The sequence below is a fragment of the Pinus tabuliformis genome, chromosome 6 (genome assembly GCF_031772625.1).
Source record: "Pinus tabuliformis cultivar Carrire ecotype Pingquan chromosome 6, CPIR1, whole genome shotgun sequence".
Taxonomy (NCBI): Eukaryota; Viridiplantae; Streptophyta; class Pinopsida; order Pinales; family Pinaceae; genus Pinus; species Pinus tabuliformis.
Genome location: NC_142292.1, coordinates 1597031126 through 1597175304, shown reverse-complemented (window position 1 = coordinate 1597175304; position 144179 = coordinate 1597031126). Strand labels below are relative to the sequence as shown.

Here is a 144179-nt window from a genome sequence, read left to right as displayed (position 1 = left end):
GATTGACAAACTACAAATAGGGGTACAAACAAGTCTCAGTTGTTGAGTTGTGTTACCTTCTTTCCACGACTAGCCCACGTAGTTAACCGGGGGTTAGAAGGGGGGCGAAGCCCCCCCTTCGTTGCATTGATTGCATAGCGGGCGGGTGAGGGGGGTGTTCATATGGGTTTTGAGGGGTGCAGGTAACCCCACTCTATGGGGTCCGGGGTAGCACCCTGGAAAATTTTGTTTTTGGACCCTATATTAGGTTGGGCAGACCTACCTATGGTTTTGTGGATGATTTTTCACACATAGTTTTAGACGCGATGGTTTTCGGTCCATGGTTTTGGACGCAATGGTTTTTCGTCCATGGTATTGGATGCTTCGACATGTATAAATATGTATTGTAACATTGAAAGGAACATAATGAAAAATCAAGCTGGTAGTCTCGGTTTTGGGATCCAGGGGAAAATCTCTGTGTATATGTGTTTTAAGTGTTATGCTCTCGCATTGTTTATTTTTTGTGTTTTAGAATTCATATGCAGGTAATTTCTGTACAGTTTTAAAAACTACATTTGGCATCAGAGCTATTTTGGCTTCAAGGGGATGCCTTTGTTGCTGAGGGGTTTCACTCGGGCCAGTGGTAGACCATGTTCAATGGGAGATCTATGGGATCGATTTTGGTGGTGAAAGAGGATGGTGAGCAGTGGAAAGATAGAGATCAAGAAATTTAATGGTAAGAGTTTTGAGTTATGGAAACTCAAGATGGAGGATCTGTTGGTGGATAAAGATCAGTGGGTCGTGGTAGATCCAAGTACTAAACCAATAGGAGTGTCCAATGAAGAATGGAAGAATTTGGATCGGAATGATAAGAGCACAATACGATTGTGTGTCTCAGATTTAGTATTGTTGAATGTATCAGGGGAAGCTATGGTGAAGGCTTTGTGGGACAAGTTAGGGAGTTTGTACCAATCTAAGTCTTTGGAGAATAAACTATTCCTACGGAAAAAGCTATATAACCTGAGGATTCAAGATGGAGACTCAGTGACAGAACATCTAAACACATTTAATACTGCGGCAAGTTAGTTATTATCTATTGATATTAAAATTTTAGATGAAGATAAGTGCATCAGTTTATTGTGTTCTCTACTAGATTTGTGGGATAGTCTGGTTATTGCAATAGATAGCAATGCAACTACCTTGCAGTTTGATGAAATAATCTCATCCTTGCTGATGGAGGAGATGAGATGGAAAAATATGGAGAGCCAGAATGGTGATGCCTTGTTTGTACGAGGACGGTCCCAGAACAGAAACAAAAATAATTCAAGAGTGGGAGATATAAATCTAAATGGAGATTTAAATCTTCAGGAAAACCTGTAAAGGTGGTGTTCTGGAAATGGGGAAAGGAAGGGCACTATAAAAGGGATTGTAAATCTAAAGCTCCTTACAAAGGAAAGGGATCTGATGAGGCTCCTTTTGCAGAGGTGAAAACCACCTCAGATGAAGGTGGGGATGTGTACTTGGCTTCTTTAAGTACAAATGTAGATCATGAGGCGTGGTTGATTGAATTAGGTGCATCCTTTCACTTCACTCCCCATAGAGAGTGGTTCTCTGAGTATGAGAAATATGATGTTGGTGAAGTCTTCTTGGGGGATGACAGGAAGGCTAGAATCGTTGGTCGTGGAAAGGTAAAGTTGAAGTTGCAAGGTGGAAGGGTTAGAACACTTCCAGGTGTTCTGCGTATTCCTGCATTGACCAGAAATCTAATTTCCGTAAGAAAGTTGGATGATGTAGGTTTAAATACAGTGTTTGAGAAGGATACCTACAAAATGGTTCGGGGAGCACTGGTATTGATGTAGGGAGTTCAGATTGGAACTCTGTACAAGCTGAAAGGTAGCACTGTTATTGATGGGTGCAACAGTTTTGTGGTTCCTGAAAGTGGAGCAGAAAATCTAGTGGTCTCTGGAGAGAAGACCATGTTGTCGCATCAAAGGCTTTGACATATTGGAGAGAAGGTCCTTCGAATACTTAATGGTAAAGGTATGGTATAACGTATGAGTAATAGCTCTCTAGAGTTTGATTTCTATGAAAATTATGTTTATGGGAAGCAGAATCGGGTGAGTTTCCCCTCTGGTGGTAAGAGGGTGAAACATATATTAGAGCTTGTGCACAGTGATGTGTTTGGACTTGTGAAGGTTCCATCATTGGGTAAGTCTGTGTACTATGTACCATTTATAGATGACTTCTCAAGGAATACATGGATATATTTCCTTAAGAAGAAATTCGAAGTCTTTGACAAGTTTAAATAATTTAAGGCTCTGTTGGAAAACGAGACAGAGAAGAAGATAAAGGTGTTGATGACAAATAATGGTGGAGAGTTTTGCAGTAAGTAATTTGAAGAATTTTGTAAGAAGTGTGGTATAGCATGGCAGAAGACTACTCCATATACACCTCAACAAAATGGAGTTATAAAAAGAATGAATAAGACGTTGATGGAAAGGGCAAGAAGCATGCTCAGTGGTGCCGAGTTAGGATAGGAATTCTGGGTAGAGGTGATGGAGACAGCATGTTACCTAGTCAATAGATCACCTTCATCAGTGTTGGAGGATAAGACTCCACAAGAGGTTTGGACTGGTAAGAAACCCTCTCTTTCACATCTGAGGGTATTTGGATGTGATGCATATGTACATGTTCCAAAGGAGAAACGAACCAAGTTGGATAGTAAATCTAAAAAGTGCATCTTTATTGGGTATAAGGATGGTGTTACACTAAAAAATGTCACCTTGACTACTTACAGTTAGTATGGCTCAAATCAACAAGTCATGCTACCCTCTTAGGCAAGTCTCATGCCTCTGTTATCCATCTCAAACTCAAAGAAGAGAGAAAGTCTTGTAAAAATCATGTTTATCTCTGGGGTCGCAGGTTCTCTCTAGCCTTACCTGCGGGGACGCTGACCATGTTCACAAAATCTGCGTCCATGGACGCTCTGTATGTTAAGGGACAGGTGCGTCCCTCTGTAAAAGGCAAAATGCGCGAGTTTTATCTTGAAAAAGTTACTTGTGGTTACTTCTAGAACATTCTAGAGGTCGGTTTGATGAAATGGATGCGCCTCCAGTTGGTTCATGTATCTCTATTAAGGGGGAACTTATCCCATCAATAAGGGAGCTATCCCACCCAAAGAGGGGGATGATCCCATTGATAGTGGACCTGAATAACCTCTTTACAGCACTATAAATAAAGGCATTGAGCCAGAAGGAGGGGAGGTTGGAGCTATACATTTTCTTTGGGTAAATGCTGCAGGATTTAGGTCTTCCATTAGAGCCTTTGTGAGGAGAGATTGTCTTCACTTGATTCTACTTGGGAGAGGGTGAGCTTTGTCAAAGTAGAGGAAAACCCTTGATGGACCCTGGGAGGAACTTGCACAACACCAAGGCCAGGTTGTAAGAGTTTCTTTGTTTCGTTATTAATACAAACTGGTTTATTTTTCTCAATAGCTTGTGTTAATGAGTTATTTCATGTGTTCCTTGGTCTGCATGTTGAATATATGTTTTATTATATGAAATGCAAGTGCTTGGTAATTGTTTGATTGTTTGTGGTTGCAGGAATTGACTTGAAGGAGGAGCTCATCCGGATCGTCAAGAACGGACTTCAACAACAGCGTTTTGGAATAAGGTAAGCCTAAACACTTGTAGTTTTCATGTTGTAAAAGGTGTATTTAGAGAAAGATCACTCCATTTTGTCTTGTTTGTCATTAGAATGTCTTAGACTTCTAGGAAGGTCAGTCGTGTCCGCACCCTTGACAGATTCCGTGTGACAAATTGGCGACTCCGCTGGGGAATCCATTAATGAGAGAGTCTTTTCCTTTATATGAACTTTGCTTTGAGAAAATCATTTTTATTTTCTGGTTTTTGACTGTGAGAATTAGTATTTGGGTGGCTTAGCTGTAGATTTAGTTGGCTTTAGTTTTTCTTCCTTTTTCCAGAAAGACGCAGTCTCTGTGTGCTGCACAGTGCGTCCTTGGACGCGCTGTTGTCGACTGCACAGTGCGGGGCCGCACCTGTGACAACGGGTGGCCTGCGTCTTCCTGTAAAAGTTAAGAAAATTCCATTTTTGCCTTAAATTACTTTTAGATTTTGTTTTTTCTTAGTGTTTTCTGCCCAGATCCTTTAGTACCCTGTCAAGAATTCTCACCTGAACTCGTTTTGTGAGCTTTGAGTGTTTTAGTGGTTTTCAACGAAGTTTAGACCTAGGGTTTGATTTTTGGAAAGGCTTTGTAGTGACTTTGAGCTTAGAAAGTTGTCCAGCCTTAGATATCTCTGGTTAGTCAACCTTCTTAGAAGTTGAGCCTGTCGTAAAGTCTCCTTGTTTGAGCAACTTGTCATTTGAGTTGTTTTGGGTCAAATTTCGAATTGCTTGTTTTTAAAGTATTGATTTCCATTTTCAAAAAGGACAAAAAGATTAGAATTTTGTTTTGACTAGTTTTTGGTTCTGCAATAAGCTAGTCCTTGATTTGATTGTGATCAAGTAAAACACCTTAGAAATAATCATTGTTAGTTTTGGCCTCGTTAAGATTGCTTAGAGTAAATTTGCCTTTAGTTTGCTTATGAGTGCATTTTCATAGATTTTAAGAGTTGTTAAGATTGATTTTTGGTTATATTAGATTTATTTGCTTTATTAAAAGAAAAATACAAAAACATCTTCTTAAAAAGTCTTGTTTCAAGTAGCTTTTTGTTTTCAAAAGAAGAAAAGAGTTTTTTTCGTGCATGTAAAGAGAAGTTATGTTTTTATGCTTGGAAAAGAAAAACGAATTGTTTCTTTGATTGTCTTCAATTAAGAAGTTGCTTTTATAAAGATTGCATTCTCTCAACTTTTTAGTTAAGCAATTCATCGAAAAAGTAAAGTAGTGGATAAATCATTTTAGGTGCATTTTGTAGTGGTTTCGAGTCGAGTCAACACACCACTAGTTTCACTTCCATCACCTTTTGACTTAAGAAACAACCTTAAAAGTAACGCTTAAATTAAAATCAATCTAGTAATCTTTATTTTTCTAGGGCTCTGAAGCACCAACATAGCTTAGGCTAGGGTCTTGGAGTAGGTGAGTACTTAACTCTCCAAGACTACAAAACCAAACAGATAGTCTATCTTGAGTAGAACAAATCCAATTGTTTCAGTTACATTCTGGGAAAGCTCCTCTTAAAGGAGAAACACGAGCTCGTGTCCGAACCAGTGAGGGGATCATTCCTCCCTCGTTGGGAACGACGCCAGGCAGTACGTATTACAAACGGTAAACCTCGGATTAACCATTGTCGAGGAGCCAGGGGTCACTTATCGGTAAACCTTGGATTGTTGTCAAGGAGCCGGTAAGGGGATTGGAGCTTGCTACTCTGCCCTTGCGTGCTGTCGGAGTTTAGACTGTTCCCCCAGGTGTAATTGTTGTGATTGGTAACCTTAGTGGCCATAATATCTAGGATTCTACCCAAGGTGACGGTGGAGGGAAGGTCCCACTGTACCTGGAGCAGACGTCGGTTATACTCACTTGGATTTTCTGGGGGGTTCGCTTCACTTCGAGACGGTTAAAGTGGAGGAACTTGGTCCAGTCTATTCATTAAGCAGGTTGCCGGGGTAACTGTTCCACCCACTATTTCTGTACTGAATCCTGCGAGGTTGGGCCTAATCACCAACTAGCGCTTTTGGTCCGGAAGACTACTGTTTGTGTGTGGTTTGACGCTCTAGATTATTTAGGCGTGTGCTTCAAATTTGATTGGTTCTTTAGAAGACTTTAGGTGGTTTGATTTGAAATTTTTTACTTTGATTTCGTGTGTTGTAGTTAAAATCTTTAATTGTGGCGGAATTACCGAGAAGGTCCCGTCGCATTGCGGGCCAGTCTCCTGAAGTTGTTTCTGTGGCCGAATTGTTGAGAAGATCCCGTGAACTTAGGGGTTCACCTCCTCGAGACGACCCCAGTTATTTAGAGGGTTTAAAGGTCCTTGTAACTCCTCCTAGTGGCAGTAGAGTAGGTTCACCTGAAGAAGGAGAATCTTCCTTGGTAGTCCATCCAGATTACCAAAGATTAGAAACAGGTTACAATCCCGAAGCTGTTACAGTTTCCGAGCTTGCTGGTAGTTTTTCATCTGCCAGTGAAACAGGCGAAGAACCTGAAATTTCAGAACCTGTTACTCCAACTCCTAGTGTTCCTGATTCACCAAGAATAGAAAGAATTATCACCGAAAATCTTCCTGTTGGATTAATTGCTATAGAAGAACTTGTTCCAGAGGAAGAAATAGGCGTTTCTGATTCTGAAGATCTAATTACCCTTGATCTAAGGGAGCGTGAATCCATCTTTTACAGTCCTCCTAGAAGTGAATCTTGGTACCTTGCATTAACCAATTTTTTAGACAACTCAGTAGGTTTTTCTACACCTCGTACTCCGGTTCCACCTAGAGGAATTCATTCTCCTGTAAATATGTCTGGTCAGTCATCTGTGTTTTCACAAAGTCCTGAATCATTTTTACATGGCGGTCCTTCTGTTCCTACTGGGTATCAATCACTTTCTGGTACCTTTGCGGGAGCATCTCCTCAACCTGTTGATCATGGGTTATTAGTTGGAAACAGTGGTAATGTACCATTGAGTATAGGTGAAGTTTATATGATGTCAGGTTCAACTCCCATTAACCAACCTCAAGGTGGCCAATTACCGCCTGGGGGGCAACCTTCGTTAATGCCTGGGGGGCAACCTCAAGGTACTTCATTTGTGACTGGGGGGCAACCTCAAGGGTATCAACCCCAAGGGTATCAACCCCAGCCTCAATATGTACCCCAAAGTCAACCTCAGTATCAGTATCAACCTCAAGGATGGCAACCTCAAGGATGGCAACCCCAAGGGTATCAACCCCAAGGGTATCAACCTCAAGGATACCAACCTCAAGGTCAAGGTCAACCCCAGTATTCGTATTTACCTCAAGGTTATCAACCTACGGGTCAATACCCTGGTCAAGGTTATCAACCACCTCAAGGGCAATCATATGGGACTACACCTTACAGTTATCAACCCTATCCTCAATACGGCTATGGATCTCAGTATCCTCAACCTGTTACGAGTCAATACCCTGGAATGTTAACATGGGATCCGTCACAGGGTCAACAGATGTCGCAACCAAGTATACAGTCGGTACCTCAAGCAGGACAACCTGCAGTTCCTGGTCCACCCCAGCAACCGCAACCTGTCCAGTCAAGTGTTCAGACCCCTGTAACTTCTGTAGTTACTCAGCCGCCAATTGCACCGAGTACTCCACCTCACACGGCTGCAGCAACTACCGCTTCATCTACCATGCTTACTTCTGGAGTATCGGCAGCTCCGGTTTCTACTGTCCCTGTAACCGCTCCTCAGACATCTGTACCGTTGTCTGGACCCACGGTTCAAACCACAGTCCAGATGCCTGCAGGTCAACCTGGTACAAGTACGGTTGTTACTACTCAACCTCAATTTGTTCAACCTCCGTACCAGGGACAGTATCAACCTGGGCAAGCTGCCCAACAACCGGTTTACCAGTATCAACCGTATCCTGGGTACACTTATCAACCACCTCAACAACCCCAGTACGGTCCGGTTAATCCTGGTTTTCCAGGAGGATATAATATCCCCAATGCGAATCCTGTTCCTAGTTATCCTGGATATCCTCCTCCTGGGGCTGGTATTGTGACTCAGAGTTTCAGAGATCCTAACCGGCAGTTACCATTTATTGCGACTTTAGATTTACCCGACTTGACGCGCCTAACGAACGATCCAATTCAATATCTTCCGTTCTGGCCGCCAATGCCAAATAAGTTGCCCAGCGATATACCCAAGTTCGAAGGTAAGTCTGGAGAGGATCCGTCTAATCACGTGATGACTTACCACCTCTGGTGTGCATCAAATTCCATCTCAGATGATTCTATCCGCTTACGTCTTTTCCAGCGTACACTCATTGGTCTCGCAGCCAAGTGGTACATTGAGTTGCCACGGGCTTCTTTTTACAACTTTAGCCAGTTAGCTACTTCATTCTTAACTCATTTTCAGTTACCAGTCAGATACGATAATGGTACGGAATTATTAACTTCGCTAAAACAATCGACATCCACGTACATTTCTGATCACATCCATGAGTGGAGACGTCGAAGAAGATTAGTGAAAGTTTTTATCCCGGACCAAATTTTAGCTGAATGGTTTGTAAAATCATTATTACCAAGAATTACTGAAGATGTAGCTAAGGCCGGCGTAGTTACTGAGGAGCAAGTCATTGCTCAGGCACAATACCTTGACTTAGTTTACACTCAGTCGGGTACGTTACACGAGAAAATTCCGGATCTTCCAAAGTCAAACCAAATCGCTGCTGCTCCTTCGGGATCTCATGCCGCTGATGGTATGATCGGTATCGTGACTACGAAGAGTAAGAAGAAGTCTTCCAAGACCTCCAATACTCCAATTATCACTTTGCCTGATTCTCCGACAGGAGAGTCTTCTCCTCCTGAACTTACCGCCGACATTCACGCTGTAGAGTCATCTACGGCCAAATCCAAAAACGGTGGAAAGAAGAAAGGAAAGAAGAAGGCTAAAGCAGACAAGGCTCCAAAGGAGAAAACGGAAAAGTCGGAAACCAATGACGAAAAGCGCAAACCTCGTTATCCTTGTCTCATTTGTGAAGAAGATCATTTTACGAGAGACTGCCCTCATCGGGCCGAGGTAGTGAAAATAGTTAAAGGTTCTCCGACTCCTGCTGTGTTAAAGAATCCATTCCCCGAGCAGGAAAATAAGATGATAGGTTCTTCTTCGAATGCCAGTGAAGAACCCATTTTGATGATGTCTCATGTCAGGATTGCGACTCGATCGCAAGATTATGGTAGTAAGGCTCCTGTTGATGGTAAAGAAGCAGAATCTTCTCACTCTAACCCATCAACCTCAGCTCCTGGTTCCGATCCACTACAGATCGAAAAACCTAACCCAGACTTAGTGATTAAGCCGCCCGCCAAGGGTGTACTTCGAAGGTCTGCTTTCAATCCACATGCGAGAGCAGCCCAGAATTACAACATTGTTGAAGACTTAGCTGTTTCACCTTCAGCAATGTCGGCACTCGAAGTGCTGCAATCATGTCCAGCGCAACGAAAATTGCTTTTGTCGGCTATTGGAGCTGTCGATGTTCAGGACCCGAACCTAATGATCTTTGATCTAGAAAGTAGTACACCGCGTCTCCCCCATCAAATGGCTTTCCAAATTCCAGTGATAGTCAAAAACAGGCCTATTCATCGGACTGTGATTGATGAGGGAGCTTCTACGTGTATTATGTCGATTCAATGTTGGAGATCGCTTGGTTCTCCTTCGTTGAACCAATCCCCCACCATCCTTAAGGCCTTTGATGGCCGTGGGTTCCGTCCGTTTGGTATTCTACAAGAATTGCCTATAGGGGTCGAAGGTAAAACCGTTAGTCTGGATGTGGAAGTGGTTGATGCCCCTCTAGACTACAACCTTCTTTTGGGTCGAAGTTGGTCATATGCTATGACAGCGGTCGTTTCATCGGTCTTCAGAGTCATTAAGTTTCCACATAACGGTAAGATCGTGACTATTGATCAGCTGACATACTTTTCATCCGACCCAACCTCTTTAGAAACTATCCAGCATGTTGGTAAAACGACAATCCCTTATAGGGACATTGGTGTAGGTTTAGTTAAGGATTCCGGTTTACTGGGAACTTTTCCTCTCCCTCCACTCAATGCAGACCCTTCGTTCGCAACAATTCATATGATCACGTCAGAAAACATTATTTATGATGATCCTTGGTATGTTCCCTCTGACTCTGAGCTAGACTCACTCGGTGATGTTATGCCGTTGAGTCCGTATGAGATTGCTTATGAAGCTCTTATGTCTTTTACCGACTTTCATTCAACCGACCAAATGAATGTGGTCAGTGAAGAGTCACTTTTCACCTCACCCTTAGAACGGATAACGTTTCCCGAAGAAGTGTCATCTGACGAACAACTTCGCGAAATCCTAAGTGTAGATGATCTACCATGGGAAGATCTCCATCACAGATCTTCGTTTTTACCTAAGGATGATGCATTTGAAAATGATTTTTCATCTATCTTTACCGCTGAATATGTCAAAGACGCTCAGGATCCAACGAAACATTCTGATTCAGAGCTGAATTTAGGGAATATTTCTCGTACTATTCCCATTGATATTTCAGTGAAGCCCGGAATCGAGGAGAACATTCATATAGGTGCCGCATGTACTGAAGAAGAAATCCAAACTTACAAGGCCCTATTCCAAGAATTCCGCGACGTGTTTGCCTGGTCTTACGAAGAAATGCCGGGAATTGATCCTGCCATTGTTGTTCATGAAATCAAAACCTACCCGGATGCTAAACCCATTCGGCAACGGTTGCGTCAGATTCACCCTCGAAAAGCAGCTGCAATCAAAGCCGAAGTCGAAAAGCTGTTGAAAGCAGGTTTCATTTATCCGATCCCGTTAACGGATTGGGTATCGAATATTGTTCCCGTCAATAAAAAACAAGGAACAATAAGAATCTGTATCGATTATAGGGATATCAATCGAGCTTGTCCAAAAGACAACTATCCTACGCCTTATATCGATCAAATTATTGATGATTGTGCCGGAAGTGAGATGTTTTCCTTCATGGATGGTTTCTCAGGTATAATCAAATCAATATTCTACCTGCCGATCAACCAAAAACGGCATTCATTTGTCCATGGGGGACATTTGCTTATTGCAAATTACCTTTTGGCCTTAAGAATGCCGGTGCTACTTTTCAACGGGCCATGTCTTATGCATTTCATGACATCAAGCACATTGTGCAACCCTATCTCGATGATTTGCCTGCTCATTCTTTACACCGAGCTGATCACCTTGTCCATTTACGAGCAATCTTTATGAGGTGTAGGCATTATCGAATTCGGTTGAATCCCCACAAGTGTGTTTTCTGTATAGAAACAGGTCGATTGCTGGGATTTGTTGTTTCCAAAACCGGCATTCGCGTCGATCCCTCGAAAGTCGAGGCTATCATCCAATTGCCTCCTCCTTCGAGTTTGCGCCAACTCCAAAGTTTGCAAGGGAAAGCGAACTTTTTACGCCGATTCATCCCTAACTACGCCGAGGTCACTAAAGGTTTTACACGGTTGTTGAAACAGAACGTACAATTCTTTTGGGACGAGATTGCTCAACAATCTTTTGATGCACTGAAACACGCGTTGACCCATGCACCGTTATTGCATCCTCCCAACTACAACCAGGACTACTTCTTATACCTCGCAGCTTCGCATTCCACCATTGGAATGGTGTTAGTTCAAGAAGATGAATTCAAGGCAGAGCATGTGATATATTACCTTAGCAGAACCTTAAATCCAACTGAGTTAAAATATTCGCATGTGGAGAAATTGGCCCTGGCAGCCGTTCAAGCTGTCCAGCGTTTTCGTCACTACATTCTTCTCCGCAAAACTACTGTTATTTCGGATTGCAACCCTATGATTTATATCTTGACAAAACAACTGCTAGGGGGCAAGTACTCTAAATGGATCGTCATCCTGCAAGAGTTCGACTTGGAGTTTGAGAAGTCCAAGTCTAAGAAATCTTTAGTCTTCGCGGAATTGATGTGTGATTTCCCGAGTGCTGACACAGAGACTGTGGCAGAGGAGTCCATTGCGGACGAATCTTTGTTTCTTATTAGCACTGTAGATCCGTGGTATGGGGATATAATCATCTATCTCCAAACCCAAACCTTTCGGCCTGAAGCTTCCAAGGAAAACCGTCGAAAAATTCGGTTTCAATCCCAGCAATACAGAATTATTGGAGATACACTTTATCGCCTGGGGGCAGACTTAGTTTTTCGACGTTGTTTAACTCACGATGAGGCTGAGAGAGTTTTGAATGATTGTCACTCTGGAGCATGTGGCGGTCATATGTCTGGGTATGCCACAGCTCAGAAGGTGTTGCGCGCTGGCTATTTCTGGCCGTCTATGTTTAAAGATTGTATCCTTGCCGTCAGAAAATGCCACAACTGTCAAGTGTTTGATCGCAAGATGCGCGCTCCACCTGCTCCTCTCCACCCTATAATTGCCGCTGGTCCATTCGCCAAATGGGGCATTGACTTTATTACTTGTAACCCTCACTCGGCCGGGGGGCATGCGTATATCATCCTTGCGGTTGATTATTTTACTAAGTGGGCCGAGGCGATGCCTACATTCGACGCAAGCGGCAAGACAGCTGCACTTTTCGTATTCAATCATATCATAACTAGGTTTGGTGTCCCACAAGCAATCATTACGGACCATGGAAGCCATTTTCGAAATGTCATGATGACTGAACTTACAAGCCAGCTTGGTTTGCGCCACGATAGCTCTACACCTTATTATCCGCAAGCCAACGGTTTGGTTGAGTCAATCAACAAAGTTCTAGTCGTCATGATTCGACGGATCATTGGTATCCATCGAACGAATTGGCATAACATGTTATTTTCGGCGCTATGGGCATATCGAACTTCAGTGAAAAATTCAACAGGTTTCACCCCTTTTCAGCTAGTTTATGGCTTAGAAGCTGTGTTACCTATTGAGTGCGAAATCCCATCACTTCAAATGGCTGTCGAATTACTTCCAGCTACTTCCGAAGAGGAGAAACGGTTGTTATACTTAGCTAAATTAGATGAGACTCGACGTGACGCTACTTTAGCTATCGAGACTCACGCGAAACGAATGAAAGCTCAGTACGATAAAAATGTAACCCCTCGAAGTTTTTCGGAAGGAGACCTAGTACTATTATATGATCAAGCTAACGATAAGCTAGGTGCTGGAAAATTCGTTCCCATGTGGCATGGGCCCTACATTGTAAAGCGAAAGCTAGCAAAAGGGGCTTATGAGTTAGTTGATTTTGATGGGGACTCTTTGGGCAAACCCAGAAATGGACTTTACCTAAAGAGGTATTATGCTTAAAATGATGGATGGAGAAATTTTTAGATAGGTTAGATTTCCTTTCTAGCTAGCAAGTGTGTTAGTTTAGTCAGTGTGCTTAGCTTAGCAAGTGTGGTTTTTCGTCATTATTTTGGCTCATCTTGGTTTTACTCTTGATATTGTAGATGTCGACGCCTCTCCAAACATACATTGGATTTGCTGATGGTGCTTGTCGTAGTACACGGAATATCTCTTCCGCAGCTTGGGTTATCTATTCGCCCTCTGACGAGTTAGTTTCTATGCATGGGGTAAGCCTCGGTCAAACAACGAATAACATTGCAGAATACAGTGCAGTGGTTGAATTATTATCCGAATCTATTTCATTTGGAATTCGACGTTTGATAGTGAGGTTAGATTCTGAACTTGTTGTATTACAGCTTAATAGAGTTTATGCCATTAGAAATCCTGTGTTATTAAGGTTGTTTTTGAGAGTGCGTCTCTTGGAACGTGAATTTGATTACATTGAATATCAACATATTCCAAGGTCTTTGAATACATTAGCAGATGCAATTGCTTCTCGAGTGTTGGACAGACATTTATAATAATCATGCAAGTAAATTTAAAGACATTTCATCATACATGTTAAACAAGATAAGCCGGTAATAGTGATATATAGATATAGATAGAAGTGTGTCCAAAAATATATACATCGTCTTCGATCATAGGTTTAACACACCTTATGATCGGCAAAATGATAGTACAAAAAGTCAAAAATGTCACATGTGACTACAAAAGTGACTAGTCAATCACTGGTGGTGCTCTCTGTACGACACCACTGCGCGGGCTATCTTGCGCAGAAATCTCCTAAACGGTCCAGGGACCGCGACCACGAAGCGCTGAAGCCTCATTGGAATATCATCCATAGTAGTCTCAGGTATATCTGCCGTGAGACGCTCTAGATCATGCTCCAAATCGGCTAGTACTTCTGCTGTCGCATCCTGTAAGGCCGGTGCCGGTGCAGCTGGATGTCGTCTGTCGTAAGGCCGGAGATTGGCTGGACGCTGTGGTCCAACATCTGCATTTTTAAAATTTTACTGTTACTTTGAGACGATATATATGAAAAATAAAAAATACATAATTAGAAAACTTGTGAAAATGAAAGTACCTCTGTCATCCCATTGTTCTCCCTGTGGAAGAACCATGTCCGGATCACCTCTGAAATCCATTCCGGCATATGGAAAGTCTTGTATCACAAAAAGCTGGCCCTCTAGCCAGTCGAAGTAACTGTCTGAGAATCGAACCACTGCAGCACCCTCGTCAGGATGCCGGGCCATCACCGCAACCCATCGAACAAGCTTTGGCTCCCGAGGACCCAAGTCATCAACAGTGAGTTGCTGAGGGATCAGCATAGGAACTCTCTCCAAGGCAAAGCTCACGACTAGAGGCCCATATCCAAAAGTCTTTAGTCGTCCGTTCTTTGCCTTGGTTAGTTGGCTCTTCATATGAGCCGACACAGCTTCGCACCAGTTGAAGATGGTGCCTTGGTAACAGTCAACTGCCATCCGCATTTGGGATCCGGAAGCAATGTGCAAGGCGGCCGCGCCACAAATCCTAGTGACCGTAAATGCAATAACTCTAAGTTCCGCCAGAGCGATGTGCTTTATCTCCACGCCTTTTTTATGGCGAGTCCCTGGTCTGCACCACTCCTCGCGGAGATCATCAAGGGATTGGCCACCCGGCCTGGTCCCCGCAAGGTTGAGTTGCTCACCTCTGTTTGGCAAGCCAGTGAGAAAGTATACATCCGAGGGCTCTATCTCGAGCTGGTGCCCTCCAATGTAAAAACATTGATCTTGAACGTTCCATCGCTCAACCAGCCATTCCAAAAATCTTACCTGGCCCCTCATGCCCGGTATGGTCCAATATTTGTACAATCCACATGTTCTTAAGGCATCCAGAGAGGGTTGGTGGTTAATCGCAGCTTCATCGTCCTCTACGTGCTCTCTCTCTCTCCAGTCTAACATGTTTAAGGCCCTGCACATCAAAAGAGTCAATTAGAAATTAATTTGAGAAAATTTGGTGGTTTTTTGAGAGAGTTAGGGTTTTGAAATGCGCCCTTTGCGGAAGACGCACCCCGGCTTTGTAGCACAGGGCGTCCGGACGCAGCTCGCCTGAAGGCGGACTGCGTCCCCGACCTTTTTCCCGTGTGAGAAAAAGTCGGGGGACGCGGGTCACCCGAAGGGCACCTGCGTCCGCCGAGGGGCGCATTTTGAACCCAAAACCCCCCCAAAAATGAAACAGAGACCGAAAACAAAAAACTAAACGGATAAAAATGAAGAGTGGGATGTGTAAAATACCTCGGTGAAGCGGCGTTCGATTCCGACGGTCAGATTTTCCGCAGCAACCACGGGAAGTTTCTTGTCAAAAGCTCCTTTTTCAACCTCAACAGTGAAACGGTAAAAATGACATGGTAAAAGGTCTTTTTATAGGTTTTTTGGATGAATTAGTTCATTTTTTACCATGAAAAGATGTTTTCAAATGTATTTTTGCCTATTTTAAACAGGTATGAGTAATGTGTCGCTTTTGTGCAGGACGAAGGGATTTCGAGGGAAATTGTAATTTTTCACAAACAAAATTTCAGAGTCATCTTTTAAGCCCTTTTCTGACTCCTAAAACATGAAAAGATCGCCGAGTGTTTCTTTTTCACTCGTTAAAACGGAATTAAAAGACGGTCCCCTTTTAGCTCTTTTCTGACCGCAAAATCAGGAAAAGATTGCCGGGTTTTTGTCGTTTCAAACTCGATAAGGAAATAAAACGACGTGTCTTTGATCGCTTTTTACTTTTCAGGTCAACGACACTATTATGAAAGTACTCCTTGGTCGCAAGATCAAGCGGTTCCCCCAGGTATTATTTTATACTTTTTCGGGCTTGAGGGACACAAATATACGAAAAAGTTCAACGTGGAGTTTCCTTAAGTTTTTCAGACTCTCTAAAAATGAAAAACGCCGAGTTTCTCCTATACTGGGCTCGTTAAACTTTTACAGTAAAGGACCTGTTCAATTACAAACAGGAACGAACCACTCCTTCCTAGGGTTCGAATTTAAACTAGGTTGGACTCGTCCGAAGGATGAGCTTATAATCAAGCATATGTTATCCTCCTCAAGCTTGTTAAAAATAAAGAGGTACTTGCCAGAAATGGTGGGGGAAAAAAGAGAAGAATGAACCTATTTGTCACCTTTTGCCTCAGAAGAAACTTTATTACCGCTCTTGAACACGACACTTTTCATTCACCTGGGTTGGGAAATCTTTTACCTCACAGTTGACTAAATCACTTTGAAAATCTTTAACCGGGTTCAGGGATCAACTTTGAGTTATTCGTCACCAAACCATCTGTTGTGTCGTTATGTGTTCAAGAGGTCTGCAAGCAAAACTTTCATCTGCAAAATACTTGTCATCCATTTGACCATCCCTGAGTCAGTCCTTACAGCAACATTTCTTCAACTTGAACAATGATTTCGTGTTGCGGGCTTGCCTGCAACGGGTCGCTTTCTATCGACATCGACACATTATCTAGAAAGATGACTTAGGAATCGACAGTACCTTGAAGTCTGCATGCATCAATGGCAGGTTTCTCGCCTTTGACGTCAGTTTACATCATTGACTTTCGATCAGAGGATTCCGTGAAGTGTTCGACATCAAAACATCTATTCACATTTCACGGGTTGTGCTTGGTACTTTGAGAACCATTGACATTACTGGTGGTTTCTCTCACGCTTGTTAACAGTTTACATCATTGACTGGTAATCAAGTGGTTTCTACCATGTTCGACATCGAATCATTTAATCACATGGCTAGAATCGTACCAATTCGGGAAGTAGAAGTGAAGACCCTGGATCTAGTTTCTACCATCCAGGCTGCGAGGAGTTTTGTATTCATTATCTATGTAGACTAATCATAAACAGATGGCTGCGTCCATACTGTGTCTACAAAAGTCTATAAAAATGATGTACTGCAAGATCATTCCTGTATCAGAATAGTTAGTCCATTAGTTAAAGTTTTGAATCTGAGTATGGGAATGCCTACCTCAGTGATGATATAATCTTATCCATGTATTTTGTGTTGAAAATTGCAGGTTCCAACCAGGCCATCCACAAGGCAATCCTTGAAATGATAAAGCGCTTCACCCTTCCTAGAATTACAAAACCCTATTCTATTCCAGGCTTCGCACTTTAGGGGGCAATCTGTTACACTAAAAAATGTCACCTTGACTACTTACAGTTAGTATGGCTCAAATCAACAGTCATGCTACCCTCTTAGGCAAGTCTCATGCCTCTGTTATCCATCTCAAACTCAAAGAAGAGAGAAAGTCTTGTAAAAATCATGTTTATCTCTGGGGTCGCAGGTTCTCTCTAGCCTTACCTGCGGGGACGCTGACCATGTTCACAAAATCTGCGTCCATGGACGCTCTGTATGTTAAGGGACAGGTGCGTCCCTCTGTAAAAGGCAAAATGCGCGAGTTTTATCTTGAAAAAGTTACTTGTGGTTACTTCTAGAACATTCTAGAGGTCGGTTTGATGAAATGGATGCGCCTCCAGTTGGTTCATGTATCTCTATTAAGGGGGAACTTATCCCATCAATAAGGGAGCTATCCCACCCAAAGAGGGGGATGATCCCATTGATAGTGGACCTGAATAACCTCTTTACAGCACTATAAATAAAGGCATTGAGCCAGAAGGAGGGGAGGTTGGAGCTATACATTTTCTTTGGGTAAATGCTGCAGGATTTAGGTCTTCCATTAGAGCCTTTGTGAGGAGAGATTGTCTTCACTTGATTCTACTTGGGAGAGGGTGAGCTTTGTCAAAGTAGAGGAAAACCCTTGATGGACCCTGGGAGGAACTTGCACAACACCAAGGCCAGGTTGTAAGAGTTTCTTTGTTTCGTTATTAATACAAACTGGTTTATTTTTCTCAATAGCTTGTGTTAATGAGTTATTTCATGTGTTCCTTGGTCTGCATGTTGAATATATGTTTTATTATATGAAATGCAAGTGCTTGGTAATTGTTTGATTGTTTGTGGTTACAGGAATTGACTTGAAGGAGGAGCTCATCCGGATCGTCAAGAACGGACTTCAACAACAGCGTTTTGGAATAAGGTAAGCCTAAACACTTGTAGTTTTCATGTTGTAAAAGGTGTATTTAGAGAAAGATCACTCCATTTTGTCTTGTTTGTCATTAGAATGTCTTAGACTTCTAGGAAGGTCAGTCGTGTCCGCACCCTTGACAGATTCCGTGTGACAGATGGTTTAAAGGGTTATAAGCTTTGGAACCTAGTAACAAGGAAGGTTGTATACAACTGAGATGTGGTGTTCAGAGAGGTGAAATATGTTATTAAACATGAATTCCAACCAAAGGAACCTAAGAAGATAGAGTTTGAGCTAAAGGAGGAAGAATCAGACTCTACAGCAGAGGAGGAATCAGAAGATGAAGAGCCACAAACTCCGGGTGTGAGAAGATCAGTTCATGAAAGAAGGCAACCATAAAGGTATAGTCCATCTGCAATCTGTTCAAATTTTGCTTTATCTATTACTGATGATGATCCCAGAACTATGGAGGAAGCAATAGATTCAGAGGATGGAAAACTCTGGAAAGAGGCCATGGTTGATGAAATGGCATCTTTGCGCAAAAATGAGGCTTGGGATATGGTGGAGTTGCCAGCTGGAAGGAAAACCATTGGCAACAAATGGGTGTTCAAGAAGAAGACAAATTCAAAAGGAAAGGTGGAGAAATACAAAGCTTGGTTGGTACCAAAAGGTTATTCGCAGGTGCCGGGAATTGATTTTGGTGATATTTTTTCTCATGTTGCCAAGGTAACTTCTATTAGATTACTTTTATCTATTGTTGCTGCTTCTGATTTTGAGGTAGAATAGATGGATGTGAAGACAACATTTCTTCACGGGGATATGGAAGAGGAGATCTACATGAAGCAACCTAAAGGTTTTGTGGTGAAGGGTAAGAAAGAACTCGTATGCAAGTTAAAGAAGTCTCTGTATGGGTTAAAACAATCACCAAGGATGTGGTATCAAAAATTTGATACATTTATACCGGGACTTGGCTTCACTAGAAGTAAAGAAGATCACTGTGTGTATTTTAAATTAATTGGTGATCGTGCTATTTATTTGGTCCTGTATGTGGATGATATGTTGCTGGTTGGAAATGACAAAGAAATTATCTAGGATTTGAAGACCCATTTGTCCTCCAAATTTGACATGAAAGATCTTGGTGCTGCAAACTATATTTTAGGCATGGAAATTAAAAGAGATCAGACAAAGAGGAAGCTCTGGTTAAACCAGAAGAAGTATGTCGAGACAATACTGCAGAGGTTTAATATGCGAGATAGTAAACCGGTGAAGGTTCCTATTCCTGTAGGTGTAAAGTTATTTGCTGAACAGTGTCCCAAGACACGAGAAGAGGAAGAGGACATGTCCCATGTTCCATATTCAAGTGCAGTCAGTAGCCTGATGTATGCGATGGTTTGTACTAGACCAGAAATTGCACATGCAGTGGGACTATTGAGCAGGTTTATATCAAAACCAGGAAAGGAGCACTAGACAACAATGAAGTGGGTTTTCAGGTACTTGTGTGGCACTAGTGATTATGGTTTGTGCTACCAAGGAAGACCAGGATTGGATAGAGTGTTGGATATTCATGGCTTTGTTGATGTAGACGGGGCTGGAGATCTGGATCAGAGAATATCTACAAGTGGGTATGTGTTTAACCTATTTGGAGGTGAAATTAGTTGGATGAGTAAGAAACAATATGTAGTCGTACTATCAACTACAGAGGCAGAATACATGGCAGCCAGTCATGCAAGGAAGGAAGCATTTTGGTTGCAGAGATTGTGTTCAGGTATGGGGTTAGTATAGGGAGCTATAAGGATAGACTCTGACAGCAAAAGTGCAATTTTCTTGGCAAAGAACCCTGCATATCATTCAAAGACAAAGCACATTGATGTTCAGTATCACTTTTTGAGGGATATGATAGAAGACAAAAATGTGTTGCTGGTAAAGGTGGACACTTTGAAGAATATTGCAGATGCATTGACAAAATCTATGAGCTCTAAAAAGTTCTCTTGGTGTAGAGAAACAATGGGCGTTGCAGGGCTGGATAAATGAGTAAGCTTTCTTTTGGTCCCCTGTGGAAAGAAAACAACAAATGGGAGAATGTTGGTTTTCGGTCCATGGTATTGGATGCTTCATCATGTATAAATATGTATTGTAACATTGAAAGGAACATAATGAAAAATCAAGCTGGTAGTCTCAATTTTTGGATCTAGGGGAAAATCTCTATGTATATGTGTTTTATGTGTCATTTTCTCGCATTGTTTATTTTTTGTGTTTTAGAATTCTTATGCAGGTAATTTCTATATGGGGTTAAAACCTACATTAGTAGGAATAAAAAGGGGTAGACCATGAGAGGGATTGGTGATCCAAAACGCAATCAGATATATATGAATAAGAACATTCCAAAAGTTAATTGCAAACTAGTTCACAATAGGTCATCAACATAGCAAGCAACAAGTAAACATAGATTCGAAAGAAAAACACACATGCAACCACTATGAATCAGTTGATAACATATTGAATATATGACAACACACATACAAATATAGTGAAGTATCAAAAAATCAATACAACCACCATAGAGAAAGCATCTTATTGATGTTTCTGCAACTGCAAGTGCATAACTAGCACTTGGTCAAAACCAAAAATGGAACATGGGCTGCTCATATCATTACCCAATGCAAAACCCTAGCCTAACTATGGATCCATCTACTAGCTACCAAGGGTTGAGTGCCTTTAGCTCTCAAGCATAAATCAACTGTCTAATCCTAGCTTCAACTCAAGTGCTAAAGTCCCCCCAAGTTAATGACACAAGAGGGCACATTTATAGGGGTGGGGTGAATGTTTACCTACTATGACCCTTGACCTCCCCACATGACTCTAGAACTTTCTCACTGCTCTCTCATGCCTATTTCTTAGTGTATCCTGAATTGATATCAATAATAATTGATATTATGATGAGAACATTTGTACATTGATAGAAGAGAGAATGTGAGGAGAAGAGAGAAGGTTCAAGAAACCCTGGGGTTGGTTCATTGTTGCCGACATTGTTGTGATAACATGAAGATATACATGAATGGTTTAAATTCTTTCTATTGTTCCTTTCTTGCATCCAATCACCTCCCGCCGTTGTGCTCTTGACATTGCCATAATATTTTAGGAGGTTGTGTGGACCTAGTCTCGATCTTGTTGAAAGCCTAGTCATGTAGCTACTATGGAAAAGACCATACGTATGTTGGGATTCTCGTCCTTCTTCACCCTGCAAGTAAATTAAGAAAGTTATACTTAATTGTAATAAAATAACCATACTATAAATGTAAAAATACTCATGAAGAACAAAAATCAACTTTGGACCCTTGAATAGTCCTTTCTTGTGCCATGGAATTTTCAGAGTAAGTGGCCTTGCAGGGTCTTCCAAGGCTTCCTCAAACATGTTTTCATCTATGGATTTCTATTCTACATGGGGTGAGTGTTAAGTGTAGTTTCATTGTCCTAGCTTGTGTAGGCATATTCGATTCAAGGGGATATGTCAATATGGTTTTTCCTTGGGAAATCCATAGATGAATAACCCACTCCTCTGGACTGAAATTCCTTCCTCTACATCATTCCTGTATGAGTTTGATGATGTCCTTGTTACATTCTTGGATTTCCTTCTTCAACACTTTGATCAAGCATCCACATGCATAATTGTCACCTTCTTCCATATTTCAATCCCTTAACATGCCCTTTATCACACACATCCTCCCTTATAGTATATCATTTTTTATTGTTGATTCCTAAGCTTGTTGTCTCCTTTGAGTACATCGCCACGAGACATTACCCATAATTTGGATCTTGACAAATCATTTTATGAAAATTGTTTCTGAAAATTGTGGCATGTGTTGGAGCATTGTATGGTCCTACAATCAGATATGTCTAATTCTTTCTTCCAGCGTCATCCATTGTGGCACCTGTTGCATGGTCTTGCATGTCAAATTTTATGTGAGCATACCTTTTGTCGTATCGTGAGTCATTCCAAGTTTTTCTTAGAGTTTATATCATTTGCTCAATCATCCAAAATTCTAATCGATATGGAAATGTAGTGCAATTACGCAGAAGAAGGAACTTTCAAAGAAAGAATTTCACTGACATAGTGACCCATGAAGTAGTTCATGACTTATGAAAGGTCACATAATCGTACTCTAGCAAATTTTCATCACTTGGCTGCTCTTATGAGGGATAAAAATTCGATCTTGGGACCTAGGTGAGAGCGCAACTCACTGAAGGTCACATAGTTGTAGGGCAGGGTTGGTTGCATTCCCTAAAATCTTGCCTTAGGCATTGAAATGAAAATGAGTGACTTGGGTAGAAGTGCGACCTCTTGGAGGCTGCTCAGTCATAGTAAATTTGGTCACACTTCTAGCTAAGACTCTTGATGTGACTTGACGACTTCCAAGCTCTCCATAAGAATGCATTCGATTTGAAACTTTGGTGTTGTATTGATTGGTGCCTTTGCACTTAGTGGGATACTTTCAGAGAGCTCATCGGATTCAACATAACATTTTCCTAGGAAATAATGTTGGTGTGCAATTTAAATCCCTCCATCGTATCCCTGGAGTGTGTGTTAGTCTCTTAATTATGTACAGGGGTGGATGTTGTTTCTTAACTCATGCCAATATGTGTCCTGGCTAGTGTGTGATGCATGCAGCTTGTGCACCCTTCATACACTGTATTGAAAACCACTTTTAGGGCCATTGACCCATCATCGCTATCCTTCGAATGTTATTTAAATTTAGATCTGGCGTGATTCAACATGCTGCACACATACATATTTTCTCAGCGTATTTGACCCTGTGTTCCACATCACTTTTAAGGAGTCTTCAACATTACTTTGCAATGGTATGGTGAATGAATATTCACCCTTTTGATCTTACAATAGGTTGCAGTCCATTCAACATGTGATTTTGTGACTTTAGGAGATCGTAGATCCCACGTTTTCTCCTTAACGATGCTGGCATTACTTTCTTCTAGTGTATGTTTTTTGCATAAGACCAACATTTTCCTTGACAACCATTGTCTTTGGTGTTCCACTTTTCACCTTCGTTGACTCTCGGTTATATTGTGCCCATTCCAATATTGTATACAATGGTACACCCATGCCAGGAGTCTCAATCTCCCTTTGGGACTTGGCAATTTTGAAGAGTCAAATTTGGTGGTCAAATAAAATACCTTCAATGTAATGCTTGAAACAACCTTTAAAGGTATGGTTTGAGATCACTTTCTAGTGCATAATTTGAGAAACCCAATGTTGATTCCACCATAACCCTTCTTGCCATTCGTGAGTGTGATGTGTATCCTTCTATTGTTTAAACGAGAGGCATTTTAATGCTTACTCCACAATGAGAGCTTTCCTTATTCCTTGTAATAGTGCTTAGGTTGAGGTAAAGACTATGGTGGAGTTGTTTCTCTCTCTCTCTCTCTCTATATCTATATATCTCTCTCTCTCTCTCTCTCTCTCTCTATATATATATATAGATAGATATATATATATATATATATATATATATATATATATATATATATATATATATATATATATATATATATATATATATATATATATATATATATATATATATATATATATATATATATATATATATATATATATATATATAGACAAAACAACCTTCCATCGTTAAGTATTTTCATTGTTAAACCCATCAAATTCACAATTCAACATTAGTTTGTCATAACGTTGCCCAGTTTGATATGTATCCAAGCCACATTCCCTTGTTCTCCTAAATAAAAGATGAAACAAAACCTATTATTTTATGAAAATGATATACACATGCATATATTTTGTATGTGAAAGCATGGAACTCAAACAAATAATGGAAATAATTCACTAAAGGAACATGAATCACAAGTATTTCAAATTACGGTGTTATACATCGTATGGTTGGGAAAAGTATGCTTCAATTTGGAGATCAATCTAAAACATGGATGATTTAATGGAATCAGTAATTGTAAGTGACTTTTCTATTATGTGTTTCCCATGGTGATGATGCAGTTATAGTGCAAATTCTTAGAAGCATTTGTGAGTATGCATTCTATAGGGTGAGGGTTAATCCAAGGTGAGGTTAGGTCCTTGATCATGATAACATAGGGTCCTAAATATGCATGAGAGGGGTGGTAGCTTCATAAACCCTAGCGTGATTGGGAGATGCTTTGGAGGCAATGCAAGATGCCTTTATTCCATCATGATGCACATGGTCGAGAAATAAAGCAGGAGGTCGTCTGAGACTTCGAATGCATCACTAAAATAGTGAGTCCCTTCCAATCATGGTGCAGTCATAGAAATATGGCCCAACAATACCAAGATGATGTTATGATGCGCGGTTAGTGCCATAACATGTTTGTGACAATGCACCTAGAGGATACGATAATTAAACAAAGTTGTGGATTTATTCAACCATCCAGGGTTTTAGGCACATATGATGTGGATAACAATACATAAAACCTAATGAATTTGGAAAGGGTGAGGATGATGGTGAGGCGAAGTCATTGAAAAGAGGTATCCTCATAAACCCTAATGCTATTGATGTGATCATGTTTTGAGATAAGATGAGTAGGGTGAAGATGATAAACACCTTAGAGAGTGGAGATTAATTCAAGGCAAGGTTTGACCTTCAATCACATACACCTAGGGTTACAATGATGCAAGGGGAATATATAATTCTTGCAAACCCTAATGCACATGCTGAGGTGTAGTAATAGTCAAGAACCTAGGGGAATATGTTCTACAATGACTCTCACCATGATGTCATGTGATTCCGATGATAATGCACCCATAGAGGCATCTAAATTAGGTTCAAACGGGAAGGGAATCATTCTTTTGCCAATTTAGGGGTTCTACCCAAACCCTAGTATCGTCAACATAATGAAATCCAGATTTGAGTCTTGTCTACCCACACACGATGCCACCACTGATTGAAAGGCATATTACATAGGGATAATCTCTGAAGTCATGGGAAAGACATCACACCTCAAAAACCCTAATGTAATGGTAGGGTCCATGCGTAAGATGAGACATGACAAAAGAATGTAATATATATCGCATGATTGCATAGGTGAGTGCATCAACAAGGTATGATAAGAACAAGCCATGGGTGGATTAGCCAATAAAAAATTGGAGCATCCCTCAATGGCGTGAGGCGAGTGGAGGGGGACCCAAAATTTTAGATATGACCAAAACTTTTGGGTGGTGTTGTAGCGGCTACAACAGGTGGAAAATATTATCAGTAAGTGTCGTTACTAATATTCTCTAAGCTTATGGAAGGACCATATATGATCAGTTTGAGATTTTTACCCTCACCTTACAATCTTTCCTTACTGATGTACAACCAAACTTGATCTCTCACTTGGAAATCATGATCAACCAGATGCTTATCATGTCTTGCATTGTACTTGGCTTGGATTTTGTGCAGCTATTCTTGCACGCTTTGATGCACTAACATGATTTGTTCAATTAAATGATTGGCTTTTTCTACAACACTATGTCCATCTACTACAATATCATTACAAAATATGAAATCCAAAGGAAACTTTGGAAAATAACCCAAACAAGATGCAAATGAAGATACTTGTGTAGATGAATGGTTAGCATGATTGTAGGCATGCTGGATATAACACAAATGCTCATCCCAAAGCTTAGGATGCTTACCACAATATCCTCGAAGGAGTTGCACTACTGTTTTGTTAACTACTTCTGTATGGCCATTAGTTTTTTGATGAAATGTTGTGCTCTTATTCAACTTTGTGTCCACGAGTTTCCATAAAATTGACCAAAACTTCTCAATAAATCAAGAATTTCGAACAGAAACGATAGTTGGTAACCCAAAGTGAACCCATACATTTTGGAAGAACATCTATACATTTTGTTCAACTGTGACCTATTTCTTACAAGGTATCAACACACACATTTTTTCTGAAATGATCCACTACAAAATATAAATAATCATGACATTTTCAAGACATAGATAGTCCCCCTACAAAATCCATAGAAACACTTTCCCAATGACAAGAAGGGATAGGAAGTGGAGTGTACAAATGTAATCTCCTATTACATGGCTTACTAGTAGCACACTTGGAACATACTTTTACATATCTTGATACAATTTCATTCATACGAGGCCAATAACAATATATTTGTAGCTGAGCAACTGTTTTTCCTACACCAAAGTGACCAACAATAAGATAAGTACGGACTTCCTTTATGACATTAAATATTTGAGCTTGTGGAATACACAACGTGCCAAGGTGATACAATTTGTTATGAACATGATAATCCAAATCTTCAATATGATTTCCTTGAATCAAAGTTTCATAAACATCTTTAAAATATTCATCTTGAGCATGCTATTCAATGTAACTTTCATGCATGATTGAGTTATGCTTAAGAATAACATATGAATTAAAAATAAGCCTTGGCAACATATCTACAACTTTGTTGTAATTACCTTTCCTATACCAGATGACCAAATGAAAATGCTACAGAAATCCCATCCATCTAAAATGTCTAGATTGTTTTAGCTTTGTTTGCGATTGAAGATATTGTAGAGGTTGATGGTCAGTATGAATAATTATTTCTTTACCCATCAAATAATGCTTCCATTTCTTCATGATTTGTACCAAATCACTAAAATCTTTATCATAAGTTGGATAGTTAATTATTTCATCAGGAAAGGACTTAGAATGATAAAATATTGGCTTACCATGTTGCATAAATACTTCTCCCATAGCATATTCACTTGCATCGGTCTGAATTTCAAATGGCTGCTTGAGATCTGGAAATGATAGAACTGGTGCTATACATTGATTTTCTCTTTCAAAGTGTCAAAAAAATTCTACTGCTTGCCTCCCCACTAAAATACCTTCTCCACACTTGTCAAAGTATGTAATGGTGCTGCAATAGATGAGAAGTTAGTGATAATTTTTCTCCAATATTGGGTTACTCTCAAAAAAATCCTAACTTCTGTTGCATTATTGGGCTTAGGTGAATTCATAATAACATCAAGTTTGTAGGGATCAATCTTCAATAAACCACCTCCTACAATATCTCCTAAGTAAACCAAAGAGGTTTTCCTTCACCTTTAGAGATCTTCAAATACAACTTTTCCTTTTTCAAGACATCTAAAACCTACTTTACATGTTTGACATGCTCTTCACGAGTCTTACTAAAAATCAGAATATCATCTAAGTAGACTATGAAAAACCATCAAGGAATAGTCGCAATACATCATTCATAACTCTTATGAATGTAGCAGGTGCATTACAAAGCCAAAATGACATAAGTAACCATTCAAACATACCTTGTTTTTTCCTAAAAGAAATTTTCCAAATATCATCTTCAAAAATCCTTATCTAATTATAACTACATCTCAAGTCTAACTTATTAAAATAAACAACATCCTTTAACTGATCTAGAAAATCATCAATGCGAGGAAGAGGATAATGATTCTTTACCGTGATCTTGTTCAAAGCTCGAAAATCCACACACATGCGCCATGTACCATCTTTCTTTGGAACTAAAACAATAGGAGACCCACAAGGAGATGTACTAGGTATAATGACCCCTTTGTCAAGCAACTCTTGGATTTTCTTCTTGATCTCTACATTCTCCAAAACTAACATTCTATACATGCCAATATTCAGAAGTGGTGCATCCTGCTGCAATTGTATCTCATGTTGGATTCCTCTTTTTGGAGGTAACCCTTCAGGTTCTTGAAACATCTTGTCATAAGTATTAAAAAATTCAACCAATTCATGCTTGAGTTTAGAATCACATCTTGAGAAAGCTTCAAATTCAACAATATATTTAGCTTTTATCATCAACAACACAAAATTCTTACTAGCATTCACAAGCCTTTTCATTTGTCCTGCACTAACAAGAGATAAGTTCATCTTCTTGCAATGTTCTCTAACAATATACTCAACTCCATCTTTGAAAAGATGATACTTGTTCTCATGATGATAGAATATGGATTTCCAGTCATATAAATATGAACTCCCTAAGACAATCCCACAAATGTTAAGTGGTACAACATCAAGCTCAACCTCATCTATAAAATTAGCAATGATGGCAAATTTGATTTTACATTTTCTTGTTACTTTTAATTTCACATCATCACATACCCAACCCAAAAGATAAGGTTTTTCATGAGGTGTGGTCTCTAGATTAAGTTTCTTGACAATTTATTCAAAAATGAGATTGACTTGATATCCACTATCAAATTATGTATCAACCTTTGTATGTTTTTTAATGACCTTGATATGAAAAAGCTCACTTCTTTCTTTACCAATTTGATATTCAAAAATATTGTTATAATAACTAATACTTGTGTTAGAAGCTATACCTTTCATTCTCATTGTTGTGGTTCTAGTTTCATCAGTTGAATCTGATCCCAAATCTTGTTGAGTTGTAGCAATAGTCTTTTGCTTCCCCTTGTTATTAAACTTCTTTGGTCTAAATTTTGGATGTAATTTCCAACAATGATATTCATCATGGCCATCTTTTGAACAATGTTTTCAATTAAGTTTCTCTCCCTCTTTATTGACTGTAGAAATTTTCTTTCCTTTTCCTTTAGCTTTCCCTTTTCCTTTGTCTCCAAATTTAAAGGGTTTCTTGCTGAACTCTTGAGGAACATTCTTGCCTCTTGATTCTAAATGAGTAGCCTGAAAACATACTTCATCTAGATTGGTGGGATTAAACATAAGTATAGTATGTCTCAAATAACTATGCAATCCACCTATATATTTAAGGAGAGTATCTTGTGAGGTCAAATCAACACCCAAGATTAATGCTCTTTTTCTAAATTATTGAGTGTAACTTTGAGCACTCTGGCCTTTAGCTTGTCTAAAATTTTGCCAATCCATTTTTTTGTTTTGCATCTAAGATAATGGATAAAATTTCCTTCTTAATGTAGCTATAAAATCATTCCAAGAAGAGATAAATTTACCACTTTTCTTCAAATATTCTTGAGTTCTAGCCTCCCACCAGATAAGAGTTGTGCCTTCCAAACAAAGAGAAGCAAGATGGATATTTGTGACATCATCATCAATATTTTTAATCCTGTAATAAACTTCAATTTGATGTACCCAATTATCCCAACTTTTCAAGATTTACTTCTCCATTATACATTGGCAATTAAAATTTGACATCAAGCTTAAGCAAATGAGACTTAGCATGTCCTCTTGGAGATGTAGGAGGAGTAGGTCTATGTGAAGAAGGAGGTGAGGATGTGTTGGGTTGTGTTATATTATTTCCATGACTAGCCTACGTAGTTTACGGGGGGGCAGAGCCCCTGCTTCATTGTGTCGATTGTGCAGCGGGAGGGTCACAAGGGGTTTGAGGGGGGCAAGTAGTCCCCCTCTACGGGGTCTAGGGAAGCACCCCGAGGAATTTTTTTTTGGGCCCTATATTAGGTTGGGCGGACCTACCTATGGTTTTGTGCATGGTTTTCGCACATGGTTTTGGACACGATGTTTTTCGGTCCATGGTATTGGATGCTTTGGCATGTATAAATATGTATTGTAACATGGAAAGGAACATAATGAAAAATCAAGCTGGTAGTCCCAGTTTTGGGATCCAGGGGAGAATCTTTGTGTATATGTGTTTTATGTGTTATGATCTCGCATTGTTTATTTTCTGTGTTTTAGAATCCGTATGCAGGTAATTTCTGTATGGGGTTAAAAGCTACAAGATGGATGGGAATAAGGAGGTGGAGGAGGAGGAGGCGGTGGAAGATTTTTCCCATTACTAACATCACCTTTTGGTTGATTATAACTGTCTCCTTGCAACCATGCTATTCTTTCATTATAAAACACTTTCACCATCTCAGTCATATCGAAGAAATATTTTTTGAAAGCTCTCTTATCCTCATACATCAATTCTTGTCCTTGTCCTTCTTCATGTGCCATGACTTGTGGAGTATGTGGTCTTCTTGAGCCAATTTGAGGGTTAGGTTCTTCAAGTGCTCCTTCTCCTCTTCTCAATCTAGACCTTGTAAACATTCAAAAACCTTGAAAATTCTATCAAACCTTCACAAAAACCATGCTTTGATACCAAACTTATCCAAAAATGAAAGTGAAGGTTTCAATAAACAATTTTGAAGCTAGTTTATGTCTTTTAGGAAATGGATCATGGTTGAAAAAGTACACAAACTTAAGTTAATTTGCAGAAATTTAACAGTTAAAAGAGGACAAAAATGAAACATAAAACACAAGAAAATTGATAACATATTTCACCCATCTTGGGCTACATCTCTGCACCTAGATTCTAGTGGTGATCGCTTGATTATATGCTCAAATTCTCAATATATCAACAAAAAAGCTTCAATATACAAAATAACACTGTCATTGTGTCGAGAATGCTCAAAAACCCCCATTTAGGCTCTCCTTGAGCTCAAAAAGGCTAAAAATGAGCAAGTTATGCCTCTTTTCCCAAGGTTGTGTGTAAACCTTGCAACAAAAACACAATTCATTCTTCCCCTTTGCAATTAAATGGCCTTTGGCCTGTTGGTGGCACATTGAAATCGGAACTTGAAGGTACTGGGTTCAATCCGGCGGTGTAGGCATAACACTCGACATTATTTTTTAATATATAACACATTTTTTTCTAAACAGACCATAGCCCCGGTCCATCTCCTCCGTTCCCACTTCCATGTTGTCACATGGCCACGAGCGATGTGCCATGTGCCCCAATTGCATGCGTTCTACGATTTGTCTTGTCTCTACATTAAATCATGGGACGAGTCAGTCAGGCGAGCCTGCCAGTCCGCCCACTACCCCCAACTCTTCGACCAATAGTTAATAAATATAAACCACATACATTCATTTAACAAGAGAAATATATGACATAATTGTTGGGTGTTGGTATGTTGGTTGAAACGTTATGTGTATGATTCCTATGGAGGCTCAACTGGTTGGTTTTACAAATTTTTTGACTCAAACTGTAGGGCCACTTGGAAGCTTCTCATAGGGCCACATGGCACCCTATGATTGGACCATGTGGTGGTCTATGATTGTTCAACAAATTGAACCGTACGCCTAGTCAATAGACGATGTCAGCACCACTTTCCCCCATGTGATTGGTCCACGTGCCCACTTCTGGTTGGATCTTCTGTAACGAATCCCATATTTCCATGTATCATGTTTGTACACTACCACGTGGTAGTCCATACACCTACAAGTCAAACTACAAATTTGAATTTTTACCTGTTTTCCTAAAACTTGAGAATATGATAACTTTCTCATACAATATCGGATTGAGGCGATCAAGTATCGTTGGAATCAAAAAGACGAGCTCTATAATTTGGTACTGGTTTTAGGAGAATTTGAGCACTTTTATTTTTGAGCATTTTCTGGATCCCTTAGATCAAGAGACCTTGTTGATGCTCTTGTTTGGTTTTCTTTAGAAATATGATTTTTCTACAAATTAGGGTTTAAATTTTACATGCTTTCATTTCAGCATTATGTTTTCCTTTCTTTTCAAGATAGCATAAGGGTGTGAAAGTATGCTTTCATTTCATCATAGATAGAGTAGAGGTGTGTCTTCCTTTATTTCATGTAACCTAGGTTTGTGTGTTATCTCCCTTTCAACAAGTTATTTCTTGAAATTACAAATTTCTTGCAGCATAACTTGGTCTTTGTACATCTATCTTTCATTTCAGTATTTTGATCTACTTAAATCAACAAGAGAAAGAGATAGTGTGTACTGCACATATAGTTCCATCCCCTCTTAAGTTTGTACAAACCTTTGGTTGACAATTAAAGCTGAGACACTTGGTAGTTACAACATCGTTGTTGCTAGATAGAGGGCCACCAATACCCATAGGGTTCTATAATTTTGAGTCCATATAGTTTTCATATGTTGAAGGGACAAAATAAGTTAGCTAATACCCAAACAAAGTTAAGGCCTCGACTATTGAAGAAACTTATGTAATCAACAATAGGATCTCCTTATTGTCACCTACTAATGAATAGTGAATTTATGGAGTGTGTCCCACCAAATAATACTCAAATTTAAATATGTAATAAACATTTAAAAATATTAATACAAATACATATCGCCACCCCAACATAACATTGATATGTTATGGGAGATGATGTATTGTACAATGGTATTGGTAGGGAAGAAGTGTAGGATTATCTTTGTTGGGATTTATAATAGGAAGGAGTTAATGCCACTTTTGACACTAGAATTCAAGGGAAAATAGTAGGTAATAACTTATTACTAGAACCTTGGCCTTACATTCTTTTATGTTATTCAACCAACTCACAAATAGATAGATTAATGACTTAAAAATTATCCTCTTCGAGGTGGAAGCCTCCTTTACATTACATAAATGAACAATTATTGGATGATACAAATGACAAGACCCCCTTTTTATATAAAGGAGTCTAAGGGATCACAATATAATTAGATCCTACATAACAATAAAAATGTAAGGATACAACAACAACAATAGTGAGCTTCTACGGGGCACAACCATAACAATATGGGGGCTACATGGGCCTGACAATAACAATAAGGGGGATACACTAGTATTATAGAGACCTAACATGACCCTCTCCTTCAAAAAAGTGTTTTCCTCAGCACTTGAGTAGTTATGGATTCTTTTGTATAAAATTATCATCCTCCCATGTGGAATCTTCAGCGGGTAAGTTCTTCCACTTAATGAGATACTTTGAAATTGATCGATTCTGTAGCTGTCAGGTTCTTGTTTTCATGACTGCTTCAGGATCAAATATGAATTTTCCTTCTTCATCAATATCTGGAAACACTATTTGAACTAGAAGCTTGTCACTGATAACCTTCTTTAAGCATGAAACATGGAAAAATAGGTGTACTCGGGAAGATGCAGGCAACTCCAATTTGTATACCATAGTACCAATCTTTTGCAACACCTTGTAAGGACCATAGTACTTGGGTGATAATTTATTGTCCTTCTTAGCTTGCTTGAGAGACATTTGTTTGTATGCTTGTAGTCGTAAAAATACCCAATCACCTACATCAAAACTTCTTTCACTGCGATGTTGATATGCCTGTTGTTTCATTTGATTCTGCGCTAGAGTGAGGTTATCGTTTAAGAGTTGGATAACTTGTTGTTGATGTTTGATGTGGCCTTCCACTACTTGAACCATATAATTTTCTCTTAAATATGATGTGATGGATGGTGGATGATATCCATAAAGTGCCATAAATGGGGTCATTTTTGCTATAGTGTGGAAGGAAGTGTTATAGCGCCATTCAACTAGTGGTAACCACTTGACCCATTGTGTTTGTTTATCAAATACAAAGCAACAAAGATATCCTTCCAAACATTTTTCACTATCTCAGTTTTCCTGTCAAATTGAGGATGATAAGATGAGCTATGAGCTAATTGAGTACCAAGACAAGAAAATAATTCTGTCCAAAAATTTCGAGTGAAAATGAGATCTACGTCACTTACTATAGTCTTTGGATTTCCATGAAGCTTTTGAATTGTTTCCATAAATGCAGTAGCAACTGTATTGGATTTATAAGGATGAGATAATGCACAAAAGCGTGCATACTTGGTATGTCTATCAACTACCACCGTGAGGAAACTTTTTCCTCCAGACTTCGGTAAACCTTGATAAAATCCATTGATACCTCCTCCCAATGCTGATTAGGAATGGATACGGTTTTAACAAACCAGAGGTGTTAATTGTCTCAACTTTATTTTGTTGGAAAAAAAAAAAAAAACATTTTTCCACAAACTTGTGAATATCAGATTTAAGTCCATCCCAAAAAAATTCCTTTTTTACCCTATGGTAAGTTTTTAAAAATCCTGAGTGCCCTTCTAAGGGATATGTGTGCAACTCCAAAAGAATATTTTGTTTGAGTTGGGAATTCTTACAAAGGTATAAGAAATATTTGTATCATAATGAATCATTTTTCCAGCTAAATGTATCTGATGTATTGGGATATTGTTGCAAATTTTGAATGAGTGACCACACCTCTTCATCATTCTTCCATTCATCCCTTGCTTTAGTTATCCACCAAGGTTGGATAATAGAAATAGCATGAAACAATGCTTCCACATCCTCATCCTTTCTTAAGAGTGCATCTGCAACAACATTTTGCTTCCCCTTTTTGTAGATGATTTCAAAGTCATAACCCAACATTTTTGTCACCCATTTTTGATGCTCTTCTGAAGATAATATTTGTTCCAAAAATTATTTAAGACTATCATGATCTATTTTTACCTTGAAGTGTCTTCCCATTAGGTAAGGCCACCATTGATTTAGTGCATGTATTATTGCCAACATTTCCTTCTCATAAATAGGTTTTTGTCAATACTTTCCTTTGATTGGATGGATTTCAAAAGTAATGGGTCTTCCTTCTTGCATTAAAACAACACCAATTCTATTTCCTGAAGCGTCACATTCCACAATTAAAGTTTTTGTGAAGTCTGGCATAGCTAAGACTAGTGCTTGGCACATTGCCTCTTTAAGGTGTGTTAGCACTTAGAATGAACCTCAAGGCTGAGAAGAGGCAATTCCGAGGTAACCACAGACCAAGCTTTCGATCTCGAATCTAGCCCTGCCAGATCAGAGAGGGCTCTCTCTTTGCCAACAAGATGTGGCTGCAAATAAATGAATTTTATGCTATCTATGGAGTGCGTTGATTTGTTTAAAAGGTTTTTGGGTCAAAGACGGCAAGAGAAGGGACTATTGAGCTATGGATTTGGGGCTAGTTTCTGCCAGCAAACTTGGGGCAAAGTAAGTGCAATGTTTAGCTGGATAAAATATTGCAAATGTGAGAAGAATATGGGAGAAAGCCCGCTACCCTGCAGGCATCAAACATGGGATGGATTTACAGTAGTAGCATTAGAAGAAAGAGGAACACGAGGTTGCTCAACAGAGCACCTAACAGAGGATGAATTCTGCAAAGACAACCATTACATCTAACAACAAAATCATCATGAAAGGAGCATCATATACAGATGAATTCCCAACACATCTCTTAGATAATGCTGTAATAAGGTAGAAAAAAAAAATATGTAAGTGAATTATAGGAAAAACATACTAGACATTAACACCATGATGGATCCTAGGTCTAAAGGGCAAAAACTACTTTATTAAAATGATATTCAATAAAACTTTACACAGTCCAAATGCCTCTTTCTGTTGCAAAAATCAAACCTCTATCTTTTAAAAATAATCCTATATATACTAAATTACAAATCTATTTTTATTTCCTCAACATAGGAAATAAAAAATAAAAAATAAAATCCTATCATAAAAATCTATTATAAACTAATTTGCAACTAAAATCCCAAACTATCTCGAGAACCATGAGAAATAGTTTTTGAAAACCCAATTTATGTGAAGGTTTTCCAAGTGGATTAATATCATTGTATCTACTCCTTTAAGTGTGGAACCATATTCCAAAAAATCTTCCCTTTGACTGCCACCCCACACCTTCCTGCACCAATCCTGGAGTTGTTTGATCAACCTGCTATTCTCCTTCCTCCTTGGATGTTCTCTGATTGCCATTTGTACCTAGAATTCTGCGAACTATTAACTTGTACAACAATAACTGTAATTTCATCACTGCAAATGTCATACTCCAGCCATTCATTAACAATTTCAGCACCAGCATCGTGAGGATCATTGAATTTTTCAACCATATCAACCACCTCTTGACTGGAGATAAACTCAAAAATTCCATCACAAGCACCTCAGAAATTGAACTATCCCCTATGTTTTTAGCTATCTCCAACACTGTGCATTCTGGATTTTCAATCCTTCAAGAAAAAATTACGCTTTCACTCAGACATGTAATTAAACAACTGACCTCCACTTGTTAATAATGTAATCCTGTATCAAATATTTAACACCATAGAATGAAATCCTCTGTCATTTTAATCAATCAGACACTTGGGTTCAACATTTTTTTCAATGCCTTTTTTAACATTTTCATGGGCTTGGAACTAGAATCGGTTGCTGGGCTTTGACTTGTGTATTGTGACTTATAATATGCAGCATGAGCAGCTTGGAGATTTGAAAATGAAATATAAGAATTGGATATCATGATAACGACTGTTTTTAGAAAACTAACTGTGCAAACTTTGCTTCTGTTTGTTTCCCAGGTGTAAGCGCTGCGCGTAGGGCCACACTCCAGAAGTGTAGTGCCACAGCTAAAAGCGCAACGCCACAACTAGGAGTGTAGCGCCATAGCTAGATTGGCTTTAGCTTTCGATTCTTGACCTTGTGTGTGTTGTGGATGTAGGGGTGCTGAGCTGGGCCTTTGGCTCTCATTGTAAACATGAAAAAACAAACAAGAATCCTTGGAACCAATACGCAAGGTTTCTCAGGTCATCAACATCAAAGTCATGCTCTCCCCCATAAAGCAGTTGATTGAACTCCCTTGCATTAAATAATCTTAGCCACGATGGTGAAATCAAATCTGATAATCCTCTATTGAATGCATTTATTAGTAGCTGGATCTTCCAATTAAGTTTATAGTCCGCCATTGCATGTACATACTGTAACCTATTTTCATTTGTAACGGTCATATTAGCACCACTCGGTCTAAGCTCAATGACTACTAGATTTCCAAAAACCTCCTCTGTTACTGTGAAATCCAAAGCATGGCCTCTAACATCCCCTTCATAGTTCTTCAGGTACACAAGATTTCAACGCAATTCTGGATCAAAGCCAGAAAGCTCATCAAGGAAGCTATATCTGCCTAGCAGTTTCTGGACAAAAACATGAGAGAAACAATAATATAGTAAAATTCCCTCATACAAAGATTTTCCAAAAATTCTGTTGAGGAACTCAATCATCTGCACCTCATTTGCAAGGATTCTTGTTGATGGGTGTGGAAATAGTAGTCTCTCATCTGTTGAAGTTTTCATGAAAAGTCCATACCGAGGATCAAAAGCAGACTTCACCAAATCCATGAGAAATTCCTTTAAGATACTTTTGTAATCCAACCCTGCCTCTTGAAGGCCACACTCATTAACAAATGAAACATTAACACAAGACTTCAATTTTGACCCAAGGGAATTCAATTGTGCAAATCCATCCTCCACTATATGGTCATGACACACTGCTATCTCAATTGATCCTAGCCTAGGTCCAACAACCTCCCCTGTCATTCTTCGAGCCAATTTATCAGCTTTGACAAACTCACGGACCATTTGTACCCTTTCTGCAAAAGGAAACACATGTGGAGTAGTTGTGACCAAAGAACCCATCGTTGAAGGCACAGATGAGTCTCCCAAGTTCAAGCAAGTTGACACAACTTCATGTGCTATAGCTGCTATAGCAATTGGAGGATGATATTTGACAGCAAGAGTAAGCCATAGAGATGGGGGGCAGAAACTATGTCTACAATCTCTTTCATATAAAAAGTACAAACACCTAACAGCTGCATCCATCAAAAGATTGTTATGATGACTAGAATTATTCAAAAATCCATTGTAGACCATTGTATTAAGCATTACCGCAATTGTTCTTTGTTGTTCCAGTGTAAATGGAGCCTGTTTTTCATTGAATTATTCATCATCAAGAACCATACTCAAGTGGAAATAAGTCACACAAAATAGAAGTAACATTGTTGAAGTATCTTTTGGAATGCCCTGAGGACCCTTCTTCATAGGTTCCAAGTCCCATATTGTGCATGCATCATCTTTATCAGTATATTGTTGAAGAGAGTTATCTTTACACATATCAGTACTGTTATCTCCATTTGAAGACTTCACTTTCGTTCTTAGAAAGGTAGAGGCCCATTTATTGCTTACATTTCTGATCAAACTTTCCTCTTCTCTGCCAACTATATCATGAATTTGGTTCTCACCAATACTTAGACTGGTCTGGAATTGCTTCTGAACTCTTGTAAATCCATATTTCTTGAAAATAAGAAATCTCTCTAACCACTCCCACAATCATGACAAAAATCCCTGAGTGAAAGCTAATAAATTAAGAATAGGCAAAGGTCCACCAAAGGAATTCAAGGAAGAAAAGGTAGCGAGTAGGTATGAATACAATTAGGCAACATCTTGCAGTTCCGATTTTATCTATAAGCCCCCATGACCCAGATATACTTCATGCACAGAAGAACCCTCCTTTTTCACTCTAGCTAGAAGCTAGTGCAGATGCCACTACTGATGGACTGGCCTCAAATACTCGATGAGTGATGAAGTCAATTCACTAAATCCATCCCCATTTTCTATACCACTCAAAAAAATGGTGCTTGGGAACACTAGAACTATGGTCATCATATTCTTCCTCATCCTCATCTAGTTTCCACTTTGATCATCGTTTTTTCTCAATCCATAGCATCAAATTCTCTAAAATACAGGAAAGAGTGAACTCATATTCTCTACAACATAAGCCCTCCACAAGTTGTCCATAATGTTTATGTCTCTCGATAGAACCTAATGCCAAATTAACAACATTTGTTAGATCCCAAGCAGAACTTGGAATCTCCATCCGCTTCTTTAGATCCAAATTTATCATTTACAAGAAGATAACTTCCTTTGGAATCTGCCATTACCACCATTGTTCTCAAACATGGAGAGAAAGTCGATGAATGTTTGAAGAGCATGTAACAATGCAGCAGGAAGCCTCTATGTGAGATAAAAAATTGTAAGTATATATACACAAAACTGTTCTGCTGCATGGGGAGATCTTTGAGTCAATCATTCATTCAGTCATATCTTTTGATCCGGGAGCTGGTTTTGGGAGTGTGATATACTGCTGGAAATATTTTTCTGAGATGCTCCTGATGAACACATTTAAGACATGTTTTACATTGAAGATCATGTGCAAAACATCTAACAAAACTAGACATAGTAAGAGCCCATGTTGATCACTGAAGGAAGGCCAAAGGACTGACTCTAATAGTGGCAACCATACTGGGGATGAAAGACTAATCACCCCGGTAATATTTTTCATATAAATTCTTGAACTTTGGATGATGAGTTTTAGGATTTGCTAGGTTGAAATAAAAAGTTGTAAAACAATATAGAAAAAATTCAAAAGTTGAGCATACTGACTTCGAGAAGGTACACCAGATCCAATCCAGATATGAATCCACCATTCATTGTCGATGATCCTCATAAGATTGGAAAGAAACATTGGAAACCTACAGAGAAATTTGGTGCTGCTAAAGAAAAATTGTCTGAACAATCAAGTGAAGTTTATATTCCTCGCTTCTACTCACTCCTAGATAGGTTATATTTTCTGCAGGATCTTGAATTTGATATAAATTTTGAGCAAAATTTGTTTTGAAGTAAGTGTTTGAGTTGGCTTGATCACATAGTTTTTGACTCTTGAATATCTCTTGAAAGTCCTGCTGAAGATTTTTTTACCCAAAGTAAACCAGGATCATAGATTATCCATGCTCTTGATTAGTTACAAAATCTTGTTTCAAGCGTAGACACTTGGGTGAAACACAGGCCATCCTTTGATTTTTGAAATACCTCTTTTACATCTACTGCAACTCAAACAATCCCCTACCCATTGCTTTCATCTGTGCAGATTGTTAGTCCTTCTATTGTTACTACTCCATTGAATACATCAAGTACCAAAAATCTTGCTTTAAATCCACCTCCCCCACCTTGAGTCATGGATGCACGGTATGAACCCCTTGTCTTACCTCAGAATCTTGATGATATGCCCGTTGATTACCAAAGTAAAATACCTCTTTTTGATCCCACTCAAAGCATTACAACACAACAACATGTTGATAGGATGAATGACTTCTTTGACTTTCATGAGGTAGAGGTAGAAAATGTGACTATGAGGTTGTTTTTCCAAAGCTTTGGAGGTGAAGTTCGAAAATGGTTCAAAGCTTTACCAACAACCTCTATCACCACTTTTCCAGTTCTGCATAGAAAATTCCTAGACCGGTGGGAGGTAAAGAAGAACCCACTCCAAATTTTGTCTGAGTATGAAAATATCAAAAGGAATACAGGTGAAAGTGTGCAAGATTATTGTGTAAGGTTTAATGCAGTATATAATGCTATTCCAGCTGACATTAAACCACCAGTGGGGTTAGCTTTGCTCAATTTTCCAGATGGTTTCAATGCTGATATGGCATATCAGTTACAAGAAAGAGATCCTACCACACTTGAAGATATGTAGAAGAATGTTGTAAGTGTAGAAGCAAATCTGCTGGCCAAAAGAGTGAGAATGAGATCTGAAAAGAAGGTGACTATAAAGGAAGAAGCATCTACCTCAGATGTTAATATGGATACTTTGCTCCAGAAAGTTGAGAAGATGTTTGACTGGCTGACTGTTGCAGATAGACCTAAAACACCAATAAGGAATCCAAACTTTAGAGGACAGCAACAGCCCCAATTATAGATTAAGCAGAGGGAACAAAAGGCACAAGATCAAATAGCACAACAATAGCAAGTCAAAATTCCTTTGTAGTAGAACTATGTGCATAGAATGGATGAGTAAGAGGACAATGATCCGATGGTTGAAGCAAACCATTTCTTCACCACGGATGGTATGCCCATTTTCTGACGGAATATGAAGAATATGCAGAGGTTCCAGACACCCAAAGGGATGAAGATTACATACTAGCAAATGAGGAAGTTTTGGAGGATGATTCAGATGGTTATCAACGTGGATATATGAATGCCTTGATAGCAAAACAGAAGAAATATTCATTGAGAAACAGGGATGTACTAGTCAGTCCAATTCAAAAAAGGAAGGAAGCACAATCTAAAAATGTTTCTTCAGGAATTCAAAAGAAAGGGAAAGACCCTGTTGATCCAAGTTCTAGCAAAGGACCATCAACAAATAACGTTGCAAATGAGAAGAACAATCAACAAAGTGCAGCAAAAGAAAGAGAAGAAAAGAAGGACCTTCTTGTCAAAGAGGTAGAGAAAGTTTCAACTTTTAGTTTAGAAAATGAAATTGCTAAATTAAAAGTTTTAATTCCTTTGACTGAGCTGGTAAAGAACAATAGTTATAGAAACCACATGTCTCAAATTTTGCAAGTAGATCCTTTATCAGACATGGTCAATGTAGAAGATGATCAGCCTGAGCTCATTTTTGGCCCTACCTTAGAAGGTCAGTCCGAAGATAGTGAAGTTCCTCCATTTTATATAAGCCTTAGATTACATGAGTATGTTCTCCATAATGCCATGTTTGACTCCGGAGCTTCTCATAATCTGAGAAACTGGGCCTTGACATTACTCGAAAATATCATGACCTGTATTCTTTTGATTTTGAAGGGTCCATTGTATTGGCCTTATCAAAGACTTGGTGGTATCATTAGACCAAAACCTAGCCAAGAATGTTTTGATGGATGTGGTTGTTGCTGACATTCCACCATGGTTTGGTATGTTTTTGTCCAGATCGTGGGGTACAAAACTTAAAGGAACTTTACAACTTGATTTCTCTTATGCTACCATTCCCGTGTTTGGCCAATTGAGAAAACTATACATGGAGAAGAAAATGAAATACATGATCACTAGTAAAGAGAAGCCACTTAATCATCCAATAAATGTTGTACATACAGATTTAGAATCATTTGTACTATACTCAAATAGTGGTTTGAATGATGTAAATAGCCAATTAATATAGGTAGATGATGTACCAGAGATTTCAGAAAATTTTAGAACATCCCTTGATCAAGAAAGAAAGAAATTAACAAGTTCTTCCAAGCAGTCCACATATCAGCAGCAAAAGGTCACTGAACAACAGAAAAATGAAGTGATCAGTCAGGGTAAGTTAGAGAAGGAAACAAAATTCTAGCATCTAGAAGAAGAGGCAGGTATTTGGAGCATCGATTTTGACGGAGCTGTTGGTAAGGACGGTGATAGCATAGGAATTTGGATTCGGAGCCCTGCTTTCCAGCCTGACAGAGTTCCTAGCAATGTTAGAGTGTATTCTTACAAGTTGGATTTTGACTACTCTAACAATGAAGTGGAGTATGAAGCTTTGATTGCAGGTTTGAAAATTTTGAAGAAATTAAATGCAAAAAGGATTTCAGTCTATGGAGATTCAGAGCTGGTAATCAAACAGGTAAAGGGAGAGTATCAAGCAAAGCATCCACGGATGAGAGCCTACAGAAATGTAGTCCTAGACATCTTGCGAATGTTTCTTGATTATACTTTGACAGTTGTACCCCAGACTCAAAATATTATTGCAGATTCACTCGCCACTGCTGCAAGCAATTTGAAGATCCCAATGAACTCCAACAACAAGTTTGAAATTCATGTCAAACACCGGCCTACTGTTCCGGATAATTTAAGGTATTGGCAAGTGTTTTGGGATGATAATGAAATCAATACCTTTTTGCAGAATGAAGGAAAATTCAAGGATGCTTCCATAGATGATGATTATGATACTGATGAACAAGAGATTGAAGTGAATCAGATGGAGGTATTGTAGCTGAAAGATAATATTATTCCTAGAGGTCTCATACCTTTAGAGGAGCTTTTTGATCAAGATGATGTTGCAAGAAAGTCGAGCTTGGTGCCTACAGATAAAGGAGTTGAGGATGTCAATCTTGGAATAGCGGACAAGCCCAAGTTTGTAAAATTGTCCAAAGCATTGTCTCCCAAGGTAAAGACTAAGTATGTTAGATTGTTATCTGAATTTTCTGATGTGTTTGCTTGGGATTATTCAGATGTGAAGGTGTATGACAAAGATATAATTCAGCACACTATTCCCATCAAGCCATATCAAAAGCCATTTAGACAGAAGTTGAGAAGAATCAACCCAAAGCTGTTTCCTTCCATCAAGAAAAAGGTAAACGGATTATTTAAAGATAGTATAATTATCCCAATCAGATTTTCTGATTGGATTTCGAATTTGGTTTCGATATGAAAGAAGACCAGAGAAATAAAATTGTGTATAGATTTCTGGAACCTTAACAAGGTATCTTTGAAGGACAATTACCCACTTCCAAAGATGGATCATATCCTGCAAAAAGTGGTTGGAGCATCGCGCATGTCACTACTTGATAGGTATTCAGGTTATAATCAGATCCTGGTGCATGAAAAGGATCGAGACAAAACTGCATTTACAACACCTTGGGGAACCTTTCATTATGCTAAAATTCCATTTGGTTTGAAGAATGTTGGAGCCACATTTCAGCGAGAAATGGACATCGCTTTTTCTAATGAGAAGGATGTATTTTTGGTTGTTTATTTAGATGATTTGACAATGTTTTCAGGTTTCAATGATGAGAATCTACACCATTTAAAGATTGTTTTTCAGAGATGTAGGAAGTTCGGGATATCTCTTAATCCAAAGAAGAGTCTTTTTGCCATGGATGAGGGAAAGTTGCTTGGTCATATTATCTCAAAAGAAGGTATTTGCATTGATACAAGATTTTAATGGTAAGATGTATTTCTTATGCAAATTCATACCCAATTTAGTTGAACATTTAAGAGAAATGACTAACATGTTGAAAAAGGACAGCATGGTAAAATGGATGGAGGATGCCATGAAGTCATTTAATCTGGTAAAGTATGCTTTATCTACAGCTCTAGTCTTAATTAGTCCTGATTACACTCAAGATTTCATTATATTTTCATTTTCATCTGAGCATACCATGGCTACAGTATTAATGCAAAAGAGAGATCAGCTAGAGAAGCCCATTGCCTTTTTCAGTAGGACTATTCGAGATGCTGCCTTGCGGTATAATATAATTTAAAAATAGGCACTTGCTCTTGTAAAAGCATTGGACGATTTCAGAGTGTATATTCTGCACCCACACATTATAGCATATGTTCCCAATGTAGCAGTTAAGGATGTGCTGATACAAACTGATTCGAAACGAAGAAGAGGGAAGTGGATTGCAGTAATGTTGGAATATGATTTGGAGATTAAACCCACAAAGCTGATCAAAGGACAAGGCTTGGCGAGACTAATGGCTTAATCAAATATGCATGCTTTAGATATCAATCTCATCACAGCCATGTCAGAAGATGAAGAAGAAGACTCTCTCATTCAGGTGTCTGAAATGTTTCTTTAATCACAATGGTATTCAGACATAATGTATGTACTTCAACATCTTTTGTCACCTCCGAGAATGTCTAGAAGCAAAGGTAGATCACTCAAACTCAAAGCTTCCAAATTTTGTATTTTAAATAATGCCCTTTATTGGAAAGATCTGGGAGGTGTTTTACTTAACTGTTTGGTTGAAGATGAAGCTCAGCAGGTAATGTATGACTTTCATAAAGGTGATTGTGGTGGTCATTTGTTCTGGAATACAATGACAAATAAAGTTTTGAGAGCAGGTTATTACTGGCCGACTCTATTTTCAGATGTATATAAGACAGTCGTGAGCTGTCATGAATGTCAAGTCTTTCAAGGGAAAAGAAAATTGCTGCCTCTTCCTCTGAAACCTGTCGAGGTCAATGCACCATTTCAGTAGTGGGGACTCAATTTCATCGGGGAAATCCATCCAACATCGTTGGCACAACACAAATGGATCCTAACAACAACCGACTATTTCACCAAGTGGATTGAAGCTATTCCAACTAGACAAGCCACAAATATGGTAATCATCCAATTTCTAGAGTCAAATATTTTATCTTGTTTCATTTTTCCTAATAAAATCATCACAGATAATGTAGCCGCATTCAAATCAAAGAGGATGATCAAATTTTGCAGCCAGTATAACATTACTTTGGGACATTCTACAGCATATTACCCACAGGGAAATGGTTTGGCTAAATCATCAAATAAGTCTTTGGTGAACATCATTAAGAAGATGTTGGAAATAAATAAGAAAAATTGGCACAGAAAGTTGGTTAATGCCTTATGGGCTGACAGAGTGAGCCACAAGAAATCCATAGTTATGTCTCCATTTGAGTTAGTTTATGGCATTGACACAGTCTTTCCAACATCTCTTGCAGTTCCGGTTATGAGACTATTACAGGAAGCTAGCAGTGAAGAGGATGACTTTTAGTGAAGAATCAATCAGATGATTCATCTGCAGCAAACAAGGGATGAAGTTTTCCAAAACACTTTCAGATTACAGGAAAAGATCAAGAATATCTATGATCGGAAAACTAAAGCAGACAAATTTCAGCTAGAGGATGTAGTGTTGCGGTGGGATGCTCGGAATGAAGACAAAGGAAAGCACGGTAAGTTCGAGAACTTATGGAAAGGACCCTATAATATTGCCGAATACAAAGGACAAAATTCTTTTTTCCTCAAGGAGATGGATGATCAAGAGTGCCCAGGAGGACTAGTTAATGGTGCGCTCCTGAAGCATTACTACTTTTGAAGTGATTTATGAAATTATGACATGATCATTGTACATACCATTTTCCCTTTCATTGCAATATTTTAAAGTACATAGTCATTCTAGCTTGGGGCCCGAAGTGAAGGCTATAAAGTTTGAATGATATGTGTAAGGTTTGCCAGTTTTGATTTAGTTTACAGTCACAGTTTGAGTCATGAGTCAGTTTCAATTTGCATTGTGTCAGTTTTCAGTTTTTGAAGATTTTTGACTTCGTTGCCTAATGGATAAGGCTACTAGGTCTACAGTGTTCTTGGCACCTCCAAGGAGCTACCATCCCCATTGGAGCCAATGTTAGTGTCAGTCTTGTCATACTGCCATTAGTGATCAAAATATGATCTTTTGCATTTTCATAATAGGAGTCCCATACTGTAAATTTTCATCACTCCATTAGGTCATGAATCTACTGATGGTTGAGGTCACTTCAGTTTTCCCTCATAAAATATACTTGCTGATCCTTTTTCTATTGTCTTCAGTCATGGTTCATTTTCATTCTGCAGTTCTATTTCATTAGGTCATAGGGTTTGGTCTCATTAGGTTTTAGGGTTTCCACATAGTCAAATTTGATGGTTAAATGCCAATAAAGATCAGCAAGGACATGAGGATGCCAAATAAACTCAAGCATAGTATCTGGAAAGTCAAAAGTTATTCTTTTTAAAGCTTAATGTAATTTTCACCTCAAAACATGTTTTGAGGTGAAAACAAAGTATTTTGTTTTTATTATCATTTCTTATGTAATTTCATGTTCCTATATGTAATATTGATTCCCAACTACTCCTAAGCATCAATCCATACTGCCTAGCTACAAACACTGCAAAAAATCAAGTCAGCATGAGCTAATCCACCTGCAAAAGAAAAAGTGAAACAAGCATTAAAAACAGGGTTTTCAAAAAGGCAAAGAACATTGGAAAAGTGGGTTTTCAAAAAGTAAAAATCAAAATGGTGCCCATATGTAAACCCTCTCATCCTACTTTTATTTCATTATGTTATTTTGCAAGTCAAAGAAACCAAAGGAGAGAAGAAAAAAGCAATTTCTAGCAAAACAGGGGTGGCGCTGCGCTTCTAGAGGTATTTTGCCCGGCGCTGCGCATATGGAGGAGTACACTGCACTTAGGGCCTTGCTCTGCGCATAGGGCATTTTTTCACAGTGTAATTTTCAACGGGCGTTGTGCGTCTGTGCAGGAGCGCTGCGCGTAGGGCAACAAACCATAAAAATGCTCCAATCTTCATATTTTTTCCAAATTTCCTCCAAATTTCACCTTGTACAAGTACTATCACCTTGCTTGATGATTGGCTTGCAGATGTGAAGTTTTAGGCAATTTTTCATTCCTAATATAAAACCCTAGTGTTTCACTATAAACCCTAATCATTTTGGTTTTTCCCATTGCCTAGTTTCATAACTAAACCCCTTACCCATCATTCCCTTCACCCTCATCTACATTTCACCATCTATCACTCATTCCCTAAACCCTCCCCTCACTTTCATGGTTTTTCCATAACTACTTAAGCTCACTCAAACTCATCCCTATAAACCCTAGAGTATCCTTCATTCCCTTTAATTGTCTAAAATTGTGCAAACTAAGAAGGCTAGTTAAACATGAATAGAGGTGACTCTGATTATGATGAGGAGGATACAACAAGTGATAGTTCAGTTGAGAGGAGAAGGCAACAGAGAAAGCCTCATAAGGGAGGTAAAATTACCAAAGAAGAGCCAACCAACCTAGCAGAACTACAGGCCTCCCCATTAGCAGTTTCTTGTTTCAGACACCTTCAATGTTATGAATTCTATGAACTAGTGGAGAGAGTTTAGTTTCATCATGAAATGGCTAGACTCTTTGTAGCCAACTTGCATAACAATGAAGTGAGTCTTACTGGGGTGACTTTCATAGTGTCACCATCTATTATTTCAGAGGCCACCAGAATCCCTGATATTGGTGAGAACTGGTATAAGGCTTAGGACCTTGATGAGCATTATTATGAGCCTTACATTAACCATCAGTACAGAAGTCAGGTGAAGAGGATTTTCCCCTTCAAATTTTTGGAGAATAGGTATGTCCCCTTGATGAGGATTATCATCAAATATTTCACTTGTGAGGGCAGATTTTCCATGTTGTATACTTACCATATTAGGCTCCTCATACACTTTACAAGGGTGAAGATGTTGAACCTCCCCTACTTTTTGTTTAGAAACATTGATAAGATGGCTTACCTTGTGCAGAAGAAGCCATAACCTCAGCAGATGAATAAAATATATCATTACTCCTTGATCAAGATTATTGTTCTTCACCATATCAGTCTTCTAAATATCCATTGGGAGACTTTCATTACTCATGACATGTTCAGGAGACCTCAGATTCCTCCATCCATGGTGCAAGAAATAGGTGGGACCTCTACTCATGTGAAAACAAGAGAGGAACACAAAGAGACAAAAACTGCTGAGGTGCCAGTATTCTTGACATATTAGAGAGGTACAAGGAAGTTACTTGTAGCTACTAGGCAAGTGTTTTCTCCACAACTTCTTCATCAGTTCATAGGAAAATGTTATCTCCACAGGGTGTGGAAGGGGCTTTGCCTTCTACATCAACAAAATAGGTACAGGTTGAGCAGCTGAACAAAGGGAAGGAAAAGGTACAGGAGGATGATTTGAATGATGAGCAAGAAAGGGAGTTTGAATTAGCAAAGCATGATGAGTTTGAGTAGCATGATACTCAGACCATTGATTTAGAGACTCAGGATCAAGAAACCATCAAAGACATCATCATATAGGAAAGGGAAGCTCAAATACAAGCTTTGGCGAACAACCTAGAGAGAGCCAAGTATGTCATCACATACTTGGAGCAGGAGAACAAACAATTGAGTGACAAACAAGTCCTCATGGAGCTGGAAGTGCTCAAAGCAAAAAGGCAAATTGGCAAAGAGACACAAGTCACACTGACTCCTATTGAGCAGGAGATTGAAAACGATAGGGAGACTTGGCTTGAGAGAGTCAACCTACATCTTGAAGGGCTCATTGAAAAGGCCAACAGGGACAAGAAAATGCTTAGACACATGGCTCGCAATAAAATTTGTAACATGAGGATCAGAAAGTTGAAGGCTAGGTTAAGGAGGGATTTAGAAAGCAAAAAGGAGGAGGATAGATTAAATATGTTGGCTGAAGCCTCCTTGACTAATCAAAGCAGTTGATGGTGGTGCCTCATACCAATTTTGGGCAGTTTTTGAGGAAATTTTGTCATTTTTGAATTTTGGAAATTCAATACACAAAAAATCTGCCTTGTGGCGCTGCGCTTTTTCTAGGGGAACCCAATTCACAAATGGTTTGCATTTTTGGATTCAGGGCATCAAGGACATGTACCCTAGCAATTTTCAGAATTTTTGGAGCAGATTTAGTCCACCAAAAGGTCCAAAAACACTCAAAATTTGACCTTTCTGCTAGTTTTTGGACACACAGAAGCAACCTTGGGAGAATCAGGTTTTGAGGGGGCAAATGAGCTCCAAATCTAGAAATTCTAGGTGTTCTAGAAACTAGACTTCAATACCTTTCCAATGAGCTATCATGGGCTCAATTTTGATGATGGGGTGGCCTCCAAAAGTGGCCTCAAAGTTGCGCTACGCGTAGGACCAGTGGCGCTGCCTATAGGGCATTTTTACTTAGGATGACTGTTTTGCTAAATTTCGACCATTTTCTTGTTTTCTCTCTCATGGAGGTGAATTTTCTGATGTAATTAATGCCATGGTTTGTAAATGTAATAGTCAAACACTAGTAGATGGTAGATTCATTAGATAAAAAGTTGTTTTGAGGGTAATGAATCAGTTTCCCCTCTTTTAGAGGCGAGTTGTTTGACTGCCTAGATTCTTGATCCTTGTTTAGAAATGCTTGAAACAACTCCTCTACTCATGGTTTCAACCCCTGATGGTTAGGATGAGTGTTTTAAATGTCTATATCATATATTTTCTTTGTCATTGGCAAGGGTTTGATTCAATTGGATGCTCATGTACTAAACACATATTACTTTGTAGCAGTTTTGGCAAGAAACTAATAAAGTTGTAGCTATTTTTATGGGATCCCTGTGGTATGGCCTTTAGCATGCGTTTCTTCTTATTTTATTATGTTTTCATGTTATTTATGTATTCCACTTTCATATAATTGCTTCTTATTGAATGTTATCAAGTTAGATAGGTAGAATCCATTGTTACAATGCTCTACCTTGGGAAATCATTCAATATTTTATGTTTTCTACTGTTTGAGAAGGATCCATGATTGTCTTATGCCCTTCTTAGCTCCTCACCAATCTATAATTTCACCCCATCAACCCTAAGGTGTTAAAGCTCATACCTACCTTGCCCCATAGAATCCCCTACAATTTTGACTTAATTTCCCAGACCCAAATTTCCCAGCCCCTCCTGATCTGGAAAAAAACACCAACAAATTCAATCAAAACCTTTTGAGCTACTATACCTAGCCTAAAATCCTTACTTGATTCAATCATCTCAACTGAGATTCTAAAGGAGAGAGCCCTCTCCCGGTCTTGTAGGGCTAGCTACAAGGTTAAGCTTGGTTTGTGGTTACCATGGAATTGCCTCCCTTCAGCCTGAGGTCAATCTAGGTGATAAAAAGATGTTCCAAGGCCTTTGTTACTTCTGGAGTCCAAGAAAATGCATCTTTCTTCAGTAATGATGTTAGAGGTACCACTATTCTCCCATAATTCTTAAAAAACTTGCGATAATATCCTATCAACCTGAGAAATCCTTGACGATGTTTTATGGTTCTAGGGATCTTCCATTCCTTAATGGATTTAATTTGGTTAGGGTCTACCTTAACACCCTCACGAGATACAATATGACCCAAATATTCCACCTCTTGTACTCCAAATAAACCTTTGGAGGTTTTCTCATATAATTGTTTATCCTCCAATAGTTTGAGCACCCTGTCAACATGATCCTTCCAAGACTTGTTGTAGATTAGTATATCATAAAAAAATACTAACAAAATTTTTATAAGGAAGGGTTTGAAAATTGAATTCATCAAGCCTTGAAATGTGGAAGGTGCACTAGTAAGGCCAAAAGGCATGACCAAAAATTCATAATGACCCTCATGAATTCTAAATGTTGTTTTTAGAATATCTTTAATCTTCATTCTAATTTGAGGATATCCTGAACAAAGATCCAACTTGGTGAAGTAAATTTCACCATGTAATTCATCCAAAAATTCATCAATGACAGGAATGGGAAATTTATCTTTAATAGTGAGCTTGTTGAGCTCCCTATAATCTAGACACATACGCTATGATCCATCCTTCTTGTCCACCAATACTACTGGAACATAGAAAGAACTTTGACAAGGTTTAATTATACCAGCCTCTAGCATTTCTGCAACCATACATTCAATTTCACTCTTTTGGGAATAAGGATATATATAAGGCCTGATGTTTGGAGGAACACTTCCTAGAATGAAGTGAATAGCATGATCATGATCACGAACAGGTGGGTGGACTTTGGTAGTCTCAAATACATTGGAATTATTGTCCAATACTTTTTGGAGATAAGGGGAAATATATGATTTCATTGTTTGAACCTTTAGTGAGAATAACTATGAAATTACACCCCCTTGTTATTTTGTCATAAGATTTTTCATGCCATTAGAGATGATTACCTTTCCTGGTTTCCTTGTGATACCCCTTAATTCAATTTCATTTCCTTTCAAAAATAATTTCAAGAAACGTTCTTAAAAGTTGAAAGCTATCATCCCCAAATATTGCAACCATTGGACTCCTAGTACAACATCAACACCACCCATTAGAATGGAAAGAATTGGACTATTAAATACATACTACCCCATGGTTAGATTTATATTATGACACTTTCCAAAGAAATTTATAGTTCCTCCATTTGCAACCATCACTTGAAACTCTGGTGCTGGATATAGGAAGCAATTCAATTCCTTCGCTAGCTTACAATGAATAAACTTATGGGTACTACACGAATCAATCAACACTATTAACTTTTTTCTTCTTGATATATCCTTCTATCTTGAGAGTTGGAGGAGTGGTAATTCCTTCCAATGCATTACAAGATATGTCCAGACTCATTTCTTCTTTCTCTGATGTTTTTTCCTTGTGTATATCCTCCTCTTTTGATGTTTCTTGTTCCTTTTCTTCATCCTCTTCACAATATATGTAGAATAATTTCTTCTCAGGATACTTATGACCTTTAGTGTATTTGTTATCACAATTGTAACAAATCCCTTTTTCTCTTTTTTCCTCCAATTTTTGTGGTGTCAACCTTGTAGGTTGTGGAAGACTATGAGCAACAACACTTCTATCTTTATAGTTGTGGGTGGTAGACTTCCTTGTCATGCCATAATTTTCTTTCAACTTTTCTTTCCACCCTGAATTCCTTCTCCAATGAATCAGCTTCCCAAAGGCGAACCTCATGTTGGATGCTATCTTTTAAATTCCATATGAAGGCATCAATCCTATGCTCCTCTGGAATACCGGTTACCCTAATATTCAATTTTTTTGAAGTCTTGAATGTGCTCTGCCATTGAACCCTTTTTTTTGAGATTTATCAATTGTCTAAGGAAGGTGTTTCTCTTTGTATATTCAAAATGTGCTATCATTTCCTCCACAAAAATTGACTAGGTGAAAAGTGGTTTACAAGAAGAAAGCCATCTATACCATACAAACTGATTGGGTTCTAAATATCAATATGCAATACATACCTTTTGTGAGGGTTACACATCCTATAGATCAAAATATTGATCCATCTATAATATCCATGTTACCAGATCCTTTCCATAAAAATTATTCATATATATCTTTGGAATTTGGTGGTTCTTAAACCCTACATTAGAGTCTCTAAAATCATAATTCATATTCCTTTTCTCCTCATCATGATTTTTATGGATTACCTTGTCACCACCGGGAAGCCTTTCTTGAAACAACTTTGTCAAACCTTTCATGCCTACTTTTAAACCATTAATGTCACCTTTTAAACCATCCATGTCATATTTTATTTATTACATTAAACCATCCATGTATCATTTTAGTTCATCTTTGGTTTCTCTTTGTGAGAGCGAAATTTGTTGCACTTGGTCCCGTAATTTTGATATATCATGCTACAATTCTTCCTCTTCATGCATCATAGTAGAGATTTCTGAGGGTTTAATGGGTGTAGAATTATTTTTCTTGGGAGGAATTTTATAACCCAATACTGATATATATGCTTCAATATGCCCTTGGAATCACTTCAAACTAATTTTTCAAGAAAAACTTATGCAATTTTTAAAAAACTTACACACCGTTTTTCTTGCTTTTAGGAGCTCGATCTTGAAATGGTTGTAACTCTGTAATTTAGGATCTCCGAGTTCCAAAATTCGGTTCTATGATAGCCATATGAATCTTATTTATAATGCCACAAGTTAGACCAATATTGGATTATTTAATATATAGTTATGCCAACTCTCCCACGATGGCTTGATTATGGACTAGTTCAATAGAGTGAAGTTGTAAGGGATGCCAAGTGTCACTGTTTTAACATCAGGCCCTGAAATTGAGATAGATAAAACTAATTTCCATTATCTTTCAACCAATTTTTACATAATTCAATTCTGATTCCTGAATCAAAAGTTATGGTGATTTTCCCTAGGTCACCTGTTTGAGACTGAATTATGGAGCATGAAAAAACCCTAACTTCTTCAGACCATATCTCAGAAAATATAGCTAACCAAGATCGAAAATTATGACACAAATTTCACCAAGGTTTCAGATCCACATGGTTAATCTTTTAGATTCTTAAGCTTCGTAGAAATTATTTTATAGCGGACATTCCATGATGACTTGTTTGAAGCAGTGATACCCTAGAATCCAAAGCTCTGATACCAAATGTTATGCAACCAACTCACAAATAGATAGATCACCAAATTAAAAACTATCTTATTCAAGGAGAAGTCTCCTTCAAATTACATAAATGAACAATTCTTGGATGATACGAATGACAAGACCTCCTTTGTATATATAGGAGTCTAAGGGGTCACAATATAATTAGAGCCTACATAACAATAATAATTTAAGGGCAAAGAATAACAATAATGGGCTTTTAGGGGCACAATAATAACAGTATGGGGGCTACATAGGCACAACAATAAAAATAAGGGGGATACACTAGTATTATAGGGACCTAACATTATCCTAACTTGGAATTCACCATACTTTGTTGGGATATCCTTTTTTGTGAAGTTCACTGGTGATGTAGAGAGCGAAACCAATGATGATGTGATAAAAATAAATCTAAGTTGAATCGCTTCTAGTCCTTGGCTAGTGGGTAGGGTGGTAGTGGCCAATGACACAAACAAGCAAGGGCTAACAAAAGTGCTCTTTAGTGGAATCATGGATGTACAAATAGAAAAGAACTTGATAATAATGGTTTATTCCATTATCATTGACAAGACTAGAGAAAAGCATGTGATAGACTCAATAAAAAATGTTTTGATGATTCGTGAGTGGGAATTTTTTTTTATGCCAAGATGATTATTCAATGGTGCAAATTATTAGAGCTCAATATGAAGGTAAACTTTATTTAGTAGTCTCTTGAAAATTTAGTTCACTTTATTGGTATTCCCTACGAAGCTCTAGTTCACCCTCTTCACAAGGAGAACTCTAATTATAAAGAAGATATCCCTAGCCATGATGAAACTTTAGCCTCAAAGATAGCCAAGAGACAATAGAAATATGAACCCATGGGCTCACTTGAGAACACATGTGAGAGACTCCATATCACCATTTCGGGAAAGTATCTACATGGAGAAAAACTAGACATTGTCAATCTAGTTTACATGAAAGCAAAACCCCATTATGGGTTGGTAAAAAAGTTATTTTTGTTATAGTATTTTAAGTTTGCTAGGTTTTATTTTTTCTTAGTTAGTTTGCATGGAAATATGAATGTTGATAAATGATAACTAGTATTAATAGGACTATTAAAATAGTAAGAAACTTAGAAATGTAACACTATTTTTTTAATATTTACCCTCAAACAATATTTATTTTTTGTATTACAAAACTGTTTGTTTACAACCTTTCTAATAAAAAAGCTATCCATACCTATAAAAATAAATAATAAAATGTAATTTCTTTTGGATTGTTGATTATAGGATGGCAGGGAAATTATTATTGGAGTCTATGGACTCTTGGGATTGGGTTGTTAAAAGTTGAGGATGTCTACTAGTAGAGAATTCTTATTAAAAATTAGATAGGTTTTTGTCACAACCGTGTTGTGTTGGAAGACAAAAGGAAAAACTTCAACTTAGTCTATGGACTCTTGGGATTGGGTTTTTAAAAGTTGAGGATGTCTACTAGTAGAGAATTCTTATTAAAATTTAGATAGGTTTTTGTCACAACCATGTTGTGTTGGAAGACAAAAGAAAAAACTTCAACTTTTATGACCCAAGTATCATATATGAGAGCCTATTAAATGTAGGTTTGGGAAAAGAAGTATCACGCACACATATGTAGGGATATTTGAAGCTAGTGATTAAATGGGCTAATAAAAGTCAACAAAATAGAAAACCGATAACCCATGTTAAAATACTATAATGGAAAAGATCAAATAAGGAAGAAAAACTTGTATGAAGGCATATCTTTCTAGCATGTTTCAAAGAACTAAATGAGACAATAAACAAATTATTTAAGTAATTGTTATTACCACAAGAAGCATAGATATTTATCATAGCAACAATAGGAGGATGTATTCATGAAGAGATCTCATTCATATATGAAAAATATCTAATTGGGTTGGAGATTTTAAATTTTTTGCAGAAATTATGATAACTTCTATGGCTTGATAACTAGGATTTGACTTGGTTAATGGAGTGAGTAAGATAGGGATTTTTTTTCTCAGGGCAAAAAACTAACCACTTTAATTAAAAACAAAATTCATTACATAGTCAAAGGATCATGAACCTCCCGAAAAAAGAGTACCAAAAAAATGAAACCAAAAATCAGACCCAAAAGTCCATACAAGAAAACAAAAATCCAATGAGAGGACCAATAAACAGTAGCCCCTACAGTAAAATAACACCATGATCACAGAGGGAAGCCATATGGCCCAAAGCCATAAAACGAAAAGTAGACCATAAAGAAACAAGAAGTAGACCATATGGCCCAAAGCCATAAAACGAAAAGATATACCTAGGAAGCGATTGCAAAAATAGAAAAGACCAGAACCGATCACAAAACAAAAAAGTCTTGATTCACAAACCGCTCCATTGACCAAGAAGCTATAAAATTGACACATTATGATAATTTCTATGGTTTTATGATGATATTTGACATTAGAAACCAAGTCTATTTTTGCAAAACTGTAATATAGTTGGTGGTCTAAAAACTGGATAATGAATAAGTACATGGAGTTTACTTTTATTTGTAAATTCAAGTGCCATATGTACGTCAATGTTGATGAGTGAAAAAGTGAAAGACCTCATGTTTCTTTTGCTAATCTAATATCTCATTTTTCAAGAAGAGTAATACTTTTTCCATATATATATGAATAATTACATGGAGTTTATTTTTATTTGAAAATTCAAGTGGCATATGTACATCAAGGTTGATGAGTGAAAAAGTGAAAGACCTCATGTTTCTTTTGCTCATCTAATATCTCATTTTGTGAAGAAGAGTAATACTATATATATATTGAATTAATTTTATATTGTTTCATATGATCAAAATATCAATACATCTATCAGATAATCATGGTCAAACTGAGCTTGTTATAGGTGATCTCAATCTGCCACCTGGAAAACCAAATATATTGATCACTTATTAGTGATAAAGTTTGAGAAAAACGTAACATCTTTTGGAAATGAGAAATTCTATATAAAACATATTTACTAATTATAAAACTATCATAGGAATATATAGTAGAAAACATCATTCAGATGAAGTCACCAGGGCAAGATTTTTAGATTTGGAGCCCATATGGGTTGTATGTTTCTCCTTACACTAAAGGTGTCTTTCCATGTGAGCTGTGGCATGACATATAAATTCTCCAAGAAAAAGCACTAATACCACTGAGCATGCTCGATATCCCCCAGGGCTATAAAGATGTTGTACTGTTCTTCTTGTTTTTCTTCCAGGATTCGACCTAGGATGGTTTTTAACTACCAATGCAAAGTTATAGAGTTTAAGTATTGCTTATGTATTCCCCTAGTATGGCTAGGGTTAGGAACCCATTAGGAAACCTCATCAATGGTGTTGAATATGAGAAGGCTTTCCGATCAACAAGAGATAAGGATTCAAGATTAATTTTTTTTGAGAGAGTAGCCAAATTGTATATGGTTGTGGCCTCCTCTGCCTAGACCTAGGCATGAGGTCTACGATGAGGACCTTTTCCACCACTTGTTATAGAGGGAGAATTTAGGATAAAAATAGAACACTGATAGATTAAACTTGAAAAAGTGGAGCACCCTAAACATGCTCACCCAACAAAATCCACCACAACTAAAGATTAATAAGGTAAAAGGAGGTTAGTGAGTTAGATGAAAGAACGAGTTTTGATTCTACCTCCATAGGATGAATTTTCGGATACCAACTAACCACAAACATGAGTTGAGAACCATTAAATGAAATTTAAAAATGGTAGAATGCAAGCTAACAGATACAAAGTTTACCACTAAGAACACATCCCACGCTGCCACTCACTTTAGTTGCAAACAAAGAGTTTGTGTATCAACAACCAATCTCAATGTGGAGGATAGGTTCAGAGCGTATTGCTAATTCACCCTATTAAATGTCTTCTATATTTGGCCCTCGATTTACTCCATGCCAGGCACCATTCACAAACGTAGCACCCATGAAAACCCGGGTTTCCTCTGACCCAGGAATGAGGATAGACAGGCTCCGAATCATAAAAATTAGCAGTAAAATCACCATGGAAATGGCATCACCTCCGTAAACATTCCCCCCTGTCCATAAGTTCTAGAAAATCCCACATGCGACAAGGCATATTCATAGCAACACCATAAACATTGGATAATAAACCCCTTTGAGAACGAAAGCTACTAGGTTGAAGGATCTACATATTCGTAACTTTGCGTATATCACATACTTTTGAATAAATATTTACTTACCTTAAAAATTTCATCCATAAAATAAGTATTATAAAAAATTTAAATTTATTAGAATTTTTTTTTATAAATATTATTAATAAAACTAAGCTACCTCACAAACATGAATTATAAAATAAGTCTTCATTCCAAATATTTATTATGTCTATTGAAATTTTATTAATGAATTCTATTCAATTTCATGATGGAGATAGCTTGAAAGCTTTGTTGGTTTATTGATAGAGATATTGGAACAATTACCAGTTTAGTATTACCATTTATATTCTAATATTTAATGTCTTTTTTTATAAGGAAGTAATATTTGGTGTTATCAGTCCCTGCCTTTTTAGGGACTATAGCATTCACTTCATTGTAAAAGTTCATTGACTCTCGATTGTTTTGCCAAGTCTTTGCAATTTTAACCAAAGTTTAGGGAAAATGTTGAATAGTTCTATTTTCCCATAATTAAAAATAATTTTCTAATTTCTGGAAATCTTATTTCTAATTTTCCATTGGTTGAGCAAGCCTTGATGCAACATAACACCTCTGGTGGAGCGCGATTTATTTTTGATATTTGTCAATGTTTGACAAATCAATTTAAAATAAAAAAAGGCTAATTTTGTGAGTGGTCATTCTGTTAGTGGGTGCTCTGACACTATTATTCCTGTCATTGCTTTTTTTGTGCCTAACAATGCCATAACTGACGGGGTTCCAAGTCCTTTACATAAGTGAGGGGGTATGGGGAATGAAAAAATACGCGAAGGAATATTTTATATATGAATTTAATATCAAACTATTGTTTTGCTGTGCGGGGAAAAGGGTGTGCTGGAAGTGTAGGAGAAAGGGTGTGCAGAGGAATTGTGTATGGGTGAGTTTGTTAAAGAGCATCGACTATGTTGAGTCAAACTTTCCTCCTCATCCACACTCCACACAATGTGTATTTTAAAATTTTAATAAATTTATCCACACATTAGATAGAAACCAACACCAAAACCTTAATTACTAACATACTATATCAGTCTTTAATAAGCTTGTTCAAAACAACTGATAGTTAGCTTCATTTGTTGAAAAAATGTAGCAAGAAAGGCTCAATTTGAATTTAACCTTAGTCAAATTGAGTAAATCAAATTTCTAAATAAAAAAGACAACTTGGAGGTAGTTAACTAGTGTGACATGGATCTTGTCACTCAGTTAGCTAAGTAAATTCGAGTTAGATGGCTTGGAGATTAGTTATGCCTGTGTGATTGCTAAATTTTAGTAATCCAGTTCAATTATTTTAAGTTTTATTAAGTTAACTAACCTCTAACTATTGATAGAGTTAGTTGAAGGTTAGTTGTGCAGTGGGACAACAACCTAACTCAGAGATCTATCAATTAACTGATCAATCAACCCAAAATAGCTAGTGCATGCAAGGAATTTGTGTCCTCATCTAAAGTGGAGATGCCAAGGCGGTGTAACATCAGTTGTAGAATGGTTTTGAGTGTACAGGTGTTGCATGAGTCAGGAGATCAATCCTTCGGAATTGTGAAATAAATTTGTAGGAAATTCCTATTTTTTAGGGGCTAATTTCCTTATTATTTGCGCAAGGAAATAAGAGGTTTGGTGAGAAAATAATTGCGTAAGTGTTGGCTAGAGTTCCTCATTGAGCATAGAGAACAATTATTCTGTTGCAGGTTGAGCTTAGAGCATGAACTAGCACTTGTAATAGTTTCTCTATTCAATTGATTAATGCAAATAGTCTTAGCGAATTTTCCCAATTGGGTTCCCCTAGAACCACTGTGTATTTTTGGTTTTTCTTATTCATGTCTATGCATTTTGTTTGAAATTCTGATTTCCACTTTGCAAATTAGTAGAGTAGAATTGTATCTCTTGTTTTTCAGTTCAAAATCTTGAGAAGTTGCAATTTCTATAAATTTTATACATGGTATTAGAGCCCTAAAATCAAATTAGAACCAATATTTCGAACTTGTCTCTCAGGAATTATGATTTAGCAGCTTCAGTGCATCAGTTTTTCTTCAGGATCGAGAGAGCGTCTTTCAACGGAATGCAATTGGAGTATGTCCTGGAGAGTAGCTCAAATTTCATAGCCTGGAAGGATCGAATGGAAGCAATGCTTGATGACAATGACGTGGTAGAATATGTTAAAACTGACATTGCAAAACCCAAACAATTTGATGCACAACAATTATCCCAATGGAAGAAGGATGTTGCAAAGTCCAAGAGAATTCTTCTGGAAGGTGTGAGAGACCATGTGGTCTCAAATCTTCATGGAAAAGACACACCATTTGGTATGTGGAAGACACGGACTGAGCTATTCGAAAATAACCATGACCATATAAAATTGGCCTTGAAAGAAAAACTTTGAACATTGGAATGCAAAATAATGATACTATTCCACAATGTCTCTCTAGGTTTACACAAGTTCGAAATGAGATTGGAGGGGTTGGGGTGAATGCTGCAGAAGATGACTTGCTGAGCCTAGCTCTTCTAGACCTTCCAAAATCATGGCACAACTACCAGGACTCTGTGAATGGAAGGGAAAAATTAGTGAATTGGGAAAGGTTGTGGTTTGATTTGGTTCAAGAAGAGTCCCGGATAAATAACAGAGATGGAACATCATCCAAAGCTTAGGATGAAGAGAATTTTTCCTTGGTTGGAAAGGGGAAGAAGGGAAAAGGGAAGAAGACCTAGAGAAAATATGTATCCATCCAAAATAATCGCAAGAAGAAAGACTTGAGTAAGATAAATGCTTCCATTGTCACAAATTTAGGTACCATGCAACAAAATGTCCACGTAATAAGTCTACAAAGATCCTTTAGGAGGAGCAGGAGGTGAATCACTGGCTTCACGATTCGAATTACAATTCACCCTAATAGCATGCATGACCAACACTATTATGGGGAGTGTGTGGTACCTTGATTCTGGTGCCTTGTTCTATATGATAGGGTGCAAGGAGTTTTTTAGTACCCTAGAGGAGAAGGATCTCCAGAATCATACCAAAATGGAGGATGATCGGAGGTGCAATTCTACAAGAATTGGTACTATCACCTCTTAGAGGGAGAAAACCTCTCCTCTTTGGCTCGAAGATGTTATGTTTGTACTTGGGCTGAATAAGAACCTGATCTTTATAGCAACATTAGAGGATTGTGGCTATGATGTTATTTTCAGTAAAGGGAAATCCTTTTTGAGACACATAGCTACTAGGAAAGTGAATAAAATTGGGGTTTGAGTGAAGAACCTATACAAACTTGAGGTGGGAGATTGCACTACATTGAGAAGTAAGGATGAAAAAGTGCAGAGTCGAGATGTTAGAGAAATATAGCACAATATATTGGGTTATCTATATGATGGTTCCTTAAAACTCATGCATCAAATTACCACCAGTCTCCCTAAAGGCTCCCTTGACCAGAAGGATGTTTGCAAAGGTTGCACATTGGGGAAATATGTCAAATATACATTCCATGGCCGAGATAGTAGAGCAGATGCAATCGTGGAGCGAGTCCACTCTAATGTTTGTGGACATGTTTCTACATCCTTCACTGCAAAACATAAGTACTATGTTATTTTTATTAATGATTTCTCAACAAAATGTTTGATCTTCTTCATGTGGAAGAAGGCTGAAGTTTTCTCAAAGTTTGTTGAATTCAAGGCATTGGTTGAGAAGGGGACGCAAAAGAAGGTGAATGCTCTCAGGAGTGACATTGGAGGTGATTTTTTTTCAAGTGCCTTCAAGGATTTATGTGTGAAGGAAGGTATTCGAAGGGAACTGATAGCACCCCATAACCCACAACATAATGGGGTAGTTGAGAGGAATAGCATGAACATAGTGGGAGCAACAAGGGCCATGTTGAATGATCAGGGGCTGCCATTGCATTAGTGGGAAAAATCATGCAACAAAATAGTCTACTTGTAGAACCAGAGTCCTCATAGAATACTTGGAATGATCATACCGAAGGAAGTTTTCTCTAGGAGAAAGCCTGATGTGTCTCATTTTATAATTTTGGAGCTTCAATTTATTGCCATGTCTCCAAGGATTCAAGGAAGAAACTTGAGGCTACAAAAAATTTGGGAGTTTTTGTAGGATACACCGAAACTCCACACAATTAATGAGTGTATTTGCCTTCACTGAGGATGAAAATTGTGAGGAGAGATGTCAAGTTCAATGAGGAGAAAGCTATGAGATGCTCTCTAGAACGAGAGTTGAGTATCCCATCAGATCAGGAGATTTTAGCTCCAAAGGAGGAGCTTCAGGATGAGCTTCAAGAGGTTGTGGAGTAGCCACATGCACATGAGCAGACATAAGGCAGAGTGGAGGCACCCAATCAACAAGAATCTTCAAGATAGGGGAGGAAGAGAACTAGAGAAGCTGATAGATTGTTGTAGGATGCCGGAGAGAATGTGGGAGACCCCAGATCTCAGTGCAGGAAAAAGAGGTCACCTGCTAGGTACAATGGGTACATGGCTCTCATGACATAGCTCATTGAGACAGAACCTTCCTCACTTGAGGAAGTAGTTTCTTAACATGTTTGGGTTGATGCCAAGGTGGAAAATATGAATCCATCATGAAGAAAAGTGTATGGGAGGTGGTGTCGAGACCAGAAGGGAAATCAATGGTTGATTCTAGATGGATCTACAAAGTGAAGCATGTAGCTAATGGGAGCATCAAGAAGTACAAGGCCAAATTTGTGGCCAAAGGATTCTCTTAGGTTGTTATGAAACTAGCTCACAAAAAGATAGAAAAGAGAGATCAACACCTTAGAATTCAACCTCTTTGAGGGGGCAACCTCCTTTACATTACACAAATGAACAATTCTTCGATGATTCAAATGAAAAAACCTCCTTTCTATATATAGGAGTCTATGGAGTCACAATATAACCCAGCCGACCTAACAATAATAATATAAAGCCACAAAAATAACAATAGAGGGATTCTATGGGGTACAATAATAAAAATATGGGGACAAAAGGGGCTCAACAATATTAAAAAGGGATACAACTACAATAGTAATGGGGTAATCACTAGTATTATAGGGACCTAACATGCCCCTCTCCTTCAAAAAAGTGTTGTCCTCAACGCTTGAGTGGTTCTGGATGCTTCTGTATAAAATTCTCATCCTCCCATGTGGAATCTTCAGCAAATAAGCTCTTCCACTTGATGAGATACTTCAAAATTGATTGATTTCGTTGCTGTCGAGTTCTTGTTTCTGTGACTGCTTCCGATTCCAATATAATTTTTCCTTTCTCATCAAGTTCTGGCAATATTGTTTGAATTGGGAGCTTGTCGCCTATAACCTTCTTTAAACATGAAACATGGAAAACTGGGTGCACTCGAGACGCTACAGGAAGCTCCAATTTGTATGCCATAGTACCAATCTTTTGCAACACCTTGTACGGACCATAATACTTTGGTGATAATTTATTATCCTTCTTAGCTTTCTTGAGGGACATTTGTTTATATGGTTGTAGTCGTAGGAATACCTAATCACCTACATCAAAACTTCTTTCGCTGTGATGTTGATATGCCTGTTGTTTCATTCTATTCTATGCCAACATGAGGTTATCCTTTAAGAGTTGGAGGACTCATTGTTGATGTTCGATGTGATGTTCCACTGCTTGAACCTTAGAATTTTCTCTTAAATATGATGTTATGGATGGTGGCTGATATCCATAAAGTGCCATAAATGGGGTCATTTTTGTTGCTGTATGGAAGGAAGTGTTATACCACCATTCAGCCAGAGGCAACCATTTGACCCATTGTGTCTGTTCATCATAGACAAAGCAACGAATATATCCTTCCAAACATTTTTTTACTATCTCAGTTTGCCCATCAGATTGAGGATGATAAGATGAGCTATGCGCTAACTGAGTACCAAGACAAGAAAATAATTCTGTCCAAAAATTTCCAGTGAAAATGGTATCTCTGTCACTTACAATAATCTTTGGGTTTCCATGTAGCTTTTGAATTGTTTCCATAAATGTAGTAGAAACTGTACTGGCTTTAAATGGATGTGATAATGCACAAAAGTGTGCATACTTGATAAGTCTATCAACTACCACCATGATGACACTCTTTCCCTTAGATTTGGGTAAACCTGTGATAAAATCCATTGAAACCTCCTCCCAATGTTGGCTTGGAATGGATAAAGGTTGTAATAGACCCGGGGTCTTAATTGTTTCAACTTTATTTTGTTGGCAAACCAAACATTCCACCACAAACTTTTGAATATCCAATTTAAGACCATCACAAAAAAATTCCTTCTTAACCCTGTGGTATGTTTTTAAAAATCCTGAGTGCCCTCCTAAGGGAGAAGTGTGTAATTCCATAAGAATTTTTTGTTTGAGTTGTGAATTCTTACAGAGGTATATGCGATCTTTGTACCATAATGAATCATTTTTCCAGCTAAATGTATCAGATGTACTGGAATCTTGTTGTAACTTTCAAATAAGTTCCCATACTTCTTCATCATTCTTCCATTCCTCCCTTGCTTTATTTATCCAATCTGGTTGGATAATAGAAATGGCGCACAACAATGCTTCCACATCTTCATCCTTTCTTGAGAGTGCATCTGCCACCACATTTTGCTTCCCTTTTTTGTAGATGATTTCAAAGTCATAACCCAACATCTTTGTGACCCACTTTTTTTGCTCTTAAGAGGATAATCTTTGTTCTAAAATGCATTTAAGGCTATCATGATCCGTTTTTATCTTGAAGTGTCTTCCCATTAGGTAGGGTCGCCATTTCTTAAGTGTGTGTAGTATTGCCAACATTTCCTTCTCATAAATAGCTTTGTGTGAAAACTTTCCCTTGATTGGACGACTTTCAAAAGCAATGGGTCTTTCATCTTGCATTAAAACAACACCAATTCCATTTCCTGTAGCATCACATTCCACAATAAAGGTTTTTGTCAAGTCTGGTGTAGCTAAGACCGGTGCTTGGCACATTGCCTCTTTAAGATGTTCGAAGACCTTTGTTGCTTCTGGAGTCTATGAAAATGAATCTTTCTTCAATAATGTTGTTAGAGGTGCTGCTATTCTCCCATAATTCTTAACAAACTTGCGATAATACCCTATCAACCCGAGAAATCCTCACAGATGCTTTATGGATGTGGGGATTTTCCATTCCTTAATGGCTTTAATTTTGCTAGGGTCTACCTTAACTCCTTCATGAGATACAATATGATCCAGATATTCCACCTCTTGTACTCCAAAGAAACATTTGGATCTTTTTGCATATAATTGTTTCTCCTCCAATAGTTGTAGCACCCTGTCAACATGTTCAACATGATTCTTCCAAGACTTGCTATAGATTAGTATATCATCAAAAAATACTAACTCAAATTTTATAAGGAAGGGTTTGAAAATGGAATTCATCAAACGTTGAAATGTAGAAGGTGCATTCATAATGATCCTCATGAGTTCTAAATGTTGTTTTTGGAATGTCTTCAGTCTTCATTCTGATTTGATGATACCCTGAACGAAGATCCAACTTGGTGAAGTAAATTGATCCATGCAATTCATCCAGTAATTCATCAATGACAGGAATGGGAAACTTATCTTTAATAGTGAGCTTGTTGAGCTCCCTATAATCCAGACACATGCACCATGATCCATCCTTCTTGTGCACCAATACTACTGGAGTAGAGAAAGAACTTTGACTAGGTTGAATTATACCAGCCTCTAGCATTTTTGCAACCATACGTTCAATTTCACTCTTTTGGGCATAGGGATATCTATACGGCCTGATGTTTGGAGGAACACTTCCTGGAATCGAATGAATAGCATGATCATGATCACGAATAGGTGGGAGACCTTTGGGAGTCTCAAATACCTTGGAATGATTGTCCAATACTTTTTGGAGATCTAGAGAAATAGATGATTTTGATGTGGAAACATCTAGCGAACATAAATGAGCAAGTACACCTCTTTGTTCCTTTTTTAGAAGCTTTGTCATACCGTTAGAGCTGATTATCTTTCTCGATTTCCCTGTAATACCCCTTAATTCAACTTCCTTTCCTTCAGCATAAAATTTCATGAAAAGTTCTTGAAAATTAGAAGCTATTGTACCCAAGGATTGTAGCTATTGGACTCCTAGTACAACATCAGCACCTCCCATTGGAATGGAAAGCATTGGGCTAGTCAATACATATTCTCCCATGGATAGCTTGATATTATGGCACTTTCCAGAGCAATTTATCATTCCTCCATTTGCAATCATCACTTGACACTTTGGTACTAGATATAGGAAGCAATTCAATTCTTTTGCTACCTTACAATGAATAAAATTGTGGGTACTTCCTGAATCAATCAGCACTATTACCTTTTTCTTCTTGACTTTTCCTTCTATCTTGATGGTTTTAGGAGTGGTAATTCCAGCCAATGCATTACAAGATATGGTCAGATTCATTTCTTCTTTATCTAGGCTTTGTTCCTGGAGTATATCCTCTTCCTTTAACCTTTCTTGCTCCTTTTCTTCTTCCTCTTCACAATCTATGTAGAATAATTTCTTCTCAGCACACTTATGACCTTTAGTGTATTTGCTATCACAACTGTAACGAAGCCCTTTTGCTCTTTTTTCTTCCAATTGTTGTGGTGTCAACATTATAGGTTGTGGAAGGCTAGGGGTAACAACACTTCCATCTGTATAGTTATGACTGGTATGCTTCCTGGTTGCCATAATTTTGCTTTCCATTTTTCTTGCTAACCTGAAAGCCTTCTCTAATGAATCAGGTTCCCAAAGGCGAACATCATGTTGGATATTATGCTTTAAAGTCGCTATGAACACATTAATCCTATGCTCCTCTGGAATATTTTTTACCCTTATGTTCAATTTTTTGAACTCCTCAATATGCTCCATTATTGAGCCCATTTGTTTGAGACTTATCAATTGGCTAAAAAAAGTGTTGCTTTTTGTATCCTCATAATGTGCTATCAATTCTTCCGTAAAAATTTCCCAAGTGATAATTTGTTTACGAGAGCAAAGCCATTGATACCATACAAACTGATTTGGTTCCAAATATAAAGTTGCAATACGTACCTTTTGTGTGTTTTGCATGTTATTGAGATCAAAAAATTGCTCCATCTGTAATATCCATGTTGTGGGATCCTTGCCATCAAAATTCCTCATATTGATTTTTGGAATATGGTGGGTCTTCGATCCAACATTAGAGTCTATGGAATCATGATTAACATTTTTTTTGTTCTCATCATGAGTTTCCTTTACTACCCTTTTACCATTAGTGACCATTTCTTGTAGCAACTTATTCATATTTATCTTCAATTCTTCCATCTTATCATCCATGCCATCCATTTTAGTGTCCATGCCATGCATCTTAGCTTCTACACCTTTCTTTAAACAATCCATCTTAGCTTCTACACCTTTTTTTAAACCATCCATCTTAGCTTCTACATCTTTCATCTTAGATTTTGTTGCTTTTTGTGCAAGTGACACTTGTTGCACTTGGTCTCGTAATTTTGATATATCATGTTGCATTTCTTCCTCTTCTTCATGAGTCATGCTATATCTTTTAGGTTGCTTACTAGGTGTTTGCATTTTCTTTCCTCGGGGCATCAATTACCAATAATAATGCTTTACTATGCCCTTTGAATTCCTTCAAACTAATTTTTCAAACCAAGCTTAAGCAAAAATTTAAAAAAACTACACACCTTTTTTCACTTTGTAGGATCTTGATATTGAATCTGATGTATCTCTGTAATTTTGGATCATCCAGTTCTGAAATTGTGATCTATAGTAGCCCTCTGCGTCCTCTTTCCAATGCCACCAGTCTGATCCAAATTGGATTCTCCAAGAAAGAGTTATGCACAATCTCCCAAGATGACCTGATTATAGAACTTTTTCAACCTATGGCACTGTTTCAACCTATGGCACTGAAAAATATAAACAATAAACTATAGTCCATCCTCTTTCTATACCTTCTTAAAAAATTTCAATCCGATGCTCAGAGAGAATGTTATGACGATTTTCCCCAGGTCACCTGTTTGGAATGTAATTCAGGAGTCTGCAAAAAGGCCAACTTCCTCAGATCATACCTCCGCAAATATAGCATGAAAAGCTCTGAAATTAAGACCCAAGGTTCAGTGCGCTTTCGTCTCAAATGGTTTTTTTTTTCTTCTGAAATGTCGCAGAAAAAAAGTTATAGCGAAAATTCCATGATGACCTATTTGGAGCAGCGAAACCCTAGAATCCAAAGCTCTGATACCAAATGTTATGAAACTAGCTCACAAAAAGATAGAAAATAGAGATCAACGCCTTAGAATTCAGCCTCTTCGAGGGGGCAACCTCCTTTACATTACACAAATGAACAATTCTTCAATGATTCAGATGAAAAAACCTCCTTTCTATATATAGGAGTCTATGGAGTCACAATATAACCCAGCCGACCTAACAATAATAATATAAAGCCACAAAAATAACAATAGAGGGATTCTATGGGGTACAGTAATAAAAATATGGGGACAATAAGGGCTGAACAATATTAATAGGGGATACAACTACAATAGTAATAGGGTAATCACTAGTATTATAGGGACCTAACACAGGTAGAGGGAATGGATTATGAGGAAAAAATTTCACCAGTTGCAAGATATTCCTCAATCAGATCCATTCTAACATTGGATGTGCAAATGGGATGGAAACTCCACCAGATGTATGTGAAGACCGCTTTTCTCAACAGTGTTGTTAAGGAGGAAATTTACATAGAGAATCCAGAAGGATTTGAGACATACGATCAAGAGTCACATGTGTGAAGACTCAAGAGAGCATTGCATGGTCTCAAACATGCACCTCGAGCATGCTACATTTGGATCAACAGTTATCTTAGTGGATTGGGCTTCACCAAAAGTGAAGTAGATGTGAACCTCTATCACATTGTGATAGATGGTAAGTTGCTTATTCTTGTTTTCTATGTTGTTGATTTAATATTGGCAGGTGATGAACAACTGATCCAACCTTGAAAAGAGGATCTTGTAAGGGAATTTGAGATGAAAGACATGGGACTCAAGCATTACTTCCTTAGGCTAGAAGTATGGAAAGGTGATGGTGAATTGTTTGTATCTTAGGGGAAGTATTCCTCTGAAATACTTCATATATTTCACATGGAGAATTGTAAGCCATGGATACACCTCCAACTACAAACTGGAGGAAGGAGAATGCCACTTCAGGTGAAGAGGTTGATGCTACCATTTACAGGCAATTGGTGGGGTCTTTGATATATCTTATGAACACAAGACCTGACATGTCCTATGCAGTGAAATACCTGATTCAAGCTATGGTGAGGCCTACCAAGCTGTATTAGAAGGCAATAAAACATTTCTTATGGTACCTCAGAGGCACTAACAAGTATGGATTATGGTACATGAGGATAGACAAAGTGAAGCTTCAAGGCTTCAACGATGTAGATTGGGTAGGGAGTCCATCAAATAAGAAAAGTACTTCAACTTCTATCTTCATTGTTGGGTCCACTACTATTTCTTAGTACAACAAGAATCAAAGGTAAGTGGCGCTCAACTCAATAGAGGCTAAATACATGGATGCAAGTCAAGCAACATGTGAGGCTATATGGATGGGCAAAATATTTGTGGGACTTTTCAGTCAGGAGATGGACTCGACAATGATATATTGTGATAATCATAGTTTCATTAAGCTCTCTGAGAATCCATTATTTCAGGACAAGTCTAAGCACATTGATATTCAATATCATCATTTGCGAGATTGTGTGTAGAGGAGAATTATGTTGCTACAATACATTCCAACTAAGGAGCAAGATGCTGACATCTTGAAAAAGGAATTTTCAAGAGGTAAATTCGAATTCCACAGGTGCAGGATAGGGGTGGTGAAAAATCCCTTTCTTGCTAAGAGGGAGTGTTGAAAAAATGTAGCAAGAAAGGCTCAATTTGACTTTAGCCTTAGTCAAATTGAGTAAATCGAATTTCCACATCAATAAGACAACTTGGAGGCAGTTAACTAGTGTGACATGGATCTTGTCACTCAGTTAGGTTAGTAAATTCAAGTTATAGAGGGCTTGGATTTCAGTTATGCATGTATGATTTCTATATTTTAGTAATTTAGTTTAGTTATTATTAGTTGTATTCAGTTCACTAACCTCTAACTATCGATAGAGTCAGTTGCGGGTCAGTTGTGCAGTGGGACAACAGTCTAACTCAGATATTTTCCAGTTAACTGATCAATCAACCTAAGATAGCTAGTGCATGCAAGGAATTCAAGTTCCTTAGTTAAAGTGGAGATGGAAAGGCATGTAACATCAATTGTATACTAGTTTTGAGAGTACAGGTGTTGCATGAGTCAGGAGATCAATCCTTGGGAATTGAGAAATTAATTTTGAGGAAATTACTATTTTTTAGGGGCTAATTTCCTTAGGATTTTCACAAGGAAATAAGAGGTTTGGTGAGAAAATAATTGGGTAAGTGTTGGCCAGAGTTTCTCATTGAGCACAGAGAACAATTACTCTTTTGCAAGTTGAGCTCAGAGCAGGAGCTAGCAATTGTAATAGTTTCTCTATTCAACTAATTAATGCAACGAGGCTTGAGGGATTTTTCCCAGTTGGGTTCCCCTAGAAATAATTATGTATTTGTGGTTTTTCTTATTGCATGTATATGCATGTTGTCTAAATTGTGATTTCCATTTCATAGATCAGTAGAGTAGAATTGTGTCTCTTGTTTTTCAGTTCAAAATATTGAGTAGTTGCAATTTCTATCAATTTTATACATCATTTACAAATGCTTCCAACGTTGTTGAGTGTTCAAGGTTTTCTTTTTCCTACTATGGCATCCAAATATTGTTTTTTCTTTATTTGTAATTCATATTTTTTTTCAAATTTGATGAGATGATTGTTTTGTTTCTTTAGGACAAGGTATTCAATCCCCATGTATTGGTATTCATTTTTACTCTTTAATAACTTATGATTTACACTTTATTGATCATGAGTGATTACTTAGATGCATCAAAAGGATTTTTATTTAGCATATTGCACAACACCATGATAAAATGTAGGGTTCCTTCTAGAGGTTCAATGATAAATCCTTGGCTTTTGGCAAATTGGAAGGAATGCTGAAATGTGTGAACAAATGCATAAATAGTTTTAAAAACATATTTATTTCACTATCTTAAATCAATTTATTTAATTAAAGAAATAAATAGTTTGATAAATTGTATTATTAAATTTTTGGGAAAACCCAAAAAACCTTAATGATATGTGTAGAGTGCGGAGGAAGCTTTTATTTTGTTTCCTCTACACTCCTGCATCTTTGCACTATGAAAATTGCAATGTGAGACATAACCATTTCATTATTAAAATAATGCGAGCACAATTATAGAAGCATATATTGGAGGAGACACAATGAAAGGAGTAGAAAAAAGACAAGAAACAAAGACAAAAGGTAGTTATTCCCTAGTTTAGCTAATTGTCTATAACATTTGCTTTTGTTTTCTTGAATTAATTTCAATTCAATGCTCATGACTAGGAAAAAAAAATATTGAGTCTATGCCCTTATCAATCAAATATAACAATAACAACATAACATGAAGCATTTTCCATGGCGTTATGTTAGTTAAATATGGAAATTTTTTGGACAAAGAAAGTAAGATGAGATCAGTACTCCGTGCAAATTTGACACATAAGAAGGCCAAAATGACAATAAAATTTCTTGTGCCAACACAATTTATCAAACAACATGAGGCAAAACTTATTGCAAATGTTGATGTTTCCATTATTTTTTTTTGAAATAATTCCAAATCACAAATATGATAGTGGTGACTATGAGAAAACTATTTCACTACATTGTTTTAGCATTGTGGAAAACATTTGTCATGTTTTAAGAGGGTACCAATTTTTCCCAAATATTTCCCATAGTCAAGACACATTTCCATTTGGCACAATCGATGCCATTGCAATTTAAACAACACATACAAGGATGCAATATGTACTAGAAATCAAAGGAAGTAATGAAAATTATGACAGGGAAATAGTAAGCTTAGATTTATTTAAATGTTTCATTGCTAGCAAGTTATTGTATATCTCTTATACAATTTAGATGTATTGTTTTACAAATAATGCGTATGTGACAGGTTCAAGACACTAAAAAATTCTTCCAATATATATTTCAATCCAAAGACAATTGCAAGAAAATGTTTTTTCTGCTCATTTTGCTAAAAATAGTTAGAAATGAGAAAATGCTTTTCGGATTTCACAACCAAAATTCATATGTTCATTGAAATCATAGAAGAAAGTGGAAAGTTTGAGAAATCTAGTTTCTTCAGTGAGTGGAGCATGCGATTAAGTGCATTTGTGATTTGACATTTGTCAATTAAATAGTTATTATCCAATATTAAATGAAGTGTCTTTGTAATGTGTATGAGAAAGAAGTGTTGTGTGGGGGAATGGGTGTGTGTAACAAGGAACATAAAATTTCCCCTTCTGAACACTTCTATCATACACCTACCTCTTTTATTTTGTGGAGTGTGTTACCCACCACTTTGTGGGTGGTATCCCCTGGAGAAATTTTTCTCCATGATGAGCCTTAGCCGGTAGTCAACAGCCCCTTGATGCCTCTAACTAGCTCATTGTGCTATTTCTCTACCATCTGAGCTAGCCATGTGGTCCCTCACCCACCTTTGTTGATCGTTTGTTTGAGGGTGGGCCTCTCGAATCTAAAGGTATGTCTTGTCATTTGGTGATTGAGTATTGGGTTTACTTATCATGGATACTTCTAGGTGTGGATTGATGGGGGGATTTGGTGGAAAGAGTGGGGCTAGTTTGTTCTTTTGTCCCCTTGATCTCTTTTGGTTGTTACCCTTAGATCTTAGTCCCGTGGGATGTCCTTTATTGACCATTTGGTTCTAAGGTGGTACTACTTTGGAAACCCCAAATTTGGTGTGTGGGCCCGCTCCTTCACCTGCACATGTTACTCCCGTTCCACTCACTATACCCCATTAGTCATTTCTCCCACCCAGGTCAGCATTCCCATTCTGGGTCCACATAGGGCTAGCCTCCCTATCCCCTCACCCCCACCTTGGGTCAGGACTAGAATGATGACTCGAAGGTTGAAGCAATTAAAAGAAAAATAAAAATCATAATTAGCCACATTTAACAGGAAATTGTACCACAAAATGCAAAATATGGCCAGGAAAAAAAATAATTATCACGTGGGAAAAAGCCATTACATGAGATATACCCTAATCCATGGACATCACCCTAGTTCCATAGGCCCTAGATGAGCCTCCTCTATCATTCAGGAACCCATGATTGTCCCAGCCCCTAGAGGGCAATGAACCACCCTACCTAAAAGGGGTAACCACTGCCACATCTTACACAATGTGTTATTTTCCTTTGAGCCCCGAGAAGTTAATTAAAGAAAATTCATAAAAGGAAAAATTCATATAAATAAGGGTGGAAAAATCAAGGTCAGGTCACCTCATGTACCACAATTTCTGCCTCCTATACATTACATACCCAGGTGTGGGCTTCGTCTTATCATGCTACCCCTATGCCCCAATACGTGGCCCATGATTTCCCCTCTAATTCCCTACTCAATTCCACTTATTTATCACTTGCCACCCCCATTAGAGGGATATACCTTGGATATGCTATCCCCTTTAAGGGATGGAACTGCTTAATAAGTTATTTGGATAACCCCCTTTGGATCTTGGAGACACTAGCACATGCCAAAGCCCACTACGGAAGGGAATGCCATTATGAAGTGCCCACTTTGTTATCCATGATTTGTAAGCTCTTTTACCCAATTATTTTAATGATCTTATGCAGGATTACAAGTGGTTTCCATTTGGGTTTGGTCTCCCTATATGGGATCCTAACGCCCAGAGGTATACATTGGCACATGTAGTGTGTGCATACGGAGCCATTGGCCTCCACAATAGTAGAAAACACTCCATGGATCTTCATGGATGCTCAGAGATTAGGATGATAGTGATATGTTTGGTATATTGTGCCCAACAAGCCCCCAGAGGAGTCCACACTCTTGGCAAGTGTCCCAGAAATTTTACAATGTCATGGAAATATTCATTCCACCACTTAGACCCTTGTAGAGGATCTACAGGCATCTATGACTCATATGGAGACCCATGGGGTCATTTATGTGCCCTTAGACCCACTGGGAGCATCATGGGTCTACTACTTGGAGAATAAGGGGCCACCCCGTTGTCCATCATATTCCGAGGAATTTATTCCTAAATATGGCACTTCAGGATATTATTATGCCTTTGGAGGGCCCCATGACATGTACACATTATTATTTGGCCCCTTGTGAGCAGGGAAAATTTTAAGAACCCCCCCTAAATTTATAAATATAATAAATGGGCGAATCTCCATGGTATATAGGAAAAATGGAAGGCGATTTTATCAATAATATAATATGTATATATAATTTTTTGGCGAATCTCTCACCAGGCATGGCGAATATTTTACTCAATTATAAAATCTTGTAAGATCTTGGCGAGTCTTTCACTAAATAATAAAACTTTGTAAAGTCCTAGTGAATCTTAGCACAGGCTACATGCTGGTTTAATTCCCCCGTTTAGATAGGCTACATTCCAGGTGAATACCATGGGTCAATACCATGTGCCATTTTGGTGAATACCATGGGTCAATACCATGTGCCATTTTTATTTTTATTAATTTTAATATTAGGGTTAATAATGGTTTTTTGCATGGTATTAATAACAATCTAGTCCATGGTATTTGTCCCATAGTATTTTGGCCATAGGTTTCACCTAAATATAACCCATTTTTTGAGTGTTCATAAATATAAGGTGACTTATGGAGTAAATATTAAAAAAATGTTTTATTTGTTTACCATACCTCTCGTTTATTTATATTTTTATTAATTTACCATACCTCTTTTACAAATATGGTATTTGGCCCATAGGATTCACTTAAATAAAACCTCTTTCTCGAGCCTTCATAAATAGAACAAGGGTTATGGAATAAATATAAAAAGAGGTTTTATTTATTTATGATACGTCTAGTTTATTTATATTTTTATTTATTGACCATACCATTTGAGTAAGTATAAAAAGACGTTTTATTTATTTACCATACCCCCACTTTACTTATATTTTTATTTGTTTACACCGTTACATGTATATAAGGTGACTTATGGAGTAAATATAAAAAATGTTTTATTTATTTACCATACCTCTCATTTATTTATATTTTTATTAATTTACCATACCTCTTTTATAAATATGGTATTTGGCCCATAGGATTCACTTAAATAAAACCTATTCTTGAAAATGGGCGAATGGATTTACTTAAATAAAACCTATTCTTGAAAATGGGCGAATGGAAGGTTGTAAGTCCTAATTTCAAGGGCTAAATTTACCTTTTTTACCCTCTCCCTTAAAATAAGGTGGGCTATTTGAGGTGATTTGTAAAAATGTACTATGATACAAAATATTCGCCCACTAAAAATTTAAAACCCCTTAATTTCGCCAAAGGGCGAACATTCGCCCCTAAAATTATCCTTGCTTGTGAGGCTTGTTTTTACAATTATGAGCTAGTTTGGTGGGCTTGTCACCAATAGGGGGTTTTTTTGCACATTATTTTAACATTAGGGGATAATGTAGGCCCATAGGCTAATTCAAACTCCTTCGAAGGCTATATATTGATGTTAGATACATTCATTTGTATCATCACTTGACTTGGGATCTCTTTAATCATAGAGAACTTCACATTTTTTCCTTGGAGGAGAATTTTTGGAGATGGATGAATTTTGATGTATGGATTTGGGTTATTTATCTTGTCTTGGAGCTTTGTCTTGTAAACAAAATTATGGTTGGATATAATCTATAACGTTGTAAGTAAATTTTGGTGTTATTATTCTTGTTTCTTGATCCAATTGGATCCAAGAACACTCTCTAAAGTCTTCAAAACCTCTTAAAATCATGCCAAAGATCAAAATTATCACATAATCTAACCTTCACAAAACAACGGAAAACGCAATTGGGAACCAAAAACATGTGAAAGCAGCGAAAAACAGAGTATTGGAGGTCTAAACAAGGGAATGCATAGTAGCCATTAGATCTGGCTGATCAATGATCCAGATCTGATTGGCAGATCACATCGGCGGTGGAAATCAGCGGATATCGGCGTATACTACATAACACTTGCGACGATGACCGACGGAGTCAACTAGGACCGTCGATCAAGCGCACAGATCGACGGCCCATGTTGCATCGCAGGATCGCTATTGGAGATTACAAGAGCACTTACAACGGCCCAGGGTTACCGCGATGTGCGATTGCAATTAATCGCATCGTGATATCACAATCGGGGCTACACAGAGGAGCGGGCATGTACACATACACATTTGCAACCCGATGAACCGGACCCGACGGTGATATAAATATTATTTCATAAGATTTGAGATCCACAGAAAAGGAATTCTTAATGTATTTTGTGTATTTCATTTATTAAACGAAATACAAGGGGTGAAGCACCGATGTGATAAGCCGGACCCAAAAGGGTTCCTTAAGGCTATTATATATTATTTCAGATCCGCCATAAGCCATTTTAATGCATTTTCATAGTTTTAACATATTTTTAAAAATACACAGGAGCAAGGCCATTGTGATATGTGACAACGACTTATGGGTGGACGCGATAGGAGTATAGACTGGATGTGAGGACTTTTGAAGTTCGATACATAGTGTTTTGGTGGAATTTTGTAGTTTGAATGTGTTTTCTTGTGTTAACAGAAAACTACTGCGTTTTGGGATTTCAAAGGATTTCAAAGGCCAATGACCTATCCCATTACAGTATAGGTGGCCACCATCCCTGGGAGCATTTAGCAGTGATTGCTAACACTCCAAAAGGGATCTGAACCGACAGAGGTTGGGGAGAATGAAAGCCGAGAAGCTGAAACAAACATGCAACACAGTTTTGGCTTTAAAGCCATAGCAAATAGAAGACAGAGCAAGCAGTGCCGAGACAGAGATAAGACAAAGACAAAGAGTGATTCAGAGAGTCTGTGTACTTAGAGAAAGCTTGAGAGGTTCAAGAAAACGTTTATTGTTATATCTGTTGTGTATTGAGTCTCAAATTGAGCTCATATTGTTGTAAAAACTCTGCTTGTAGACATAATAGAGAGACCACCACTGAGGGCTAGACTAGGAGATGTAGCCCAAGAGTATTGGGTGAACTCCTTATTAAAATTGTTGTTTTTTTATGTGTTTGTCTATTATAGTCTTTTCCTGCTTCATAGTCTACGTATTTCGCAATCTGATCAATCCATTGCATAAAATAACATAGTCACATCCAAGCACATGAGTCTGTAATACCTTATTAATTGTCTTAGATCTCATTATCAGATCAAGTGGTATCAGAGCTTTAGGTTGCTAAGGTTAGACAAGCTTGTGCTGGATTGGTGAATGTTAATTAGGTCAAAGCTCAAATTAGGAGAAGGGGAACTGGTTGAAGCTAACCCAGAAATAGGAAGAGTCTACCCTAGGAGGAAAATGGCAAAAGAAACTCCCTTGGAATCAGACTCTCAGTTCATGGACAGCTTCATGACCATGAGAGCCATGGTAAAAGAGATGTATTGAGAATTTAATAAAGGTAGAGGTGAAGATTCTTCAACCTCCAAACAAGATAAAGGAATAGAAGAATCTCTTCGAGATGGCCATTCTGAAGGCAAAGGGAAAGGAAAAGAGGCTCCTCTATCCACACCTCCTGATAGCCCTGAAAATAAAAAGAAAACATCTTTGATTAAATTAGATGTTAAATTTGATTTGCCAATATATGATGGAGAGTTAAATGTAGAGAAGCTAGATAACTGGATTAGACAGATTGATGTGTATTGCAGGGTGTAGAACATTGATTCAGACATAAGTAAAATTCAGCTGGCCAACCTACACCTTGGAGGAACTGCCTTGGTATGGTGGGAAGGTAGGACACAAGCTGACTTGAAGAAGCATGGTAAAATTCTTTCTGTCTAGAGTGAATTTGTTTCTGCAATTAAAAAACAATTCTATCCACTAGCTTATATGCAGCAAGCTATGATGAGTTGGCAAACTCTTCGCCAATTAAAAGGGCAAAGTGTACAAAGCTACACCCAAGAATTTAGAAAAGGAGCTTTGGTTCTAGGAATTTCTTTAGACTCACCTAAAACTTTGCTAAAGTATATAGGTGGTCTGCATAGTTATCTGAGGCACACCATTCTCATGTTTAACCCTACTAGCATAGATGAGGTATCTGTTCAGGCTACACATATAGAGCCTAGAGGCAAGAATGTGAACCCAGATATTGGGGGATCATCAAAACCCATTGAAAGCAAGAACAAGGAAAAGAGGAAGCAGAAATGGAAAGAGAAGAAGGAAAATTCTGTACAGAAAACCAAACCTTCATGCACTCATTGCAAGAAGGATGGACATGATGATTGACATTGTCGGCCTTTGCATCCGGAGCTGAAACCCAAGAAGTTCGATGGCAAGAAGAAGAAGATTGTTGCTACTATATAGAAAGATTTGGGGTCAGACTCAGGTGATGAAACAACAATTGCAACCACAGGTATAAAAGGTAAAAATTCTGAAGCATCTACTAGTAATTTTGCACAAACTATTGATAGTGAAGAAAATGAGAGGAAAAGACATGAGCTTTTTCATATTAGAGTTATTTCCAAGCAAGTAAACTTGATTTCTGAAGAAATTGTAAAGAAATTGGGACTATTAACCACACCTCACAAGAAGCCATATCCATTAGGTTGGGTATGTGATAAAGTAAAGCTGCAAGTGACTAGACAATGTAAACTTAGGTTTTCTTTTGGGTCAACATTTGTAGATGAGGTTGAGTTAGATATCATCCCCTTGGATATATGTGGGATTGTTTTAAGAAGTCCTTACTTGTATGATAGAAAGGCCATTTTCTATAGAGCTGAACATAAGTATCAACTTGTTAAATATGGAATCAAATATATTGTAAGAGCTCATAAACTCAAGAATAATTATACTCTCATAAAGTCAAGGCAGATGAAAAGGATTGTAAATTCATGCAAGCCATTTTTACTAATGGTTGTAAAGGAAAAGAAACCTGATAAAACCAATGTATTTGAGGGCTGTGATGCTAAACAACAAGCTGATTTAGAAAAAGTTATTTTAGAATAAGATATAATATTTCAAGAACCTAAAGGTCTGCCACCCAAAAGGGAAATTGTACATGATATTAATTTGCAGCAAGATGCTCCATTTCCTAACATCGGAATGTATAGGTTATCCGCTTTAGAGAATGCAGAGATCAAGAAATAAATATAGGAGCTGCTTGAGAAAGGGTTCATAAGACCAAGCACATCACCATGCAGATCTCCAATTGTGTTGGTGAGAAAGAAAGATGGTTCATGGAGCATGTGCATTGATTACCGAGAACTGAATAAAATAACGATCAAGAATCATTATCCCCTTCCTGGCATTGATGATCTATTGGATCAGTTGAAAGAAGTTGTTTACTTTTCCAAGTTGGACTTGTGTAGTGGTTACCATCAGGTCAGAGTAGCAGAGCAAGATGCATGGAAGACTACTTTCAAAACAAAGCAAGGGCTGTATGAATGGCTAGTTATGCCTTTTGGCTTAACTAATGCTCCTGCCACTTTCATGGGAGTTATGAATGATGTACTCAAGCCTTTTATTGATGATTTTGTAATTGTATATTTGGATGACATTCTTGTTTTCAGTAAAACATGGGAAGAACATTTGAAGCATGTAAAGTAGACTCTAGATGTTTTGGAAAAAGAAAATCTCTATGTTAAATTATCAAAATGTGAATTTGGCTAAACATCTTTGAATTATTTGGGTCATATTATAGGGGGTGGTGAATTGAAGATAGATCCCTCTAAGGTTGCAGTCATTGTAAACTGTCCTAAACCCAAGTCTGCTACAGAAGTTAGAAGCTTCTTAGGAGCAGCACAATATTGGAGAAATTTTATTGCTAACTTTTCCTTAATTGCAGCTCCCTTACATGCTTTAACATGATTGAACAAGGTGTTTCAGTGGGGAGGCAAACAACAGAAATCCTTTGACACCTTGAAAGAAAAAATTAGTACAACACTAGTACTAGCATTGCCAAATCTTCAAAGACCATTTGAGATCGAAACAAATGCCAGTGACTATGCCATGGGAGCAGTGTTGACGCAACATGGTAAACCCATATGCTACCATTCTGAGACTTTTAATTCTACAGTAGTTAACTATCCTACATATGACAAAGAATTGTATGCATTAGTCTAGATTGTGAAAAGGTGGAAACATTACTTAATGGGCAAAGAAACAATTATACACATTGATCATCAGCCACTTCAATATTTACACTCACAAACTAAATTGCAGTAATCAAGACACTATAGGTGGATGGGTTTCCTACAACAGTTTCTTTTAGTCATCAGAAATAAAAAGGGCATACACAATAAAGTTGTAGATATGTTGTCCAGACCAATTATAAATGCCTCTACTATACTTAAGCATAACTCAGTAATGCATGAAAGCTATATTGAACAATATGCTCAAGATATAGACTTTAAATATGTATATGCAACTTTAAGTAATGGCAAAAAGGTAGAAGAATTGGATTACTATGTTAAAGACCAACTCTTATATAATTTGGGAAAGCTATGCATTCCCTAAACTAAAAGAGTCAACATAATTAGGGAAGCACACACTTCTATGATATCAGGTCACTTTGGTGTAAGCAAAACGGTTACACAACTACAAAGATACTGCTATTGGCCAAGAATGCATGAAACAGTCTCTAGATATGTAAGAGGGTGTACCATGTGTGCTAAAAGTAAGCCCAACAATAGAAAACTAGGCTTGTACACTCCACTTCCAGTTCCTTCTCGTCCTTGGGAAAGTGTTTCCATGGACTTTGCTGGGGGACTGCTGAAATCTAGAAAAGGTCATCATTATTTATATGTTATTGTGGACAGGTTCAACAAAATGTGTATTTTAATACCTTGTAACAAACAGATTACAGCTAAACAAACAACGAAAATTGTTATTTCAACATGTCTGGGTGCATTTTGGGTTACCCACTTCCATAGTATCTGATCGAGATTCCCGATTTGTTGGGAAGTTTTGGTTAAGTATGTGGGAATTGATGGACACCAGACTGAAGAAGAGCACAACCTTTAATCCACAAACAGATGGCCAAACAGAGGTAGTCAACAGGACAGTGACCCAGTTGCTTAGGGGTTATTGCAACAAGCATCCCAAGCTTTGGGATGAACATTTATGTTATGTGCAACATGCTTACAACCGTGCTAAACATTCTTATACACAGAGATCTCCTTTTGAGACCTGTTTTGGTTTTATACCAAGGTCTCCCTTGGATTTTGTCTTTGAAAAAGGCATAGCAGTTGCTGGACATAGTGATGTGGACAAAGTAACCAGGTTCATTGAACAAATCCAAGAAATTCACCAGTCAGTGCAGGAATAGTTGGAAAAGAGCCAAGCCAAGTACAAGGCAAGGAATGATAAGCATTGGATGGAGCATAGCTTCCAAGTTAGTGATCAAGTCTGGTTGTATATCAACAAGGACAGAATGCAAGGTAAAGGAAAGAAGCTGAAGCCAATAAGGTATGGGCCTTTTAAGGTACTTGAGAAAATTGGTGAGAATGCTTTCCACCTTGATTTGCCAACTTACATGCACATCTATTTAGTGGTAAATGCAGAAAATTTAAGACTATTTGAACCTTCATTAATTGAAGATCCCGAAGAGAAAAGTCAATTGCCTTCCATTGATGATTTGTTTCCTGAATATCTCAATGAGATGCAGGAAGATACAGTTCTGGACAGGAAGGTGAGAACCACGCGCAGAGGGGATGTTGAGTACCTTAGGATCAGGCTCAAAGGTTCAAAACCCAGCAGTGCAAAATGGATAGAGATTGGGCAAGTGAGGTAGCTATATCCTCACTTGAGTGATGCTTGAAAACCAACTTTTGGTGGTCCAAAAGCCTTTTTCAGTGGGAAGGCGTGATCCAAATGGATCCAAGAACACTCTCTAAAGTCTTTAAAACCTCTTAAAATCATGCCAAAGATCAAAATTATCGCATAATCGAACCTTCACAAAAGAGCAGAAAATGAAATCGGGAGCCAAAAACACGTGAAAGCAGTGAAAAATAGAGTATCGAGGGTCTGAACAAGGGAATGCACAGTAGCCGTCAGATCTGGCCGATCAACGGTCCAGATCTGATCGGTGGGTCACATCAGCAATGGCAATCAGCAGATATCAACACAGACTACATAACAATTGCAACGACAACCGGTGGAGTCAACTAGGACTGTCGATCAAGTGCGCAGATCGACGACCCATGTTGCATCGCAGGATCGCTATCAGAGATTACAAGAGCACTTACAATGGCAAGGGGTTACCGCGATGTGAAATTACGATTAATCGCATCGTGATATCGCAATCAGGGCTACATAGAGGAGCAGGCATGTATACATACACATCTGTGACCCAATGAAGTGGACCCGACGATGATATAAATATTATTTCATAAGATTTGAGATTCGCAGAAAAGGCATTCTTAACGTATTTTATGTATTTCATTTATTAAATGAAATACAAGGGGTGAAGCACTGATGCGATAAGCTAGACCCGAAAGGGTTCCTTAAGGCTATAATATATTATTTCAGATCTGCCATAAGCCATTTTAATGCATTTTCACAGTTTTAACGTATTTTTAAAAATACAGAGGAGCAAGGCCATTGCGATATGCAACAACGACTTGTGGGCGGACCCGATAGGAGTATAGATTGGATGTGAGAACTTTTGAAGTCTGATACATAGTGTTTTGGTGGAATTTCACAGTTTGAATGCATTTTCCTGTGTTAATAGGAAACTACCGCGTTTTGGGATTTCGAAGGATTTCAAAGGCCGACGACCTATCCCATTACAGTATAGGTGGCCACCATCCCCGGGAGCGTTTAGTAGTGATTGCTAACGCTCCGAAAGGGATATCAATAGACAGAGGTCAGGGAGACTGAAAGCCGAGAAGTTGAAACGAACAGGCAGCGCAGTTTTGGCTTTAAAGCCATAGCAAACAGAAGACAGAGCAGGTAGTGCCGAGATAGAGCTAAGACAGAGACAGAGAGTGATTCAGAGAGTCTGTGTACTCAAAGAAAGCTTGAGAGGTTCAAGAAAACTCTTACTGTTATATCTGTTATGTATTGAGTCTCAAATTGAGCTCATACTGTTGTAAAAACTCTGCTTGAAGACATAATAGAGAGACCACCACTGAGGGTTGGACTAGGAGATGTAGCCCAAGAGTATTGGGTGAACTCCTTATTAAACTTGCTGTGTTTTTATGTGTTTGTTTATTATAGTCTTTTACTGCTTCATAGTCTATGTATTTCGCAATCTGATTGATCCATTGCATAAAATAACATAGGGACATCCAAGTACATGAGTTTGTAATACCTTATTAATTGTCTTAAATCTCATTATTAGATCATTGCTACATACTGCTAAAATTAGCACTAGTTGCTGCATAATCGAAATGTGGAATTGAGCATGTTTTAGCTAATTTAATGTATGGGCCAATGTTATATGAATGAAATGTCCTAGAGATTATTTGTTTTGATAAGATTGCATCATTTGCTTTTAAGTATAGATGCTTGAAGGTCACCTTTATTTTCTTTCTATCAACATTAGATGAAGCTGACTTTCCGAGCCTCCTTGATCAAGAAACTAGATTCTTACTCATCATCATCATTGACTCCATATCCCCAAGTGAATTAGGCAATGATACCTTAAAAGGGGTGATCATTTTAACCCTCTTTTTACCATTTTCCCATTTTTCCCCAAGTCTAGCTCCATTAGGTCACCTAGGTAATCAATTTCCTAGGAATTGACCCAAGGAAAAACTTCGATCTCCTACTGGCTATTGCGCTGGTGGGTCCCCTCCCTCTCCTCCAAATTTTAGGCAATTCTAATAGTGGAATCTTCGGGAATCTTAAGCCCTAGATCTAGGATCAAATTTTGCCCAGGCATCGCCAATGCTAGACCCCAATAGGATCAAATCAATATTTTGAGGTAAGTATTCTTATTTGGTCCTTTCCCTTCACCTTGTCTAGGATAGGAACATCATTGGTTGCTACATCCCATCCCCGAACCTGGACTAGTCCCACTTAACCCCGTGTGGTCCCACTTCTCAATAAAGGTTATTTGTAAAGGACCATTTGGGAATTGAAGTTTCCCAAGGATTATATGGATTGAGAACCTCATCTATAAGCCTATTTATTCTCCCTCAACCCTCCAATCCTCACCCCTTACCCCTGGTGGACCAAGTCCCTTTCTTAAAGAGAAAGCAAGTTCCATTCTTCATTCCATCCTTGGGAAAGGGTTTTCAGGGTCATTTCTCACATGTCCGTCTACATATAATTTACAAGTGATCCAAAAACTACCGGGACTCCTCCCATTGGTGAAAGTTTGTAAAGAGTGCGGAGACTGAGTTGTGGTGACAGTGGGCTAAGCCTTCACGATTTCCATTAACCTAGCAATTGCCCTCTTAGGAACCCCTTTTAGGTCCCCTGTAGGTTTGAGTGGTAACATTTTTGGCGTTGTTGTCAGGGACTGAAATGTGTGTTTTGTTCCCTATACAAAATTATTGATATATCATTTGGCCACTGCATTGGAGGAACGAAGTCCTAGTTCCTCAATTAACTTCAAAATCAATGCTTGTAGGGTAAAGCAGGCATTTGTGATTTTAATTCACCCTGATAACTCCATTTTTGCATTAAATGCAAGATCATGAAAAATGGTTAAAGAAAGTATCCACAAAATTAGCCCCAAGGAAGAACAAGACTTATCGGAAAGATTGGATCCTTGGTCTAAGCTTTGTGATCATTTGATAGAGCACAAGAACAATGACTTCATACTCAAGTTTTATAACAAGAGCATGTCAAGCCTCAATAACATAAAGAAGGAGTATGAAGAAGGGCCCACAAATTATATCTTCTTGAAGCTTGCCTTTTATACTGGTGCATTTAATTCCTTGGCTCAAAGGATCAAGGAAAAATATGGCTCGTTACCAGATGAGGATTTGGATGAACAGGATGACCAAGTAAATGAGGATGATGAGAAAATACCAGTTATGGAATTTGGTGGGAATATGAGTGAAGTGAAATGCATCTCCCTTGAGGATGATGAAGACTTGGATCCTAAAAGCCTCCAAATCACACAAGAAATAATGGATGAATATAGTAGGTCATGCAGGGGGTTAACAAGGGAATGTAATTTTAATGAAGTATTATCTCGTTTATATGATGAATAGGTGAAGCTTCATAAGATTAAATGTAGATATAAATAGAACCCTACTAATGCTCTCCTCCTAGAAGTACACCACCAAAATCATGTAACGAATACATTATCCATTTTTCTTCAAGAGAAGAGAGAAGAAGAGAGGTCCCACTTGTCAACCAACCAAGATGAAGATGACCTTAAGGACCTCAGTGATGAGCAGTAAGATGAGTCCTAGTTGGGGTTGTAGGACGAGCATGATGATTTTGAAAGCACGTGTGTTTAGGATGATGAAAGTAAGGTCAAAATTAACCTTACCTTTCTCAAGGGTATCACTCTTGATGTCTCTCCTTTTGAAAACCTTAAGGAAGGCAATCCCATAAGCTCCTTGGAGAATGACATTGGAGATTATTTCCGCATTGAAAAGGAGAAATGGGATATTGTTGGGACCTAATTTGATTTTTCTCCCATCTATGATACTAACAAGGAAGATGAAATTGAGATTGGTTTTTCCTTTATCCCATAAATTACTTGTGATGACATATCCATTGATGCTTTTGGGAAGGAGAATTATCATTTTCCCTCACATGAAGAAGGATAGTTGCAAGTGATTGATTCTCCTTTAAACGAAATCCCAATCTTTGATGCTTATAATGAGGAAAGAAATGAGGCTCCCACCGACCGACCTTATGACTATTGTATTCAAATCTGTTGAGCCTTTAAAGTTTAGGGAGGGAAATCCGATTGAACATGATACTTTGCCTTCCCTTATGCATTTCCCGCTTGCTCACCACCTTGAGGCTTCCTCAATTATTTTCCTCATCTCTCTTGATATGACCTTGAGTGACCATGCCCATTTTCCAATTTCTGAATATGGTGTCAAGAAAGAACCCTTCATTGAATATAATTTATCCCCTTTGACCCATCCTCAGGATTATGATCACTCCGCAACCTCCCCTCTCTGATGTGACCATCACATCAAGGGACCTCTTTGTTGTACTCATTCTTTCTCTCACGCTTTGTTCCCCTCTCATCACAACCATATGACATCCTCGAAGCATCATATTATAAAAAATGATTGTGATGAGGAGTTCTTGAAAGTGATCATTCATTCCTCTATTTTGTACCTAGAAGGAGAGCCTTGGACCTATAGAATGACCAGTTTTCTTTCCCCTAGGACCTCCCTCTACCATGAATGGAGATCATATTTTCCCACCTCCCACGCGCCTCATCCGCCATGTGACTATGTCTTGATTCGATTTGGGGGTTGCTACATGAGTAATCATGTTGGCAGGCGTATGTATATTGATGTGATGATATGTTGGTTTCACTGGCTTAATGATTAAACTTAGTCTTAACATTACTATATGCATGTTAGGTTAGGATGTATTACATGTTGATTTTCCTCATCAGAACTAACTGTATATCATGTTTCTCATGATAGATTAGTTTAGTTTAAAAAAAACAAAAATGCATATTTTATTTCTTGTTGGTTTATGGACTAACACTAAGCATGGGTGATCATAAGACACTGTGAAAAACATGTTGCCCCCTGGCTTTGATCTTTGGCATGTGTAGATATTAGGTCTACGATGACCAAGAGATTACTAGAGTTCTTGTGACCTCCCGTTCTCGCAACCTCGTCCACTTGTTCGAGAGATCACGTCCCAGTTGGAGCTAGATGTTACCCACCACTTCGTGGGTGATATCCCTAGGATAAATTTGTCTCCATGATGAGCCTCAATCAGAATCCAACAACCCCTTGATGCCTCCTGCTAGCTTGTTGTGTTATTTCTTTGCCACCTGAGCTAACCATGTGGTCCCTCACCGACTTGCATTGACCATATGTTTGAAGGTGGGCCTCCCGAATCTAAAGGTATGCCTTGTCATTTGGTGATTGAGTATTGGGTTTATGTAGTATACCTAGGGGGGATATTATGGGGTACAGAGGGAGGCACCCAAGGGAATAATGTAATAATGTGATGGACCATAGTTAATAAATAAAGTGGTTAACCCACATCATGTAAGGGACTACAAGTAGTTAGGAATAATGTGATAAGCCCATGGTAATGTATGTATGGTGTTGAGAGACCCATTGTAATGACCCATGGTATTGTATGTAAGAAGGCTATATAGAGGCTAGAGACTCCACCAAGGATGTCAAGGATTATTGTATTGGCGAGCATATGGCTTGTGGAGTGTTCTCCTTCCTTAAGGAGAAATTGTATGGTGTTACACTACCTCAAGGGTTTTGATTAATAAAGAGAAGAATTTCTATATTTTTATCTTGTTATTTATAGACATATTTTCCATTTTCATATATATTCAGGTCAGATCTACTATAAGTGGTATCAGAGAAATTTATTTGGCAAAGTAGGGAGATTTTTTTTGCAGGAATTCTTTGGGGGGCGATGAGTTTGCAGATCAAATCTAAAATTTTTGGTGCTAAATTTAAAAAATAAAGTAACATATCTAGATTCTTTGTGGAAAAATACCCAAATTCAAAAAAAAAAATCAATCGAATCAGAGTTCGGATGAGGGAGATATGACTAATTTAAAATTAGTTGTGTTGCAGAAATTTTTCTGATGATAATTCATGGACGATGGCTCTCCTGTCAATTCTCGGAGTTTTTGTGTATAAATTCATAAAACAAATTTAATATTTGATCTCCTCTTGAAAAATTACCCAATTTGAAAAAAAATCGGTCGAATCGGAGTCCGAATGAGGGAGATATCACTGATTTAAAATCAACTCTGTTCTCATAATTTTTTGTGACGGCGAGACAATTGCAGCGCGAATCTGAGTTTCCAGAGGCCCAAATCATGATTTCTATCACATGAGAAGATGCAAAATGGCCATTCCATTTCCAAAAATAGGTTATAATAAGGATTCTGAGCCATATTGACCGAGTTGTAACTGTTAGAGCCTAGATTTACCTCAAGCTGAAAAGGCAGGATCCAGGACCAACATCAAACCACGCTCAGCCTCGTAGCTAGCCCTACGAGGACAGGAAGTGGCTCTCTCTGGGTCAATCTCAGCAAATGATTATATATGGGGCTTGAGATGACTGAAATATCTTCTAATGTTATGCTAGGTATGAAGTGCAAGGATTTGATTTGATTTTTTGGGGGTTTTGTTGGAATGAAGGGAAAGGCAAATTTGGGTCCAGGGATGAAGGTCAGTTTTGCAAAATTCTAATTGGGCAAGAAAGGCAATCGTTTTGATGCTTTGATTTGTAAAGGTGGAGAGTTCAGACTGGTGAGAAAGCTGAAGAGGGAAAGAGGGTATCAAGAATCCTATTCAAACTGAATAAAACATTGAAAATTAAACAAAACTGAAAGGCAGAGCACAACAATCTATTGAATTCTACCTTTGTCACTCATTTGTTTAATTTCAGAAGCAAAATAGAAAGGAAATGGTACACACAAATATCAGTGAACTTACAAATTACATAGAAAAAACACCATCAAAACACAGAGCCACAGGTATCCCAAAAAGTGCTACAAACCCAGGTCTTTCCTTTGCCAAAAATGTAGAAATCAAATGTACAATGGAGTGCCAAGCAATCCCAAGTGTCCAACCTTGAAAATGACTGAGAAATTACATGATATAGATAAGCCTAATTCCTTCCCATGCCTCTAGGGGTCGAGCTCATCATTCTAGGAGCTGTTTCAACCATATCTAAACAAGGAACTGAAAAATAGGCAATGAAACAACTTGCCCCTATATGAAAGGAAACTGATTCATTCACTATCTTTTCACTTTTTAGTGAATGAATATACATGGATGAGTAACAATGTGCCAAAATTACATCAAAGTCATGAGTTTACATCAAGATAAATCAAGAGTTACATGAAAAAGTGAAACTAGTCAAAACTAGGTGAAATTCTGAGCTGCTAAGTGAAAAATAAGACAAATTTCCCTATGAGCTGCGCCTAAAATCTGTATGCGTAGCACAATTTTGAGGCTGATTTTGAGGGCCTTCCCGAAGTCCAAATTTACTTCATGATAGCTCGTTGGAAATCACTGCCTGTCTACTTTCCAACTCAAGTGGAATTTCTGGATTTGGTGTCAATTTGCCCCTCCAAACATTCAATCTCCTAACACTGCTTCCTGTAGGTGCAAAAGGTGGTAGAGATGTCATTTTTTGTGTGTTTTTGACCCTTTAGGCAACCTAGAACTTGATGAAATTATTAGGTAATTCATGAGCATGCATAAATTTTTATAAAAAATCCAAAAATACAATTTTTTCCTCAATAGGATCTCCCAATTATAAGCGCGCGCCAAGTGGCGCTACACGTTGGGCAGGAAAATCTGTTTTGAAGTCAAAAAATTCAAAATTGACAAAATTTTCTCCAAATTTGCTGAAATTTGGAGTGAAGGTCCATCATCAAGTATCATGCTCAGCCAAAGAAGCTTTAGCCTAGATTTGGAGCCTATCATGCCTTTTGTGTCATTTTAGTGCCCTCCTTAGTCTTGCCTTCAGGATTTTGATCCTTGCTTTGCAAATATGAGTTCGTGCCCAATAATGATTTTTCATGTGCCTGAGCATGTCCTTGTCTTTGTTTGCCTTCGCCAATAGCTTCTCAATATGGATATTGACCCTCTCAAGCCAAATCTCTCGATCAGCCTCTATCTCCTGCTCCAATGAAGTGAACTCTATTCTCCTCCTTTGCGCAGCTTGGCGGTTTTGCCGAATGTTTTGTAACACCATGACTGTATGCTGATCCTCCAGTTGTTTGTTTCACTGCTCCAAATAGTTTATGACCCATTGATCTCTCTGCAACTTGTTGGTCAATGCATCTATCTTGGCCTTCTGCTCCTGAATAATCTCCCTCAGCTTTGAACTAGGAGAGCTCACATCATCATCAATGAGTATGAAATCAGTGTCTTGGCCTTTTGAAGGGCCCTCATCCTGCATAGGCTTCTTGCCTTTGTCCTGTACCTATACCTGTGCTGCTGTTTACGGCAACGATACCCCTTCCACCCTAGGTGGAGATAATACTCCTCGGGCTGCTGCAAACAATCCTCTCATGCCTCTCTGATAGGTGACATATTTCGGCACACTAGTAGTCTCTGCCTCTTGACCTCCATACTGATGTGAAGGTTCACCTGCATCATGGAAAACCTCCTGATGAGCTGCTGAAGCTGTGAAGAACTCACGGGAAATGAAGTCTTCCCATGTGATATCCTGCAAGCCAAGCTGATGTACAATAATGATCTTGATGAGCGCATAATGGTAAATGCTATTGTACTGCTGTTCAAGAGTCTTCTTTTGTACAAGAGTAGTCATCCTCTCGATGTTTCGACACATGAAATATGGAATTTTCATCATCTTCACTCTCGTGAAATGCATCAATAATCTGATATGGTATGCATAGAGGTGTGAGAAGCGGCCCTCACAACTGAAGTATCTAATAATGAGTCTCATCAATGGCGCATAGGATTCTTTCAAAAACTAGAATGGGAACACCCTGTTGAGCTGTTTCACATAGCTGGGCCTGATGTATGGTTCATAATGTACTTTTTCTACCTGCTGTATTTTGTTCCACTCCTCACCTACATTCGGTATTCCTGTTGCTTGAGAAATGGTCTCCGGTGTCAAGGTGAAATTTACACCAGCAAGAGTTACCTGACCATTATGCAAATGTAAAACAAACAACCAAGCCAACTCGTGGTGATGCTGAATTTGAGCAATCATTTCACAATACTAAAAGCATGACTGCTATTGGAAACAAGCCATGGCAAGTGGGCAGGCCTGCAATTTAGTCAATGAGGTGGGCTCTTCTTTGACATGTCTGCCACCCTTACAAAGCCTCCTCGGTGCATGAAGTTCTGTGGTAGAATCACTGTCTTGTTCATATGATGACTCAGTGTCTGCCATGGTGTTACAAGTCTATGCCAAGTGAATGTTTGACTTGTTGAAAATGAGAATTTGGTGCTTTGTTTCCAATTGCCAAATGTGTGCCAAATAGGAAAGGATTGTGGGAAATATGGACAACGGGTGTATGTAATTACATTCAAAGTAATAACAGTCACTTGACTGTATTTAGGAATATGGGGTTTGATATGGAAAATTGAAATTGTAGGGTTTAGGGATAAGGACAAGTGGGGAATGAGTGACTTGGGATCATAAGGGAATAGGGGATTGGAAATGATAATATGATTACAGTGATAGGAAAGGGAAACATGGGATAGATTATTTTGGCACCAAAGTCAAATTTCAAAACTCAAATTCAAACCCTAAGTGTAGTTTTCATAAGAGGATAGGGTTTGAATTTCAACATTTAAATTCTCCAAGTCAAACTTCAAAACCACACCAAACACTATTCAATAGCAATTGCAAGGTCAATCAGACTTACTTGGGGCAAATGGGAGCGAAGGCAATGACAAAACTGGTTTTTGGCTCTGTGTGTCGCGCGCATAACCCAGTGCGCCATGACCCGTATGTGTACCGTGCATGTTGTAATTAACACGGTGATGTGCGACTCTATGCGCCACGACATGCTGGTGCGTCGCGACTACCTCCCAACGCGCCACGCAACACTCCACTACACAGTCCCAGCCTCAAACACAAATTTTCGCTCCTCCATGATTTTCCTTTGGGTTTTTGACAACTTCTTGTGTGCAAATGAAATTTGAATGGTGAAAATATCTTGTATAGTCATGGATTAGATTTTTGTTTTGAAACAACCCACTTTCTTATGTTTTGAATTTGGCACTTTTCACTTTTAATACAAACTCTGTTTTTTGTTTCCATTTTGACATTTTTGACTTGAATGATGAAACTTTTGTCAATTTTTTTAGGGATGGTTGGCATTGAATTTTGGCAAAGGATGACCAAGGCTGCGCCTGAGATACTCCATGACTGAAAAACTTTAAAAATTACATATTTATTACAAACAATAGATTTGACGATTTCTTCTTCAAAACTGAGTTTTGAAGAAGAATCATTCTCAAGCATTATTGATAATGAAAATTTTGGAATGAAAGATTATTAGGAACATCCTCATGTGCCTGTTGGCATTATTGGACACTTTGAAGACAAAATTTGCGAAGCCCTAGACCTAATAACTGAAATGACTCTTGGCTTACCAAAAGACCATCCATAATGACTGTAAAATTGACTTTGATGAACTTTGATGATCAGACACAAACCAGCAGGTACATGACATGAGGGAAGTATGGAGACAAGACCCTTCCGTCAGAAGATTGATGCTCCTAATGGAATGCAGATGATAGGACTGAATGAGACACCTAATATGAAATGAAATAAATGAGATTTTGATCTCTGACGGAGGGCTGAACAGACCGACTCTAACATTGGCTCCAATGGGGATGGTAGCTCCTTGGAGGTGCCAAGAACTACAGATCTCTCGGAGAGATAGACTGTGCCTTCGTCCATTGGGCTATGGAGTCGATAACTTGGCAAACTGACACAAGACTTTTGACTCAGATCAACTCAATTTTGAAACCAAAATTACTGAAAAACATGACTCGACACACTCAAACCAAAGCTGAAATCATTCTTCAGAATTATAGCCTTCACTTCGGGCCCCAAACTGAAGAAAAGATCACAGCACACTCTTGCAATGAAACTGAAATAAATGGTATATATAGTGACAATGTAAACAACATAAAACCTCTCAGAAATTGTACTGCTTGAGCAACCGACCATTGACCAGCCCTCCTGGACAGTCTTCCCCATTCATCTCCTTTAGAAGAAAAGCATTCTGACCCCGATATGCAACAATTTTGAAGGGACCTTTCCAGAGATTTTCGAACTTACTGTGCTTACCCTTTTCCTCATTCCTTGCATCCCATTTCAGCACCACATCCTCCAATTGGAACTTGTTTGCCTTTGCTTTTCTGTCATAGATTTTCTTAATTCTCTCCTGCAGCTTGAATGTGTTTTGGAAAACCTCTTCTCTCATTTGCTGCAAATGAATCATTTGATTTAGTCTTCTTTGCATATGATCTTCTTCACTGCCAGCTTCCTGAAGAAGTTTGACTACCAGAGCTGTGAGAGAGGTAGGGAACACTGTGTCAACTCAATATACTAACTCAAAGGGGGACATACCAATAGATTTCTTCTGACTCACTCGGTCTGCCCAAAGTGCATTAACTAATTTCTTATGCCAACCTTTTTTATTTATTTCCAGCAACTTTTTAATGATGTTAACCAAAGATTTGTTGGAAGACTCTGCCAATCCATTGCCTTGTGGATGATAAGAGGTTCCCAAAGTGATGTGATACTTATTACAAAACTCAACCATCCTTTTTGATTTGAAAGCTACTGCGTTATCAGTGATTAACTTATTCGGGCAACCAAAATGAGACAAAATGTTATTCTCAAGGAATGAAATTATTACCACATCTGTAGCTTGCCTAGTGGGAATTTCTTCGATCCATTTCATAAAATAATCAATCGCCATGAGGATCCACCTGTGCTGAGCTGAGGAAAGAGGATGGATCTCACCAATGAAATCCAAACCCCACTGCTGAAAAGGGGCGCTTACCTCAATAGGCTTAAGTGGCAAAGGCTGCAATTTCTGTCTTCCTTCAAAAATTTGACATTTATGACAGCTTTTGATAGTCTTATACACATCAGCAAAAGGTGTCAGCTAGTAATATCCAGATCTCAAAATCTTGTTGGCCATTGTTTTCCAAAAAAGGTGACCCTCGCAATCTCTTTTATGGAAATCCTCCATGACCTGCTTCGCTTCTTCTTCCACCAAACAATTCAACAAAACACCACTAGGATCTTTCCAATAAAGTGTAGAATTCAAAATACAAAACTTAGTAGCCTTTAATTTCAGAGTTCTACTTTTGTTCTTGGCCATTCTGGAAGGTGATGATAGATTTTGAAGCACATAAAAAATGTCTGAATACCAAGGAGAAAGGAGGAAAATTTCTGATACCTGAGTGGGCAGATTTTCTTCATCTTCCTCAGACATGGCAGCAATTAGATTAATGTCCAAAGCGTGCAGATTTGACTCAGCCATAAGTTTTTCCAACCCCTGTCCTTTAATGAGCTTTGTTGGTTTGATTTCTACATCATATTCCAGCAAGGCAGCTATCCATTTCCCTCTCCTTCCCTCTGGATCAGTTTGCACTAGGACATCTTTGACAGCAGCATTAGGAACATAGGCAAGGATGTGAGAATGCAAAATATAAACACAAAAATCTTTCATTGCTTTTACCAATGCAAGGGCCTGTTTTTCAATAATATTATAATTCAATGTCGCATCCCTTATGGTTCTGCTGAAGAATGCAATTGGTTTTTCGAGCTGGTCTCTCTTCTGCATCAAGACCACTGCTATAGTATGATCTGAGGCAAAGGAAAACAAAATAAAATCTTGAGTATAGTCCGTGTTGGAAATAATACTGAGAGGGGGGGGGTGAATCAGTATTATCAGATCAATAAAACTTTTTCAATGCTCAAAAACATATACGCTACTTCAGTTAAGTGAACCCGCATGTACACGCTGCTGTGTCTAAAGCAACTAGCGTATATCTAGAAATCTTATGATTCAGTTAGCTTATCTTCAGTAAATGCATCAGAACATTATTAACCATATTAACAGTAAACAGGTGCAGTATAACAGAACAGATCATCACACAAAAGCCACACACATGAACACAAAGATATAAGGTGGAAACCCAATGTGGGTGAAAACCACCTGCTGCAAGTCATCTCAATCTTCTTCTTAATAAGAAAATACTTTTACAATGTTTGTACTGGTGCAGTCTTATACCAGTACGGGAGCTACAACCCCCTTTGCTCTTGTACTAGCCGATCCATTTACTAGTACGCAGGCTGCTACCTGCTACAATGCTCCAAAGATCTCCTTTAGCTTTTGTACTAGCTTAGATACTAGTACGTAGGTGCTTGCCTACAATCTTCTCTCCTCCAGGTACCACGTTTCATCAATTTTCAGACTGGATACACTGAAGCACAACACATAATCTGAAAGGCCACTTTTCATCCAATTTTCATACTGGACCCATAACTATCATTGAAGCTCAAAACAATCATCAAACCCTGAATCACTGAAACCCTGTTAACAACAGTCACCAGAACACAGAGCAGACACAGAACTCTGTAATAACCATCAGATCCATCTGCAACTTCAAATATCAAGCTTTACAATGTATACGCTACTTCGATGAATCAAACCCGCGTGTATACGCGCTTTTACCAAATACAACCCGCGTACAGATCTAAAAATAATTTCTCATAACTTGCAGCTGTACCAGACATCATTCATACTCATAACACTTATAGAACAATACATGCGTCAGTATGTAGATCTAGAATAAGCATCATAAAGATAGTTCATTTCAAACCATTTGATCCCGATCTCTCCTTAGATCTTGTTCTCCATCAACCGGTGAGATCTCTCCTTAGCTCAGATCAAGCAATGCATCATCAACCCATAACCTGCATACTGGATCTCATACTTCTTCAGATATTCAAGACATTTCAGATACACTTGCCTAATGATTTCCTTCCCCTTATATAGCCTTAGGCCTTGTTCAATACCAAGAGCCAAAACCATAGAAATCCAATACCATCAACTTCAAAACTAGGGATCAACACGTCCGCCGAGATGCCAAGGTCCAAAACCATAGGCACAACTTCCAAGGAATAACCGCCATGGACCAAAGGTACTTTTCCACATACACGCGCTTTTGCTGAAGCCAACCAGAGTGTACATGCGACTTGGGCTTAACGAACCTGCGTGTATGAACTTTCTCTTCTTCTTATAGTCTGATCATCAATTCCTTGCTGCTGACCTTCTGCACTATGATTTGTCATTAGTGTGGTTTGCCATCAAGGACAACACTTATCTCATAATGCCAACAATCTCCCCCTTTGGACTTGATGGCAAAGCTAACTTGTCACACTTAGAACTATCATCTAATTCCTTTGAGCTGTCCTCCATCAGTCACATCTGATATCTCTTCTGAAGATTCATCCAGTTATACATAAGTGAGATATTCTTCTATGAGAGGGTTGCCATCAAGTACAACACATGCATCATAATGCCAACAATCTCCCCCTTTGGACTTGATGGCAACAACACCAAATCACTCTCCCCCTTTGACATCAAGGGCAAAGGGTGGACCAAGATATTCTCTTCCTTTGCTGAATCATTCTACTGTCCATACTCCCCCTGAGTACCTGCTGAAATTTCTGAATAATCTCCCCCTTTGTATATGCCAAGGTGTACCAATCTGTCCATGCTCCCTCTGAGTACATGCTGAATCTTTGTACCGCTGAAGTGTGTTGTTCATGCTCTTCCTGACTGTAGGCAAGATCTACAAAAGATGTTCTTCAAGAAGAACATGACTCTATACATCATAAAATACCTTCCTATCACCAAAGACTCATACATACATCCATCTCTCAACTAAGTGAGGATATACAAACATTGACTCATCCACCCAACCAAGTGGGGATACATCAAAAGTTTACATATGACAACCAATCATATTGCATCAATCATCCCAGGCATAGTGGGGAAACCAAAATAGGCCGTTACATGACCTTGACACCATAAAAGAGATAAAAGAGATACATGACATAGAGACAACAAATCTAGACCAAGACTTATGAAAGTCACAAATAACTGATATCACCAGCATCTTGTCAATCACCATTCAGATCAGCAACCAAGAGATCCTTTTGTTCTTCCTCTGATTTTGTTTCACCTGAAATCAACAACAACTTGTGAACTAGAACCAAAGGCTTCTAAGATAATGCCAACAATGCATCATTGGAAGATTATCTGCTCCCCCTGAACCTGTGCCAGATGGTCTCTGTCAGACCCATATCAGAATCTTCTCATTCTGAGTTTGACCCACTGATTTCCTTCAAATTATCATATACGCGACTGTATCTTCATAAACAGGCGTATATACGCGGATAGTCCTTATCCAACTCGCGTATACCAATTTCCATATCAGCAACCTGTAAATGTCCTGTAGAGAATAAGTCATCAACCTATAACAAGGTATGTCTACATCAATTCATCCCTTTGAATAGAATTCAGAGTCATTCACATGTGTGAAACCACCATAGCCATTTCATCAAGCTCTACATGATCCAAGTATCATTACTTGGGAACATCTGCATCAACCAACATATGTAAGTATCAACCTATCATCATATAGATATGAACTCATCATCATGTCTCCAACACAATGATTTTGAGGAGTCATCCATGTATCAACACTATGTATCTTGAGCTCAATTCTTTTGACAAAGTTTCTTGATATCATCATCAGCAACAATCCTTATCCACATGAGTGCCTGCATCATAACTGTATGATTTTTATGCATATGACAACAGCAGTATATAAGTGATTCATCATCAAGTGAGGAAGATGTGTATTCAAGCTTTGTACTTCTCCTTGTCCTTATGAAGATCACCATGTAAGCACCATATATGCATCATCAAAGAATCAACCATAAATCTGATCTGAACATCTTCTATGTAACTTCAAGAATCATATGAGAGTTTATCATAGACAACTCATAACCACATCATAGCAAGATATATCATTTAGCCATATAAGAATCATCACCAAGGATTATTAACCATAATGCCAACAATGAATTACTAAAGGCATATGCTCCCCCTCAACTAGTGCCATCTGTTAGATCTGATCATGCATATATCAGCAATAAGCATCAAAACATCATCATCCTCAAGTTAGGATCAAAAACACTTCTAGACATCATACAAGTAACAAAACATTTCCACACATCCTCAGCAAACTGTAACCAATAGAGCAAATAATAGACTGAATCATATCAGACCCTTTTTCTGATCCTGTCCCCACTGCTTTTCCTCAGACTGACATATACGCGACTTTGCAGTGTATAACTCGCGTATATACGCTACTTCCCTTTAAGGAACTTGCGTATGAGATTCAGAACACTGAAGTTTTACACTTTCAGCTCCCCCTGAGTCTGATATGTCTGTGCTGTGCTATGTCTCAGTACATTGTGCTGACTGTACTTCCTTCTTCCTCCATATCTTCAAGTGTGATGAGGTTTTCTCCTTTTGGTGTGATGTCCATCCTTTGTTCCTGCATTCCTTTGCTATATGTCCAGGCTTGTTACATGTATAACATCTTACATGTTTCATATTCCTCCTGTAGCAATCAGCAGCTTTGTGACCATACATATTGCAAGCAAAGCAATATCCATTAAAGTACCTTGATTGAGATGACCTGTCTGCATAATAGTCTTGAACTCTTCTTCTTCTACATCTAGCTGCAACATGTCCAAGATTATTACATACATAACATTCAACATTATTCATAGGAGGAGTAAAAGATTTTCTTTGAAGACTTTCTTTCCTTGGTTGATGATGAGATTGACCTTTCATCTCCTTGTTGATCATTTTGGATTTCTCTTTAGAGTTCCTTGCCTCACCTTGTGAACTAGATTCACCTTCAACAGATTCATGGAAACCAAGACCAGTCTTGATAGCAGGAGACCTTTGACTACTAAGAATATCATCCAGGGCTTTAGTACTATCTTGAAATCTCAAAAGTTTATCCTTTTCTTCTAATTTACTTTTCAAGATATTTACCTCATCTTGAAGTTGTTCCTCCTTTTCTAGACATTGCTTCTTCATGTCTTCTCCATCTTTCCTTCCTTCTTCCAACTGATGCCTTAGTTTGAGAATCTCCTTTTCTTGTTCTTCATTTAGATCCTGCTGCATTTGACGAACTCGGAAGGCACATTCTAGTTGAGATTTTAAGCTGGTGACTTCGTTTTCTTGTTTTGCAATAGCTTGGAGTAGATCTGTATTCTGTTTCTTTGATTCTTCAAGATCTCCTTTTAGTGAGAGGATTGTAGCTTCAAGATTTTCATAGTAGCTGGATCTATCTTTGAGTTTCTTGATGGTTGTGCTTCTTTCGTTGACTTCTTTTCTTAATGATGTCACTTCATGCTGCAATTTTTGACATTGGTCTTCCTTGTCCTTGAGTAGCTTTCTTACCTTGTTTCCTTCTTCTAGTTGGGCCTTTAGTTTGGTAACTTCTTCTTTGAAATCACATTCCCTTTTGTTCAATAGATCTTGTTGATCTTTAACTTTGTCTGCAAGCCTTCTAAATACTGCCTCTATTTGATACTTTTCTTGCTCACCCATAAAAGCATGTTCAGTAGTTTCACTATCACTTCCATCACTTTCACAAGGAAATATAGCAGGAACATCAGAGGATAACACATTCATACCTGATAATGATTCTGAATCTGATTCTGAATCTGAAGAACTTCTTATACCTAATCCCCAATCGACTCTCCCACTGTCATAGATCTTCTGAGATGTATTCTTCTTCTTATGATCTTTCTTCTTAAGCTTCTTTCCCATTGTTCCACGGATCTCCTTCAAGCGATCAAGCTTCTACCAAAGGACCTGCTCTGATACCAATTGTTGGAAATAATACTGAGAGGGGGGGGTGAATCAGTATTATCAGATCAATAAAACTTTTTCAATGCTCAAAAACATATACGCTACTTCAGTTAAGTGAACCCGCGTGTACACGCTGCTGTGTCTAAAGCAACTAGCGTATATCCAGAAATCTTATGATTCAGTTAGCTTATCTTCAGTAAATGCATCAGAACATTATTAACCATATTAACAGTAAACAGGTGCAGTATAACAGAATAGATCATCACACAAAAGCCACACACATGAACACAAAGATATAAGGTGGAAACCCAATGTGGGTGAAAACCACCTGCTGCAAGTCATCTCAATCTTCTTCTTAATAAGAAAATACTTTTACAATGTTTGTACTGGTGCAGTCTTATACCAGTACGGGAGCTACAACCCCCTTTGCTCTTGTACTAGCCGATCCATTTACTAGTACGCAGGCTGCTACCTGCTACAATGCTCCAAAGATCTCCTTTAGCTTTTGTACTAGCTTAGATACTAGTACGTAGGTGCTTGCCTACAATCTTCTCTCCTCCAGGTACCACGTTTCATCAATTTTCAGACTGGATACACTGAAGCACAACACATAATCTGAAAGGCCACTTTTCATCCAATTTTCATACTGGACCCATAACTATCATTGAAGCTCAAAACAATCATCAAACCCTGAATCACTGAAACCCTGTTAACAACAGTCACCAGAACACAGAGCAGACACAGAACTCTGTAATAACCATCAGATCCATCTGCAACTTCAAATATCAAGCTTTACAATGTATACGCTACTTCGATGAATCAAACCCGCGTGTATACGCGCTTTTACCAAATACAACCCGCGTACAGATCTAAAAATAATTTCTCATAACTTGCAGCTGTACCAGACATCATTCATACTCATAACACTTATAGAACAATACATGCGTCAGTATGTAGATCTAGAATAAGCATCATAAAGATAGTTCATTTCAAACCATTTGATCCCGATCTCTCCTTAGATCTTGTTCTCCATCAACCGGTGAGATCTCTCCTTAGCTCAGATCAAGCAATGCATCATCAACCCATAACCTGCATACTGGATCTCATACTTCTTCAGATATTCAAGACATTTCAGATACACTTGCCTAATGATTTCCTTCCCCTTATATAGCCTTAGGCCTTGTTCAATACCAAGAGCCAAAACCATAGAAATCCAATACCATCAACTTCAAAACTAGGGATCAACACGTCCGCCGAGACGCCAAGGTCCAAAACCATAGGCACAACTTCCAAGGAATAACCGCCATGGACCAAAGGTACTTTTCCACATACACGCGCTTTTGCTGAAGCCAACCAGCGTGTACACGCGACTTGGGCTTAACGAACCTGCGTGTATGAACTTTCTCTTCTTCTTATAGTCTGATCATCAATTCCTTGCTGCTGACCTTCTGCACTATGATTTGTCATCAGTGTGGTTTGCCATCAAGGACAACACTTATCTCATAATGCCAACAATCTCCCCCTTTGGACTTGATGGCAAAGCTAACTTGTCACACTTAGAACTATCATCTAATTCCTTTGAGCTGTCCTCCATCAGTCACATCTGATATCTCTTCTGAAGATTCATCCAGTTATACATAAGTGAGATATTCTTCTATGAGAGGGTTGCCATCAAGTACAACACATGCATCATAATGCCAACAGTCCGGGCTGATCAAAACCGGAGCTGAAGAAAGAGCTAATTTCACCAAATTAAAAGACTTAATTGCTTCCTCTGTCCACCTTACTGCACTATCCTTTTTCAGCATGTTTGTGATCTCTCTTAAGTGTTCTGCAAGATTGGGAACAAAGCGACGTAGGAAATTTGTCTTACCATAAGGATTGGATTTCTTTCTTACTTCGTGGGAGATCAATATTTTGAATGGCCTCCACCCGAGTTGGATCAATGTGGGTACCCTCCTTTGAGATTATATGCCAGAGAAGCTTGCCTTCATCCATGGCAAACAAGCTTTTCTTTGGATTGAGCGAGATGCCATACTTCCTACACCGCTGAAAAACAATCTTCAAATGATAGAGGTGCTCTTCATCTGTATTAGAGAAAACTGTTAAGTCATCAAGACAAACAACTAGAAAAACATCTTTTTCATTGGCAAATGTTATATCCATCACCCACTGGAAGGTTGCACCAGCATTTTTCAATCCAAACGGCATCTTTGCATAATGAAAAGTTCCCCACGGAGTGGTGAACACTATTTTGTCACGATCATCCTCATGGACCAAAATTTGGTTATAACCCGAATAACCATCAAGTAAGGACATCCGTGATGCTCCAACTACTCGCTGAAGTATCTGATCCATCTTGGGAAATGGATAATTGTCTTTCAAGGAGACTTTGTTCAAATTTCTAAAATCATTGCATAACCAAATCTCACTTATTTTCTTGCAGACGGGAACCAAGTTCGAAATCCAATTTGAAAATTTGATAGGGACTATGATACCAGCTTTATACAACCTATTCACTTCCTTCTTGATTGAGGGCAGCAGCTTTGGATTTATTCTTCTTAGCTTTTGGCGAAAAGGCTTTTGATTTGGCTTGATTGGGATCACATGCTGAATTATGCTCGTGTCATATGCTTTTAAATCTAAATAATCCCAAGCGAATACATTAGTAAAAGAGGATAAAAAACTGATATATTTTGCCTTTACCTGTGGGGGCAATGCCTTTGATAATTTTACCATCTTGGGATGCTCAACTGATCCAATGTTCACATCTTCAACTCCTTTTTCAGTTGGCAGCAAGGTCAGTTTTTTAGCCACATCTTCCTGATCGAAAAGCTCCTCTAAAGGTATTAAACCTTTAGGAATGATGTTGTCTTTGAGTTGCAAAACTTCCATCTGATTGACTTCCAAATTCTCATCACCATCATCATACTCCATATCAATGGAAATGTCCTTGAATTTACCTTTATTTTGCAGAAATTCATCGATCTCATCATCATCTTGGAACACTTGCCAATACCTTTGATTGTCGGGCATAGTTGGGTGATGCTTCACATGAATCTCAAACTTGTTGTTTGAGTTCATAGGAATCTTCAAATTGCTTGCTATTGTTGCAAGTGAATTTGCAATGAAATTCTGAGCACGGGGCACACAAGTGATAGTATAATCAGAAAATACCTTCAAGATATCCAACACCGCGTTGCGGTAGGCTCGCATTTGAGGATTCTTTGCTTGATACTCGCCTTTCACCTGCTTGATGACTAACTCAGAATTGCCATACACTGAAATCCTCTTACCATTTAATTTTCTAAGAACTTTCAAACCAGCAATCAAAGCTTCATATTCAACCTCATTGCTTGAACAATCGAACGCTAATTTAAAAGAGCAAACCCTTACATTACTCGACACTTCGTTTGGGGCGAAAACCAGGCTGCGTATCCAAATGCCAATTCCAGCACCTTCCCTTCCTACAACGCCATCAAAGTCCATACTCCATAGGCCTGTTTCATCTTCTTCCAAATGATGAAACTCTTTTTCTTTACCTTGCTATCCATCATTATGTTGCTACTGTCGGACTGCTGATTTTTCAGCAGTGCCATCAAGTCTTTGCTGCTCTTGTCTCAAGACTTCTCTAAAATTTTCAGTGATCTCAGGAATGTCTTCTACTTCCACTAGTTTGCAATTTACATCATTAAAACTATCGGAATACAAAACAAATGACTCTAGATCAGTATGTGCATAGTTGATCAGATGATTTACCGGTTTCTCCTTGCTAGTAATCATGTACTTCATTTTCTGCTCCCGGTATAGTTTCCTCATCTGGCCGAACACGGGAATCGTAGCATAGGAGAAATCAATTTGCATTGTCCCTTTAATCTTTGCTCCCTAAGATCTGGAAGGAAGCATGCCAAATCTAGGAGGTATATCCGCCATCACCACGTCCATCAAAACATTTTTAGCCGAAATATAATCCAAACTGACCACCAAATATTTGATAAGCCTGATGCACCTTACTCTACCGGAATCAAAAGAGTAAAGGTCATGGTATTTTCTAGTGATGTCTAATCCCAATTTCTCCATGATAGCTTTCGGCATAAGATTATGAGAAGCTCCAGAATCAAACATAGCATTATGTAAAACAAAGTCATGCACCATGAGACTGATATAGAAAGGAGCAACATCACTATCTTGGGACTGACCTTCCAACGCTGGCCCAAAGATCAACTCAGGACTGTCATCCTCCACATTTACCATGTTTGATGATGGATCTAAGCTCAAAATTTTAGACACCTGACTTTTATAATTGTTGTTCTTCATCAACTCGGTCAAAGGAATGGATATTTTCAACTTAGCAATTTCATTTTCTAAGTTAAAAACTGAAACTTTGTCTACCTCTTTCATTGGAAAATCTTTCTTTTCCACTTTCTCCTTTGACACATTTTTTTGATTCGGTCTTTCACTTACTGATGTCGTTTTGTTGCTGCTAGGATTAGCTGTCTCTTTTCTCTTTTTCTGAACATTGGGAGGATCATTCTTTTACGTTGCTACCTCCTTCCTTTTTTGAATTGGATTTACAGGCACATCTCTATTTTGAAGTGAATATTGTTGTTGCTGAGCCGACAAAGCATTCATATATCCTCTTTGGTAATCATTGGACTCTTCCTTAATCACCGTCTCATTTGCCAAAATAAAATTTTCATCCCTTCGTTCAGCTGGATTCTCAGAGTACTCCTCATCTTCAGTGATGTAAATTGGCATGTCATCGGGCGTAAAGAAATGATTTTCTTCTCCAATCACATTCTCCTCCTCTTCTGATTCCGGACCAAGTACAACATTCTGTTGTAGAGGTGTCTGCACTTGCTACTGCGCTGTTTGATCTTGGGCTCAATGATCTCTTTGTTTAATCCTGTATTGGGGCTGTTGCTGGCCATGAAAATTAGGATTTCTGATCTGTGGTTCAGGCTTGTGAAGCTTCAGTCGATCAAGTATCTGTTCCACCTTTCGAAGCACTTGATCTGATGAGGAAGATTCTTCTTTTATCGTGACTTTCTTTTCAGCTCTTTCTCTAGCTCTCTTGGCCAATAGATTTGCTTCAACGCTGACCGCAATCTTCTACATGTCTTCTAAAGTAGCTGGATCTCTTTCTCTTAATTGGTAAGCCATATCAGTGTCAAAACCATCTAGAAAATTAATCAAGGCTATCCCCATGGGTGGCTTTATGTGATCAGGGATTACATTGTAAACAGAATTGAATCTGATACAATAATCTTGAACAAACTCACCAGCATTTCATTTGATGTGCTCATACTCGGAAAGAATCTGAAGGGGATTTTTCTTCACTTCCCAACGGTTTAAGAATTGTCTCTATAGATCAGCCAATGTAGTGACGCTTGCAGCTGGCAAGGCCCTGAACCATTTCCTTACTTCACCACCAAATGTTTGTACAAACAGTCTCATGGTTACATTTTCTACATCAATCTCATGAAGATCGAAGAAATCTGTCATTCTGTCCACATGTTGCTGAGCTGTGACACCATGAGGAGTGCCATCAAACAAAGGAATTTTGCTTTGATAGTTGGCCGGCATATCATCCAGATTTTGAGGCAATACAAGAGGTGCAAAATGAGCAGCCATTGCTCTTGGTGGATTTGCAATCGGTCTTGGTGATGCTGGGGGAGTAGGTGGAGCTGATGTATGGGGGGTATGAGGAGGTGTGTGTGGAGGTGAAGCAATCTTGGCTATTTTAGGAGTAGAAGGAGTATATGGAGGAAATACTATTGCAGAATTTTGATCAGAAACAGTACGCTGCACAGGAATGGTAGGAATGAAAGGTGGTTCGATGGGAATTCTTGAACTAGACATAATTGCGAATGACCCAAGGGTTGCAGAAGCAGTCTCTAGGAATTCAGCAATATTAGAAGCCACAATTGTAGTCTGGAGCTGATTCAAAATATAATTATCAATGGACTTATTGGCCCTTCCAGTTTCAAGATTTCTAATAAATTCAGGATTTAAGGCAGTTGAAGCAATGGCACTTTCAGATTTGGTTTCGTACAAAGACAATTGAAACTGCTCATCAAATTCAAGATCCTCAATATACTCAAAACCAATAGGACATGATTGAGCTTTGAACATGGGAATGATAGAACTTCCTTGGCGAACGATTCTTGGAATAAGATTGGGATTTTTGTAGACAGGAGGAGGATTAGGATCCGGATTTTCTCTGGTATGTCTTCTGGAAGCCAGTGTGTTATTATTTCAAGAAGTCAAAAGGACATTAACAACTTGTTCAGCCTATCAAATCCTAAACTTATCATCCAAAAGCTTAGAATTCTGAGATGTACTGGGGTGATCTGCAAGTTAGATACTCTATTTATAAGACTAGACCAGAGATTGACTGAAGTAGCGTTTATCTACTTGCGCTAATGCAAAGAAAAAGAATTTCGAAGGCTACCTTGCTAATCTTTAGGCTCCGTCTATAGTTTATAAAATGAAGAATACCAACAAACAAATAATTTAGTTCCCCTGTATGGTCGCCACTATGTTAGAGCCTAGATTTACCTCAGGCTGAAAAGGCAGGATCCAGGACCAACATCAAACCACTCTTAGCCTCATAGCTAGCCCTACGAGGACAGGAGAGGGCTCTCTCCGGGCCAATCTCAGCAAATGATGATCTATGGGGCTTGAGATGACTGAAATATCTTCTAATGTTAGGCTAGGTATGAAGTGCAAGGATTTGATTTGATTTTTGGGGGGTTTTGTTGGAATCAAGGGAAAGGCAAATTTGGGTCCGGGGATGAAGGCCATTTTTGCAGAGTTTTGATTGGGGCAAGAAACGCAATCGTTTTGATGCTTTAATTTGTAAAGGTGGAGAGTTCAGACAGGTGAGAAAGCTAAAGAGGGAAGGAGGGTATCAAGAATCCTCTTCAAACTGAAGAAAACATTGAAAATTAAACAAAACTGAAAGGCAGAGCACAAAAATCTATTGAATTCTACCTTTGTCACTCATTTGTTTAATTTCAAAAGAAAAATAGAAAGGAAATGGTACACAAAAATATCAGTGAACTTACAAATTACATAGAAAAAAAACCATCAAAACATAGAGCCACAAGGATCCCAAAAAGTGCTACAGACCCAGGTCTTTCCTTTGCCAAAAATGCAGAAATCAAATGTACAATGGAGTGCCAAGCAATCCCAAGTGTCCAACCCTGAAAATGACTGAGAAATTACATGATATAGACAAGCCTAACTCCTTCCCATGCCTCTAGGGGTCGATCTCATCATTCTAGGAGCTGTTTCAACCATATCTAAACAAGGAACTGAAAAATGGGCAATGAAACAACTTGCCCCTATATGAAAGGAAACTGATTCATTCACTATCTTTTCACTTTTTAGTGAATGAATCTACATGGATGAGTAACAATGTGCCAAAATTACACCAAAGTCATGAATTTACATCAAGATAAATCAAGAGTTACATGAAAAAATGAAACTAGTCAAAACTAGGCGAAATTTTGAGCTGCTAAGTGAAAAATAGGCCAAATTTCCCTATGCACCGCGCTTGAAATTTGTATGCGTAGCACAATTTTGAGGCTGATTTTGAGGGCCTTCCCGAATTCCAAATTGACCTCATGATAGCTCATTGGAAAGCCCTATCTGTCTACTTTCCAACCCAAGTGGAATTTCTGGATTTGGTGTCCATGTGCCCCTCCAAAACTTCAATCTCCTAACACTGCTTCCTGTAGGTGCAAAAGGTGGTAGAGAGGTCATTTTTTGTGTGTTTTTGACCCTTTAGGCAACCTAGAACTTGATGAAATTCTTAGGTAGTTCATGAGAATCCATAGCTTTTCATAAAAAATCTAGAAATACAAAGTTTTCCTCCAGAGGATCTCCCAATTATAAGCGCGCGCCAAGTGGCGCTACACGTTGGGCAGGAAAATCTGTTTTGAAGTCAAAAAATTCAAAATTGACAAAATTTTCTCCAAATTTGCTGAAATTTGGAGTGAAGGTCCATCATCAAGTATCATGCTCAGCCAAAGAAGCTTTAGCCTAGATTTGGAGCCTATCATGCCTTTTGTGTCATTTTAGTGCCCTCCTTAGTCTTGCCTTCAGGATTTTGATCCTTGCTTTGCAAATATGAGTTCGTGCCCAATAATGATTTTTCATGTGCCTGAGCATGTCCTTGTCTTTGTTTGCCTTCGCCAATAGCTTCTCAATATGGATATTGACCCTCTCAAGCCAAATCTCTCGATCAGCCTCTATCTCCTGCTCCAATGAAGTGAACTTTATTCTCCTCCTTTGCGCAGCTTGGCGGTTTTGCCGAATGTTTTGTAACTCCATGACTGTATGCTGATCCTCCAGTTGTTTGTTTTGCTGCTCCAAATAGTTTATGACCCATTGAGCTCTCTGCAAATTGTTGGTCAATGCATCTATCTCGACCTTCTGCTCCTGAATAATCTCCCTCATCTTTGAACTAGGAGAGCTCACATCATCATCGATGAGTATGAAATCAATGTCTCGGCCTCCTGAAGGGCCCTCATCCTACATAGGATTCTTGCATTTGTCTTGTACCTATACCTGTGCTACTGATGACGGCAACGAGACCCCTTCCACCCCAAGTGGAGATAATACTCATCGGGTTGCAGCAAACAATCCTCTCATGTCTCTCTGATAGGTGACATATGTCGGCACACTAGTAGTCTCCACCTCCTGACCTCCATACTAATGTGAAGATTCACCCGCATCATGGAAAACCTCCTGATGAGCTGCTGAAGCTGTGAAAAACTCACGGGAAATGAAGTCTTCCCATGTGATATCCTGCAAGCCAAGCTGATGTACAATAATGATCTTGATGAGCGCATAATGGTAAATGCTATTGTACTGCTGTTCAGGAGTCTTCTTTTGTATAAGAGTACTCATCCTCTCGATGTTTCGGCACATGAAATATGGAATGTTCATCATCTTCACTCTTGTGAAATGCATCAATAATCTGATATGGTATGCATAGAGGCGTGAGAAGCGGCCCTCACAACTGAAGTATCTGATAATGAGTCTCATCAACGACGCATAGGATTCTTTAAAAAACCAGAATGTGAACACCCTGCTGAGCTGTTTCACATAGCTGGGCCTGATGTATGGTTCATAATGTACTTTTTCTACCTACTGTCTTTTGTTCCACTCCTCACCTACATTTGGTATTCCTGTTGCTTGAGAAATGGTCTCTGGTGTCAAGGTGAAATTTACACCAGCAACAGTTACCTGACCATTATGAAAATGTAAAGCAAACAACCGAGCCAACTCGTGATGATGCTGAATCTGAGCAATCATTTCACAATACTGAAAGTATGACTACTATTGGAAACAAGCCATGGAAAGTGGGAAGGCCTGCAATTTAGTCAATGAGGTGGGCTCTTCTCTGACATGTCTGCCACCCTTACGAGGCCTCCTTGGTGCATGAAGTTCTGTGGTAGAATCACTGTCTTGTTTATATGATGACTCAGTGTCTGCCATGGTGTTACAAGTCTATGCCAATTGAATGTTTGACTTGTTGAAAATGAGAATTTGGTGCTTTGTTTCCAGTTGCCAAATGTGTGCCAAATAGGAAAGGACTGTGGGAAATATGGACAATGGGTGTATGTAATTACAATCAAAGTAATAACAATCACTTGACTGTATTTAGGAATCTGGGGTTTGATATGGAAAAGTGAAATTGTAGGGTTTAGGGATAAGGACAAGTGGGGAATGAGTGAATTGGGATCATAACGGAATAGGGGATTGGAAATGATAATATGATTACAGTGATAGGAAACGAAAACAGGGGATAGATTATTTTGGCACCAAAGTAAAATTTCAAAACTCAAATTCAAACCCTAAGAGCAGTTTTCATAAGAGGATAGGGTTTGAATTTCAACATTTAAATTCTCCAAGTCAAACTTCAAAACCACACCAAACACTATTCAATACAAATTGCAAGGTCAATCGGACTTACTCGGAGCAAATGGGAGTGAAGGCAATGACAAAATTGGTTGTTGGCTCTGTGCGCCACGCGCATAACCCAATGCACCGCGTGTTATAGAAATTTTTGTGCCCTGCATCCCCAAGCATGAAATTTCCATCAACCAAGGGCTCCTAAGTCCCTAAAAGTGTTGTTCTAACCCCTAAAGGAACAAGGTCAACAGATTACAGCTTCTCCCAAAAGTTCTCCATGAGAAACTACTCAGAATTGGTCAAAACAGGATCATTGCAGCTGCTCCACTGGCTAGGTGCGTTGCATCTCACTAAATACACTGTGAGGGTGCGTTGCATTTCAAAAGTCCCTTCTGTGGGGTGCAATGGGCGAGAAATGACAAAAGGGAGTGTCATTCCGCGAGGTGGAGAGGAAATGAAATCTTCCAGAATCTTCTCCTGTGACACTTGCCTCACTGAATTCGACCAAGGATGAGTAAGAGGCCCTCAGTCTCCAAGTGGAAGAAAGAACTGTCAGAGGGAAGACACTAATCAAAACACAAGATGACTCATCCCCCTTACAGATATCTATATATGGATCCCTCATCCCAGAGATCCAGAGGCTGGAATTTTGCATATTGTAAGGAATTGTTGTTGGTTTCTAGAGACAAACATCAGATTGTTGGGTGATCTAAGCTTTTGTTTGAGGTGAAGAGGGGCTTCTTTGCTGGGAGGTTGATGCTGGGTTGGAACCACTGGTTGTAACTCCTCCTGGATTTTTTCTTGTTATCAATAAAAACTATTTGAGTTTTCCTCCATGCTTTTGTATCATTGATGCTTGTTACATTTGTATGGTCAATTTACATCTGATCCTAAATTGTTTATGATTATAGATCCATGTCTTTGTATAGTGCTATGCTTCTGTGATCTTACAGGTACTTTGTGAAGTTGGGTATGCAAGGGAGCAGGTAGCTGGAGACTATCAAAGAAGAGAGGGATCGAATCGAAGGATTAGCGCAAGACAGAGGTTGGTCTTTCTATTCCTCTCTATCTATAATTCATAAAGGAAAAACAAAAGTAGTTTTTCTCTGTTTGTTTCTAAGGTAGTTGTCACACCTTAGTGGGATAGAGCAGTTCTAAATAGACACTTTTCCCTGTAACAAAATGGCGACTCCACTGGGGAGCTAATTAGTTTGTTTGTTTATCATCCTTTGTTGTTTGTTTCTTAAGCTTACAAGTAGCATTCGAACTGCATTTGCCATAACAAATGCAAAGTATACAACTACTACTTCAATCCATCTACTGGATCTATTTATGATTTAAACAACTGATTCACAAACTATCTGATTGCCCTTGTGATAGCTCTTAGATCCTCCTTAGATCTACCCATGATTGTTGCATTACTGATTGCTTTTTACTCGGCCAAAACCCAAGAACTGAACTGTAAACTATGACCCGGAACCCGAACAGAGTCTCGTTTCTGGACCAGTGCAGGTACTGTTCAAAGATTTTGAATTTCAGCGCACTTCCCGAGTGGACAACCTACGCTGCATTTTAGATTCTCTGTGTTACAGGTGCGCTGATCAGACTAGCTCTATGCAGCTGTGGCTTCTGTGATTCATTCTTTCCAGTTCTATTCCTGAATTTTGTTGCCTGTGATCAGTATATGTCTGTTTGAAACCCTTTTTCCTTGCTGTTATTCCGCCTCCTTTGTACAAAATAACTGTAGGTGTTTTTGTGTGTTTGTTGAGTCATTTACAGTTCTCCTTTGCAAAAGTAGCATAGTCGTACTGTCAGCCTTTGATTTGAATCCGTCGCAAGTGTCGATTTCAGTCCTAAGAAAGAGTTTGATTGCTGTTGATGGTCGATTATCCTGTTACTATTGCTTTTGGTATGAATTTGTAATTTTCTAGTGTCAAAAACAAGTATTCATTTCAAAATCGTAAGGTGTTGTAACCGTCTCCATTTTTTGATTTCGAAAAGAAGCTTGTTGATATTCGTCGCTTGAAAAGAAATTCAGATTTGTGCATCAACTTTCTTTTTAGCATCCATATACTAAGAAAGTCAAAAACAAATATGTGCATGTGCATTTGCATATAGACAGTTTGTTTGGCTTGATTTAGGAAAGTGCATTTACAGTGTGCTCTTTTCTCTTTGTGAAAAGATTCTGTCTTTCTTTTCCCTAGTAGCTAGGATTTTCATTGCATAAAGGAGATAAAAAGTTTGCTTATCATCTTTAGATTGCATTTTAGGAATTACATCTACATCTCGTGGTACTCCCTCTACCTAGACTTCCAGAGCAATCCCTTTCGTTCCTTTTCAGACTCCTTAACAGAAAAGTTCCATCTGATCACTTGTCACTTCAGGCTCATTAAAAATTGAAGGATACTAGAGTCATCTTTTGTTTTTTCTCGACTCTTAAAAACTGAAAAAACAAGTTGTGTCAAAGCGTATAAAATTTATTTTAAACGGAATATTCATTACCCTTTCCTGTGTTGATCTTGGGTTGAGAAAATTGAATCCACCAACCAAGGGATCCCCCTTGGAGGAAATCCTAGTCCCTTCTCCTCTTGGGGAGATGTTGGTGCACCCCATATGGCCACATTGTCGCTTCAAGGATTGATAATTGGTTTACCTATATGGCTCTTCTCAACCTCTGTCGTTTAGAACACCACGATTCCTGAACAATCGAATCAGCAATTAGACGAGTCCAGAGTTACCCACCGACCTTCTACTTCCTCTAATTCTTCCTCTCCTCCTTCCTCTTCGCTTGATGGGGCTGGTAAAGCCAAAAGTCAAGTACCTAAGGAGAAGAATGAAAAGAAGAAGAAAGAGAAAAATAAGAAGTAGCCAAAAGCGAATGGGGGCAAATGAGTGTCGTCTAACGAAAATCCACACACTGCACCAACCAGGCCTAAATCGCCATGTGTCATTTGCAAAGGAGACCACTATCACAGAGGTTGTCCTTGCATCCCTCTGATCTTAAGGGACTGGTCTCCTCGTTTGCACAACCTGGTGTCATCAACCTCTGATGATCATGTTGAAAACACACCGTCAACTAGTGAAAGTGAAGCCCCAGGACAAAAAGGAAAATATAGATTTCCTTGTAAACTGTGTGAAGGCGATCATGCCATCCACCGTTGTCCCTTCTTAGATGAAGCTAAAAGAGTTTTGGATGATCGTCCTGTTTCACCGTTATGACTTCCTCCTGGATATAAAAAACTCTTGCCGAGTCCGTCACTAGTTGAAAATCTGGCTGGCCCGCTCAGGTGGTCGGCCGAAGCATCTATCATTGAAGATAAACTATCTGAATCCATACCAGACGAAAGTCAAAAGGTCGAGGCGGCAGTTGACCCGGTCTTGCCTTCAGAGGTCCCATCTTCAGACGATACAGTCACTGAAGAGAATAAGGATGACACCATCCAAATTCTTTTCATAAGCACAGACTCTAATGAACATGGGGGCAATTTACCCGTTCCTTTACCGTAGGAAGGAAGATCGTCAGAGTCGTACCCGACCGTCTACTCGGTCCCACCTCCAAGCAACCTAGTTGTCTCCTTCGACTGGAATCAACTAGGCAGACCCCATTTACCAGCTAGTGTACCATTCCAAATCATTGTTCTGATATATAGAATGGTTATGGCTTGTACCATCATAGATGAGGGGTCTTCTGTGAGTATCCTTTCCTCAACTGCTTGGAAAGTGCTTGGTTCGCCATCGCTTTTGCCTGAGATGAGAAATCTAACAGGCTTTGATAAAAGAACCAGTCGACCGTTAGGGATCCTTCCCAATGTGCCCATAACATTGAGAGGGAAAACCGTTCACATGAACATAATGGTAGTTCAAGGACCCCTGGATTACAATCTACTCCATGGACGAGACTATATTTATTGTATGGGAGCAATTGTCTCCTCACTCTTTAGAGTAATGTGTTTTCCGCACGAAGAAAGAGTGGTCAAGCTCGTGGACCAGCTTTCATTTCCCGGCTCATACAGAGCAAATAGTCATAGACCATCCCTGAATGGTCTTTTCACGGAAGAAATGTCTCAATCTCCAGTCCGTCCACCCAATGAGCGTGAGTGATTCGGGGGGACATGATTGAAACCCAGGGGGCATGCATCCTGGTCTGCTTCGGCAAGAAAAATTCGGGTATAGGGTAGGTTTCCACGAGAGAATATGACCTCTGTACTCCCATCCGTGATTGGAAGGGGGAGTTGGACTGGAACAAGATTCTCTTGTCAAAGTTATGTGAGTTGGCGAGCACCGCCGCTCACCTTTTTTTTATCTCGATAGACATCGCCGAAGAAGTGTTTTGTTTGCGCTGTGAATAGAACAATCTTTGGGTAACCTGTAAGAGGTAGGCCTCTCTCGGTAAAACAAATGTTTTAACGGAATAAAGAAGGGGTAACCTTGAAACTATGTTTTATACCTGGGGGCATGCAAACCTTTTGGAGCGCAAGCAAAGAGTGATCATTTATCTGTTTTTTGGATTGGTCGTTTCCTAACTTGCATAAAGAAAGGATGTGGGGCAAAAATCTAAAAGTTACCGTTTTATATGAGACATTCTTATCACACGACTGGATTAATTGAGCAGTGTTACCACAAGGTTCAATCTCCTTAAAAAATAAACCCGCATCGAGCAGTTTTAGCACATAGTTCAAGCTCGTTAAAAAATAAACATAAGACATGAGCAAATGTTTCCCCCCGCATTTAAGCTCATTAAAAAATGAACTATTCCCCAGTAAATAACCATCGTGAATGTAGTTCTTCAGCCGTTAAAGCCTTGGTCGTGTTTGCACCGTCACCTCCACTTTTTCATTGGCCGATCATTCACCTCCATTTGATTGTTTACCCATTTTGAGGAACAACTGCAAAGAGTGATTTCACTAGCCATCCTTGTGACACTGCCGTGATTGGAAAATTCCAAACCTTACCTGGAATCAGATGCTACCCATTTTATCACTCGTTCCTCAAAAGACGAGTCTCCTTTAAGCTCTTTTCAACTGGCTCGTAAAATATGAAAAGATTGCCGAGCCATTGGCCTCTCCAGCTCGTTAAAGGGACAGGAAGTGTTATCCCTCCTCTAGATTTTAATATTTTTGGACCTGAGGGATTATTACACAAAAAGATCGAGCGCTTGTTTTGTTCGGCTCGTTAAAAGTATCGAAAATTCATCCCTTTTGTATTGTTTTATACTTTTTCGGACTTAAGGGATTAGATGACGAAAAAGGAATTTTTGAGTTACCTTTACGTTCCTTTTCAGACTCTCTAAAATTGAAAAGGACCGAGTTAAACATAGCGATGGGTTTAGCCGAATGGCAAATTATAGAACGAGCATATGTTATCCTCCTCGAGCTTGAAAAAAATAAAGAGGTACTGGTCAGCAATGACTGGGGAAAAATTGGGAAGAAAACTCAAAGAAACTTTGTTGGTAGCAAGTCGCTCTTGAACATGACACTTCCACTCCGTGTCCGAGTCGGGTTGGGTTGTTTCATTCACTGGTCACATTGCCATGGTCACGCCATACCATCCACATTTGGGGTTAATGCTACCAATCCATCACATCAGTGTCGCCGATATGTTCAAGAGAAGTCATTCAGAGAGTCCACCTGTGTCTCACCCACTACCATACATTATACTCCATTCTTTCATGACCGCCACCCTGAACCTTATATCACCAGATCGTTTTCACCTATATTAAAATCATTTGCTCTGTTCCGTGTCATTGATGTGGGATTTATTAAGGCCCTCCTGTGACAGATCACTTCTTGTCGACATCAGCTCATTATCCAAGAAGTTGATCTAGGAACACCCCATTCAGTACTTTGAAGCTTGCATGCCTCAATGGCAAGTTTCTCACTTCCGGAGACAGGTTTACATCAATGGCCTTCGACCGAAAGATTTTGCGTGGTGTTCAACGCCAAGTCCTTTATTCACACCACGTGAATTGTACTGCAGTACCTTGAGGGTCATTATCATTATCGGTGATTCCTCTCGTGCTTGTTAACAGTTTACATCATTGACTGGTAATCAAGCGATGTCTTTCCATGTTCGACTTCAGAACATTTCTCACATGGATCAACTTGTACTTCGAGTGAAGATCAAACGAGATTGAAGACCCCGGATCTAGTTTCATCCATCCGGGCTGCGATATATATTCAGGGAAATAAAGACATTAAATTTACATCATTGCAGCACAGATAATCATCCTATCAAAAGGATGGTGGCTCTACCAGAATCATCAGTCTAGACTCAGACGATTGTCTGTCCTATGTACATGAAAATGAATTTATAAAGTTGAGCATGGGAATGCCCGCCTCAGCTAGATCATGAAAATATTATGAAGATAATGTATTGTATTGTATCTTATTACAGGTCTCCTCCCAGCATTGAAAGAACTTCGGATCCTCATAATAAAGCATTTCACCTGACACCAAAAGGTTAACAGCCTCATACTTTAGGGGGCAACTATTATAGACATTTTTGTGCCCTGCAACCCCAAGCATGAAATTTCCATAAACCAAGGGATCCTAAGCCCCTAAAAGTGTTGTTCTAACCCCTAAAGGAACAAGGTCAACAGATTACAGCTTCTCCCAGAAGTTCTCCATGAGAAACTACTCAGAATTGGTCAAAACAGGATCATTGCAGCTGCTCCACTGGCTAGGTGCATTGCATCTCACCTAACTACACTGTGAGGGTGCGTTTCATTTCAAAATTCCCTTCTGTGGGGTGCGATGGGCGAGAAATGACAAATGGCAGTGTCATTCTGCGAGGTGGAGAGGCAATGGAAGCTTCCCGAATCTTCTCCTGTGACACTTGCTTCACTGAATTCGACCAAGGATGAGTAAGAGGCCCTCAGTCTCCAAGTGGAAGAAAGAACTATCAGAGGGAAGACACTAATCAAACCACAAGCTGACTCATCCCCCTTACAGATATCTATATATGGATCCCTCATCCCAGAGATCCAGAGGCTGGAATTTTGCATATTGTAAGGAATTGCTGTTGGTTTCTAGAGACAAACATCAGATTGTTGGGTGATCTAAGCTTTTGTTTGAGGTGAAGAGGGGCTTCTTTGCTGGGAGGTTGATGCTGGGTCGGAACCACTGGTTGTAACTCCTCCTGGATCTTTTCTTGTTATCAATAAAAACTATTTGAGTTTTCCTCCATGCTTTTGTATCATTGATGCTTGTTACATTTGTATGGTCAATTTACATCTGATCCTAAATTGTTTATGATTATAGATCCATGTCTTTGTATAGTGCTATGCTTCTGTGATCTTACAGGTACTTTGTGAAGCTGGGCATGCAAGGGAGCAGGTAGCTGGAGACTATCAAAGAAGAGAGGGATCGAATCGAAGGATTAGCGCAAGACAGAGGTTGGTCTTTTTGTTCTTCTCTATCTATAATTCATAAAGGAAAAACAAAAGTAGTTTTTCTCTGTTTGCTTCTAAGGCAGCTGTCACACCTTAGTGGGATAGAGCAGTTCTAAATAGACACTTTTCCCTATAACAAAATGGCGACTCCGCTGGGGAGCTAATTAGTTTGTTTGTTTATCATCCTTTGTTGTTTGTTTCATAAGATTACAAGTAGCATTCGAACTGCATTTGCCATAACAAATGCAAAGTAGACAACTGCTACTTCAATCCATCTACTGGATCTGTTTATGATTTAAACAACTGATTCACAAACTATCTGATTGCCCTTCTGAGAGCTCTTAGATCCTCCTTAGATCTACCCCTGATTGTTGCATTACTGATTGCTTTTTACTCGGCCAAAACCCAAGAACTGAACTGCAAACTATGACCCGGAACCTGAATAGAGTCTCGTTTCTGGCCCAGCGCAGGTACTGTTCAGAGATTCTGAATTTCAGCGCACTTCCCGAGTGGACAACCTGCGCTGCATTTTAGATTCTCTGTGTTACAGGTGTGCTGATCAGACTAGCTCTATGCAGCTGTGGCTTCTGTGATTCATTCTTTCTAGTTCTATTCCTGAATTTTGCTGCCTGTGATCAGTATATGTCTGTTTGAAACCCTTTTTCCTTGCTGTTATTCCACCTCCTTTGTACAAAATAACTATAGGTGTTTTTGTGTGTTTGTTGAGTCATTTACAGTTCTCCTTTGCAAAAGTAGCATAGTCGTACTGTCGTACTTTGTTTTGAATCCGTTGCAAGTGTCAATTTCAGTCCTAGGAAAGAGTTTGATTGCTGTTGATGGTCGATTATCCTGTTACTATTGCTTTTGGTATGAATTTGTAATTTTCTAGTGTCAAAAACAAGTATTCATTTCAAAATCGTAAGGTTTCGTAACCGTCTCCATTTTTTGATTTCGAAAAGAAGCTTGTTGATATTCGTCGCTTGAAAAGAAATTCAGATTTGTGCATCAACTTTCTTTTTAGCATCCATATACTAAGAAATTCGAAAACAAATACATGCATGTGCATTTGCATATAGACAGTCTGTTTGGCTTGATTTAGGAAAGTGCATTTACAGTGTGCTCTTTGCTCTTTGTGAAAAGATTCTGTCTTTCTTTTCCCTAGTAGCTAGGATTTTCATTGCATAAAGGAGATAAAAAGTTTGCTTATCATCTTTAGATTGCATTTTAGGAATTACATCTACATCTCGTGGTGAACCCGAAAGGAAAACTTCGTAAACAAGATCAACTTAAAATAAATTCAATGAATCTAACAACGCTTTGGAACTTAACGCACAACATTTAGAGGTCTAGGCTAGAGACGTATTCCGGCGTCGTAAAGCCTGGTAACTGTTGTTCTCATTGATGGTTGGGTGATTCCTCCACTTTGAGATGATAAGTGCCAGTACGGACTTGTGCTCCCACGTACCGTCGAGTATATTTTGGGAGACCCCAATAAGCTTAATCCTTTATCCATAGGAATCCATGTCTGCCGCCCTATCGATCGCAATGCACTGAACACAGCATTCGGGAAGATTGACTGCCGTACCGTAAAAAGTATTCTGCAGTTATGCGATTGGTTTGGTACTCCCTCTACCTAGACTTCTAGAGTAGTCCCTTTCATTCCTTTTCAGAATCCTTAACGGAAAAGGTCCATCTGAGCACTTGTCACTTCAGGCTCATTAAAAATTGAAGGAGACTAGAGTCATCTTTTGTTTTTTCTCGACTCTTAAAAACTGAAAAAACAAGTTGTGTCAAAGCGTCTAAAATTTATTTTAAACGGAATATTCATTACCCTTTCCTGCGTTGATCTTGGGTTGAGAAAATGGAATCCACCAACCAAGGGATCCCCCTTGGAGGAAATCCTAGTCCCTTCTCCTCTTGGGGAGATGTTGGTGCACCCCATATGGCCACATTGTCGCTTCCAGGATTGACAATTGGTTTACCTGTATGGCTCTTCTCTACCTCTGTCGTTTAGAACACCACGATTCCTGAACAATCGAATCAGAAATTAGACGAGTCCAGAGTTACCCACCGACCTTCTACTTCCTCTAATTCTTCCTCTCCTCCTTCCTCTTCGCTTGATGGGGCTGGTAAAGCCAAAAGTCAAGTACCTAAGGAGAAGAAGGAAAAGAAGAAGAAAGAGAAAAAGAAGAAGGAGCCAAAAGCGAATGGGGGCAAACGAGTGTCGTCTAACGAAAATCCACACACTGCACCAACCAGGCCTAAATCGCCATGTGTCATTTGCAAAGGAGACCACTATCACAGAGGTTGTCCTTGCATCCCTCCGATCTTAAGGGACTGGTCTCCTCGTTTGCACAACCCGGTGTCGTCAACCTCTGATGATCATGTTGAAAACACACCGTCAACTAGTGAAAGTGAAGCCCCAGGACAAAAAGGAAAATATAGATTTCCTTGTAAACTGTGCGAAGGCGATCATGCCATCCACCGTTGTCCCTTCTTAGACGAAACTAAACGAGTTTTGGATGATCGTCCGGTTTCACTGTTACGACTTCCTCTTGGATATAAAAAACTCTTGCCGAGTCCGTCACTAGTTGAAAATCTGGCTGGCCCGCTCAGGTGGTCGGCCGAAGCATCTATCATTGAAGATAAACTATCTGAATCCATACCAGACGAAAGTCAAAAGGTCAAGGTGGCAGTTGACCCGATCTTGCCTTCAGAGGTCCCATCTTCAGATGATACAGTCACTGAAGAGAATAAGGATGACACAGTCCAAATTCTTTTCATAAGCACAGACTCTAATGAACATGGGGGCAATTTACCCGTTCCTTTACCGTAGGAAGGAATATCGTCAGAGTCATACCCGGCCGTCTATTCGGTCCCACCTCCAAGCAACCTAGTTGTCTCCTTTGACTGGAATCAACTAGGCAGACCCCGTTTACCAGCTAGTGTACCATTCCAAATCATTGTTCAAATATATAGAATGGTTATGGCTTGTACCATCATAGATGAGGGGGCTTCTATGAGTATCCTTTCCTCAACTGCTTGGAAAGCGCTTGGTTCGCCATCGCTTTTGCCTGAGATGAGAAATCTAACAGGCTTTGATAAAGGAACCAGTTGACCGTTAGGGATCTTTCCCAATGTGCCCATAACATTGAGAGGGAAAACCGTTCACATGAACATAATGGTAGTTCAAGGACCCCTGGATTACAATCTACTCCTTGGACGAGACTATATTTATTGCATGGGAGCAATTGTCTCCTCACTCTTTAGAGTAATGTGTTTTCCACACGAAGAAAGAGTGGTCAAGCTCGTGGACCAGCTTTCATTTCCCAAATCATACAGAGCAAATAGTCATATACCATCCCTGAATGGTCTTTTCACGGAAGAAATGTCTCAATCTCCAGTCCGTCCACCCGATGAGCGTGAGTGATTCGGGGGGACATGATTGAAACCCAGGGGGCATGCATCCTGGTCTGCTTCGGCAAGAAAACTTCGGGTATAGGGTAGGTTTCCGCGAGAGAATATGACCTCGGTACTCCCGTCCGTGATTGGAAGGGGGAGTTGGACTGGAACAAGATTCTCTTGTCAAAGTTATGTGAGTTGGCGAGCACCGCCGCTCACCTTTTTTCATCTCGATAGACATCGCCGAAGAAGTGTTTTGTTTGTGCTGTGAATAGAACAATCTTTGGGTAACCTGTAAGAGGTAGGCCTCTCTCGGTAAAACAAATGTTTTAACGGAATAAAGAAGGGGTAACCTTGAAACTCTGTTTTATACCTGGGGGCATGCAAACCTTTTGGAGCGCAAGCAAAGAGTGATCATTTATCTGTTTTTTGGATTGGTCGTTTCCTAACTTGCATAAAGAAAGGATGTGGGGCAAAAATCTAAAAGTTTCTGTTTTATATGAGACATTCTTATCACACGACTGGATTAATCAAGCAGTGTTACCGCAAGGTTCGAGCTCGTTAAAAAATAAATCTGCATCGAGCAGTTTTAGCACATAGTTCAAGCTCGTTAAAAAATAAACATAAGACATGAGAAAATGTTTCCCCCCGCATTTAAGCTCATTAAAAAATGAACTATTCCCTGGTAAATAACCATCGTGAATGTAGTACTTCAGCCGTTAAAGCCTTGGTCTTGTTTGCACCGTCACCTCCACTTTTTCATTGGCCGATCATTCACCTCCATTTGATTGTTTACCCATTTTGAGGAACAGCTGCGAAGAGTGATTTCACTAGCTATCCTTGTGACACTGCCGTGATTGGAAAATTCCAAACCTTACCTGGAATCAGCTGCTACCCGTTTTATCACTCGTTCCTCAAAAGACGAGTCTCCTTTAAGCACTTTTCAACTGACTCGTAAAATATGAAAAGATTGCCGAGCCATTGGCCTCTCCAGCGCGTTAAAGGGACAGGAAGTGCTATCATTCCTCTAGATTTTAATCTTTTTGGACCTGAGGGATTATTACACAAAAAGATCGAGCACTTGTTTTGTTCGGCTCGTTAAAAGTATCGAAAATTCATCCCTTTTGTATTGTTTTATACTTTTTCGGACTTAAGGGATTAGATGATGAAAAAGGAATTTTGGAGTTACCTTTACGTTCCTTTTTAGGCTCTCTAAAATTGAAAAGGACCGAGTTACCGTTGTCATTAAACTCGTTAAAAAGATTAATAGTGACAAACTTGTCTATAGACGAGAACGAGTTTCACTATCGCTAGGCTCGTTAAAACATAGCGATGGGTTTGCCCGAAGGGCAAATTATAGAATGAGCATATGTTATCATCCTCAAGCTTGACAAAAATAAAGAGGTACTGGTCAGCAATGACTGGGGAAAAATTGGGAAGAAAACTCAAAGAAACTTTGTTGGTAGCAAGTCGCTCTTGAACATGACACTTCCACTCCGTGTCCGAGTCGAGTTGGGTTGTTTCATTCACCGGTAACATCGCCATGGTCACGCCATACCACCCACATCTGGGGTTAATGCTACCAATCCATCACATCAGTGTCGCCGATATGTTCAAGAGAATTCATTTAGAGAGTCCACTTGTGTCTCACCCACTACCATACATTATACTCCATTCTTTCATGACTGCCACCCTGAACCTTATATCACCAGATCGTTTTCACCTATATTAAAATCATTTGCTCCGTTTCATGTCATTGATGTGGGATTCATTAAGGCCCTCTTGTGATAGATCACTTCTTGTCGACATTAGCTCATTATCCAAGAAGTTGATCTAGGAACACCCCATTCAGTACTTTGAAGCTTGCATGCCTCAATGGCAAGTTTCTCACTTCCGGCGACAGGTTTACATCAATGGCCTTCGACCGAAAGATTTTGCGTGGTGTTCGACGCCAAGTCCTTTATTCACACCACGTGAATTGTACTGCAGTACCTTGAGGATCATTATCATTATCGGTGATTCCTCTCGTGCTTGTTAACAGTTTACATCATTGACTAGTAATCAAGCGATGTCTTTCCATGTTCGACTTCAGAACATTTCTCAGATGGATCGACTTGTACTTCGAGTGAAGATCAAACGAGATTGAAGACCCCGGATCTAGTTTCATCCATCCGGGCTGCGATATATATTTAGGGAAATAAAGACATTAAATGTACATCATTGCAGCACAGATAATCATCCTATCAAAAGGATGGTGGCTCTACCAGAATCATCAGTCTAGACTCAGACGATTGTCTGTCTTATGTACATGAAAATGAATTTATAAAGTTGAGCATGGGAATGCCCGCCTCAGCTAGATCATGAAAATATTATGAAGAAAATGTATTGTATTGTATCTTATTACAGGTCTCCTCCCAGCATTGAAAGAACTTCGGATCCTCATAATAAAGCATTTCACCCGACACCAAAAGGTTAACGCCCTCATACTTTAGGGGGCAACTGTTATAGACATTTTTGTGCCCTGCAACCCCAAGCATGAAATGTCCATAAACCAAGGGCTCCTAAGTCCCTAAAAGTGTTGTTCTAACCCCTAAAGGAACAAGGTCAACAGATTACAGCTTCTCCCAGAAGTTCTCCATGAGAAACTACTCAGAATTGGTCAAAACAAGATCATTGCAGCTACTCCACTGGTTAGGTGCATTGCGTCTCACCTAAATACACTGTGAGGGTGCGTTTCATTTCAAAAGTCCCTTCTGTGGGGTGCGATGGGCGAGAAATGACAAATGGTAGTGTCATTCTGCAAGGTGGAGAGGCAATGGAAGCTTCCAGAATCTTCTCTTGTGACACTTGCCTCACTGAATTCGACCAAGGATGAGTAAGAGGCCCTCAGTCTCCAAGTGGAAGAAAGAACTATCAGAGGGAAGACACTAATCAAACCACAAGCTGACTCATCCCCCTTACAGATATCTATATATGGATCCCTCATCCCAGAGATCCAGAGGCTGGAATTTTGCATATTGTAAGGAATTGTTGTTGGTTTCTAGAGACAAACATCAGATTGTTGGATGATCTAAGCTTTTGTTTGAGGTGAAGAGGGGCTTCTTTGCTGGGAGGTTGATGCTGGGTCGGAACCACTGGTTGTAACTCCTCCTGGATATTTTCTTGTTATCAATAAAAACTATTTGAGTTTTCCTCCATGCTTTTGTATCATTGATGCTTGTTACATTTGTATGGTCAATTTACATCTGATCCTAAATTGTTTATGATTATAGATCCATGTCTTTGTATAGTGCTATGCTTCTGTGATCTTACAGGTACTTTGTGAAGCTGGGCATGCAAAGGAGTAGGTAGCTGGAGACTATCAAAGAAGAGAGGGATCGAATCGAAGGATTAGCGCAAGACAGAGGTTGGTCTTTCTGTTCCTCTCTATCTATAATTCATAAAGGAAAAACAAAAGTAGTTTTTCTCTGTTTGTTTCTAAGGCAGCTGTCACACCTTAGTGGGATAGAGCAGTTCTAAATAGACACTTTTCCTTGTATAGTCATGGATTTGATTTTTGTTTTGAAACAACCCACTTTCTTATGTTTTGAATTTGGCAGTTTTCACTTTTAATACAAACTCTGTTTTTTGTTTCCATTTTGACTTTTTTGACTTGAATGATGAAACTTTTGTCAATTTTTGCAGGGATGGTTGGCATTGGATTTCGGCAAAGGATGACCAAGGCTGCGCCTGAAATACTCCATGACTGAAAAAATTTAAAAATTACATATTTATTACAAACAATAAATTTGACGATTTCTTCTTCAAAACAGAGTTTTGAAGAAGAATCATTCTCAAGCATTATTGATAATGAAAATTTTGGAATGAAAACTTATTAGGAACATCCTCATGTGCCTGCTGGAATTATTGGACACTTTGAAGACAAAATTTGTGAAACCCTAGACCTAATAACTGAAATGACTCTTGGTTGACCAAAAGACCATCCATAATGACTGTAAAATTGACTTTGATGAACTTTGATGATCAGACATGAACTAGCAGGTACATGACATGAGGGAAGTATGGAGACAAGACCCTTCCATCAAAATATTGATGCTTGTAATGGAATGCAGATGATAGGACTGAATGAGACACCTAAGATGAAATGCAATAAATGAGATTTTGATCTCTGACGAAGGGCTGAACAGATCGACTCTAACAGTAACCATTTTAAATTTTAGCGAAAGTAAGTGATTTTATTCAAACCGTTACTCTATTTTTATGGATTCTAGAAGGATATATTTTACAGGGAAAGATGATGGTCCTACTATTAAAGAATTCCTAGAAAGTAAAAAGTCATTATGGCCGACATTTTTGAAAAATATAGCATGGGTTAATTTTAAAATGAGGCAGTCACATGGTGGGACTCATTTGACAGAAAGATGTTGTTAAACTTGCCCAATGAAGAATTTGAAAAATTCCTTTGGGACAAATGGTCTCATGCTACACAATAGGAGAATGAAACACATAAGGGGTTATTTTCTTATGGTATCTCCATATTACAGGTTCATGAATGTATTCAGAAAGAGAATATCATTGTGTCTATCAATCCTAATTGCAAGAATAATTTTATTAATGTTCATTTGGCTAAAAGATTGCAAGTCCCAACCAAACAAATGGAGCACACACAAGTTAATAATGAGGAGGTGCAAGTTTATAAAGATTTGAAGATTTCTATGGATAAGTATGTATTGCATTCTAATTTTTATGCTTTAGATATGGCTAATGTGGATGTTGTTTTGGGATACCCTTGGATGGAATCTGTTGGTACTATCAATATTAATGTGTAGAAGAAATTCCTGAAGCTCTGGTATAAAAAGAAGAAAATTACATTATAGGATATTTCCATCAATAAATAGGTAGAGTCCAAGGAGGCTAAAGCATAAAATGTTGCAGGTACTGACACATCAGATGAGGAGTCCATGGTTGAAGTAATATTGGAAGATAAGCAACAATTGCACGTGCAACAATAGGTGCCAGATACCAATGAGGTTCCATTAGTGATCTGACATGGAGTGGATTAGTAATGCTGTGCTAATTCCCCATTCAGAATAAAACCCAAGGTGCTTATCATTTTATTATTAAGTGCTTAAGGATTCACCTTGTTTTCTTAATTAACTGATTCCCAAGTGAGTTTCTTATGTAAATGTTATAAATAATTTAAAATAAAACATATGCTGAACAACAACAAAATAACAACAAAGAACATCAAAATACAACACACAACACAAAGATTTGATGAGGAGTTCACCCCTCCTGGGCTACGTCTCCTTGGTCTAGCTTCCAAACTTTGGGCCTCTCTATTATGCTCAAAATTACAACAAAAGTGTGTTTACAATGCTCAAATGCCTCTGAAACCTATCTCCTTGAGTTCATAATACTAAAAAATGGCCATCTAGCCTCTTTTTGCATCCAATTTGGATAACAATTTTAGAAGTTATGACTTCTCCTAGTTCTCCCACTATTTGTTCCACAAATTGCTCCAAAACCAACAAAAACCCATAAATTCACTCCAAAATCTACTAACTGAGTGAATATTTCATCGCGCAGTGGGATATATTGTGTCAGCCATATCGTAAATCGCAATTGGCGAGGTTTGGTGGGCTGAAGGTCTTGTTAACACGGCGAAATGTTGTGATAGCGATATCGGGGACCTGACGGGAGTATAAACTATGGCTCATAACATCTCTTGTCTGGAACTTATCGCTCATTGCAATCGACAATCGATGCGGGAACATAATCGACGATATCGGCAGACCCAGCAGCATATAAATTGCAACACATAAACATATCGTGTCTAGGCAGTCTATCGCAATAGGAACTCATCACATTTCGTTATCAGCGGATAATCCCTATATCAGATATATATATATATATATATATATATATATATATATATATATATATATATATATATATATATATATATATGTATATTAGCGGGTACTAGGTGAGAATATGTGATTGCAATATATCACATTACAACCCTGACTATGCTGGGGGCTAATTCTATAACTCCTCCTTTCCTGCGATTGTGATATGCGATATCGCAAATCGCAATCGGCACTGCCTAGGGGATGATTCTTAACCCGATCCACCTGCATCCTACGATATGCAATATGCAAGGGCCAATGTCAACATGCCACTTGGCACCTCCTCATTCGTTGGGACCTTTGCCACATCATCCAATCCTACCATGTAGACAAGTCAAACTTGAACTTTGACTTTCTCTAACTTTCGCATACGAGCTTGGATTTGAGTGTCATTCACACTGGTGGACTCATAATGACAAGCTAATCGATCTGAAACTGAGTTTGAAAAAATTATGACACTTTGATTTTGAGCATAAACTTGAGCACCTGATCGTTCCTCCTCACTAGAAGCCTTTTGGACCCCAAAAGATTATATTCAATTATTGAACAGATGAGGGTATTGTTCCCTCACCTTCCCCTCTTCAATCCATTTGGCCTTTGATGGATTTGTACCTTTGAGACCCACTTGAAGATAATCAAAATTTCCCCTCTTTGATGACCTCGTTCTTATATCAAGTATGGTGTCTTGCTGAAGCTCATCAAGGAATTCTGGAGAAAAATCTTCAATTGATGGAATTTGTACACTTTCTCCTTGATCTTCAATCATAGGAGGCTAATACAATCTCAAATTTTCAAAATTAACAACGAAATAAATTTGCATATATGAAGGAAAATCAAGCTTGAAAGCATTATTACCAATCTTTTCCAGAATTTTAAATGGACCATAACGGATTGGTTTTAGCATTTTACCTTCACCTTGAAGCCTTTCCTTGCTAATGTATAGCCAAAATTCATCACCTACTTGAAACTGATGATCCACATGATGCTTATCATGCCTTGCCTTATACTTGCCTTGACTCCTTTTTAGTTGTTCTTGAATTGTTTGGTGAATCAACTGAATTTTCTCAATGAATTTATTTTTTCTGTCTATGTCGCTATGTCCATCTACAAATACATCTTTCTCAAAGATGAAATCCAAACGAGGTTTAGGAAAATAACCAATACATGCCTCAAAGGAAAAGTTAGAGTAGAAGAGTGTTTTTCTCGGTTGTAAGCATATTGAATATAATGCAACTGTTCATCCCACAACTTAGGATGTTTGCTGCAATATCCTCTTAGCAAATGAATAACTGTCTTTTTAACCACTTTAGTTTGACCATTTGTGTAGATGGAAGGTTGTAATTTTCTTCAACTTGGTGTCCATCAAGTTCCATAAACTTGACCCAAATTTCCCAACAAGTCGAGAATCACAATCACTTACAATAGAAGTAGGTAATCCAAAATGAACTCATACATTTTGAAAGAAAAGTTGAGTTGTTTGTTCAGTTGTAACTTGTTTTTACAAGGCATTAATATGCACATCTTGCTGAACCTATCCAAAACTACATACAAATAATCATGAAATTTTCTTGATAAAGGAAGACCTCCTACAAAATCCATAGAAACACTCTCCCATGGATGTGAAGGCACTGGAAGTGGTGTGTACAATCCTAGTTTCTTATTACTAGGCTTACTGACAGCACAAAATGAACAACCTATGATAAGACGTGACACACTTTCAAGCATATGAGGCCAATAAAAATACCTCTGAAGATTTGCCACTTTTTTACTTACATTGAAATGTCCAACAATAAGAGAAGTGTGCCCTTCCCTTGTGACATTTACTCTCTCTCCCTGTGGAACACAAAGTTTTCCCAAATGATGCAACATATTATCATGTACATGGTAGTCTAATTCCTCAACTTGGTGGCCTTGACTCAAGTTTGAATATACCTCTTGAAATTCAATATCATGTGCATATTGTTCAACATAAATTTCAAGGAAAACATAATTATTCTTGAGTAAAATGGATACATTAACAACCAGTCTATAAAGCATATCAACAAATATGTTATAAATACCTTTCTTGTACCTAGTTACCAAGTGGAATTGTTGTAAGAATCCCATCCAACAAAATTTCCTTGATTGCTATGACATCGAGCCAACGGTCGGATCTAGCCACCTCATCCCCTCACCATGAATCACGCCGCAGTTAAAAGATGCCCGGCCGAAACATGCACCACCTTATGTTCAATCTGCACTTACAATGTCCTCGACTGGAGTATGCGTCCACCGCTTCCAAAAAAAGTTAACCAGTAGTCCTCCACCAGTTTTTCTGCCTGTGTTCAAAAATCTTCCGCGTATTGGGCTCGCTCAGAGGCACAGTGGCATTCTACAGGAACTGGGGGTCTTCTAGAGGAAAGACAGAACAGCTTTACGGAGCAGGAAAATCTGGGATTTTCATTGAATTTGGAACTCCAAACGAGGTAGGCTCGAAAAAACCCCTCTATGCATGGTGTGTTTGTGCAAGGCGGTAAATTGAATAGCATCAGATTGAAAAATTAGAGGAAAATTCTGCCTGTGTATTGGAAGTAAAACATTTGCCTGCATATTGCACTAAATTTCCCCAGTTCCTCTGCATCAAAAATCTCCTCCACGTTTTCTTTTTAAATTCTCCCGTAAGGAAGATATATACAGCCGTAGAGGCCAGCCTGTGTGTGAAAAAAATTTGAATTTTCATATCTACGTGTGTGTTGAGAAGGGAACCTGATCCTTATGCTCTGTCTGTAAAAACAAAATTCTTCCTTTCATAAACAGATAGTCGAGTTCTGGGTGATAGTGGTTTTCAAACAAGGGAATTGTTGCTAGTTGATCTTGAACACAAGAAATTCCTTCTTGAGTTCAGGGGAAACCAAATTCAGCTATCCTCCATTTTAGATTGGCTGTTTGGTTGCCTGAGCATCTCCTTTTCTGATTAAAACATAAAAAAGCACTCTCACCATGCCAGGAGGATTCATAAGGAAAGAACCATCGGACTCTAGCAAACTGCACGAGCACCCTGAGGTGGTGGACCTTTTCACCCGAGAAAATTGGATATCCTTCTTTGACAAAATCCAGGGTCATGATGAGGATACAACTGAGGAGTTTTTAATGTCCCTGAGACCACAATCAAAAACACATGCCACAGTTAGTTTTATGGGTTTGACCCTAGATATCACCCCTGAGCTCATCAGTGCAGTTACTGGTCTACCATTGGGGCTCCCTTAGAGCAAAGAAGAGAGATCATTGGGCCAAATTGCTAAGAAGTCATTCTTTCTGCCCATGGAGCATCTTGTAGAAGACAAAAACAGGGTTAGAAGAACCAACTTGCCTCCTCTCTGGAGTGAAGTCAGTTTCAAAATTATGAAGTACATCACATGTGAAGGGAGGTTTAGCATCATCTATGGATATCATTTCAGGTTACTGTGTGAACTAAGGAATGGGATTGACTTGCCTCCAGCAAAGAAACTGAGCATCCCCTATTTCCTTCTTCAGTCACTAATTGAATGTGGTACAAAGCTCAATGAGTGGATCCCAGATCAGTTGGCCCATCATGGGCTCATCAAACTATTGGTGGAAGATGCTTTGCACACTTACACTGTCCCCATATCTTGGGAAATCTTCTGAAACATGTCTAGGGATGACAACATTAGAACTTTGGCCGAAAACATCACACCATCCAGCAGTGAGGAGGGAGAACACACTGAAGAAGGTGAGAAAAACAATGATGAAGGAACACAGGACACTCAAGCACAGAAAGAAAAAGGGGAAATGGGATAGATTGCTGAGCCTAAGACAGAGGAAGAAACAACAGCAAAAACACCAAGGGAAAAGAGGATGTAGAGTAGAATAGAGAAGGCCAAAAAATCCCAAATGAAGGCTGCCACAGCCAAAGCAGACACACAGAAACAAAGGGAAAAGACACGCCCTGAAATCTCAGCAACACAAATAGAAACAATTGACACAGGGATTTCTACAGGAAGCAAGGAAAAAGGATAGCAAGAGGAGAAATCACCTGGGATATTGGCAACGGAGGTAGCAGCTGTTCTTGCTGCCTTAAGCACAGCTCCAAAACAAAAAGGGAAGAGAAAGAGGCAAACCTCCATGTACTTTAAAGCAAGAAGAAGCACAAGGATAAAAGTGGGCAGACCCCACCCACAGTCAAAGGAGCCAATTGTCATTGAGGCCACAACAACTAAACCAAAAGAAGAGTCTCCTTCAAAGATGTCTATAACCTATGAACAAGGAAGCCCAAAAACCTCCACCTGGAGAGAGACAATTAGGATAATGGACTCATAGACAGCTTTACAGGAAGCCGAGACATCTCTACAGGAAACTCTGGCTAAGTTAAAAGAGACCAAGAAATTGGAGGAAAAGGCAGTCAAATCCTCGCAGGGACAGGAAAAAACCAAGGAGATACTGGAACCAAGCCCTCAGCCTAGCTTGGGCTCATACTACAACCAGTTAGAGGGTGGGAAAATCATCCCACAGAAATTTACTGTGCCACTCTTCTTTGCATTGGAACAGAAGAGGATCAGAATACACACATGGACGAAAATTGCCAAATCTAAGGGAATTGAGGACATAGGCCACATGGAGGAGAAGTTAAAAGAGTTAAGAGGAGAACTGGCCATGGTTAGGCATGTAGAAAGCTCCAAAAGACCCCAGCTACAGGAGGAGAATGAGCTGCTAAGAAAACAGTTGCAGCTATAGGAAGTCCACAAGGAAGGTAGCCCGTCCATTTTGGGAGGGCAACAATAGCAAGAAGGACCTCCAATAGACAAGGATACAACTGAGAAACAACAGAAAGAGGCAGAGCTACAAGCTAATGTGGAGATGCTCACAAAACTACTGCAATAATAGGAGTCTCAGGTAGCAGAAAATATACAGGGTTTAAAACAACAGTTGCAAGAAAAAGACGCCCAAATGGCCTGCATGGCCAGCTGGGCAGTAGAAGCCTTACAATGTAGGAAACCTGCCAACTCATATGCCTTATATCTTAAGGATAAAGGGTTGCAATTTCAAATTAACACCTTGGCCCAGAGGGGCACCATTCCGTTTCAGAATTACCATCAATTTATGGACTTGTGTGATAGTAGCTCAGCAGAAGATAAGGCCAAGTTATCATAGTTCTATTTACACAATTTGGCCTTTCCGAACATGAATTTGTGGGACCCCAATGCTTCATTGGGAGATGTACAACTCATGGCCATGGCCTCTTGGTTAAACCATGAGGAAAAGAGGGCAGCAGAAATTCGAAATATTATGGACAGAGAGATATGGGAGCCACTCATGATCAGAGCAGAACCAGGAGATCCCTTAGCTTTAGTATCTTCCCATTAGCACCTTGCCAACAACCCCCAGGTTCACCCAAACTACATTGAAAGACAAGCTCAGGCCATTGCTCACTTTGAGGACATGGAAAGACTGTTGGGTGATAACTGCATTCATGCTTTCACAAGGAGATGGAACACACTGTCCCATAGCCTGAAAATTAGAGAATACCACTCCCCAACAAGGCTGAGGGAGGCCTTGGCAAGAGTACCACTCTATAAACAGTCAATGCAAAATATGCAGGCCAATTGGATCGGCCTAAAGTTTAGTCCTCCATTGCCTTTAAAACAATTGGAAGGGGTCAAAGAAGAAGAAGAGCACAGGCAATGGGACGAAGTAGAGAGAAAAGCAGGGTTTCATGACCAAGAATAGGACATCACATCGGAAGCCTGGGATGTTAGAGAGGCAGTCAAAGCAATCAAAGATGATGAGCTGGATTAGTTGCTCAGAGGATGAGCAACACATTTAGCAGGGGGTGATGATGAGCCCCAAAAATGGGTAACTTATTGGGCTCATTTTGCCTATTATTCTCGATTAATCCACCATTCTTCATAGTTTATGCATGCTTTTGAGTATATTTATGTTAATTGAATGAATGAGGATAGTCACTTGACCATGAAGTCTAATACGTGCTTATTGCAGATTTTTGGACATATTTTGGACCAAGGTCAAGCATTTATGAGCCAGTTGATAGCCAAATATGAGGGAACAAGGCTGAGGATTAGTAGGAAGGGTGTCTCCTGCACTAAATGGTCCCTTCATCGAGTTCTCCACCATCAACTCAGAGTTCAGCAGCCCACCAAAGATGATTTCCAAGGGCAGCCGAGTAGCTTTTGTGAAGTGGCTGATTACTTGCAGTTTTGAGCAGCCAAGCCCCTTGAGTTAAGGAGGGTTGTTGGAGGTCCTCGTGGTGCATAAGTAGGAAGGCTTCAAGCCTTGGTAGTTTAGCTCTTGAATAGTTGTTTTTGCACTTTGGTGTTGCTCTGCCTTTCAGCTCATTTTCGAGCTTTTGCTGTAAACATTTCTGTGACATGGTTATTTTTTGAGTAATGGAGATAAATTTCACTTTGCACCAGCTCTGAGCTTTTCTTAGGAGGCTGTATCTCTTGGGGTTGGGCCCAACACAAGTGCCAGTACCTCCTTTGTGTACTATTATGTGTTTTCTTTGCATTCATAGAATAATTTCTACTATTTAGGTTAAGATCTTGCTTTGTTACTTAGGTTGTTTTTGATGATTAAAATAGCTTTTCATGCTTCAGGTTGATTTGATAGTTTGAATATAGAAAATTTCTTCAAAAAATGCGATCAACTAACCCTTGATCTCACCTCTCCATCCTTGGGACCATGAGCTGAGACCAAGACATACTTGCTGCCATAGAAACACTGTTTTGCCTTTCAATGCAATTACAAGTGTTGGATTTTTTGGATGGAAAAGTGATACCAGTTCTGCTTGCATATTTAGATCTGTTCTTGCTTAGATTTCCATATTTCTCTTGCATGATTTCCTGTGCATAGCTTGATTTTCATCATGATTCTGGTTTCTAGGTCAGATTAGGTCAAATTAGATAGATCTCTAGTTTTTTTAGTCTTTCTTTGATTAGTTTTGAGAGATAGTGTGCAGATCACCTGTAATCCATCCCTACCTATCCTTCCTTCCTCACACAACCTGCTTCAACCCCAAATTCCGGATTCCTTCCCTTCATTTGCCACACTTTGCTAGTTTGACCTAATTTCTTCATTTTTGTGCAACATTTCTCCCTCCATCCTTGAACAAATCCAACTGTCTTCATCACTCCTTAGTCTCATTTACTAGGTCCTAGACCTCTTCATAGCCTCATCCATCCTCCATTTCCACTTTCCCACCGTTTTTCCTCCATCAACCCTCAAAAATCCTCTCTCGGCTCTTCCTGTAGAACATCCTGTAGAACCCCTGCAGACTTCCTATAGAAGATCACGTGAGCAGTTTCTCGAGATTTGATCACTGTGAAACTCTCTGGAAGGGTGCTAGGGACCCCTTAGGCCCTCTTCTCACCTTCCCAACCTCCTGCAAATGCCCACTCCATTTCCTTTCGCCAATAAACCCCTGCACAGTTAAACATAGTTAAAGCACATGCATAATAATCCTGCAAAATTACTCAAAAATACAAAAAGATGTGTTTTCTATACTTTCCTTCAGAATTAGGTTAGTCATATGCATTTCACCATTCCAAGAGTCAATGGCATCCATTTCTACAACTTTAATCTCTTTTCTTGCACCTGTAGGGTTAGTCGGTAAAACTAGGGTTTGCGTTTCCTTTCAGCTTTCAGCTTCTTTCTACAAGTGGATTAGCCTCCTTTGAGTTAGATTTCATCCATCACAGTTAAAATCTTCTTCTAAGAGCTCATAGAAGTTGGCTTAAGCTCCTAGCGGACTTGTGCCAGCTGATCAAGTGACAGCCTCCGGCAAGAGCTAGTACTTGTGCATACAACACCATCACTTCCAAGTTTGTTACGAACTACCAGGTTGGTAAAAGTAAAGAAAGGAGTCCCAGGAGTTACAACATCATTGCTGCAATACTGGAGCCCACCATATTTTTGGTACCACTGCCGGGGAAGCATCAGAGTATTTGTGATTGCTACTTTTCTTCTATTTTCTACTACAACTTTCTGCTAAGTAGTTTATTTCAGCAAGAGTAGAGTAGTTGTTTCATTTCCATTCTGCAATTTCATTTCTGCAAAAGTAGATTAGACATTTCGTGCTTTTCTAGACTAGCATTTCAATTCTGCAAGCGTAGATTAGCATTTCCATTCTGTAATTTCAATTCCGCAAGCGTAAATTAGCATTTCAATTCAGCAATTTCCTTTCAGCAGCATAGATTAGTCCTTTCCTGCTTTCATTTCAATTCTGCATTTTCATTTTAGCAAGATATATTTTAGTTAGTTGCAGTTCAATCTATTTTAGTTTTGCATGTACAAGCAAAAAAAAGCAAAAATCAACCAAAAATATTTCATTTCATGCCTCGTAGGAACAGAGACCATACAGGAAAATTCTTACCCAACACCCCCACCACATCACTGAGTCACCCTTCTCTCTTCTTCGGTGGCAGTGATCCTGAAGAACCTATAGGTGAACCTCCAGAGATATACGAAGATCCTATAACAAAAGAAGAGCAAGAAAATGTTACTCTTGAGACCATGGCTGAACACAGGAACGGTATAGGGAATGAGGAGAGAATATAAGGTGCCTTTCCCATCCTAGAGACAAATGGGGACACAAAAATGAAAAACATAAGTCCCTCAGCCTTACCTCACTTCCATGGATTGACCACTGAAGACCCTGATACCTTCTTGTTTGAGTTTTTTGTCCTTTGTCGAACTTATGACTATGCAGAAGATGAGCAAAAGTTGAAACTCTTTCCCTCTACCCTCAAAGATGCAACACTACGCTGGTTCATGGGGTTACCTGGAAACAGTATCACAACTTGGGCTCAAATGCAACAAGTCTTTAACAACAAATACCAGGACTATTGTAGGTCAAAGGAAACGAAGGGAGAAATATTTCAAATGACCATGGGAAGCGATGAGTCTCTGGCAGACTATTAAGAAAGGTTCCAACTCAGTTACAAAAGGGCCAGGTGCACACTTGACCCCGAATCTCTAAAGCTGGTTCTACTCCGAGGAGTCCCTGAAGACTTTCTAGATACCCTCCATTTGCTACCTGGAGGAGACATCTACCAACAAATTTATGATGACATAAATACTGTGTTTAGAAACCATTCTAGGGCAACTCAGAAAAGAGGTAGGGGAAATCCACTTTCAGCTAGTGCCACCTTCTCGAAACATGAGTTTACAAATCAGATGGAAGACCTTAAAAGTGAGGTGAGACAAACCATTTCCATGCAACTGGATACTTTCCAAATCCAACAGAAGAAAGAGGAAGCTGAGAGGGCTTTGATCATATTTTGTCCCAGATGTACAAGGAAGCATCCTAATAACGAGTGTCCATTGCACTCAGTATAGGTATTTTTCGTTTGTGAGGAATACCACCATACAAACTAGTGCCCAACCTTACCCGGACTTAAACCTGTGTACCAAGGGGCTAAAGGAGCCACTAAACCACTCTACTTCCTCAACCAAAGGAGGCCACATGGATCCAGACCTTACCAGCAGGGGATGCAAGGGACATCTCAAACATATTACAACCCCAACCAATCCACTCACATACCTTCTTGGGCCCCCCCTGCTCATCCTTCTTGGTTCGCACCCCCTCCTTGGTCATATCCACCTCAATACCATACTCAACCTGCTGCTCATTCATTTCATTCTCATGTTTAGCCACAACCTCAGTGGAATGCACCGCAACAGGGGTGGAGGCCCCAGTACAACTCTCCTCCCGCCATTTTGCCTCCACCACCTGCTCAACCACAACCATTACCTCCTACTCCTCCAAGACAACCCCAGATGCCTGCTCAACCGAACCCGAACCCTAATAACAGACAGGCCCAGCAGGTATATACTGGAGAGACAACATGCCCTACCTACGCTGTGGAGATTCAGGAGATCAACCTTTGATCTGGGAAGGTCCTCCCAGATAGCCAACCTCCTCCTAAGGAGGATGAAGCAAAGGAACAAGAAAGTGAACCCAAAGCCATTCCACCCTTTCCTGAGAGACTAACTGGAAACACGCAACCAAACCCAGAAGAGACTGAACTTCTGGGAGAACTTAAACAGTTGTGTGTAAAAATACCACTTCTCTAGGCCATCAAAGATGTACCAATCTACAACAAACTGATCAAAGAGAAGTGTTTCAGGCACCCAGGCAGGCGCAAGAGAGATGTCCCAACTATCAATGTCATAGGACAATTGCCCGACCTAATGTTGGGACAAGTAATCTATCCAAAATATTTGGACCCTAGGAGTCCTATAGTGGATGTCCACATCAATGGCACCATAATACCCCACACCCTGATTGATCTAGGGGCTACCATTAATGTGATGACCAGGGACACTATGCTCAAACTTAACCTTCAGGGTTCCCTGAGAAAGACCTCGACAGTACTACAGTTAACAGACCACTCCACTGTGACTCCCGAAGGGATTGTGGAAGATGTCCTGGTCCCTCTTGATTCTTGGGAGTACCCTGCAGACTTTTTGGTCCTTCAACCAAAGGCAAAACTCACTAGATACCCCCTCATTTTGGGAAGGCCTTGGTTAGCCACTGCAAATGCTTACATTAGTTGTCGAGTTGGGAGCATGACCATTAAGAATGAGCCAATGTCTAAATAGCTAGTCATATATCCTCCTGCCCAACCTTTGCTCGAACATGACTTACCTCTCTGGTTGGAGGAGGAAGATGAGGATGAACTCTACTCTACACTTGTGTGCACCGTGGAAGCCACCAGGGGGGGTTGTCAAACCGAGGATGACCTTATTGAGAATTTAATCCAAAATCCACCTCCCAGTGTGCTGCCATTAGAAGAGTTGGTAGGAGACACCCAAGCCAGTGCTTTAGTGGATCTCTGTGTGGCTGATCTAATCTCTTCCTGAGTTAAGAATGTGGAATTTAACCTTGAAAGAACCTTGAAGATCAACTCATCCCTATCTCCCTCTCAAGAGAAGGAGCTGTGTAGCTTATTAAGCCGCCATTTGGATGCTTTTGCTTGGAGCTACAAGGAGATGAAGGGAGTCCACCCTTTAGTATGTACCTATCACATTTACATTAAAGAGGATTGTAAACCAGTCAGGCAGTTTCAGAGGAAAATGAATCCAGCCCTTAAGGACATTTTCAAAGAAGAATTGCAAAATTTGTTGGATGTAGGATTCATCTACCCCATCTCTGACAGTGAGTGGGTTTCTCCTTTGGTGCTTGTGCCCAAGAAAAACGAGAAGTGGAGAATCTGTGTAGATTATCGAGAACTTAACAAAGCTACCAAGAAGGAACATTTCCCTTTGCCTTTCATAGATCAAGTGTTAAATGGCCTAGCAAGGAAGAAGTTCTTTTCCTTCCTAGATGGGTTTAACGGGTATAATCAGATCCAAATCAGCTCGGAAGACCAAGATAAGACCACTTTCGCTTGTCCATGGGGTACCTTTGCCTACTAGGTCCTTCCCTTTGGGCTATGCAACACTCCTACCACTTTCCAGAGAGTAGTACTGAGCATATTCGCTGAGCTGGTTCATGATTCGGTGGAAATCTATATGGATGACTTTACTCCTTATGGGTCCAACTTCCAAGAAGCATTAACAAACCTGGGAAAATTTTTAACCAAGTGTATTGAGATGAACCTGTCCCTCAGTCCTGAGAAATGCGAATTCCTGATGACTGAAGGGACCATGCTAGGTCATACAATTTCTCAGCAGGGCTTACAGGTGGATCCCAACAAAATTGCTATCATCCAAAGGGTTCCACTTCCTCAAAAGGTAATGGATGTTCGGAGTTTTTTAGGCTTAGCGAGATATTATAGAAGGTTCATTAAAGATTTCAGTAAGCTAGCCTCTCCATTGTTTGGTCTTTTGGGAAAAGATGTTGAGTTTATATGGACTGACAGCTGTCAAGAGGCTCTAGATGTGTTGAAGGATAAGCTGGTAACTGCCCCAATCTTGAGAAGTCCAAACTGGGCCCTACCTTTCCACATTCACACAGATGCCTTGATCAAAGCTATAGGAGCAGCCTTAGAACAAGTTGAAGGGAAGCTACCGTGTGCCATATATTTTGTCAGTAAAAACCTGTCCAAGGCAGAATTAAACTATATTGTAACCGAGAAAGAGCTCCTAGTTGTAGTCCATTCCCTAAACAAGTTCAGACACTACATCACTGGTTATCAAACAATCGTACACATTGATCATGTTGCAATTAGGTATTTGATGAATAAACCTGATGTAAATGCTCGTACCATTAGATGGTTACTTTTATTGCAGCAATTTGATTTGACCATTGTTGACAAGCTAGGTAAGGAAAATGTTGTTGCTGATTTTCCGTCTAAACTAGATTTGCCTGCAGGAGAAGAATCGGTGGTGGATGATCAACTGCTAGATGAACACCTGTTTGCTATTTTAGTACTCTCGCCATGGTTTGCTGATATAGCAAATTACTTGGTTTCAGCACAATTCCCGCCACACCTATCCTCAAAAGAGAAGAGCAAGATCGTGAGGAAAAGCACCCCATTCACTTGGATTGGGGGCAACCTGTTCAAACTTGGCCCAGATTAGATTTTGAGGCGTTGTCTCAGGGAGGAGGAAGTTTTTGACATCCTCCTGACTTGTCATGATGGACCCTATGGAGGCCACTTTGTAGCAAAAAGAATCGCTTTCAAAATTCTATAGGTAGGCTACTATTGGCCCACTCTTCATTAAGATGTCAAAAGATACATCAGCCAATGTGACCGATGTCAAAGGATGGGGAAACCGACTCCAAGGGATGAAATGCCCCTCTAACCTCAGGTGACTTTCGAGCCATTTGAGAAGTGGGGCATGGACTTTGTGGGTCCTATCAACCCTCCTTCAAGACAAAAGTCTTACATCATTGTGTGCATGGACTACTTGACAAAGTGGGTAGAAACAAAGGCAATCAAGGCAACAACAGAAGAAAAAGTGGCTGAGTTTTTAAGGGAAAATATATTCTATAAGTTTGGCTACCCAAGAGAATTAGTCACAGATCAAGGAAGCCAATTTACCTCTAACTTGATTAAAGACCTGCTTGATCATCACAAGATTAAGCACATAACTTCCACCCCTTATCATCCGCAAGAAAATGGGCATGTGGAAGTCACTAACAGGGCTTTGGAAGAGATCATGACTAAAGTGGTGAGCAGCAGCAGAAAGGATTGGGCAGATCACTTGGTTGAGGCCACCTAGGCCTACAACACTACTTGGAAAACTACAACAGGTTTCACACCTTACGAGCTGGTCTTCGGGAAGAAGGCTTTGCTGTCCATAGAATTTGAATACAACACATTGAGGTTGGTAGCTTAGCTAGACCTAGATCTTAGCCATGCACAATAGGAAAGACTGCTTCAACTGAATGGACTAGATGAACAAAGAATGCATGCCCTCCTCCACTTAGAGGTGGTCCAACTCCAAAGAAAAATATGGCATGACCAGCACCTTAAAGAGAAGCAATTTCAGCCAGGAGATTGGGCACTGTTATATGATTCAAGATACAAGGATTTCAAAGGGAAGCTAAGGACAAGATTCCTGGGACCATATACAGTGGAGAAATGTAACGACAATGGTTCAGTCCTTATCAGGACCATTGATGAAGAATCCATCCCCATGCTTGTCAATGGGCATCGATTGAAGATCTACAGGAAGCCCCTTTCTAAGCAGGAGTTCATTGAAACTCTGGATAAATCAGTGTTGTTAGTGGAGCAGGCCCCTGTCTCCACCCCATCCACATTTTGAGCACCAAAAAAAAAAAATAGGAAAAGAATAAAATATCCTTGGGTGAAAACCTCTTGGAGGTGCCCAGGGCAGGCAGTGAGGGTGAAAACCTCCTGGAGGCACCCCGGTTGTCTCAAAAAAAAAAAAAAAGGAAAAAAAAAAGAAAAAAGAAAGAAAAAACACAGAAAAATAAACCTGACTTCTATTGAACGATTTGCAGGTTGTAGGAAGGACATTGCAGGTTAGGAGGATCACACAAAACGAGAAAAAAGGTCAGCACCAAGCTGCAAGCATCCCTCACAATCAATTCCTCCATGACCACTACCCTTTCCTAAGATTTGATCTCATTAGGGCCAAAATTTCACCTTCTATAGGAAGTTTTATGCCTTCTATAGGAAGTTCTGTGTCTTCTACAGGAAGATCCTGTAGAACCCACAGATGAGCAAAATTGATTTCAGAAGGGAATCCGAAGGTTGGGAATCTGCCTATGAGACCTGAAAACATCCCCGTTTCCGTCCATTGCCATATGTCACTCTCTTCCATTTCTTTGCACCTCAATTGCACCCATTTTTTATTTGTTCCTACACAGTCACACATAGAAAACCCTGTTTTCTTCATACTGCCAGCAAAAACTCTTATTGACAAATCAAGCAACAATTTTCTCACTCACCATGCCTGTCAATCTCCATCTTGACCCCTCAACAGTCAGAACCCTCGTCAGCAGTGTAGCCCTGCTCATTCTAGTTTGCATTCCAAGAGGAGAAGCAACTACAGGACATCCTATAGGAATCCTGTAGCAGTTGATCCCTTTGGAAGACATACTCCGGAGACAGGGACAACCAAGAACGACAACAAGGACATGAAAAGAGCTCTTCTTAAATGTCAGAATATCAGCAGCAATTGAAGCCAAACATGCAGCGTGCATGCAGCAACAACAAACAAAGGAATGGGTTCCAAAACATGTGCATGTGGCAATAGCACACGAAGGAATGGGTTCCAAAACTTGTGCATGTGGCAATAGCACACGAAGGAATGGGTTCCAAAGCCCAAAACCTGCATAACGCGGTCGTGACCACGCAGGTAAGTGCCTAAACTCATTCGTCAATTTCATAAATAATATTTTAAGAGCTGAATGCCTATGGGAATGGTTCAGATTGAGTGGAATCGGTGGCCAGTCAACTGGCCACCCTCGGCCAGTTACATATCCTCGTGGGATCCAAACGAGCTCCGTTACATTCAAAATTGCTGACGAGATGTGCAGCCAACACATGTGGAGTGTCCATTCAGGGAGAAATCATCTGGACTGGTAGTGGTGGCAGCGGATAACGGTAGAGAGGAGGTGATGGTGGTCAGAAACATGCCGAAGCCTTATGGTTGTGACGTCGAGCCAACGGTCTGATCCAGCCACCTCATCCCCTCACCATGAATCACGCCGCAGTTAAAAGATGCCTGGCCGAAACATGCACCACCTTCTGTTCACTCTGCACTTACAACATCCTCGACTGGAGTACGCGTCCATCACTTCCAAAAATAGTTAACTAGTCATCCTCCACTAGTTTTTCTGCCTGTGTTCGAAAATCTCCCACATATCGGGCTCGCTCGGAGGCACAGTGGCATTCTACAGGAACCAGGGGCCTTCTACAGGAAAGGCAGAACAACTTTACGGAGCAGGAAAACCTGGGATTTTCATTGAATTTGGAACTCCAAATGAGGTAGGCTCAAAAAAACCCCTCTATGCATGGTGTGTTTGTGCAAGGTGGTAAATTGAACGACATCAGATTGAAAAATCAGAGGAAAATTCTACCTGTGTATTGGAAGTAAAACATTTGCCTGCATATTGCACTGAATTTCCCCAGTTCCTCTGCATCAAAAATCTCCTCCACGTTTTCTTTTTAAATTCTCCCATGAGGAAGATATATATAGCCATAGAGGCCAGCCTGTGTGTGAAAAAAAATTGAATTTGCATATCTACGTGTGTGTTGAGAAGGGAACCTGATCCTTATGCTCTGTCTGTAAAAACAAAATTCTTCCTTTCATAAACAGACAGTCGAGTTCTGTGTGACAACGGTTTTCAAACAAGGGAATTGTTGTGATTTGATCTTGAACACGAGAAATTCCTTCTTGAGTTCAGGGGAAACCAAATTCAGCTATCCTTCGTTTTAGATTGGTTGTTTGGTTGCCTGAACATCTCCTTTTCTGATTAAAACATAAAAGAGCACTCTCACCATGCCAGGAGGATTCATTAGGAAAGAACCATCGGACTCTAGCAAACTGCACGAGCACCCTGAGGTGGTGGACCTTTTCACTCGAGCAAATTGGATATCCTTCTTTGACAAAATCCAGGGTCATGATGAGGAGATAACTGAGTAGTTTTTAATGTCCCTGAGACCATAGTAAAAAACACATGCCACAGTTAGTTTTAGGGGTTTGACCCTAGAACTCACCCCTGAGCTCATCAGTGTAGTTACTGGTATACCATTGGGGCTCCCTTGGAGCAAAGAAGAGAGATCATTGGGCCAAATTGCTAGGAAGTCATTCTTTCTACCCATGGAGCATCCTGTAGAAGACAAAAACGGGGTTAGAAGAACCAGCTTGCCTACTCTCTGGAGTGAAGTCAATTTCCAAATTATGAAGTACATCACATGTGAAGGGAGGTTTAGCATCATCTATGGATATCATTTCAGGTTACTGTGTGAACTAAGGCATGGGATTGACTTGCCTCCAGCCAAGAAACTGAGCATCCCCTATTTCCTTCTTCAGTCATTAATTGAATGTGGTACAAAGCTCAATGAGTGGATCCCAGATTAGTTGGCCCATCATGGGCTCATCAAACTATTGGTGGAAGATGCTTTTCACACCTACACTGTCCACATATCTTGGGAAATCTTCCGAAACATGTCCAGGGATGACAACATTAGAACTTTGGCTGAAAACATCATACCATCCAACAGTGAGGAGGGAGAACACACTAAAGAAGGTGAGAAAAACAATGATGAAGGAACACTGGACACTCAAGCACAGAAAGAACAGAAAGAAAAAGGGGAAATGGGCCAGATTACTAAGCCTAAGACAAAGGAAGAAATAACAGCAAAAACACCAAGGGAAAAGAGGATGCAGAGTAGAACAGAGAAGGCCGAAAAAGCCCAAATGAAGGCTGCCATAGCCAAAGCAGGAACACAAAAACAAAGGGAAAAGACACACCTTGAAATCTCAACAACATAAACAGAAATAGTTGACACAAGGATTTCTACAGGAAGCAAGGAAAAAGGACAGCAAGAGGAGAAATCACCTAAGATATTGGCAAGGGAGGCAGTAGATGTGCTTGCTGCCTTAAGCACACCTCCAAAACAAAAAGGGAAGAGAAAGAGGAAAACCTCCATGTACTTTAAAGCAAGGAGAAGCACAAGGATAAAAGTAGGTAGACCCCAGCCACAGTCAAAGGAGCCAATTGTCATTGAGGACACAACAACTAAACCAAAAGAAGAGTCTCCTTCAAAGATGTGTATCACCTATGAACGAGGAAGCCCAAAAACCTCCACCTGGAGAGAGAGAATTAGGATGATGGACTCAAAGACAACTCTACAGGAAGCCGAGACATCTCTATAGGAAATTCTATCTAAGTTAAAAGAGACTGAGATATTGGAGGAAAAGGCAGCCAAATCATCACAGGGAGAGGAAAAGACCAAGGAGATACTGGAACCAAGCCCTCAGCCTAGATTGGGCTCATACTACAACCTGTTAGAGGGTGGGAAAATCATCCCACAGAAATTCGTTGTGCCACTATTCTTTGCATTGGAACAGGAGAGGATCAGAACACACACATGGATGAAAATTGCCAAATCTAAGGGAATTGAGGACATAGGCCACATGGAGGAGAAGTTAAAAGAGTGAAGAGGAGAACTGGCCATGGTTAGGCATGTAGAAAGTTGCAAAATAGCCCAGTTGCAGGAGGAGAATGAGCTGCTAAGAAAACAGTTGCAGCTACAGGAAGTCCACAAGGAAGGTAGCCCGTCCATTTTGGGAGGGAAACAACAGCAAGAAGGACCTCCAGCAAACAAGGACACAACTGAGAAACAACAGAAGGAGGTAGAGCTACAAGCTAATGTGGAGATGCTCACAAAACTGCTGCAAGAACAGGAGTCTCAGGCAGCAGAAAAGATACAGGGTTTAAAACAACAGTTGCAAGAAAAAGACGCCCAGATGGCCTGCATGGCCAGCTGGGCAGTAGAAGCCTTACAATGTAGGAAACCTGCCAAGTCATATGCCTTATATCTTAAGGATCAATGGTTGCAATTTCAAATTAACACCTTGGCCCAGAGAGGCACTGTTCCATTTCAGAATTACCATTAGTTTATGGACTTGTGTGACAGTAGCTCAGCAAAAGATAAGACCAAGTTATCAGAGTTCTATTTACACAATTTGGCCCTTCCAAACAAGAATATGTGGGACTCCAATGCTTCATTGGGAGATGTGCAACTCATGGCCATGGCCTCTTGGTTAAACCGTGAGGAAAAGAGGGTAGCAAAAATTCGAAATGTTATGGACAGGGAGTCACTCATGATCAGAGTAGAACCAGGAGATCCCTTAGCTTTAGTATCTACCCATTAGCACCTCGCCAACAACCCCCAAGTTCACCCAGACTACATTGAAAGACAAGCTCAGGCCATTGCTCACTTTGAGGACATGGAAATACTGTTGGGGGATAACTGC

General features: G+C 39.1%; 1 pseudogene; it reads right to left on the bottom strand.

Moving 5' to 3' along the window:
• Positions 1-35544: 35544 nt before the first annotated feature.
• LOC149264948 (E3 ubiquitin-protein ligase UPL7 pseudogene) lies at positions 35545-92627 on the bottom strand (annotated as a pseudogene).
• Positions 92628-144179: the final 51552 nt, after the last annotated feature.